Genomic DNA, 141,855 nt, shown 5'->3' with positions numbered 1-141,855 from the left:
AGCTCTTGTTGGCACCATAAATTGGTTTTGCTTCACATTGTCTTGATCAAAAGTGTGTGAAGCTTTTAAGAATTATGGTTGCCCTCCTTTGATGAAGCTCTTGTTGGCACCATAAATTGGTTTTGCTTCACAGTGTCTTGATCAAAAGTGTGTGAAGTTTTTGAGAATTGTGGTTGCCCTTCATTGATGAAGCTCTTGTTGGCACCATAAATTGGTTTTGCTTCACACTATCTTCATCAAGAGTGTGTGCTTTTGAGAATTGTGGTTGCCCTCCATTGATGAAGCTCTTGTTGGCACCATAAATTGGTTTTGCTTCACATTGTCTTGATCAAGAGAGTGTGAAGCTTTTGTGGTTGCCCTCCATTGATGAAGCCCTTGTTGGCACCATAGATTGGTTTTGCTTCACACTGTCTTGATCAAGAGTGTGTGAAGCTTTCTACGAGTTGTAGTGTTTGCATTGTTACAGAGGGGAAATGTCTGAAGCAGATGCAAGAGGGCTGAATAGCTTGATCTTTGTATGCCATGCACTGAAGTTGTTGTTGGCTTGCAATAAGACTTTGTTGGTGACTATAACTCTTGTTAAGCATAAGTGCTCCCCTAGTTGAGTTGTCAAGCTTGAGGGTTTTTTATTATTTGTGAATGCTAGGAATTCATATGTACAAGTTGTACCACTCCTCTTCTAGTAGGTGGAATGAATGGTGAGTTGCTTTCATCACTTGGTTGGTTGTACGAATATGAGTTTCTTCATCACCTTTCATCACATTTCATCACCTGGTTGGTGGCACGAGGATGAGTTCCTTCTTCACCTGGTTGGTGGCATGAATGGCAAGTTGCCAAATGATATTAGAGTACGGGTTATACATTTCATCACCTAGTTGGTGGCATGAATGAGAGTACGGGTTCTACATTTCATCACCTGGTTGGTGGCATGAAGATGAGTTCCTTCTTCACCTGGTTGGTGGCATGAGTGGCAAGTTGCCAAATGATATTAGAGTACGGGTTATACATTTCATCACCTGGTTGGTGGCATGAATGAGAGTACGGGTTGTACATTTCATCACCTGGTTGGTGGCATGAAGATGAGTTCCTTCTTTACATTTCATCACCTCGTTGGTGAGAATAAGGGCAAGGTGTCTAGGCACATTGTAGCAAGTGTCGAATGACACAAAGTATGTTGAACCCTTTCAAAGCACAGTTGGCTTATGTATGAATGTGTTGGAATGTATGATTGAACGAATATACTGTGAAGCATTTCGTTTATTTGTATAGTCTTGTTGACATATACTTAGACTTTGTTTCATGTTGGAAGCATTCATGTTGAAGCTTTGAACCCGAGTGTTTCATTGCTATGAATGTAAGAGGATTAAGACCGAGTTGTCTAAATCACCTCTTTATTGAATTCATGCCAAATAGTCTTCGTTACAAAGGATGCCGAATGGCTGAAGCTTAACACTTGTACAATGTGAGTTTACTTGTAATAGTACTTCAAGTGATCACGTTCCATGGATGGCCAATGGTCTTGCCATCATAGCTTCTAAGCTTGTAGGAGCCAGAGCGACTGATGCCAACAACTTCAAACGGTCCATCCCAGTTTGGACTAAGTGTTCCTTCACTAGGGACTTTGTCGCAAAGTAATCTTTTCTTCAATACCCAGTCCCCCACTTTGAAAGAACGAGGTTTGACCCTTGAGTCATAGTAGTTGGAGATGCGCTGCTTGTAGGCGACATTCCTCAAGTGAGCCTGGTTTCTATGTTCCTCAACTAGATCTAAGTTGAGGGTAAGTTGTTTGTCATTTTCGCTTTGCACGTAGTTCTGGACTCGGAACGTTGCTTACTCAAGCTTAACTCGGACAACTACCTTTGTACCAAAGGCAAGTGAGAAAGGGGTTTCTCCTGTTGATGTCTGATACGAAGTACGGTATGACCAAAGAACTTGGGGAACAAATTCTGGCCAACAACCTTTAGCCTTGTCCAATCTGGTTTTCAAAGTTCACTTGATTATTTTGTTGATGGCTTGAACTTGTCCATTAGATTGGGGATGAGTTGGGGAGGTAAAACATAAGTTGATGTTGAACTTAGAGTAGAACATTCTGAACTTATTGTTGTCAAACTGTCGCCCGTTGTGAGTGACTATCTCATTGGGAATGCCGAATCTGCAAAGGATGTTCTTCCATACGAAGTCTTCTATTTTTGCCTCAGTAATGGTTGCCAAGGGTTCTACTTCGACCACATTTTGTGAAGTAGTCAATTGCAACGATTGCATAGCGAACCTTGCCCTTCCCTACAAGGATTGGGCCGATCAAATCAAGTCCTCATTAGGCGAAGGGTGAAGGGCTGATCATAGGAGTGAGCGGCTCGGGAGGGGAGTGAGGAATAGTTGCGTAGCATTGACACTTATCACATGAACGGGATATTCTGATGGCATCTTGGTGGAGTGTTGGCCAGTAATATCCTTGGCAAAAAGCCTTGTGTGCTAGGGATTGAGATCCAACATAATCTCCAAATGACTCCTTCATGTATTTCCCGAATGACAGTTTCCGCCTCTGCTGGCGTAAGGCATCTTAGGTATGGTAGGTTAAAACCCCGCTTGTAGAGTTGGTCATTAATGATCAAGTAACGGGTAACCTTGTATCAAATATACTTTGCTTGGACTTTGTCATTTGGAAGGATGCCATGAGCAAGGAATCTATAAATCGGGGTAATCCAACTATCCCTCCGTTGTAAGTTGCACACTTCCGCAGCCATGGTGCTTGGTGCTGCCAACAATTCGACCTGAATTTTTCTCCCAATCTTGTCTTCCACCGCTGAGGTGAGTCGAGCCAAAGCATCTGCATAACTGTTTGCCGCTCGAGGAATTTGGGTGATCTGGTAATGGAAGTGCTTAAGTAACAATTATGTTTGTGCCATATATGCTGCCATGGAGTTATCCTTAGATTCAAAGTTGTTGGTGACCTAGTTAACCACCAATTAGGAGTTACTGAAGATATCAATTCGTTTAACCCCAATGTGTTTGGCCAAACGTAAGCCTGCTAGGAGAGCTTCATATTCGACCTCATTGTTCGACGCTTTGAATTTGAAACGTAGAGCATACTTCATCGCCACTTTGTCAGGGATCGTAAGGACCAGTCCTGCTCCATAACCTTGTTGGTTGGACGAGCCATCAACATATAGACTCTATGCTGGGGCTGTTGGTTCTATTTTCTAAGCTTCCGAGGGTAATAAAACCACTTCTTTAGGCGTAGAAACAATGTCAACAGGATATGTGAAGTCGGCGATAAAGTCTGCCACTGCTTGGCCCTTCTCGACTGACTTTGGTTGGTAGGAGATGTCAAACTCACCCAATGTTATCGCCTATTTGATCATTCACCCAAAAGTGTCAGGACTTTGGAGTATCTGTCGAAGAGGATGATTGGTAAGCACGATGATGGAGTGTGCTTGGAAGTAAGGCCGAAGTTTTCGAGCAGACATGACCAATGCTATAGCCAATTTTTCAATGTTGAAGTATCGTGTCTCCGCATCTTGTAAGGCCTTGCTAGCGTAGTAGACAGGCCGTTCGACATTACCATCCTTTCAAATGAAAACGGAACTTACTGCAGAAGCCGATACCGACAGATAGATAATGAGAGTGTCACCAACCTCAGGTTTGGAGAGAATAAGGGCTTTACTCATGTAGTCCTTGAGGTTCTTGAATGCCTCAGCACATTCATCAGTCCATGTAATGTACTTCTTACTTCCCTTAAGTGCTTTGAAGAAAGGAGCACATCTGTCTGTGGCCTTAAAGATGAACCTAGTTAAGGCTGCCACCTTGCCAGTAAGGCTTTAGATGTCTTTTGAAGTTACCGGTTCCTTCATGTCGAGGATTGCTTTCATCTTCTCGAGATTAGCCTCAATGCCTTGTTGGCTTATCATGAAACCTAAGAATTTGCCAGAGCCTACGCCGAAGGCACATTTGTTAAGGTTCAACCTCATTCGATACCTCTTCAGAATGGTGAAAGTTTTAGATAGGTTGGTAATGTGTTGGTCAACATGTTTTCTCTTGACTAGTATATCATCAACGTAAACTTCCAAGTTCTTCCTAATCTGTTCGGCGAACATTGAATTGACCAGTCTCTGATAAGTTGCTCCTACATTCTTTAGGCCAAAGGGTATGACTTTATAGCAATATAGTCCCCTGTCAGTAGTGAAGGCTGTGTGTTCTTGGTCTGGAGGGTTCATAAGGATTTGGTTGTATCCTGAGTAAGCATCCATGAAGCTCAAGAGTTCACATCGTGCCGTAGAGTCTATAAGTCTGTTTATAAGAGGACGAGGAAAGCTATCATTCGGGCATCCTTTGTTTAGGTCGATGGAGCAAGAAACTTTCCTTGGTCGGATTCTTCTTAACAAGGACAACATTTGCTACCCACGTTGGATAATTGACTTCGCAGACGAAGCCTATGCCTTTGAGTTTTTCAACTTCTGCCTTTATTGCCTCGTACTGTTCAGCGTCATAGGATCTTCGCTTCTATCTCACTGGCTTGGTCTTAGGGTCAATACTTAAGCGATGATAGATGATATCAGGAGAGATGCTTGGCATGTCCTCGTATGACCAGGCGAAGACCTTAGTGTTCTCTTGCAAAAAAGAGATCAATGCCAACCGAATAAGTGGTGACAAGGTGGTGCCAATCTTCACCATGCGATCCGGATAATCTTTTGAGATAGAGACCTTCTCCAACTCTTCAACGGGTTGTGCTTGCTAAGTGAAAGAGTCATCTCGATGATCATCGGGTTGACTGTTGCCACCGTGAAGATCTAAGTTAGCTTCGTCTGGGCTGGTCTTTATGACTTGGTCATGTATAGAAAGGGTTTCCTTAGGCACAGACAGGTGTTGTTGCTTGACCGAAGTGTTGTAACATGATCGTGCACTCCTCTAATGTAACCATTGCCATAGGGGGTTGGAAATTTCATCAACAACATATGTGTGGATACCATTGCCTTGAGATCATTGATGATTGTGCCTCCGAATATGACATTGTATGTCATTGGGCAATCAACCACCAGGAAGTTAATGGTAATGGTAGCTGTGTAAGGGCATGTACCAATGGTGAAAGGTAAGTGTATGCTCCCCAAAGGTTACACGATATCAACGGAGAAACTTATTAAAAGGGAAATCGAGCGATCGAGCAAGTGTTCAGCTACATTCAGTGCCCTGAAAGCTTCAGCAAACATGATATTAACCGAAGCCCCCGTGTCTACCAGGATTCGTCGTACTTCAAAGTTGACTATGTGAGTTTCCACGATCAGTGGGTCGTTGTGAGGGTAGATGATACCTCTTTCTTCCTCAGGTTAGAAACATATTGGATCCCAGTTAGGCTTTTGATACTTACCTCCCCTGATGTCTTCCACGTGAAACACGTGGTGGCCAGACCTTAAAGCTCATTCACTATTTTTCATGGCCCTGTTGGAAGATTTAGATATGGGTGTGCCACCACTTATGGAATATATCACATTTACCTGGCGTTGGTTACGGTTATCCCTTGGAGGGTAAGAAGGAATTGATCAAGTTTTCCGTCACGTGCCAAAACTTCAATATAATCACGAAGGGTGATACACTTCTCGCCGTCATGGCCGTTATGCTCGTGGTAGCAGCAAAATGTGCCCGTGTTCTTCGTGGGCTTGTAATCCGTGTGCATCGGTTTTGGCTTCGGTATCAGGTGTGCTATGATAGGGTAAATGGCCACGCATGTGGCGTTCAAAGGTGTGTATGCCTCATACCTTGGGGTAGGGGCTGTCCTGACACGTGCTTGACCCATTGTGTTGACTGCCTGGGGTTGGGGATTATCATGGCGATACCCTTGGTTATCGCAGTAGTGTCCCTTACTCCTTTTACTAAAATGAGACTGGTGATGATGGAAATCTTTCCTTTTGCCCTGAGATTGATATGTCTGTTGACTTGGCAAAGTCTTAAGTAAGGCAGAGGGAGGCACCACTGCCGTTTGGAAAGTCGAGGTCTTCTCATTTGGTTGGATATGGCTTCCATTCCCTACTTGCTGATAATGGGTAGTTGTGGGGGGTTTCCCTTGATATGTCCTTACCTCGGCAGAAGCATGGTTGTAAGCATGTGCCATCACCTCAGAGCAAGTCTTCCAAGTGTTGGCATTGATCATGTACTTGAAGAAACAATCACGTAGGCCTGCCGTGAAGGCCTTGAGGACAGTCTTGTCATCTGCCTCAGCGCAGCAAGAATACTCATGGCTGAAACGACCTGCATACTCTCATAGTGACTCGTCCGGCTTCTGGTCAATAGTGTACAAGTCATCTGCAGAATGCAAGCGATCGGTTTGGAAGATGTGTTGAGAGACAAACAGTTTCCTCAGTTCCTCAAATGAGTTTACTGTCTCAGGTGGAAAACGGCAATACCAGTTTAGAGCTCCGCCAGAGAGGGTGGAGGGGAAAAGAAGACATTGCTCTTCGTCGGTGTGCATCTGATATGCCATGGTGGACTCAAAGAGGTTAAGGTGTTCAATTGGGTCCTCCCTTCCAATATAGAGTTGTAAACCAAGCTTTTGTTTTGTCTTCACTTAAAGGGGGTGTCGAGGATCCTCCTTGTAATAGGGACAGGCCTAGGTTGGTTCTAATCAGGTATCTCAGCTTATCGTTCGGCCTTCAACTTGTTTACTTCATTAAGAAGTTGTAGGACAAGAGGGTCCTAAGTCGAGTCATGTACCACTGAAGCTTTCTTTCGTAAATCTCAATCTCCTCTTGGAAGTAGGAAGGTTTGATCAAGAGCATGTGATTTTTCCCTGGACTCGCCGTACTGACTTCCAAGGTATGTCTGTCGGAACATCTCTGAGTCCTCTATATCTTCGTGTTCCTCTAGGACTTGTTTCTCCTTCCCCAAATTACTAGCTGGCCTGAAACATGGGAGGGGACCAAGTCTTTCAGAGACCCTTGGGTCATTGATCTTCGAGCTTACATGGATGAGATTGTCTCGACGTTGCTTTAGAAAGTATCGACAGTCGCAAAATGCGACTTTCAATCCTTCCACTCCTTCTGTAAGGAGGTGCCTTCCTCCACTTCTCCTGCTTCGGGTCGAAGCAGCTGGGTTGAGAGAAGTCTCATGTTGATCGCCATTTCGATGAGTAACTCGCTTCTCAACAGGAATACCCATGTCGAGGGCAAATCATCCTCCGTGTTGGGGGGACCCAGTTGATGGTTGACTTCCACAGGGGTGATGAGCTCGTGTGTTTTAGTATATCTAGCCTCGTGGAGCATCTCGAAGACCTTCTCATATTGCTCTTAGAGGATCTAATTCTTCATCAGGGAGTCCTTTTTATGTTACACTAGTGGATGTTGACATGAGTGGCTCATAAATGTTGACATGAATGATGGTCATGAATGTTTATGTATGATTGTCATGAGTGATGCTCATGAATGTTTATGTATGATTAACATGAGTGATGCTCATGTATAATTTTTAAGTACTGTAGGTACTTTTGATCATCTGGTTGGTGATAATAGCGACAGGCTGCCGAATAATTTGAAGTATTGGGCGTACTTTTGATCACCTGGTTGGCGATAATAGCGATGGGGTGCCAAATAATTTTTTGTAGTACTGGACGTACTTTTGGTCACTTGGTTAGCGATAATAGCAGCGGGGTGCCGAATAATTTTTTGTAATACTGGGCGTACTTTTGGTCACCTAGTTGGTGCTATTTTGGGTTTATGGGCCTTTGCCCTCCACACAACATTCCAGCCCATTTATTTTGGGCTTTGCCTTTTTTTTTTGTTATTATTACCCTCTGATGGGGTTTATACAAATGTCTCCGAAAAATAAGAAAAATAAATTACATCATTCAAAACTACTGCTGCAGAAGGTGGGTAAGGCAGATGGTTGGATAATGGGATAATATCTGCACAATTGAAGGTTAGGTAATGGTATGGCAGATGGCTGCAGAAGCTTTTGCTTTTACTTTTTCTTTTCCTTTCTGATTTTCCTTTTCTCCCCGTTCATTCTCTGTCCACCCATATTGCTTTGTAAGGTATCTTTTGCTTGCAAACCACTTGCTTTTCTTGTACAGCCTGGTCGTGCCCATCACTCCTCATTTTTCTTTTTCTTTTTCTCTTTTCCTTTTGCTTTCCACTGCGTCTTTGTCTCTGTCTGTCTGTGCACTGCCCAGGATGCAAATCGCATACTTCTTCGTGTAAATCACGGAAAAACTGAACAATTCTTTCAAGTTTCAGACTTCTTTTGCCGTCTTTGCCAAAAAAGTATTCGAGCAGTCCTTTGTCTTCGATAGAAACCTTGAGCCTGTGACCTTCCATGTTCTGTTTGCCTTGAGATCGCATCAAGGCCATGACTTTATTAAACTTCTGCTTATCAATGTCTCTGTAAATCACAAATGTAACAAGTTAAGCTCTAAAACCCACAAACCCGTCGGGGTTTATATGGAGAATAGCACCATAATCGATGTCTCAGACTCGACCCGACCCGACCCGGCTTGACTTGTTTCTGGGGCGGCGCTGCGCCGAGGATGTTAGCCTGCTGGAGATAAGAGCCTCATTCAGCTGCTGATCGCAGTCCATGGCTATGATTAAAGGCACCACCAGTATGAGGAAAGAGGTGTCGGCGATCCAGACAACCTTTCTGGTGCTCTTCATGAGCTTCTTCGTGATAGATGCAGCGTCGTTTGCGGCCTGCTTGCCCCGAACGATAATTTGGGACTGTGCGAGCCTTGCAATCACTCCATCGTCTTCCTTCTTAGGGTTCCTTCGCTCGAGGAGGGAGATTCCGCCTTTTCGAGCTTGGGCCCCATTTTTCGAGCTGAAGCTAGGTTGTTTACATCCCATTCCCTGAATTTCGGCAACGGTCGACCTTTATCCTGTGAAGTCATGATGGAGGAAAGTAGGATCTGCCCGACCTGATGGTTTGGAGGAGGAAGTTTTACAGGAAAATATAATACAAAGGGAATGGTGCAGACAGACTGGAGAGATAAAGAGAGAGAGAGAATCCGGAGTTCGAGTGATAGTGCGAAGGTTTTCTGGAAAAGCCCAAAGAGGGAGGTTTTGAGCTCTTGGATTGTGTCTGTGTCTCTGTGGGTTTTGCAGATTCACGGCGGAGGTGAAAAAATGAAAGAGAACCAACACAATTTTTCGTATCAATTCCCACAGACGACGCTAAATGTTGATGCACAAAACCGGAGGTTTTGGAACAACGTGAATCTGACCGTGAATCTGCAAGAAAGTAAATAACACAATATGTATCATGGTTCATCCCAATGTTTAGGCTACGTCCACACTGATTATTATATTTCTCTGAAAGGATTGTGAAAGAGAGCTCTGAATATGAAAGTGAGAGTTTTGAGAGAGCTTAGAGCTTAGGGGATGTGAGGAGGCTCTCCGTAATTGTGAGGGTGAGGGGTCCTTTTATAGAATAAGGGCTCCTCACTTATTACATATTTGCCCCTTCCTTTATTACATAATTACATTTAAGTCCCCCGAGTATTTATACAAGGTCTATAATACGGAGGCCCTAATTATGGTATAAACAGTAGTCCCCCAAGTCTTCAGTCAAGAGAGTGTTTTGGCTGGAGACTTCAAATTCAATCCATGTGTAGACCGAAGTAACTAGATGTCGTCTAGAACTGATACTCGATATGAGGCGGTGCCCAATCTGAAATAATGCTCAACTAGAAGTAGCATATGTTGCGAGGCTGCTCTGCTTGTGGCTTATGTTGCCTTGGTTGGCTCGGCTTGTGGCGTTTGAAGGCGAGGGAGTCCCTTTTATATAGTAAGGGCTCGCTCCTCAATACATAAATATGGGCTAGAGTTGATGCTCGCGGCGAGACAGTTGCTCAGTAGGCGACGATGCTCTCTAATGATGGTGAGGGATTCCCTTTTATAGAATAATGGCTTACTCCTCAATACATGAATAACGGGCTATAATTGATGCTCTTTAATGATGGTGAGGGAGTCCCTTTTATAGAATAAGGGCTCGCTCCTTAATACATGAATAATGGGTTAAAGTCCCCCAAGTATTTTTCATGAGGCCAGGACCCTTCACCCTCACAATTAAGGAGAGCCTCCTCACATCCCCTAAGCTCTAAGCTCTCTCAAAGCTCTCACTCTCATATTCAGAGCTCTCTCTCCCTCAGAAATATAATATCAGTGTGGACGTAGCCCAAATCTTGGGGTGAACCACGATACATCTTGTGTTATTTACTTTCTTGCAGATTCACGGTCGGATACCATACTTAGGGCATCCGTATTTAGATCTCGTATAAATACTCGGGGGACTTAAATGTAATTATGTAATAAAGGAATTGGCAAATATGTAATAAGTGAGGAGCCATTATTATATAAACGAACCCCTCACCCTCACAATTAGGAAGAGCCTCCTCACATCTCCTAAGCTCTAAGCTCTCTCAAAGCTCTCACTTTCATATTCATAGCTCTCTCTCACAATCCTCTCAGAGAAATACAATAATCAGTGTGGACGTAGCCTAAACATTGGGGTGAACCACGATACATCTTGTGTTATTTACTTTCTTGCAGATTCACGGTCGGAATTACGTTGTTCCAAGACCTCCGGTTTTGTGCATCAACAAGGGTTAAGGAGTGTAGCTGTAAAAAATCATCAAAATCGAAGTTAAAATAACAATTAAATTGTGATTTTTCGTTGATAATCGTCGAAAAATTTTGTCCCGTTACTTGATCTTTGAATGTTTCTTTTTTGCAATTTTTGGCATATACGATCTTGAGGCATATACAAACAAGTTTGACAGTTGGATCTTTAAAATTAGTTTCATAGAATGTGTATCCCATCAAAACAATAGATTCACTAACACTTAAAAGTTTATTTATACTTTCATTAAGTATAACATAAGATTTTGTGGTATCCACTAGTGTAAATATTTTAAATTGAAGATCAAATTCATTCATTGTATTCATATAGGGTCAAGGAGTGTAGCTGTAAAAAATCATCAAAATCGGAGTTAAAATAATCGTTAAATCATGATTTTTCGTTTATAATTGTCAAAAAGTTTTATCTCATTACTTGATCTCTGAATGTTTGTTTTTTGCAATTTTTGGCGTATGCGATCTCGAAGTATATACAAACATGTTTGACAGTTGGATTGTTTAAACTAGTTTCATAAAATGCGTATCTCATCAAAACAATAGATTCACTAACACTTTAAGAGTTTATTCATACTTTCATTAAGTATAACATAAGATTTTGTGGTATCCACTAGTTTAAATATTTTAAATTGAAGATCGAGTTCATTTATTGTATTCATTGCATTCATTGTATTCATTGACAGTTGGATCATTGAAATTAGTTTCATAGAATACGTATCCCATCAAAACGGTAGATTCACTAACATTCAAGATTTATTCATACTTTTATTAAGTATAACATAAGATTTTGTGGTATCCACTAGTGTAAATATTTTAAATTGAAGATCGAGTTCCTTCATTGTATTTATATAGAGTCAAGGAGTGTAGCTGTAAAAAATCATCAAAATTGGAGTTAAAATAACAGTTAAATTGTGATTTTTCGTTGATAACCATCAAAAAGTTTTGTCCTGTTACTTGATTTCTAAATGTTTCTTTTTTGCAATTTCTGGTGTATACGATCTTGAGGCATATACAAACAAATTTAATGGTTGGATCTTTAAAATTAGTTTCGTAGAATGCGTATCCCATCAAAACGATAGATTCACTAACACTTAAAGTTTATTTATACTTTCATTAAGTATAACATAAGATTTTGTGGTATCCACTAGTGTAAGTATTTTAAATTGAAGATCGAATTCATTCATTGTATTCTTATAGGGTCAAGGAGTGCAGCTGTAAAAAATCATCAAAATCGGAGTTAAAATAACCGTTAAATTGTGATTTTTCATTTATAACCGTCGAAAAGTTTTGTCCTGTTACTTAATCTCTGAATGTTTGTTTTTTGCAATTTTTGGTGTATGCGATCTCAAAGTATGTACAAACATGTTTGACGGTTGGATCATTGAAACTAGTTTCGTACAATGCGTATCCCATCAAAACAATAGATTCACTAATACTTGAGAGTTTATTCATACTTTCATTAAGTATAACATAAGATTTTGTGGTATCCACTAGTGTAAATATTTTAAATTGAAGATCGAGTTCATTCATTGTATTCATATAGGGTCAAGGAGTATAGTTGTAAAAAATCATCACAATCGAAGTTAAAATAACAGTTAAATCGTGATTTTTCGTTGATAACAGTCAAAAAGTTTTGTCCCGTTACTTGATCTCTGAATGTTTGTTTTTTTGCGATTTTTTGCTTATGCGATCTCGAAGCATATACAAACAAGTTTGACGGTTGGATAATTGAAATTAATTTCGTAAAATTCGTATCTCATCAAGTTCAATGGTATATACATATAGTAGATTTAAATTTATTTATTTTGTACATATAACATTTAAGAAATTGAATGATATGTATATTTAAGCCGATCCAATGGTCATCAATTTTTAAATTTAATATAATATATATAATTATTATAGCATTTTTTTAGGGTTATAAAATTATAAAATTAATATTTTGCTTATCACCAACCTGTTATCTTAACAGGTGCTTATCGGGTTACCCAATAACGACCTGATTCGTTATCGTATCGATCCGAACACCTGTTAATTACTTGAGGCCAAAAAGTCCAAAAAAGAATTTGGATCTCATCTGGATCCAAATTGTGGAGATTCTAGAGATTTTCACATTATAGACATTCATCGCATATCGTAAGGTTAGAAATCGTTTGACTTTTTTTTTTTAAATTAAAAATAAATAGTATTTGACGAAAACTAACCACATAATGTACGATGAAATATTAAAATGTAAAGATTCATAGGATTCCTACAAAAAGAATCTGGTGAGAATGCTCATCCGTCCAAAAGAAACACAAATCCACCCACCAAATAATTAGACGACAGCACGTTTCGTTCAACTAATTCTGTGCCAAACTATTCACAAGAAATCTCATCATATCTGAAAGGCGCCAACTCATTGACATATTTTTAATTAGCTTATCATCTGATTATCCTTACTAAAAATATAAATAAATATCACTTAGCTTGTTCATCAATCGATCCTTACTTAAAATTTATGTAATATATAAATATATATTAGTCTCACTAAGGACTAGGTTCAGCACGATAATGACTCAAAACCTAATCGTAGAACAATCCGAATGCTTCCACTCGTAATTTCCAATCACATAAAATAAAATAATAATTAGGTCACACATTTAGATAAAGTTTATCAACTTTTTGAAAAAAAATACAAACCATCTGTTCCATTCGGAATGTCTGCCATCTACTTTTGATGCCCTTTCATATCATTTTGTTTGTGTGATCACGATTAAGTCACGTTAACATTTTATATTACTATTTATTTTTTTCTTATTATCTCTATAAAAAATAATATAAAATATTAACGTGATTTAACGGTGACCGCACAAAACATGACACAGAAGGGCACCGAAAATGAGAGGGTAAACAATTCTTGTCCTCTTTTCCTACTCTCATTCGCAGAAAAGTAGTAATGTCACTGGTATAAAATATCAATCTCCCTTGAAGAGCAAAGATTGTTTTGATTACTTGAAGAATAATGTTTGGAATATTAATTTTTTAAATTAAATTTACAAATTAAATGATGTGATTGTAGATAATTGGATTATTAATTAAGTGTCAAGTAACGTGCTTGTTTTGGTTTGTAATTTTGTTTAAAAAAATTGTTCTCCCTATCATTACTCTTAGGGCTGGTTTACTATTCCGTAATCAAAATGAAGGGAATTGAATTGAGGAAGAATTGGATTGAGAAGGAATTTGATTGAGAGGGAATTGAAATGGAGTGGAGTTAGAATCAGATTAATGTTGAAATTGTTTACTAAAATTTCTTGAAATCGGGATAAGAATCATATTTATTTATATAAGTTGTTTACTTAAATATATGAATCGAAATGCAAACTAATGTAATTATTAAATTGCCCATATTCCAAGTATATAATGTTTATATTTTTTATATTCTTTAAAAATAAAAATAAAAACTTTGTGAAAAAACTTTAAAAAGAATTTGTACTGTTTATCAAATTGTTTCATTTTGAAATGTCAAAAAGATATTTGTGTAGTTAATATTAAAAAAACCAACTGAGAGCCCAACTTGCTTTGCTTCCCCATCCCTCAATTATTTTTCCTTCTCAACTGAGAGCCCAACTTGCTCTGCTTCCCCATCCCTCAATTATCCCCATCCCTCAATTATTTATCCTTATCCTGAAGCCCAAACTGCACCCCATCGCCCAATCTTTTCAGCACCCCATTCCCCAATTCTTTTCAGCTTCTCCATCTCCTTTCTCCCTCTTCTTCTTCTTCCCTTCTGACTTTTCTTCTCCTTTGATATTGGTCACTGCCCGCCGAGACACAGAGAAGCAGAGAAAGAGGTGGAAGGGAGACGAGATAAGGGTATTTTGGGTAGAAAAAAGGAATTCCGGACAGATAGAGGCTTGTTGTTCTGGAAACTGATTCCGGGTATATTAGAAGTCTGATTCCGGGTATATTGGGAGTCTGATTCCCCATATTAGTAGGGTTCCACATACATTTCATTACCTCAACTGTCGGTAAACTCTTGAACAACCTGGGAGGGGTGCAATTCTCATTCCTCTTGTCTCCTATTTAAGCTCAAGCTGTGCACTAAAGGCTAAAGCCATTGCTACCCGCCTACCATGAGCTCAAAGCCACATGCTGCCATACTTTGCAGCCCAGGCCTGGGCCACCTCATCCCCGTCCTCGAGCTCGCAAAACGACTTGTCACCCACCGGAACTTCACCGTGACGATCTTTGCCATCCCATCTCCTACCTCCAAAGCTGAGTCTGAGCTCCTCAAGGCAGCCACCACCCCCAAATTCTGTGACATTGTTGAACTCCCACCGCCCGACATTTCCGGCTGTGTTGGCCCCGATGCTGCTGTCGTTACACTCCTTGCAGTCATGATGCGTGAAGTACGACCTGCGTTTCGGTCAGCCATACTTGGCATCAAGCCTCCTCTTCGTCCTACCGTGCTTATCGTGGACCTCTTCAGCACCGAATCTCTGTCCATCGGCGACGAGCTAGGGATTCCCAAGTACGTTTTCATTGCTTGCAATGCATGGTTCCTAGCGTTGACAGTTTACGTGCGAGTTCTTGATAAGGAAGTGGAAGGAGAGTATGTGGACCAGACTGAACCGCTGAGAATTCCAGGTTGCAAGCCGGTTCGGCCCGAAGACGTCGTAGACCCGATGCTGGACCGGACTGACCAACAATATTTGGAATACGTAAGGATAGGTTCTAATTTCCCCAAGAGTGATGGGATTTTGATAAATACATGGGAGGACTTGCAGCACGAAACATTAGATGCATTCCGGGATGAGAGACTCCTGGGTGGGGTGGCTAAGGTGCCGGTTTATCCTATTGGACCGTTGACGAGGCCGGTCCAATCAGGTGGTTCAGCTGGTCCAAAAGAGGAGGGCTTGTTTAATTGGCTAGACAAGCAACCTAGTGAGTCCGTGATATTTGTGTCATTAGGGAGTGGGGGGACGGTGTCTTTTGAGCAGATGACAGAAATGGCTTGGGGGTTGGAATTGAGTCAACAAAGATTCATTTGGGTTGTCCGCCCACCATCTAACTCTCCAGATGCTGCTTTTTTCACTTCAGGTAATTCTCAAACTTACCTCTTATATCATCAAATTTTATTTGTTATCTTTAAAGAAAAAGTTTATTTGTGTTATGTACTGATTTGGGGTTTAAGATTATGTTATTTACAGTATTTAATACATTATCGATGTGTTATATTTGATACTTTCACTTACATTTAGTACCTTTATTTAAGGAGATGGAGACAATGACGCATCAACCTATTTGCCCAAAGGATTCTTAACCCGGACCCGTGACGTTGGATTGGTTGTGCCTCTTTGGGTGCCTCAAGTGGACATGTTAAGTCATCCTTCAATTGGAGGGTTTTGGTCACACTGTGGGTGGAACTCAACCATCGAGAGCATCACCTATGGAGTGCCAATGATAGTTTGGCCACTATATGCGGAGCAGAGATTGAACGCTACACTGTTGACGGAGGAACTTGGTGTTGCTGTCAGATCAAAAGTGCTACCATTGAAGAAAGTGGTTGGGAGAGAAGAGATAGAGGGAATGGTGAGAAAGATCATGGTAGATAGAGATGGTCAAGCAATAAGAGATAGAGTTAAAGAGCTTAAATTGAGTGCTGCCAAAGCATTGAGCGTAGCTGGTTCTTCATATAATGCATTGTCACAAATACCGGGTGACAATCAAGGCAAATGCTAGAAGATTTGCTCAACAGGAAGGCTCTCAAATATGCTTGTTGTTTTCAACAGGCTTTTTAACTAAAATGGTCTATGAGATTGACCTAATTCGTTAATTTGATCTCTAACAATGAAAATTGATAAATCTTGTTAAAGACCAAATTAAAGAGTTAGGTCAATCTCATAGACTATTTTGACTAAAAAGCATTGTCAATATTGTATGGTGAAGTATAAACATCAATAATATTTATGGTAGAATGGTGTGTATTCTCTTATTTCAGCCCATGTTTGTCGTCAGGCCAACAGGATGGCACACTGTCTTGCTAAATTTGCTCTGCATTGTGGGGTTTGCATTCTTCGTTCGAGGAATCCTCAAACCTGTTGTCTGAGCTCTTTGTGCTAGAATGTAATGGTTGATTGTCTTTGTGAAGGGCGGGCCTATATAATGTCCATTCTCTATGTGTTGAGTTGTCATCAGCCTCCTTTGAATTAATGAAATTTCTATCATTGTGCTTAAAAAAAACATGTAGAATAAATTTTATTCTTTTGTTCTCAATCACATCAATTGATCTACTCACATATCTATGTCCCATTTTAAGATAAGTATGTATTTTGTTATCATACATGGATGAATATTCATATTACATAGTTTGGTTCATTTAATTTGACTACATAATTTGATACACAAAATTTTGATTCATTTAATTACGCAATATCCTATCAATAACACGCTAAAAAGACAGTATACTAAGCTAATAGTTACACCACTAACGGGTAGTATTAAGGGTAATGTAACCAAACAAAAATTCCAACAAAATCTTTGTACGTAAGCTATTAATTTGTTTTTGTTTTGTTGGTTTGAATTTGATACAACTACTTATGCAAAAAAAAATGTATATATATATTAAAAACCGGTTTTTGCGGATTGATAAACAGGTAGGTAAGCCTGACATTTCATTTTACAACTTAAAAACGAGCGTTGTGATGAGCTCATGCGCAAATCACGTGCAGGGTGCTATTGTTGAAACTGAATCTCATATTGATGAGAGGAATGACATTACATGTACTTATAAGTAGTTAGACTATTCTTCATATTGTCAATTGATTTTATAGTGGAACATCAACTTTTTTCGTAGTATTAGAACAGAATATCCCACATGTGAAACCCAACAATCACACGTGCTCCACGTCACCCGAGTTGTGTTGTCCACGTGTTAGACTTGAAAATTCGCCATACGTGATGAAGACGTATTGAGAATGAATCTCACATTGATTAGATCAGAGATCTTGCGTGTGCTTATAAGTAGTTGGAGAAACACATAACAATGCATGATTAATGGTATTTCAAGTTAATCATGGCTTTTCATGTCGTAAAATTAGAACACGTGATTGCTGTTAATTCTAAGAATGCGGAGTGATTTGGTCGAGTTGAGTTGTAATTGGAATGTTATTTGGATTGGCGAAGCAGTTCGTCCAATGCAGTGTCCGAATTGGCAAGACCATGCGAGATCAAAGCCCCATGCCGGAAAGTTGAGACTGCGTGATAATAGGACTCGAGGCATGCACAAATAACCAATCGTCAAGGCTAGCAGTCCACAGAATCCAATCATCGGTGTCATAGGTCCGATTTCTCGGTAACATTGGAAAGTAGGAATGCATCATCGATGTCTAAACAACGAAGACTTGTAAAAGAAGGAAGCAAAGTTTCCAAATAAATAATCATAAAAACGCATGGCACAAGAGATGCTACTCATCTTGATTATTGAGTCAATATGCACGTTCAGAAAGCTCACGTTTCTGATTCTCTTGGAGAGACGAGGGAGGGATGCGGCTCACACGCTTATGGGTTCAGTGGCTCTTTTCAGCCACGCCTTCTCAGATTCATCCAAGTATGGAGCCAGAATATCCTTGCATTTGGCATGGTAGGTGTTGAGCCATTCCAATTCTTCAGGTACTAAAAGACTCAAGTCGATCAACTTTCTCTGGTATGGTGCCTGGAAAGAGAATAGAACAATTCTAGATCAGCTCAACCTTTATTCCCCTCTATAAACTGAGTGAGAAAGTGTCGTAATAACGTAAATGCCAGGTCATTGGGTGACTACGTTAACTCGTGTACAAATTAAGTTCATGTCCAATGTTTATGAGCAAGTCGTCCATACGAAAAGAAAAAGGAAAGAGAAGGCATGCATAGCATGGAAATCGAACTATTTAACAGTAAGGAAAGTAATAAATTGCACAACCACATTGCATAACAGTTTATGAATTAATAGTGTTTATACCATATTTAGGGCCTCGTATTTAGATCTCGTACAAATACTTGGGGGACTTAAATGTAATTATGGGATAAAAGAAGGGGCAAATATGTAATTAGGTGAGGAGCCCTTATTCTATAAAAGGGCCTCCTCACCCTCACAATTGGGGGGGGCCTCATTCTCACCCTCAGAGGCCAATTCCTAGGCCTGAGATCCCCTCTCTCACCCTCAGAAACTCTCAGAAGCTCTCACCCTCTCCCTCTCTATTCCCTCAAATAAATACATAATCAGTGTGGACGTAGCCCAAACCTTGGGGTGAACCACGATAACTCTTGTGTCATTTACATTTTATGCAGATTCACGGTCGGATTTACGTTGTTCCAAGACCATCCGGTTTTGTGCATCAACATTTGGCGCCGTCTGTGGGAATCGACACGAAAAGCTATGTCGGTTTTCTCTCAAATTTTCACCTCCACTGTGAATCTACAAAATCTGCAAGAAACCCAAAAAACCTCACTGGGCTTTTCCAGAAAAGAAGATCCAAAACCCAAATCCGTAAAAAGCTTTGTGTGAATCCATGGGAATGAGAAGCTAGCTGAAATGGTTTCGTTGGAAAGGGGGTCCCATTGAAGAGGGACCCACTTCTACGGTCTTCATCGAACTGAGACCCAGATCGAAGAGGCTGGATTACCTCCAACGGATTTGCTCGATCTCTTTGTCCCCAAGAAGCATCCCGGCTTTCCATTTGGCGAGTTGGTTTTCCTCCATTACTCCGGCAGCAAATCCTCCAAACTCTCCACCAAGCTCCACATTTCGGTTCCCGGTTCGTTTCGCTCACTACCAGCCAGATTCAGCTCATCGCGATGTTGATCGAGGACAACGGGGAGGACAGCGAGACACGCGGATTGGCGCCGACCGTTGATCTCAGCGCGTCGAACGGAGAGCTGGCCCGCGACGGGAGCATGGCGGAGGTGTGAAGTTCTGGCAAGCACGCGGTGATCAGCCACAGCAATAAGACTTCAAGCAGATCCATGAAAGCTCCACTCCATGAAATTAATGGGGATGGTGGTTAATCATGTTCTTGGATTTACTAGAGACCTCTCTCTGAGGGGGAGCATCTGTCTTTGTCCGGAATGTGGTGAGATTTTCATGAAAGCTGAGAACTTGGAGCTTTACCAGGCTGTTAGACATGCAGTTTCTGAATTGGGTCCTGAAGATACTAGCAAGAACATTGTGGAGATCATATTCCAGTCCTTAAGATGATGCTCAACTGCGGTGATTAGGCGGCGGATCTGACCCGGCCGTGGACTGCGACAGTGCCACTGTCTTTCTCTCTTTCTCTATGGAAGAGCTATGAAGTTGTTGAAATGAGAGGTGGGATCTCTGATTCTCTACGCAGCTGCTTTCTACGCCTTCATCATCCATCGATCCCTCCAAATCTCTAGCGATCAGAACCTCATCGAAGACGCCACGTTCCTGTTTTCTGCTTTTGGGTTCTCTGAGGAATTTGATCAGCTCAAAATCATTGAGGACGCAGGCGATGGAAATGGCGGTATCAATTTCGACGCCTACGAAGACATCCCGGTGGAGGTGAGCGACGAGGACATTCCACCACCGGTGGACACATTTGTCGAGATCGATTTGGCCGGTGCAAGTACGTGAAGCCCACGCCGATTCAGCGCCACGCTATTCCGATAGCCATGGCTGGCCGCGACTTGATAGCATGTGCTCAGACTGGGTCCGGTTAAACGGTTGTGTTTTGCTTCCCTAGTATCAGTGGGGTCTTAAAGAACGGTGTGGAGTTGTCGCCCGCTCGCGTCGTGGATGAAAATGAAAAGAAAACAGTGAGGTCTTAAAAGAACAGTAGAATGGGTATGAAACTGAAAAGAAACCCATTTTTCCCAAAAATACTGTGGATTCAAAGGAGCCAATTCCTAGGCAAGTTCCAGGAGATGGAGATCAGGACCAGATACCTCCACCAAATGGAAAGTGCGATCTTTTCTCCGCGGCAGTTCCTGTTCCACGTCCATGGCTCCACCGCTGGTGACATCTGACTGGAAAAGCAGTGAAGATCCCAGCATGCCGAAAGCAAAAGAAAAGAGAAAGCAAAAAACAAAAGCAGTGGGAACAAAAGTAGAAAAGAAAAAGGAAAAGGAGGAAAGGGTCTGAAGAAGTTTGTGGAGATGGCATGCGCCAATTGCACACCAGTGTGAAGCAATCCAGCCATCATGTCACTAAGAAAGCAAAAGAAAAAGAAAAAGAAAAAGAAAATGGAGGCTCTCCTCGAGAGCACATGGAGACAGAGGTGCAAAAGAAAAAGAAAAAGAAAATGGAGGCCCTCCTCGAGAGCACATGGGAGACAATGCAAAAGAAAAAGAAAAAAGTGGTGCAGTCATGGAGGGGTCATGTGCTCACAAAGAAGAAAGCAAAAGACAGAGAGTGCGGTAGAAAGTTAAGGCAGAGCAGAAAAACACTGCAAAAGCAAGGAATAAACACCTCACCCGAATGATGTAATTTATTTTTATTATCTTTCGGAAACATCTGTATAAACCCCATCAGAGGGTAATATATATAAACCCCATCAGAGGGTCAAAAAAAAAAAAAAAAAAAAAAAAAAAAAAAAAAAAAGGAAAAGCCCAAAATAAATGGGCTGGCATGTTGTGGAGAGCGAAGGCCCATAAGCCCAAAATAGCACCAACTAGGTGATCAAAAGTACGCCTAGTACTCCAAATTATACATAAGCACTACTCATGTCATTCATACATAAACATTCATGAGCATCACTCATGATAATCATACATAAACATTCATGACCATCATTCATGTCAACATTCATAAGCATCACTCATGTTAAACATTCATAAGCATCACTCATGACAACATCCATGAGCATCACTCATGTCAATCAACATAAACATTCATGAGCATCACTCATGTCAATCAGCTTCAAAAGCTTCATTTACAAGAGCTCTAGCTTCAAAAACTTCATTTACAGAGCTCTAGCTTCAAAAGCTTCATTTACAGAGCTCTAGCTTCAAAAGCTTCATTTACAAACGCTCTAGCTTTAAAAGCTTCATTTACAGAGCTCTAGCTTCAAAGCTTCACTTGCAAAGCTTCACCTACAAAGCTTCACCTACAAAGCTTCAGTGCAAGGTATACAAATATCGCCTCCTAACAACCGCCACTTCGGCCCATACATGGATTCAATTTGAAGTCTTCAGCCAACAGACTCTATTGACCGAAGACTTGGGGGACTACATTATGTACCATATATTGGGCCTCAAGAGAGCCCTCATAAAAAATACTTGGGGGACTCTAGCCCATCACTTATGTATTGAGGAGTGAGCCCTTATTCTATAAAAAGGGACTCCCTCACCTTCATTAGAGAGAAACGCCGCCAGCTGAGCAACCGCCTCGCCGCGAGCATCAACTCTAGCCCATCACTTATGTATTGAGGAGCGAGCCCTTATTCTATAAAAGGGACTCCTTCACTTTTAGAGAGCACTCATGAAAAATACTTGGGGGACTCTAGCCCATCACTTATGTATTGAGGAGTGAGCCCTTATCCTATAAAAGGGACTCCCTCACCTTCAACACCACAAGCCGAGCCAACCAAGGCAACTCAAGCTACAAGCAAAGCGGCCTCGCAGCATGTGCTACTTATAGTTGAGCATCATTTCACTTTGAGCACCGCCTCATATCAAGTACCAGTTCAGGACGACATCTAGTTACTTCGGCCCACACATGGACTGAATTTCAAGTCTCCAGCCAAAAGACTCTCTTGACTGAAGACTTGGGGGACTACTGTTTATACCATATTTAGGGCCTCGTATTTAGATCTCGTACAAATACTTGGGGGACTTAAATGTAATTATGGGATAAAAGAAGGGGCAAATATGTAATTAGGTGAGGAGCCCTTATTCTATAAAAGGGCCTCCTCACCCTCACAATTGGGGGGGGCCTCATTCTCACCCTCAGAGGCCAATTCCTAGGCCTGAGATCCCCTCTCTCACCCTCAGAAACTCTCAGAAGCTCTCACCCTCTCCCTCTCTATTCCCTCAAATAAATACATAATCAGTGTGGACGTAGCCCAAACCTTGGGGTGAACCACGATAACTCTTGTGTCATTTACATTTTATGCAGATTCACGGTCGGATTTACGTTGTTCCAAGACCATCCGGTTTTGTGCATCAACAAATAGAGACAAAAGCAAGCTTACCCAAGTTATATGCTCAAATTGTAAGTAACCCTTGTCACCGAAGTTGAATTTTGTATCAGCTTCGTTGACTATAAGCACGTTCTCCAATCTTATACCGAAATTGCCGTCCTCGTAGTATCCAGGTTCTGAAAAGTGCAGTTTCGGTGGAGTCAATTACAATTCACACAGTCCCATTCAAGAAGCTCATAATTATTCACATTCATGGATACTCAAACCAATTTATAAACCAAGCATGGCCTCAAAGAGTAAGACTAATTAGCAGTCAACTCGAGGAGCCATGCATGAACGACAAAAAAATCAAGAAACATGAATACTAGAGAGCACGGATAATAAACAAAAGAATAAGAGGAAAACCTAAGCAATATCTATAAATCACGATGCATGGCAATCCTCTGGTATGTGGGATTTAATTCTTTCTTTGTTAAGTTTGAGAAAGTTCTTATACAAGCGTAAAATGAAACAAATAATATAATAATGACAACAACAATTGTTTATACTGAAACTAACCATCTGTTACAGTCATGGAAGCTTGCAGCGGGACATTTCGAGCATGTGGTCTGAAACTAATCGAATGTGGACCTGCTCAACCAGTGCAAATGGAAGTTAGAAATGAAAATTCATTTATCAGCTCAAAAACAATGCACTGGAGAGTAAAGGATGAGCAGTTGTAGTTAATATTTACCTTCATGAACATTTAGATAAGACCCAATCCCATGACCAGTACCATGTCGATAATCTAGACCACTCTTCCACAAAGGAACTCGAGCAAGAATGTCAAGGGCATGACCTGTAAAAAGATTGTGAATGTAAATGTATTCAACAATGATATACTTACAAAATTACACTTGAAAAATCTGATTAAAATTTGAAAGAACAAAAAGAAGATAAAAACAGGAAATACCATTGGTTCCATTAGGAAATCGAGCATTCCCGAGACCTATATGACCTTTGAGGACCTACAAAAGTAATGCAGCATATCAAGCTAGTTCATAGAACCCTAACATGAGTATTGACTTGAATAAATTTTGGGATAACAGTCTACACATGTAGACAGAATGGATTCAGCCGTTGTGAATCAAAGATTCAAAATTCATCTTAACACATAGAATCAAAAATAATATCTGAAAGTATTGAAATTCCATTGTGAATCTAAATTCATGACTTGTAGGTTATCAGCTGAATCTAAGGGTTCATTTAGATGGAAGGATATAAAATGGGGATTTGGATTTGAGTTTCAAGTGTAAAAAGCTAATATGGATTGTACTGGTTCATTGCATTTGCGTGGTTATTTTGTGACATGGTAAACTGAAATATTAACAAAGATAGTAATAAGCTTGGGGAAGGTGCTGAGGGTCAGGGTGGGATACGGTTGTTAAAAACTGTAGGTGGTGAGTCTGGTGACAATGAGTCATTAATAGCAGAATGAATGAACTATTACAAGACTCTTGCAATTCAAGCCACAGAAAAACAGAGTTGGGACAACAACGTTCAAATTACGATAAGCTCAACTACCAAATAACAATGTCACAAAAGAGAAGAACAAAAAGAACTTACTGCCGTATAGCATGCTTTCTCATGCGCTGAAGGTTTACCAAAATGAACCGTCCGTGTTATATCAGTTGTTCCATCAAGATACTGCAACCATGCCATCAACATTAAAAATTAAAGAAACAGAAGCATCGTGAGTAAATGATACGCTAGAACATTTAAAATGAAATTGGTCAGTAATTTTTATTAGCGGAATCTTCCATGACATTTGACAAACCTGTGCCCCAGAGTCAAAAAGATATATGCTGTCTGGATCAAACTCAGCACAAGTTTCTGCTTCCGGTGAATAATGCATGATTGCCGCATTTGGGCCAACAGACGAAATAGTAGGGAAACTTAAACCTCTAAAGTTCTGCAAATATGACAGAAAAAGAAATTCCTATCATGTCAAGCAAACTAAACATGCATGGAGGTACATAAGCATACAAGTAAACATCTAACAATAAATTGAACAGCATATTTCATTTTCTGCAACCACTTGTTGCAAATTTTCTTTAGCGTGGAAGAGAGTTTTTACAGTCAGAACCATGATTGCAAATATACCAAATAGAAAGAACATCACATGATCCAAGAAATATATGTGAGGGAAAAGCACACTTGCATCAAAGGAATTTCGCTACTATCATGTTGGATTTTCGTATTAAAAGTTCACACTACCTCTTTTGATGCTCGAAAGCCCTCCAGCTTATCACTTACAGTCACCTCGGTTAGCTTTGTAGTTTTCCTGTCATAGTTCATTCAATTCAATCAACATGCAAACATATTATAGAATTATAAAAATATGTGCAACTCAGAGTTTATTAAGCAACTAAAATATTAAATTAAGCATAGAACAGTATAAGGCATCAACTGTCTGAAAGTCCATAGAATGGATGATCATTAACTGCGATTGGACAAAAGCAGTTCTATGTGTGATTTTCACATCTTGCTGACATCATAAATCATACTATATCAAGATCATAATGCATCTCATCCACACAATGAGAGGTATGAAATTCAACAAGGAGACTCAAACTTACAAGTGGTTTTTCTTATCTGTTGCCTCCCCCTCCAAAAAGAAACCAGAAGCCCCATATATCTCCTGCGCCTGCATTTTTATTACAGAAGCTCAAGCATTAGTTCAGGCCTTTCATATTGCTGCAAATCTAGGAAACTAAACGCATCAAAATCTGGAAAACATATAGAATAGAAACTAAGAAAATATTGTTTAGAAATTTAAAGATATTAAGATAACATACGTATCACAATGTACCTGCTTATCAAACCACACAAGATATTGCACAACAGCTGCACCATCCCGGATATGAGCTTTCTTTAACCCTTCCAATTCGACCGGGTTCTAAAATTTTAGAGCAATCAGTTGATAAGGAAAAAAAATGAATAGAATAAAATCACTGGCACAACTATCAGAAACAAATTGCTATCTCCACAAGATAGGAAGTGCAGCATGCTACCTTTAGAGCTTTTGCTAGGGCCAAAGGCGACTGCTGTAAAATAACTTTTTCAGGGTTCAGTCTTGAATACAAAGCATAACAGCATGAACCAGGGTCAGCCCATATGAGGTCATTATCTGTTTCTTCTGCTTTTTTTCCACCATTAGCCTTTTCAGCTTCAGTTCCTTTAACTGTAGATGAAGGTTTGAGCTGATTAGACGCAAGCAAGGCAACATCCGAGCTCACTGCTTTATAGTCCCGGACATCAATCCCATTTTCTTCCAAATAAGAGTTTACCTGCATATCGAGTGAATTTGTCAGATACGTCTACTAAACCGATTAACTGCTCATGCTCACTCTAGCATTCTAACATGGAAAAAAGGATATACGAAAAAGAAATGGGGGACAGCATAATTTTGTCCAAAGGGTACAATTACTGTTATCAGTTAAAGACACAAAAATTGGTGATGGCAAATAGTAAATGCATCTATTATTACCGGTGGCTTGATAACTTCAAGCCAATATTCACTGCCTTATGAAGGTTGCTTAATAAGATGATATGTGTGTGTGTGTATTATTTATGATAGTATATCAACTGTGTATGGTTTAACTGACCTCAGCGGAAACCTTCATTTTGTCAACATAAAAGAAAGCTGAGTTGGATGTCACGATAGCAAATGCATGAACAACTGGACTGTAGGCAACATCAGTGCCACGAATATTATACAACCAAGCAACCTGTAGAGTAGCAATTAAATTGAGATACCGCATGACAAAATCAAAAGTAAAGTAGGATGCCACATGAAGCAACACACCAAACAGACTAACCTCATCAAGCGCTGAGATAATTATACCACGAGCGTTCCCTTGTACGATTTTTTGTCTTAAATCCTTCAACTTATCCACAACAGAACGACCAGCATATTCCAAAGGATGTACAATGACAGGATTAATTTCCACAGGGGGCCGATTTTTCCAAACTTCGTCTACCAAATTTGTGGAAGTCTGAACCAACTTCTGTTGTTTCTTGGCAAAGGCACGCTCCCATAGTTGCACGGTGTTTATTGACGCGCACCAAGGATCAATACCAATGGCTGAACCTTCAGGAAGATTCTACAAAAACAAATCCCAAAATTCATTACAGCGGCAAACAAGAATCCACAAAGTCACAGGTAATTTAACTGGAGTCATCATTTAGAACCAACTTGTAATTTAGTGCCAGCGTCGATACAAAAAGGTCCAAAATACTGAAAATACAACATTGAAAATAATAACAGGAGTTACTCAAAGAAGCAGTGACTCACATTTGCCATCCAGACATCGACAGTCGGGTCTTCTCCCATTCGCATAAGCTGCCACTGGTCACTGAGTTCCTGCGTTGCCTGCAAAAAGTACCGACCATCGGTCCATAGCCGCGCTTCATTCTTCGTTATAAGTGCCAAACCTGAACACAATTCAACACACAATTTAACACAACATTAAAAGCTTCAAAATTCAACTTAAAGCAATCAAATTTAGACAGCAGCATCCTTAAACAACATCACAATACTAACCAGCACTCCCGGTGAAGCCGGAAACGAACTCACGCCGTTTGTCTCGTGCCGAAACATACTCACTCTGCAATTACAACACAAACATCACTCCCAACATCCTTAAAAGTAAATGTTAAAAATAAAAAATAAAATAAAAACGCAAAATTTCGAAATTACAATTGAAAAGTTCCAATCTTGATAAAGGAACAGATAACATGAGTAAAATCGAAAATTTTTGGATACAAGATTTCATCGAAACAACGTTAAAAATCGAGTGACAAGGGCATATTTAAAATTGACAAATTGAGACAGACCTGGTGATAATCTTCAGAAGGGACGACCAAGGCGTCGAGAGGCGGAGAGTGGCACGCCATTAGAGACCTCAGAGCGGCGAGAGTGTCCGCCATATCTGTTTTTCGGCGACGAATTTGGAATCGTCGAAAAAACGAAGAGAGAGTGAATGCGAGAGTGAATCTGAACAATGTAGTTTGCTTTCGAGGTCCGACTTTAAAACGATGTTGCAAGTCGTTGAAGTCTGCGTTCCGAGTTTCCGGAAATGTCCCTGTCGCTACTCCTTCGGTCCTCGTAAATTATGGTATGTTTTGTCGCTTAAGGTAGGGTTAAAAATGTCATTACGGAGAAAAAGCGTGGGTAAAGTTGTCTCACAAAATAACGATTTCTGATCCTTTATTCAAGAAATATTTAATTTAATTAAAATTTACAGGAAAAGAGTTCCGAACTTACATGTATAAAGGATTATTCTGCTCAAGTTAACTTGATTACGACGAAGGCTATTCGTATTATATTTTATGTTGCAACGATAAGTATCAACGGATTTACCAATGAAGCCAAGATCAATGTGTTTTGATGAATTGTCCTAAACTACACTACTAAATTATGTTGGATTGTATCGTCGCTAACATTTTGGTATTGGATTGTATCGTTGCTAACATTTTGGTATTGTGCCAAAGGTTGAACAACTTGTGTTGCTTTTGGTGTTCAACTAGATAGGTTTTGAATTGTCGTATTTTTTATATTCTTTTAACAGAACGTTCGTTTTTTATTAAGAAAATGACACACTAATAACACAGCCGATGTCTATCATCTTGTCCGAAAATCGAATAACGAAGTACACTTACCCGAGGCAATCACGGTTAGATTTTCTCTACACCAAGAAACATTCCTACATTGATGATTGCTTGTAGTTACAGATTTGCACACAAGAAAAGCCAACTGCTCCTCGCAGCAAAGTCAGTACTTATTGTTCTCAACCAGTATTCATCAACACCAATCGTAACCAATGTGCGAATTTTATTGATATGTCAAGTGCTAACAGAATTACATGTTTTCGAACCGAAAGTATACAATATGACACACCCCACAAATTCACAAATTATTGGACAACAATCAAGGAAAGAACAAATTAAAAACCTTTACATCTTTCTGAACGTATATAACAACTCGAAGTGAAGCGATAAGAAAGAACTAACATCGACATAGGTAACAAGAGAATGCCAAGAACGATCGCAGAAGGAATACATTTAGATCGACAAACAGAACAGGAAAATAATGGCAAGGAAATATGCTAAAATTCGGAAATCACTATCAAGCGGCAAGTTTCTTGACTACTGATGCCATATACTTCCCCTGATGCTCTGCAAGAGCCAACTCAGTTTCACTTGCGCCTCTTGTGCCGTCACCAGCAAAGACACCAGCGCCATACGGAGAACCCCCTCTTACAGAGTCCATCTTAAACATGCCAGCTCCAAAAGTATACCCAACGGGAACAAACAGCATTCCGTGGTGTGCTAATTGGGTGATTGCCGTCCATCTGTGACAAAATAGCAGAACACAAGTCTTAATAAAATTTCTCATCAATTTACATCAACCTTTCAAGGCTGAGCACTAACTTCAACCAAATGATGCATCCGATACTATAAAACTGAGGTAATTAGTAACAAGGTGCTTCTGCTTCAGATTGTTTGCGACAAATAGCCCAAAACTAAAATAACCATACAAAGAAACAAGCTTTATGCATCCTATAGTGTAACATTTTACTCTAAAACAAATTTGAAAGTTTAATCCCGAAAAAAAATGGAAAAATCATTTCTTCAAATGCATATTAGAACAATGCTACCCAAAAACCCAACCTTTACTAATCTGATTTCGAATTAAACAACAATTTCACCAACTCAAACACTACCATCCATAAAAATTATTAATTTCATGTCAATTGCGCAGATAAAACCGATAAACCTTCATTTGGGCAACAATGATCTCCATTAATCTTCACAAATTATTAATTAACAAAGCATAAAAACCCAATTTTGCAAACCATATGAGAAAACCAACCAAACAATTCAACTCCCAATTCAACTTCTTAGCTTTTTTAATTTCATAAAAGAAGTTTAGAATTGAGAAATGAGGCAAAAGCTTACAGAGTGGTTTCTTGGCCGCCGCCCTGAGTCCCGGTGCTGACAAAGAACCCACCAGGCTTCCCAGCCAGGGTCTGCTCCTTCCACAGCTGCCCGGTCGAGTCGAAAAACGCCTTCATCTGCGCCGCCATGCTCCCGAACCTCGTCGGAAACCCAAACAAAACCCCGTCCGCCCCCGCCAGCTCTGCCGCCGAAATCTCCGGAATTTCATGGTCCTTGGGCGGCGCCTTCATCGTCTCCAAAACCTCAGCTGGAAGCGTCTCGGGCACCCGGTACAGCACTCCCTCCGCCCCCTCCACGCTGTCAACCCCCTTCTTCATCCGCCTGGCCAGCTCCTCCACGTGTCCGTACATTGAGTAGAACACTATGAATATCCTCAATTTCGTAACCGGGCCCGGATTCGGGTGCGATTCGGCGACGACAGAAACGTTGTTTGGCTTGGTAGCGGAACTGGGAGTGCCGCCGGTGGAAGCCGGCGCCGGGCTTCGCAAGGCATTATTGGCGGTGTCGGGAATTGGTGCGGCATCGGAGAGGACTTTCTTCTTGCTTGGGACACAGCCCCCGCCTTTCCCCATCGAGAATAACGATATTACTCACTGCGGATAAGAGGTAGTTGCACCGGAATCCAAACACCGGTTTTCAAATTTCGAGCTTTCGGGTGTTGTTCAGTTGCAGTTGAGCGCAGAGTCGAGAGCTGTGAAAGTAAAACCGGCCGGATGGGAGGACTCTTATATTTGGCTGCAATCCTATGACTGCTTATGTATGTACCTACGTGTGCATCTGAATATTTTCTGTTTATCAGACGACACGTGTCCATTTAAAACAAACATGGCGTCGACCGAGTCTCGCGGGGCCGCCACCCACCGCTTAATCAAACCATATGACTAATTATCTTTATCATCTTTGAAGAATTTTTTTGGTGTTATCATTACAACGATCGCATGATGTATCATTTACGCGCTGTAATATGGATGAATCGCTATTGTTGACCGTGTTTTGGATTTTTATAAATGAATTAGCGATCGTTTGATAACCATTCTTTTTTAATTTTTCGAAAACTTAAAAAATGAATACTCGTTTTAGTTACTTTAGTTTTTAAGAAAAATGGAAACTGAAAACCAAAATGTAAATGCAAAAATTGAAAACCAAATGACTGCTAGGCGACCCCTAAATCATGTACAGATGCTAAAGTTATGTCAAAATTTATGTCAAGTCTAAAAGTGTTATAACAAAATTAGATAGATAAAACAATATCATGTGATCGTATGACTGCTTTATTCTTGAATTTTATCGTTATTTATTTTATTGTAATGATGAAAACATTTGAAGGAACGAGGCAAGGGAGTTTGGAATTAGGCACAAAAGCATCTTTCGGAGCTTGGCCTTAGCCAGTCATCGTTCAAAAATCATGTACGACCTACCTACCACTATCTATATAATAAGTCGTTAAACATGATTAATTAAGATAATAGTGACGTATGGGCGTTTTGTCGCAGGGAGCAGCCCCATAAAATTCCAACGTATGTTAGCACCGATTTAATTGACGTTGACAATTTATTGAAGGAAGAATGTAAAAGACAAGGGGAGAAATTTGATTTTACACGTATAGAAAATTAGAAATAGAGAGAAACAAGAGGGAATAGTCAAAATAAAGAAAAATAAAATCATTAATTAAATAAATAAATAAATAGAGCTGTTTAGGGGAGGTTTATCATTTGGACAAGTTAACTGCCTATCAGCGCGGTCAAGACTCGAACACAAGGACCCATACCACAACGAAGAAATTTCCAGTCCGGAAACCCAATGCAGTCGGATGAGTTCACAACAACGGAAAAGATGTTTGATCGACGGAGCTGTAGCTGTTCGATCGACGGGATCACAATTATACTACGAGAAAATTAAATATCAATGCAAATTCATATAACGAAACACGCAAAACAGCCGCCGGACATTTTTACCCCTCCGGGGAAAGCCGCCAGGCTACAAAGGGATCTCGGCTTGCACATAGTAATTCAAGATGTTACTATTATGAAGTCCAAACACCTGTCAATTGAAATTAACAAAGATTCGAACAGAGTTAAGAATTTGATCACGAACTGTAAGACACCGGATGTTACTCTAAAGAGTGCATTTAGTACCTGTCAATTGAAATTCACACACAGATCGAAACGAAGTTATACAGCACTGGAAAGTTGCTCTAAGAAGAGCAATTCAAACTCCTGACGATAGTACTTCTACAATTTTCAGCAGACTACATCTACAAGTCATTAGAATTGTGTGCTAAGTTCACACCTCACTTCGGATTCCTAAGAACGATGATAACAGAGTCCCCACGGAGAAACATCTTGCTGATGAACCTGTCTTTGTTAACCGGCTGGGCCTTTTTCTTGCCTTTTCCAGTCCTCGGCACCTACATAGACAAATAAACAATTAAAAAAAATTAGCGATAAGTAACATAGCATTGATGATCGATGATCAACAACCACAAGCTGTATCCCAATGAAATCAAAACGCAAAAGAACCAACCGAAAATACCTCAGTCCACATCTCCCTGACATTTTCCAGAACCATGTTGCAATGCCTGTCAAATGCTCTCACACGGCCAAGAAGCTTTCGGTTGTTACGGCAATTGATGAGCACCTGTTTGCACGACAAGAACCAAATTGAATAAGAATACTTGCCCTTGATATGTAAAGCCTTTCTGGACAAAGAACCATAAGATTCTCAGAAAGCATTACCTGAGTATTATTTTTTACACTCATCATAAGGACAGAAAGTGGCCCTGTGTTGAATTCCTCTTCCTCGTTCTTGGCACCCTGCAGCATTCAGGTTCGATAAGCATGTTTACACAAAATGATGATACCACTAAGAATAAATATGTTGATTTAGGGCTTTCAGAAATGAGCAGGACAATGGACACGTGAGACCATGTCATTTAGCAAGAGAGGTCACTCTCAAACATTTAGTCACGATGATTTCATTGCAGGAACAAGAAGTCAATAGTTGCTAGAAAGTTTATGTGAAGACCCTAAAGAAATACACAGACCATTTGAACCATAACACAATTAAAAATTAAAATTTCATTTGATAATTACGGGTGTGTCGATGCATTGAACCAAAAAATGACTATTTGATGTGCAACAAGAGTATGGACTCACACTGTTTCCATGAAATACCATTAAGGTGGCGAAAATAGAAAAGCAACATAAAAAAGTTTAAATGTTGCAAATGGAGAATCATTAGACAATCACAGACGCACAACCATTAGATATTTCCAACTACGTACAAAGTCGCACATTCATGAAAACTAACAACATTTAATGGTACAAAGAGAGACATAACAAAGATGCACTAAATAAGCTCAAGAGCACTATAACCTACATCTTCCTCCATTGGTCGGCTGTGAAGCGAGGATGATAAACACAAAACAAAAGAAAAAGGAAAATTTGTTAGTACTTCAGAAAATAAAAGCTAAGAAGAATTGCGGTTTGACATATCAAACTAATCATTACCTCATCTCGAACAGAGGGTTTTGGGAAGTACTTAATCCAACAGCTGAACCTGGAAAGGAACAAGATATATTAAACCGAGTATTAAGTAAAAACTGAATGGCAGAAACTACTGATAGTTCTAAACAAAATGGCAACAGAAGGTAAGAAATCTAAGTAGGCACGGATCAAATATTATAAATCTACAATAGCATTACTAAAGATCTTGTAAGTTAAATAGATGTATCATGCCAAATTCAAAACTAATTCTTGCAACCATTTGATACAGCATTAAGAAAAGCAAAACTTAAGGTGCTCTGTGTTTGCTGATTCAGTTCCAACAAAGAATAGTATACTTATAATGGCCACACCATGGAGAACAAAAATTTCATCAAAAAAATAACTAAAATCAAGACAAGGTTTTCGTGAATCAAAACAGAACAAAAAATTTTAGTATTGACACAATACCATTATAATAAAATGATACAGAACAACAACAACAACAACAAAGCCTTTTCCCACTATGTGGGTCGGCTGTATGAATCCTGGAACGCCACTGCGCTCAGTTTTGTGTCGCGTTTTCTGTTAGCAATAAAATAATACAGAAGAAGATTAAAAATCTTGTGAGAATGCTCTAGTGAGGTATCCAGATTATCAACACTAAGAAGCTCGAAAAAACAAAAGTTATATCCGAAACGCCATCAGAAGCAAGATAAGTTCTTTTGCGCAACTTCAATATCCCGATAACAAACTGGAAAATCCACTAATTCAAGTTTTCAAAACATTAAATCTGTTATGTGGGCTGATTTCAATGTTGCTGAGTTAGTTTATTTACAGTCCTAGCTATCAAATTGTTCAAATTAAATTTAAAAAAAATTAAATTAAATAGAACTAACCACATCAAGGCTCTAATTATACGTAATATGTGAAAGTATATTATAATCCAACGAAGATCGAACATTACGAGAGAGACTAATTGAATCTTCAAGTAAGGAGAATACGAACAGATATTCATAAAATTAACGATAGATCATCAAAATCATCCACTAAAATTTGGATAAATTATACAGTTTTACAGGATAAAGATCCTTACCTAGTCGAACACGACGAGGGAGAAGATCTGTGCGATGGGGCTAGGACTGCGTGATAACTCCCGAGTAAGGCACAGTTAGGGTTTTTGGTTTAAGTTTACGAAAGCGCCCGATGAAAGGCGGCGTAGGGCGGTTTGGGTTTAAAAATGATTTAAGTTTGTAAAAAGCCCACACTACAGAACCCAATCAGTTTAGTGTAAGAAGGCCCAATTGGGCACCCAAACTTTGAAAATCCAACTAATAAACAAGTTACAACTGCTATGTTACAACTGCGTTGTTTTTTGTTCGATCAACATGTGTTGTATAAGTTGGTATTAACAAATTTTGGGACTGAATTTCAACGAATTGGTCTAGTGGAAAATGAGCAAAAGTTTAGAACTCAATCCGAGTTTGAACTCTCGCATATGTTTTCATTGGAGCTATCAGCTCTGTCTTAGTGTACCGTTTGCCTTGGGGCCAAAATTTAGTGGTCACCCAAAATGTCTCTGAGAAGTCTACTTCGAAGGATTCTTCTGGGGAATCCTGTGCTAATGAGAAGGCAATGCAATTGAATTGTCTTCTAACTCTGCTGGTCAAGGTCTTTCTCCTGCTACAAAGACTGCAGCTTTTTCTGCTAATGCCTAATGTATGGTGGGATTCCTCTTATTTAAAAAAAAAAACGAAAAAACATATTGGGTAGACATAATTTGCAAACTAAATGATATGTCACTAATAAGAATGAACACGTTTATCAACGCTTAAGTAAATAAATCAATCATCAACCTTCATGTCCTTGCAAATAGTATAAAAGTTAGAAGTTAAAATTCCTTTGGAAAGTAAACAGTTTTATATATATATATATATATATATATATCTTTTGATTCCAGAATATGATTCAAATTCAGAAATTAAGTTTTGGAAATTTGAGTCTTTGCTAGACCATGAGTTCTAGGCTGTATTTTTTATGGTGATGAGTCCAGCACTTTGGAGTATTAAGATGTACTGCACTTAACATTCTAAAACTCGGAAAGGATTAATCTAACAATTGTATATGAAGCTCTGAGGAAGCTACTCAAAATTTGTTTCCAAGGCATCCGTGAATGGGTGTGTAAGTTTGAAGGAGAAAGATGAATTCTTCATGCTTGTCGTCAGTTGGGTTGGGGGACAATAGAGAGAGAAAATGTAAACATTGCCGAAAAAACAGCATAAATAATTTTGAAAAAATAAAAAAGTATATATATTTAAGAGAAATAGCAATTTCAAACAGAGTCTTAGCCGTTAATAGTCGGTTAAGATATATACATGAGTTAAAATATGGCGGTTCAGACTATTGAAAAAAGTTATTGTAGAGTTTTCAAACTCTAGGTGATAAAAGTAGGTTGCAAGTTACGATGGCCACAATTCAGCAGACTCACCAATTCAAAGTATCGAACTCGGAACCTCCCACATTTTCTTTGTCTTTTTGAAGAGCCACAGTCCGCGCCCTTACCGCTGAGCCACTTGCTGTGGCTTTTTTTGTTCACATCTCTTATTACTGAGTCCTTTTTGAGAAGTTATTACTGGGTTCTTACTAACCTAAGGTCCTAAGCCCCAACACCTTCAGAGGTTTCTTTCTCAATCGAGCTTACTGGACTCTACTCTAGTCATTTTATGTGGATGGGAACTTAAATCTGTTGTGGGTTTTTTTTTTTTTTTTTTTTTGTTATAGTTGAGTGCTTCAAATCTTCGACCTAGTTTATTCTTACACGCTAGCATACTCAGTAGCCCAAATTGTTTAACTATTGAACACTAGGGGCACGTACGGTGGAACGGACATAGTTGAATTTGGTATTTTGAATTGGTTAGGCTAGGATTAGATAGGATAGGTTGGGTTTTATGTCTGCCATTTGGTATTTTGAACTGCTTCTGACGACCCGAAAACCGCGCTCGCGACCTATTCTCATAGTTGTACGACCGAGAGAGAGAAAGAGAGAGAGATATATATATATATATATATATATATGTTGGCGACAAAGAGATGTGAGGAAGATGCTAACCGGAAAGGAGGAGGCGCGATGCATTCTTAAGTAACCCATACCAACGGGTTATGAATCCGTCTAATTCTGGACTTGGATCCAAAGTAGGAATCTAATCCATGATGCTCTTTAAACGTATCAAACAACAGTCTTAGACTCAAGTCCCATTTTAAAGGCTAATAACCTTTCACATCCAGCCTACCAAACGGACCCTAATGATCTTTTTTATATACATGTGTCAAATCAAAATTTAAGTCATGTTTACTTATAAGGAAGAGTATGCTACATTTGTCACCTAATTATACCATCATTGTATCATCTCTTTAATGGAGATAGGGTCGTCTCTATTAGGGAGATGGTATAAATGATGGTACAACTAGATGGTAAGAGTAGCATTTTTGTATAAGAAATGGAATTTGAAGAAATATGTAACATTCATATTCACGTAACAACCAAATGAATAAAAAAGCCCTATATTTATTAGAGAGATGGTACAACTCGGTAGTAAATGTAGCATTTTTGTATAAAGAATGGAATTTGAAGAAATATGTATTATTCATTTTCATCTAACAACCAAATAAATAAAAAGTAAATGGGTCTCATAAATTTTGGGTATTGACATATCTGAAAAAATAAAAACATATAGATATCCCATTAATATTGGGGATTGTTTTCCTCACATTCAATTATTTTAATTTCTCATTTAATTTGGGTTAAGCATGCCCTTATGTGTAAAAAGAAATAAGTCATCACATAGGTTCCAAATATTTCATGCCTCTCTTATCTATACAGGGTTAGTCTTTTTATCATTTTCATCTATATATTATATTTTTCTCAAAACCTCTAAGTCTTTTCTCTCACCAAGATTAGCATCCTAGTCCTACAAGTTGTAAATGGGCATGGGCTAGTTTAAATTCTTTAAGGTCATTTCTAACCAAGGGCTGGCCAGATGACTCGTTTTAGCCTTCTGGCCCTCCAAGATATTAATATTTTAATGAACAGTACAGAGTCATATTTGCCTTCATCTCCAATTGAGGGCCGTATGGCTCGTTTTAGCCCTGTCACAAAAAACCGTCTCCAAGCGAGGGCCAAACATAATTTATTATTTAAATTTAAAAATAACAACAACTTAAATTTAAAAACTACAACTTATATTTAAAAACTAAAAATTAAATTTAAAAACAACATTAACTTAAATTTAAAAACTACAAAAACTTAAATTTAATATCCATAATCAACATCATCTTCATTATCTACCATTGTAATAGTCAAAGGTAAACAACTGCCACTGGATCATAATTTCTTTTTTTTTTTCCCTATCAAAATAGGTCTTACTCATTGGAGTGTAACTTATAGTGTTCCTTTCCATATTCTTATCATCCATCTCTTCATGTATTTGTTTGGCCCGTTCATCATGTCTACGGTTCCTTTCTTCCGCGACAATGGCATTTTGCTCCACCAGTAATCGCAATGAGGCCGCCACTTCCTATTGAGCGGCGTAATCATCATTTGCCTTGCCCTTTTCCTTCAACCTTTGGGCCTTGTTTCGTCCCATAGCCCTAGGTAAGGAACCTTTGTCCGGAGATGGATTTTCTACCCTTGTTTGTTGAATGGTAGGAGATTCATCTTCATCCATATCTATAGCTGGGGATGAAGTTCTGAACACCAGTGTATGACCTACTCTATGTTGAGGTGAATCTTCAAATAACACCCACCCTTTACAAATTTCCCAACAATAGTGAAACTGAAAGGGTTTTGAGCTGCCCTCCATATACAATTCCTCTGCTTGGCGTACCTAGAAAGTATAATTACAAAAATTAAAGGAAATTAATTTATGAAATTAAATGTAATATAATTAAACATTTAAAATAAACTGTGAAAATACTAACTTCATCGTAGTAATTGGCGCCGCTTTCATGTCTACTTGCGGATGCTAACAGTGCTTGATGTCATTTATTCAAACTTGGATGAAGATGTTTCTTCCATCTTGAAGAACAACTCTCGTGGTTTTGGGTATTTGGTGGAATGGTGCCTTCGTAAAACTCGAAGTATTTTTTGGACACACGAGTCCAAACACCTTCACTTGTTTGAGAAATCCCCCTCACATTATCTTCCGATACCCATCTATAAGTCCTTCAAAGAGCTTCATCTTCTTTTCGGGTCCAAGCCCTACCTTTCATTGCAGATGAAGCCATTTGAAAATTATTGAAAAAATTGAAGGAAATATTATTGGAAGAGGTAAGAAAATATAATGTGAAGAATTGAAATAGAATGAAGTGAGATAGTATGGAATGGTGAAAATTATGTGAGAAATGGTGTATGAATGACTTAGGTATTTATAGGGAAAAAAAGGTTTTAATTCATTAAAAAAAAAAATTGAATACAATGGCTAGTTGACTTCAGCTAGCCGTTGTATTCAAATTTTTGCCTACTATTCGTGTCGGTTATAACCTGCTTTTATTCTTGTCGGTTATATCTGACAGCATTAGTCAAAATTTTGGACCAGCCCGGGCCTGGCTGGTTGGCTGGAATGGGCCAGCCGGTTGGTCCTTTGGCCCTTTCAAATTTTGTGTGGCCCACGAGCCATCTGGTCTAGCCCTCAGTTGTAGACGATTTTCGGGCAATTTTCGACCATCTGGACCATTCGGTTGGAGATGGCCTAAGAAATAAGCGACTACCTACTTTCTTTGTGCATTCCTAATCTCCTAGTTTTGGTTATAACTTTTGATTTTATTTATTCAGTTCAATCCCACAAGTAAAACAGAATAGCGGAGAAAGAATGCAAAGGAGATTCTTTTTTTATTGTTTCTTGAATCACTGCTATACATGACTCATAGCAGCCCACGTCATAGAAAGTTTGCCAATCAAGCATGTGGATATGATCAGCATAGCCTTTGTAGGCACATTGACCTTACTAGATATGCCCTACTTTTATTTTGGAAGCAAAATGACGATGTTCTCGGGCAGCATGCAGCTGCTAGCATTTGACACAGTGTCTTATATTGTCTATAAATAACCTAGCTAGTACAACTGCCTATAGTTTTATATTTCCCTCTCTTCAAAATTTAATTGGTTACCAAAACTATTCTATATATTTAAAATAAAATAGATCGTTGAAAGAATGCAGCACTTTCAGCAAAGTAATTGGACCTGAATCCTTTACCTCTACTTAGGCTTTTAGCAAACCAAGATTTGGTTTCATGAATTTCAATAACAACACAAAATGTTCTCCCTCAATTTGAGGAAAGCTTCCCACCATTCACACACTTTTGTGTTTTATATAGAAAATTGTAGAAGCATTTACCTCTGGAGTCTAAGCTAGCTAGACACTGTTTCTTTTGACATGTACATGCATGCATAATGACACTAATAGACACAAAATCATTTGACGCTTAAATGTTAGATTATTAATACAAATCACTGAGCCATGTTGATTCTTACTTGAAGATGCGATGTATGTTAGAACTTTGTGAAAGCCAGTGGATGTGAGCGATTTCATGCCACTGATAAAAGTAAGTTCTACAATAATTTGATATATAGTTATAATATTGTTGATCTTAAAAACTACCAAGCCTACATGGCATGCAGACCGAGTAATTAATAAACTAACTACGTCATTCGGTTGTGTGCGGGGCATGCCAACTCGTCGCCCAAGTTCGGCCAAGGAGTAAAATATGTTGATGTGGCGTTGGGCGTGCTGCTGACTACTTGATCTTGCGACTACGGCCGAGGAAGGAACAGGCCTCGGCCTTCGGGTTGTAAAGCCTGAAGACAAGGCTGCTAGTTCTGCGAAGTTCAATTTCGAATTCGGCTTTCAATGTGCCGAATGTAGTAACCTGGTAACACCTCACTTTGCCAAGAAGACTGATGAGATGACCTCTATCAACAAGGACTCGGACATCCTTGTCGATCGAGACTTGGATAAATAACCAGTCGGTCTCGAAGCAATGTTGTCTATCCAAACTGAAGGTGCTCCTCGGTTGGCTGATTCTACGGCTCCAGTACTGTCTATCTAAACTAAAGATGTCGCCGGTTGGCCTCACAATGCTGTTTATCTAAACTGAAGATGTGTTGGCGGAAAGAAAGGGGGAGAGGAAAAAAATCTCAATGTTGTTAAGAAGTTTTGTGCAAGGCAATTTGTGTGTTGATTTGAAGAACTTTTTTGTTGCGGAATGCCTTGTATTTATAGAAAACTTGCTTGATATGTCGTACCATCGTAGGATCTGACTCGTGGAACACTATCATGATGCCAGACATATCAAAGCACTGACCTTCTTCCACACGTTGCTAATCTGCATGTATTTGAAATTATCCTTGAAATATCCTTGAGATAATTCTCACATGTATGTGCATTAATCTTCCATGTGGAAGCCCTATAATTAATGCTCCCTTTTATTGTTTGCCTCATCAGTGCAAACCAATTGCAACCATTTACCAAAAATGTAATCATTATTCTCCATCACTTTTATATCCGTGCATGCATTAATCTTTCTGCCAATTAATATCCATTTGCCAATCAACACCATGTATTAGGACTCTTGACATAATACTCTGATGTTCCAATCCATACGTCTAAATGCCGAGAATCCCAAATCAAATTGAATTGTATTGCTAGCTTTCAAGTTGGAGTTATGACTTGTATCCCATTTATCTTGTACAAGAAAATCAAGATAATTCATCCAAAAATGCTTACTATGATTAAAAATCATAACATTATCTCTTAACAACAAAATTATCTTAACTTTCTCATCCAACGGTCTAGAACTCTACTCATTCAACGGCCTCAATTGCACAGGTCGATGATGTTATTTTAGGTCCAAACAAATACACACACGCACGTGAACGATTGTCAATTGACAACATATAACTCTACATGTTAACCCGTTCTTAACGTAGATACATCATAGGTAAGACTGAAAAATTTTGAGCAGACAACATACGTGCCAGCTAAATGTTAGGTAACGGAACATCACCTTTCATGTACACAGCACCGTCTAGGACACCTGAGGAGGAATCTAGAAAAACTTTAGTTTGATGCTCCGAGTATCCGTACCTACATCGCAACATGTTTTGAACAAGATCGATGTTTTAATCCTTTCAGACTTCAGATTATCCAGGTCGTCATAAAAGCTACAGAAGAAACGTATATATACAAAGTGGAGCAGCATGTGCTAAAGCTAGAGGTAGTTCACCGCTTCTGCAGAGAGAGGAGAGCCAGCTTCGGAATCCCTAAAAATGTGTAAGGAAATGACAAAGGAATGCCACATAACCCTAGATCTTGTCAATCAAACCATCCACACACTTCGTACAGTTTCTCGATGTTTAAACCATAATATAATTAGGGTGTTGTTAATGACAGTGTTAATTAAGTTTAGAATCTTTTGGTGTTATTAAACTAAACCTCTCAAAGATACACACACAGCTGTTGAGAAGATTTTTTGCTTTTTAAGTATGGGGAATAATCCCACTTTATGTTGTTATACGTATTGCTGTTGGCATGGGGACCAAATTTAAATTAGGAGCTTAATTTATACAAATGAAAGTGACAACCCAAGACTTGCCTTCCAATAGCAAAGATTAAAAGATAACTCTCTCTTTAATCTTTATGGATTTCCTTTTAAGTATTTGAATAATTGAAACTTTTCACCAAACGGGTAAAGAGAATTTTTTTTGGGTAAATACACACAAGTTACGTAGTGTAAAATTGTGTATCATTTTACGTGTTATATAATATGAGTGAATGATAAGGTTAATATATCTCACTTATAAGGTGTTAATATAAAAACAAATCAACATATTATAATTTAAATTAAATAATAATGTCACGTGGTTATTTCAAGTACACTAAAAATTGCTTGGCATGCGGGTTGGGTAGATGACTTTGGCCAATTGTCTAACAATTTACGATTGATTGGCCGTTGTCGTTATACTTGGATATGGTGGGGGTGTGAGCAAGCAAGTGCTCTTAACGATGATAAAGTTTAAGTAGAGCCTATATAATATACACTTGGTCCTAATCCACCTAAAAATGGCCTAAATTAAGGCGTAATTCAAGGGTTGTTGAAATCAACGTTTGAATTAAGGTATATTTTAGAGGTTTCTACTAGCGTATTGCTGAGCCATGCGTCAGTTAGAAGTCGGCAGCAGGCAATCAAATTAGGGCACAAAGTTAGAGGGAGAGAGCGTGAGCTAGGCTTTTAGTATGGGAAGAGGGAAACATGCAAGGGTACTTTGTGTGGCATATACAAGACAAACAAACTTGACTGCATTGAGAAGAGACCTTCATCTTGATGACACGCTAATTAATCACACACATCATATCCAATTAAGCAGCTGCTTTATACTTTATAGTTTTCTTTTCTTTATTTATTTATTTATTTTATTTTATAAAATACTTTAAATATTATGAAAAATGGAATGGTAGACATCAATGGCCAAGGCTTTAGGTAAGTGGGGGCCTAGCTAGCTAGATAGGGTATATGACTTCTAGTTACATCTAATGTGGACTGCATTCTAAAGTGTAACTTTCATGTGAAAACGATTGGTGGGCAATGGTCACTGGACACTAAATTTGTGGAAATAATGTACTGTTAACCCTGGAGTGAACTTTAGTTAGTTGATTACACTTCATGCAATTAAGTTAATTCATTTATAAATATTTATAATTTTCTAATTTTATTTGTAAGTAACGAAGTTAAAATTTTATCATAAATAAGCACGATAAGTAAAGAAACTCCTAATTACACAATTATAGTTTCCTCATCATAAAATGCACCTAGAATACATTTCAGCAAAAACTGAGAATCACACATAATGCAGCTAATACTAAAGATTGTGGTCAAAGTTGAAATGAAGATGAGTGAAAGAAAAGGCATAGTTACTAGGATAATTTGTCCCTTGAGAAACTAATTAAATTGGAATGATACAAACAATAATAATATGGCCTCTGTGAAAAAAATGACACGTGTAAATCAAGGTTCATTTGAACCTATTCATCACTTTTACAATATTTGTCACAAAAAGAGAGTTCAACATATAGGCTGAATCCACTCCCTTCGTATAAAACAAATAGTACCTGAAAAATAATGCCATTAGATCAGAGACATCCATGTATTCGTACAATTATTACATGTGAAGGTTTTTTATGTAAGTGTGTCATATATAAGATCTGATTAGCCTGTTAATTCAAGCGGGACCAGTGCATATTCCTTTTGAAAGGGAATAAACTTGATAAAAGTGGTGATTAGACAGATGTAAAAGATGATTCCAGATGCAATATAACGTTATGGATTTTCCTAAATCAAAGGGAATATATTTGATTAGGCCTAACTAATAATTACTGAAAGAAATCTAATTAGTACACAACCATTAGCTGTTTAGCATCTAACTCCAGAGTTGGAAGATGGGAAACAATGGTGGGAATTGTCGGGATAAACATGACACTCATTAGTTTAGTCTTTGTAGATTTGTTTAGTCAAAATAATTATAAAAAAGTTGATTAGTTAATTAAACCCCAAAAAGAAAACAACTCAAAAGTATATAAAGGCAACCCTTCCATGCCATGCGCATGCCAGCTTAGCAGCATCTCTCTCTCTCTTACTTGTCACTAGGGTTTCATCCTTATCCTTAATTACCAAATCTTTACTTTAATCCAAACTAACCGTAGTAAACTTAGCAGCCTTATCTTTTCCAAATCCTTCTTTTAATTGTATCTCTTAATTTTATCTTGCTTCAAAGAGGAGCAACTGATGGAATAAATTAGCAATTCACACCTTTAGAGCATTTTCACATTTCATTAACCAAATGAAGAAAATTCGTACATGTCACAACTCTATTGGCCAACAAAAACTAAACCCTATTAACCATATAGCAACAAGAACATGCGTGCGCCAATAGTTATGTTCACAAATATCGAACTCAATCAATGACAAGTCTTGACTTTGGCAACCAAACCAACCAAATTTGTAATTACAAGCTTTCCCTATCAACCCTTTTGCATCAAAGGTTAAAAAAATGGGGTCCAAGTTTTGTATAGAAAACGTTACACGTGTCACACAACTGGGCAGTCTTTATCAGAGTGACACTAGTAGCTAGGTCACAGTTATTTCCTTCATTAATTCTTCCACCACTATAGGAATGACTCGAAATCTTTCAAGTTTCTTTGGAAAAAATTTGACAGAGAGAAAACTCACATTCACTGCATATACATATATCAGTTGAACTGTAAGTTCCATTCACTGAATGTAGTCCAAGTAGAAAACCCACAGACATGCAAATCAGTCGTGCATGCGTATGGAGATTAATTTCGTTTGTTGATACATTAGCGACACCACATGCATCAATGATTATAATCAGCAATGTGTGTAACCCTAACTAGGACTGCTCTAACTAACCATTACATTTACGTAAGTCAGTTAAACAATTGCATTCAAAGAAGATATGCATCATCATATAGAATGAGCATAAGAAGAAACGCATGCATTCCACGATTGTGTTTCTTTATTCAGTCATAGCTTAGTTTTTTTCCACAATTAGGGCTATAATATATCAAACATAAATCCCCAACTAGGACTAATTAAGAAAAAAAATTAAAGGGTTTGTTAATCAAGTGTAAGAAGTGCGTGGTACAAATATGGCGGCTAGCGTAGTATTGGTAATTTACTGCTGAATTATATGATATTAACGTGGACATCTGATTCCTGATTGGTAGGCAGGTTTGTGAATTAGGTCTCCCTGCGCATGAGAGAGTTACACGTGGGTGGATAGAATATGTGGTCCCTTGAAAACCCTAAAGCAAACCCTAGGGGTTTTGACACGTGTAAAAGCCTCTTGTTGCTCCCCATGTGCTCCTTTGGCCACTTAACCACACTTTGAAAGCAGCCTGCCATAGCCAAAAGTCCATCCGACCTTGCTAGCTATATGGCTCTGAGCCGACTAAAGCTTAAGGGTACTTTGTCCTACTGACCAAGGACAATTGGCCTGTCAATCACTTCTTGCTCCCTCCTTAGTTTTCCCTCTTTCATTATTAACATTACGTTTGTATGAATTTACCTGCTCCGAGTTTTATATATCGAGTGCTTACAACGTCGGAGTCAGAACTACGCAAGTAAAAGGGCTATGCTCTCTTTCGACATGGTTTTGCAAAAACGTATGTGATGTGTAATATGTTTATGTTAGTAAATTGTTATTTCAAACTTTTGATCAAGGTAAATTCATAATAAACTAGTTATACTCATAACCTAACATCATGAGTGCTTATTTGATGATATAAGTATGGTTAGTAAACATTACTCAATATCGAGCCAAGCAATTAAATGAGTATTTGACATTATTCTATCTGAAATAGATAATGATAATGTATACTATGGTTGCTTCAAACTTCAAAGTATCTTTGAGTCTACTCAATAGTTAGTACATTTTAACTAATCTTAGTAATTGAGTGATATAATTCATTCAAATCGTTCTCACGCGGTGCCTCTACTTACAACATATGGAATTATGGATATGATATATCCAATCCAGCTAAAATGCTAAAGCGTGGATTCTTTTACTTGTGCTATCAGATTTAAGGTCATGATTCCATCACTAATGAGGATATAATTAATATGGGGATCAGATATTATTGTCATTTATAATTATTAAAATAAAAAAAACTACAATAGCAACCAAATATCGATATGGATTTTCCTTTGCATTTTCTTGTTTCTTTTGTACATTTATTTTTATTGTAAACATTTTTTCTTCATAATTCCGATATGAACTTTATCTATGCTACCTAATTTTTAGAATGAAAACTCTTACATGAGCTAATAACGAGTTGAATCATTCATCATATCACAAATTAATACCGTACAAAAATAACAACTTTTTTCATGATATCGAAGCTTTCTACTTCCCTTACACTTCTTGAAAGAAAAACCGTAGGTGATTGATGCAAAAAAAATATCAATTAGACTTCCGTTTTGCTGTGGGACCTATTAGGTTATCTTTGACATTTTTCTTTCAGGTCCTTCGTGGATTCAACAAACGCATAACCTTTTCAAGGACAGACATGCATAATGGCTTTTGGAGTGCAGATTTCTCGTTCATACTTCATACATGAATGTTACCGGAAATTTTGATCAAGCTAGGCCATGCCACATATTTCCCCATGCCCTTGTGAGCTGTGACCACTCAGTCGTTTCATCATCATCCAGTCGGACATTTATGTAAAGATGGAAAACCGTGGGAGAAAAAAGGAAAGTAAATGGATGAGAAAGTGACTCTGCTGTGTTGTTTGATTGTGCGGGCGACAGGGAAAATGTTGTTGCTTTCTCCTTGTAATTCAGTATCTTCAAAACAAACACAAGATAAAACAGAGAACCTGAAAAGATAAATAAATTTAAATTTTTGTCTCTTCCTGTGTTTTCTCTCTTTCATTGTTATTTAGGTTATTAATTCTAAAGATTTAATAACATGATGGGAAAAAAGCTCATTTGATGAATTGTTTTAGAGACATATGCACTATTTTGGAGATATAACCCTAATTTTAGATATCCTAAATGTGATCAGTATTCTATGACTGAGGTAGTCACTAGGATTGACTCCTACATGAGTTTTACAAATGAGTAATGTTAGGGAAATCATGTATTTAAATTAAATTTTGTAAATCATATAATATAGTTGTTATAATTATATTATTATTTTATTGTTGATTAACATGCTTATTTTTTATCGATAACATATTAAATCTAAAAAGTTGATCACTCTAACATATTCCGGATGGGATGTGCTATCCACACACCTCATTTTACTTCTCACACACCCCTTGATAATTTATATCCGTTGATCTTCTTCAATTCATCCGATCCGACGGTAGAAAATTTAAAAGGTATATAAAAAGTAAAATAGAGTGTGGATATCACATCCCTTTCCGGATATATCATGAGCCATGTTGGGAAAAAGAATTAGTATAAGATTACTTGGGCTCTAATTGAAGCATTTACAATAAAAAAAAAATTCTATTTTAAATTTTGTACAGATTCCCATAAATATTAAAACAAATCGTGTGTCAAGTGTTAAGAAAGTGCGAGTGTTAAAGAAAAAACGTCAACACTGACGACATCTTTAGTGGCCATCAATTTCCTCCAACCTCCCCACAATTATTTTATTAACCTTCCTTACTTTATGATTCTTAATGTAATAAGGTAAAAAAAGAGGAGTGCTATCCATACATTCAATTTTACATCTCACACAACTTATAATAATTTCTGTTCATTGATATTCTTCAATTCATCCGATCGAACGGTTGAAAATTAAAAATATGTGTGAAAAATAAAATGAGATGTGTGAATATCACACACCTAAAAAAAGGGGGTTCCAAGATTTTTCTATGTTATTTACATGCTTGTTAAGCAAACACAAAATACTCTAAGATGCTTGCATTTTCACGGTTTCACCCATCTCGAGCCACGCATGACCTACTAGTTTACTAATGTATATATAAAGCCTAAGCTAATTACGCTAAGCTAATTGAGTGTGGCTTGGCTAAAACTGACATAGAAAGAGGAGATTTTACCACCCAACTGGACTACAAAAGTGAATTGCAAGTCCAAATCCATAGGCCAACTACACCACATTGTTTATTGACTTCGAGTGGTCAGGTTTGGGATCCCAACCTAACCGGATTTACAAAGTTTGTGCGTGGTTAGGGGTTTTAACTTTTTCTTTCATACCATAATTGCCCTTTCCGTTTTTGGTTAATCACCAAATTAGGAACCCTAAATCAACCATTGGTCACAGGCGGGTTACACTTCCACCAAAATAAGCATCCTAATTTGGCGTTTTAGTGTATATAATTTTCTGTTTTTATTCTAGTGATATTTATTTTAACTTGCAAGTAAGAGATTTTATGTTTGATTTTTGTCAAAGATGAATTTGATCTAAATTATTGCTGACCTATTGTAAAACTAAGTTCACTCCTTCCCCTTAAATGTAAATAATACCATTTGTTCAAAAAAAAAAAAAACTATTATTGTATCAAATTCAATCATGGCCATCAAGACCTAGATGCATCTTCACGTTTGTAGGGTGAATATGGAACCAAGGTTTAAAGATTATGTTTTTTCTTTCCTATTTTTTAATCCAATACGCGGTTAGCTTTGCATGTATGTTTTTCCCAATTTGCCCTTTAATGCATAAGTGACGAAGAAAGAACTCCAACAACGTGATGCATGACTAGCACATCCCCATGTTTTTCTACATAGTTAAGGACATTACTGTAAAAGACCTTTTACTGTAAAACAAATTAAAGCTTGAAAGGATGTATGACTCACTCACAGAGAAAACTTTTCCTTATAAATAAAGTCCATGCGTTGCATCCCAAGCCATTCAACTTCAACACATTTGTTTCTTGAGAGAGTGAGGGGTAGAGAAAAATTAAGAGAGTTGCAGAGAGAGTGACAGAACTAGCTAGCCATAGGAAATTAGGAAGCATGACAACCAACAGCCACCAAATTGTTGAAGACGATCATCAGATGCTACTGATCTCTCACTTGTACTCGGCCTCTGATGTCTACACTCAAATTGTACCCCCCCAAGGTTTGTACTTCAAAAGCATACAAACTTTTTCTAATTTTCCTTTCCTCTTGTTTATGAGAGTTCTTTGATAACGATTGCAGTTCTTAGTCTGAAAACCAAATTCTTAAAGCTACTTTGTTTTTTTAATTTCAAATTTGGCTTGAAATCAGTTTACATTTTTACAAAAGCTAAAAACTGAGAACACAATTACCAAACAAATTTTTTGTTTAAAAAAATAGTTAAAACAAAACATGTCATTGAAATGGTTATTAAACTGCTCCTTAATTAATATTTTAACTTTATTTTATTTTTATTATGCTTAGGAGCCTCAAAGCCGGCAAGACGACGTCGCAGGAAGAGCAAAGGTGGAGAAGCTGGTGGTGTTGGGCTTAAGAAGAGGAAGCTCACAGCTGAACAAGTAGACCTTCTTGAGCTCAATTTTGGCAACGAACACAAACTGGAGTCTGAGAAGAAAGACAGGCTTGCTTCTGACCTGGGTCTTGATCCTCGTCAAGTTGCTGTTTGGTTCCAAAACCGTAGGGCTCGTTGGAAGAACAAGAAGTTGGAGGAAGAGTACTCAACCTTAAAGAAAGAAAATGAAATAACTGTTGCTGAGAAATGTAGACTTGAATCCGAGGTAATTCATCTCTCTCTCTCTCTCTCTCTCTCTCTATGTGCATATGTTGTTTGCATCACTGACCTTGTTGGGTTTAGTTTACTTTCTAAAGAAATCGAGGAAAAGTGAACTATAAACTATATGGTAAGTATAATTTACAACTATATATTGTTCAGGATTCAAAGCAAGCATAGCATTTGAATTTTACCATTTTAGTTTTCATTTGGTTTCTTGGTAAGTCAATCAAGGTGGGTTAAAAGTAGATTATATTTTTGTTTGGGGGTTGATGAGCTTTCTTTCTTTTTATTTAACTATTCAGTATTTCATTTCTTAAATATATATAGTTTAATTTAGTAGTTTGAGATATCGCACTACTTTTGTTTTTATACTAGTGACAGGGAGGAGAGAAAAATTATACTCAAAAACTTCCAGTACAAGGGTAAATACTTTGTTAGAAAGGGTTTCCAAGAAAATATCACACCAAAGTTGTTGGCTCGTAGTTATGTCTTACTCTTTTCCCTTGGAAAGGACAATTAGAAAACATAAAAATTAAAAGGACAAGGTGCATGCACCAGGGCCACCACATAGGCACACAACACGAACATGCATGATCTGTAGGCTCAAAGAATTGTTGGGTTTGGAGAGTAGGGCATGTACGAATACGTTGTCACATTAATATTTCGTGTCATACAAGTTGTTCTGTTGTCACATTAATATTTCGTGTCATACAAGTTGTTCTGATTTTGGCATAGAAAACACATAAAGAGTTTTCTTTTTCTGGGGTTGGGGGATGAACAAACCACATCTTGCCGCCATCTCATTAGACAGCAAAAGACTCTTCTTCCAGCTCTCATGGGACGTCCGTACAATCTTGTTTAAGGTGGTTGGTGTTGGTCCATTAGGGCCTTTGCCGTGACTCATTTGGGGAACATCACGTGACCACATTTGGTCCACATTGACATTGAGTACATGTTTTATAAACACACAACTTGAAATATATATAGTCTCATGCATAACTTTTTAAACCATTGATATGCAGATGTCGAAGCTCAAGGATCAACTCTCGGAGGCTGAGAAGGAGATCCAACGGCTCTTGCAGCGGGTCGATCACGGCGGATCCAGCAACAGTCCGAGCTCCTCGCTCTCCATGGAAGCCATTGATCCTCCATTTTTAGGAGAATTTGGGGTGGAAGAGTACGATGATGTTTTTTACATGCCCCAGAACAATTACATTCATGGCATGGAATGGATGAACCTGTATATGTGAATCTGGATCCATTTAGAACTTTGTAGATAGTAACAAGCTAATGTAAATCGTTATCTTCCTCTATGTAGTGTTTAGTGTGCTTAACTAGGAATTTGGAAATTAATTAATGTACTAATTATTAATATAATAAATTGCCTATCGACTGGAAGTGAGCTGATTAATTTAGTTTATGACCTTCATTAATCTTTTAATATGATATAAGTACAACTTGTGCATGCCTTAAAAACCAATGCGATCATTTATTTTGTCCAAGAATCCATGGCGTGCGCAATAACCCTCTTCTCTATTTAAATCAGTGCCAATCGTTAACCTTAATTACATCGATCCCCGGCCCTCAACGTCTCTCGGTTAAGCATAATTTAAATCATTATACGATCATGTGGACTAAGTATTCAGTACACCACCAGAAATTAATATTTTCCCTACAAATTTTTGCCCGATGAACCAAAATTTGTCGGGTGAAGTCATTTTGCCCGACGAAATTTTCAGTTGGTCGGGCGAAACTAGTCAATATTTAGGGTTTTGTCAAAAGACTTTACGTGATGGAGAGAGTTGGTCGGGCAAGAAAGCTTTCATTGGGCAAACATTTGGCACCACGAAAAAAAAGGCCGCATAGTGTATGAAATCATTCCACAATTAGAACTGAAAAATCATGATTTAGAAATCATTTTAGCTCTAATTTTGATGATTTTTTACAAATATAATCATCAAACCTAGAAGAATACAATGAAGCACAATTGAAGATTGAGGATATGTTGGAGGAAAAGCCACAGCACCGAAAGAGGTATGGGACACCTTTGCCATACTCTTTTAAAAAAGAAACAATACAAGGCTACAATTTCTTGAGAACGAGCTGTTATTACTTATTAGTGGCACAACAGGACATGATTAGTCAGTATTCTCAGAAGGTAAAGTCCATATACTGTGAAGAAACTTTTTTGCTACGGTCAGGGGCAAGAGTGGAGTCGAACCAGATGCCCAAGTGTTTTTAGTTATATAGTGCATACTGATACAAATATTTTCAACTGTAGCAGAGTTGCTAGCTCGTCTCCAACAAACTATTAAAGGAGCACTTTATACGTGATACAATAAAATTCTCTCGAACGTCTCTAAAAAAAGTGAATAATATATGTGTGGCGGGTATTACCTGTTCTAGCCTAATATCTAATTCAGGTTGAATTGGCCTAGCTACACCGACTTGACTAATGACTTTGACTTTTGAATGTTCTTCCATGACTTGGCTCATTGCACTGCTGATGAAGGAATTATTGATGTATTAAAACCTCCGACAATCTGAAGGGTCTTGGAATTTAGAACACTACTTCGGATTGTATTGGAATTGAGTGGTGAATCGCTCTGCAGAAACAATTGAAAGCTGATCGAGATCACGGGGTACGTTTTTTAAAAACAATTTCCCGTTTGTTACTTTTCTAAATAATTTAGTTGATGCATTTGAGGGCTTGGAATTCTGCCTTCAGGTTGATTTATCAATGTCTTCTGATCGTGTTGCCGATGCTGCTGAACTACTCTTGCGCCTTTAAATTTTTGGATTCAGCCAACTATCTGCTATGTTTGAAATGGTACCAGGCATATTGTTTTTGGTTGATAAAGATTGAAACTTTGAATAAGGGTTTGAAGAAATTTGTGTTTTTTCAAGAGAGAAAAGGAAGAGCAAGAGTCTGTGTATTTTTCATATATCACAAAAGGCAAACATACAAAGACTATATTTATCACAGCTGGTCTAAAAACTGATCCTACATATAGGGACCTAGAACCCTTTTCCGGCCATTAATGGTTATCGGAGGATATCATTCATCCACTTGGAAGAAGATGGGAAAGCTCAGTACAATTAAAAAGATAGGAACACCAGCTGTAATCTTTCTAAAACTAGTAAAAGAAATTAGCCGTTGAAATTAATGGCTCCTTCTAATTTTGGTAAAGCCTTCATTTCTTCACACTTCTCAGCTTCCTTTTTGATTTCATCTGCAGGATTATCTTCTGCAGGTTAATTCTAAAGCTAGGATGCAGCTTAATTCTCAACAGCCTCTCCTAAGCTGCTTACTGGCTTTACTCCTAACTTCATCCTCAAGTAATTGAATCGATCTTTAGGCAAAGCTTTTGTAAATATATCTGCCAACTGTTCTTCACTCCTACAATATTCCACATTAATGGATCCTTGCTGCAATGCTTCCCGAATAAAATGATATTTCCTGTTTATATGTCTGGTTTTCTGATGAAAGACAGGATTTTTGACCATCGATATTGCTGACATGTTGTCACAAAACAATGGTGTTGCTTCAGTTTGCATTTCACCAAAATCATCCAACACAAATCTTAGCCAGATAGCTTGAGCTGTTGCCTCGGCTGCTGAGACATACTCAGCTTCTGCAGTTGACAATGCAACTGTGTTTTGCTTGACTGAGGCCCATGAAAATGTACCACTACCAAAACTAAATGCATACCCATATGTGCTCCTACTGTCATCTTCACTGCCAGCCCAATCTGAGTCACAAAATCCAATCAAAACATCATCATTGTCCCTTGTAAATTCAATGCCATAGCTGAGAGTACCTTGAATGTATCTAAGAACTCTTTTAGCTATTCCCATGTGCTTCTTCGTGGGACCATGCATGAATCTTGAAAGCAAACTGGCAGCATACATTATATCAGGTCTGGTTGCAGTTAAATATAACAAACTGCCAACAATTTTCCTGAACAAACCTTCATCAGTCAACTCACTTCCATCAACTTTCTTCAGTTTTTCACCAGTGGGTAGAGGAATTGTCACTGACTTACAATCCTCTAGGCCAAACTTTACAAGTAAGGACTTTACATACTTGCTTTGATGAATGAACACCCCTTTATCAGTTTGTAGAACTCCCATTCCCAAGAAATGATGTAGGAGTCCTAAATCAGTCATCTCATACTTTTGCATCATGTCTCTTTTGAACTCACTGAGTAATGCATTACTGCTTCCAGTATAAACTATATCATCAACATATATAGAGACAATGATCAGCTTTCCTTCTTCATCAGTTCTGGTATATAAAGTGGCCTCACTGGTGCTTCTTTTAAAATTGCAGCTAGTGAGATAAGTGTCAATCTCACTGTACCAGGCTCTAGGAGCTTTCTTCAAACCATAGAGAGCCTTCTTTAACTTATAGACCTTGTGACTTGCATTCTCAACTTCAAAGCCCTCTGGTTGTTCAGTGTAAACTTCCTCATCAAGTACTCCATTCAAGAAGGCTGACTTAACATCTAATTGGAACATCTTCCAACCCTTTTGTGCTGCAAGTCCAATCAGGGTTCTAATTGTATCTAACCTTGCCACTGGAGCAAATGTTTCATTATAATCAATACCAGGTTTCTGGGCATACCCTTTTGCCACAAGCCTAGCCTTGTGCTTTTGAACTGATCCATCCAGATTCAACTTAGTTTTGAACACCCATTTGACTCCTATGACTGGTTTGTCTGCAGGCCTTTCCACCAGCTCCCAAGTTCCATTTTTTTCAATAGTTTCAATCTCAGCTTCCATTGCTTCCTTCCATGCTTTATCTTCAATAGCATCATGATAGGTTTCAGGTTCAATGATGGTCATATGACATCTTGCATAGATGTCTTCCAAGCTTCTCAGTTTTACTGGTGTATTGCTTGGTGTTGAACCTTGACTAGTACTGGCAATGTTGTTTCCAGGGACACATTCATCATCAGAGACTAATTGAGTGAGATTTAGAGAGTCAGTGCTGTGAGTTTCATGAGAGGATTCTTCATTTTCAACTATCTCAGAATTTTCATTTCCAATGTTGAGAGGCATGTAAACAGTTTCATCTTGCTTGCTTTCCCAATTCCAGGACTTGTTCTCATCGAATACAACACTTCTTGAGAGTATGATCTTCTTAGTTTGAAGATTATAGATCCTGTAGCCTTTCTCACAGCTGCCATACCCCATAAAAATTCCCTTGCTTGCTTTGTCATCAAATTTCTGTCTGAGATTTGATGGAATGTGACTGTAACATATACTTCCAAACACTCTCAGATGTTTTACACCTGGTTTTCTCCCTGTGAAAGCTTCAAATGGTGTTTTGTCTGAGACTGCAGTGGTATAACACCTATTTTGCAGATACACTGCAGTGCCAACTGCTTTAGCCCAAAACTTGACAGGAATTTTCTTCTCAGACATCATTGATCTTGCCATTTCTCCAATGGTTCTATTTCTTCTCTCAGCAACCCCATTTTGCTGAGGTGAGTAGGCAATAGTCAACTGCCTCTCCATGCCAAGATCACTGCAATACTCAAGGAATTCATGTGAGGTGTATTCTCCACCTCTGTCACTTCTTAGTTTCTTCAATTTGAATCCACTTTGAAGTTCAACAAATGCTTTGAATTTTTTGAACACATTTATCACATCTGACTTGTTTCTGAGGAAATATACCCAACACATCCTTGAGTAATCATCAATGAATGTGATGAAGTATTTGTTCCCTCCAATGGACTCATTTTGCATTGGACCACATACATCTGTGTGCACCAATTCAAGTGGATTGTTTGCTCTCCAAGGTTTCTCATTCTCAAATGGTTCTCTGTAACTTTTACCATACACACAGCTTTCACATACTCCTTCTTTTTCTGAGAAATCAGGTAAACCCAACACCATTTGTGTTTGCTGCATTTTCTTCATGCTAGTAAAATTCAAATGACCCAATCTTCTATGCCAAACCCATGGATCTTCTTGTATTGCTGCTTTCCTTGCCACTAAGTTGACAGATTCCATGGACAATGGAAAACATCTATTTCCAGTCATTGCAACTTTAGCAACAACATTATCAAGACTTCTATCATCACATATTAATGCACAATTTCCTCCAAACAGAATGTAGTACCCATGCTCCATCATTTGCCCTATGCTCAGTAAGTTTTCATCTAATCCAGGAACTAGCGGCACTTCATTTATGTATCTTCTCCCTTTTCGTGTCTCAACTACAAGTGTCCCTTTTCCTGTAGCTTGAACAAGGTCTCCAGTGCCCATTTTTACTTTACAGGTCACTGACTTATCAAGATTGATCAATAAAGACTCTTGAAAGGTCATGTGATTGCTACATGCGCTGTCCACAAACCACACAGATTTGCTTGATGCAATTGAACTTGCATGACAAGCATAGAACATTGTTCCTGTGACTGCATCTTCTTCCTTTGCACAATTTGCAACCTGTTTACCATTGTCACAGTCCTTAGATAAGTGACCAAATCGATTGCATCTTCCACACTTGGGTTTTCCTTTATATCTGCATATACCAAAATGGTATTTGTCACATACTTGACATAGCAGTTTCACATTTCCTTGGCTGCCACTTGATTGCTTGTTGTGTGCAGTAAATTTGTTGTTCCAGCCACTACCACTGCCATTATTCCAGCTGTTTTGAGACCAATTCTTACCCTTCTTATACTGACCCCATTTTGGGTTTGTCTTATACTGAGACCCTTTGACACTTCCAGTGCCATTTCCATTCCCTCCAACTTTAAGGCTGCTGAAAGCTCTCTCAGTACCTGTATATTTCTCTCTTTCATCATGCAAGTCTTCTCTTTTATCATAGACTTTCACTGAAGCTAAGACTTCCTCAATTCTAATAGTGTCTAGATCTCTGGTTTCTTCAATGATTGACACTATGGACTTATATCTCCTACTTAGACTCATCAATAGCTTTTGAACAATTCTTTTCTCTGTTACATCTTCTCCTAGAGATTTCAAGTTATTTACTATCTCAAAGAACCGAGCCAAGTAGTCATCCAAAGATTCAACATCATTCATCCTTAGATATTCAAAATCAGCTCTAATGGCTTGTAATTTCACAGCTCTTACCTTTTTATCTCCTCTGAACTCTCTTCTCAGGATTTCCTAGGCACCTTTTGCAGTCTTCTCATTTCGGATTCTGGGAAAAAGTTCATCAGTGATTGCTCCTTGAATGAGGCTTAGAGCCTTGGCATTCTTGATCTTTTCCTCCTTTGAAACAACTGGTCTTTCAACTGGAATGCGCTCTGACTCGCTTTCTTCTTCTTCCTCAGAGGTTTCCTCTCTAGAAGTTTGTTGTCCAGCAAGACCAACTTCAACCACATCCCATAGATCGTAGGCTATGAGAATGGTTTCCATTTTTACGGCCCAAAAATCGTAGTTTGATCCATTAAATTGTGGTGTTCGTAAGTCACCACTGGAGGAGCTTGATCCAGCCATTTTCTCAGACAGCATCACTCAAATGGTTATAAAGGTACCACCTTTAAGGTTTTTTTTTCCGAGATGAATCTCTCTCACAATATCACGCCTTTTCTTCGGAATCAGACCCGGAGCTCTGATACCATGTTTGAAATGGTACCAGGCATATTGTTTTTGGTTGATAAAGATTGAAACTTTGAATAAGGGTTTGAAGAAATTTGTGTTTTTTCAAGAGAGAAAAGGAAGAGCAAGAGTCTGTGTATTTTTCATATATCACAAAAGGCAAACATACAAAGACTATATTTATCACAGCTGGTCTAAAAACTAATCCTACATATAGGGACCTAGAACCCTTTTCCGGCCATTAATGTTTATCGGAGGATATCATCCATCCACTTGGAAGAAGATGGGAAAGCTCAGTACAATTAAAAAGATAGGAACACCAGCTGTAATCTTTCTAAAACTAGTAAAAGAAACTAGCCGTTGAAATTAATGGCTCCTTCTAATTTTGGTAAAGCCTTCATTTCTTCACACTTCTCAGCTTCCTTTTTTATTTCATCTGCAGGATTATCTTCTGCAGGTTAATTCTAAAGCTAGGATGCAGCTTAATTCTCAACATGCTAGTGATCAGCTACAGAAGATGGAAGAAGTGCGTAATAAACTAGTTTATCAGGGTGTTCCAGTGCTTGAGCTACTCCCCGAAGAAAGCAAGGAGGACTTGAGAGTTAGAACATTTACAGAGCTATTCAAGAAACTTCCCTTCCATGAGCATGAACTTTTCCTTTCCAAAGTTATAAAGAAATTCAAGCGCGAAAGGCAATTTGGTGAGCTGATTTCTTGGTTCAGTACTCAACTAGATTCCAATGAACAACACGAAGTGATTGCTAAATTGTTAACGTCACAGCTGATTATGACGAAACCAATGATGAAGATGCCATAGTCGGAAGATTTTCACAGCTGTCGAGAGATTATACCGACTATGTTCATAAGGTTCTTGCCCCCTGCATGGAAGAACATAGAAAGAAACGAAAAGATAAACAGAAGACAGCCGAAGAGAAAACTAGTTCGGATTGGCTATCCCGTTTTGCTGAGTTTTACTTGGGTTTCTCAATTGTTTGGTTCAAGGGACAAAGCGTGGATAATCAGAGATGGTTGATAGAACATCCAAACTCTGGTACTGTTAGTAGAATAATTGATCAGATACTCCTCGGTGAGAGAGGAGGATTTCAGACTCAGAAAATTCTCAGAGCTTCTGTGTACGAAAGCACTTCCCCTTGGTATTCAAGCGCGTTTGGTTGACACTGTCGAAAAGGAACTGCATGAACGAACATCTCTTCCTCGTGGGACAAACCTTAGAACAGAAGTTTCTGGCCATGCTGCTAGTGAACTAATATCTCATCTCTTAACTTTTGGATTTAACCTACTATCCGCCACTGATCAACAACGGAAAATTGAAAAAATCTCCCGTAAAGCTGGTGGAAAGGTTGAGATTATTGAAAGACTTGCGGAAGAAAGAAAGATTTCAGAATTAGAACGTTCACAAGCCAAGTTCACAAAGTTACGTTCTTTACTCGAGCTGATTTGCTCTCCGAAGTTTCAAACAAATATTTCTGTGAAAGAAAGTTGCATGACTTGACTCTTTTGTTCGAGCAACTAGGCTCCAACGATCGGAAAAATCTGATAGAACAACTGTTTGATTGGTTAATGGAAACTTACTATTCAAGCAAATATATAAAAGGTGTCATAATGGAGAAACACTCCAACGAGAGTGGGGAGGATTTCAGGCTCAGAAAGATTTATAAAGCTCTAGACTACGCATCCTTCCCTTTGGGATCGCAACGAAGTTGCGAAGTGGGATCACAAGTATGCTGCAAACATCCTGTAATAGAGAGAGGAAGCAAATAAAACATGACGGTATGTCAGTATCACACAATAATTTCTCCTCACGATATGCTGAATTTTACCTTGGTTTGTCGATTATTTGGTTCAAGACACGGTGCACCAACGAACAAAGAAACCCCATTCAAGTACTTCTCGGTGAAGCTGAAGAAGGTGACACAATACAGAAACTTCGCGGTGAGGATTAGGAGGATTTCAGACTCCAAAGATTCATCGAGTCGTTTAAACAACTTCAAGTCAGCTCCCAAGAGTATATCGTTAAATATATTCTGAAAACGTTACTGGATAATATCCTTGAATATTGCAAGTTCGTTCCAAGTGCTGAGGCGGCATATGCTTCTACCTACTGGTTTGAAGAAGATCTTCCCTTTGTTCATGAATTCATGAAGGTCAAAACTCCAAATCTAAGGGGAGGAGGAGCAACCGCTCAAGGAGGCGGAGCAACCACAATTACACAAGGAAGTCAGGGGACAAATCAACAGTCGGGTCGATGATTTGCAACAATGCACGAGTAAAGAAATCTTCAAACCATAGAACTACAGACAAATTAAGGCAAACTTTACTACCGCCCCAAATTCCAACACATGCTGTTGCTTCAAGCTGATTTTACAATTTACATGTACCTTGGTTTTATTTGGTAAAATATATTTTCATTTCACACTTTAATAAAGTTACAGTTTAGGTGTATATATACAACAAACTAACATAGTATCTTAACCACTAAGCTAACAGCTAAGAAGATACATTTACAATATTACCCTTTATATCCCCCCGCAAACTGAACTTAGGTTGTCGAAGTTGAAGTTTGTCACGAAGGAAGAGGAAACGAAGCTTGGACAGAGACTTGGTGCAGATATCGGCTACTTGGTCTTGAGTGCAGACAAAATGGACAGAGATCTGCTTAGCAAGGACCTTTTCCTGAATGTAATGATAGTCGATTTCAACATGCTTTGTCCGAGCATGAAAGACAGGATTTTTAGCTAGAGATATAGCGGAAATATTGTCACACCAAAGATGAGGAGTGGTAGGTAAGCAGTAGCCAATATCCGATAGTAATTGACAGAGCCAGGTGATTTCAGATGCAGTATTAGCAAGAGAGCGGTACTCTGCTTCGGTGGAAGAGCGAGCAACAGTCGGTTGCTTCTTAGCACTCCAGCTAATCAAAGAGTTACCAAAATAGACACAGTAACCTCCAGTGGACCGGCGGTCAAGAGCACAGCCAGCCCAATCAGCGTCCGAGAAGGCAGTGAGAGTAGGAGGAGTGGAACACTTGGAGAACCAGAGACCAATATCAAGAGATCCCTTTAGGTATCTTAGAATACGCTTTACAGCCTGAAGATGTGAAAGTTTGGGAGTGTGCATATATTGGCATACAAGATTAACTGCAAAACTGAGATCAGGACGAGTCCAGGTGAGATATTGCAGAGCACCAACCAGGGAACGATACTCAGAAGCATTGTCACATAAGGGAGAATCATGATCAAGTTTGGAGGTGCTGAGAGGAGTATTGCAAGGTTTGGCGCCAGTCATGTTGGCCTTGGATAACAAATCCAATATGTATTTAGTCTGAGATAGAAAGATACCAGCAGAAGATCTTTTGACTTCAAGACCAAGAAAGTAGTGCAGCGGACCCAAATCCTTGATAGGAAACAGGGAACTCAGTTGCTGAATAACATGGTTACAGGCAGCAGAGTTTGGACCAGTAACTAAAATGTCGTCGACATAAACCAGAATGAAAATCATAGCTGAACCCTTTTTGATAAACAAGGAATGGTCGCTGGGAGAGCCAACAAAACCGAGAGAAGTGAGAGCACCATGAAGCTTGTCATACCAAGCCCGCGGAGCTTGTTTTAAACCATACAACGAACGATGCAAGTGACAGACATGAGATGGGTGAGCGGAATCTTCAAATCCAGGAGGTTGCTGCATAAAAACGGATTCATTGAGTGTCCCATGTAAGAAAGCATTGCTGACATCTAGTTGATTCAAGAACCAATCGAACTGAACAGCAAGAGTGAGGATGAGGCGAATGGTGACTGGCTTGGCTACCGGACTGAAGGTTTCGGTATAATCTAAACCTTCTTGCTGATTGAAGCCCTTGGCAACGAGCCGAGCTTTGTACCTGTCTATAGTGCCATCGGGCTTACGTTTGATGCGGAAGACCCATTTACAGCCAACAATATTCTGTGAGGGAGACGGGGGAATGAGAGACCAAGTTCCAGTTTTGATGAGAGCAGTAACCTCTTCTTGCATAGCTTGGGACCAATGAGGATATTTGGAAGCTTGGAGATAGGTGTTAGGGATGTAATCCACTGAGAGATGAGAAGGAAGATGGTGCTTAGTAGCAGTGAGAGCTTTGGGTTTGAAAATACCAGATTTGGACCGAGTTTGCATTGGATGGGTGTTAGAAGGTTGAAGAGAAGTGGAAGGAACGGAATCTGGAACAGTCATTACAGGACTGGAGGGAATAGGTGGGGAAGAGTGATGGGAGAAGGAGGATGGGAAAATGGAAGGGGAACGAGGGAAAGAGGGGGGAATACTAGAGGAAGAAGAAAGAGGAAAAGTAAAAGTAAGGGTTGATGGAAGAGAAGAGGGAGACCTAGGAGGCAGGGATGAGGGTGAAGGTGGTATGTTGGAGATATGATGGAAAGGAAAACTTGATTCATTGAAGATGACATGTCGGGAAATATATACTCGGTGAGTTGCAGGGTCAAGACATCTATAGCCCTTATGATTTAAACTGTATCCAAGAAAGACACAGGCTCTGCTTTTAGGATCCAGCTTCGAGGAAGTATAAGGCTTAAGCCAGGGGAAGCAAGCACAACCAAAAACCTTGAGAAGGTCATAATTCGGAGCTCGATGATATAGAGATTCCCAAGGAGACTGTCTGGATGCAGTAGGCAATCGGTTGATAAGATAGATGGCAGTGTTGAAAGCCTCTACCCAATAGATGTGGGGTACTTTGGAAGCTGTCAAAAGAGTGCGAGCAGTTTCAACCAAGTGACGATGCTTGCGCTCGGCACACCCATTTTGTTCGGGTGTGTGGGGGCAGGTAAGTTGATGATGAATGCCATGAGTAGCCAAGAATTGAGAGAAACTAGTGCTCAAGTACTCTCCTCCGGAATCAGATCTCAAAGTAACAATTTTGGTACACAGAGAATTTTCAACCAGAGATTTGTATTCCATAAAAGTGGACAGTACATCAGATTTGCATTTCAAAGGATAAAACCAGGAGTACCTAGTAAAGTCATCCACAAAAATGATGTAATACCGAAAACCTTGAGAAGAAGTTTGAGGAGAGGGTCCCCAAACATCCGTGTGGACAAGTTCTAGAGGTTTGCTAGTTGTACAAGAAGAGAATACAAAAGGAAGCTTGGAGCTTTTAGCCAATGCACAATCTGAGCAGAATGACTTAGTTACATGAGCTAAAACAGGAATACAAGATTGAGAAGCAAGTTTATGAAGAATCTTGACAGATGGGTGACCCAATCTTTGATGCCAAACATCCGTAGAAGCTTTGGCAGTGGCGGTGAGAGCCTTATGATTGCCAGTTGCAGATGAGGAAAAATGGAAAGGATAGAACCCTTGCTGAACAGGTCCTTTAAAACGCATCCTCCCCGAAGAAAGATCCTTCACAGTGAAGTGAGAGGGATAAAGATGCAAGGAACAATGATTATCAAGTAAAAATTGATTTGTAGAGTGGAATAGGAGTTGGTCATGTGGGATGTTGCTCCAGAATCGACAATCCAAGTAGGATTGGATGAAGAAGCAGTAGCAACCATCGCTGCAGGAGAGGATTTTCCACCATAAGCCATATTGAGGCGATGCGGACAATCACACGCTTCATGATCAAGTTGATGACAAATCTGACAGGGATGTTTCTTGGTGTAGGAAGAAAAATTGTTTCGACCGCCACGATTAGAACGTGAATTATTGCCACGATTGGGAAAAGATCTCGGATTGTTAGAGGATCGATAATTGCCACGATTGAAAGAACCGCGATTATGAGAGCGATCCACTCCACGACTTGGATGACTGAAGGTAGAAGGAGAATGAGCCACAAAAGCCTGAGAGTTAAGACTGGATACAGGAAGAGGAAGAATGCCAGCAGAAGTGTGAAGAGCCTGAAAAGAGGACATCTCAGAGATACTTTTCTTGCGAGTGGCTAATTGAATCTCCTTGCTAAGAAGCAAGCCATGTAATTCATCAATTGTTGTAGATCCGAGACGAAATTGAATAGCATCAACAAACGAATCATACTCAGGGGGAAGACCGTGGAGAGTGACAGAGATGAGATCGGAATCTTCAACCGGAGAGCCGGCACTGGCAAGAGCATCAGCAATTGCCTCAATTTGCTGGAGATACTGAGCAGCAGATGAAGTTCCTTTGGAAAGATTACGAAGTCGAGAGCGTAGCTCATGAATATGAGACTGAGAGGCCGTGGCAAGGCGAGATTCCAATTTCGCCCAAAGATCGCGAGCCGAATTCACACCAACAGTGTAGGGAATGAGGGAATCCGAGAGCGTGGAGTTGAGCCAGATGAGAATATTCTGGTCATTTTCATACCAAGAAACATAAGCAGGATTAAGAATGCGATTTCCTGAGGAATCAAGAAGAAATTGAACCGGCGCCGCCATAGATCCATCAATGTGATCAGTCAGATTGTATCGGCGAAAAATTGGAGCAAAGAGAGCACTCCAAGTCAAGTAATTGGTGGTGGTGAGCTTGATTGGCACCATGGATCCAATATTTTGGATTGTGATGGAGGTAGAAGTTGAAGAATTAGGGTTCGAAGATCCAGTCGGAAGGGGGTGAACTGGAGAGGCCGATTCTGATGAAGGAGATGCCATTGGCAAATAGATGAGGAAGAAAGAGAGCACGAACAACGATCTTCAACCACGAGCGAAGAATCGAGCAAGAACGCAGAAAGAAGAAGCAGGAGAAAGGAGGATCGAAGAACGAGAGTCGTTAGACAGAGAAGGCGATTGATACCATATTTGGTAAAATATATTTTCATTTCACACTTTAATAAAGTTACAGTTTAGGTGTATATATACAACAAACTAACATAGTATCTTAACCACTAAGCTAACAGCTAAGAAGATACATTTACAATATTACCCTTTATAGGTTTTGTATCTGTGTTACTGCTCTAATGAAATTCGTTTCACTATAAAAATGGTTCCTCCTTGGCAATGTCCTAATTGCTTAATTAATGTTTTTATTAATATGATTAAAAAAATCTTAGTCAAGCTTGCAGTATAACCCCAGCATCTTCCCTCTTTTCTTCACTCACATCGAACCCTTCCTTCTTGTCCTAAACATGGATTTATGAGGTACTACTAGGCCCAAACGCCATTACCACTAATTAATTATACAACACCTGCAAATTAAAGCAAAAATATGATAGATAAGACCTGATACAAGTAATAATGTCATAGAGTTGCAACTCCAAAGACCCAAATTAGATAGCGTAAGTTATTGAAGAGAGAGTCATGTTAGCATCATTTTCGTGTAGTCATGTGTGAGCGCGTGACGAAATGTCAACTACAAATGTGTTTACATGATTCAACAGTTGGCAGTTAGGACCAAACCACTAAAGTAAGCATGTTTTAATTGCGTCATGCAAAAATTACACGTCCACACAAGACTAACACTAGCAGTATGTGTCACCAGTCACACCATGTTTTATTTACAAGAAAAGCAAAGAAGAACAATTTACCTACAGACTTAATTTGATCTTATCCGTACATCCAAATGTAGGTGGAATCATACCATGCAGTGGTTAAACTAATCAATATGTATTACTGTGTAAACATATCACCATCTGCACAAAATTTAAAAGAAAGGTAAAGTGGCAGTTATATCATCCCATATTATTATTGTGAGTAATGGGTAACATCCAATTTCCTCTCATATATACCAGCCACGACATGGCCCAACATGTTCCCAGTACATTATTGTTCATCTCAAATTATTTAATTGGAACAAAAATTTAATGTCTTTTTTCACGACATTCAGTCATTCACACACAAAGTTCTCTAGCAAAAATGCGACCTATATTAGCAACAACGTAAGCTACATATGTTTTATTTTTTATTTTGGTTTCCTGCTAAACATTATAATGTTGACCTACACTGCCTTGGTTTGGTGAATTTGTTATTTGAAAATACAACTTATTTCTGTTCCCGAAATAAGTTCTCTAGCAAAAATACAAGATGTGTTCCCGAAACATCCAACCATTCACAAACAACGTACTTGTGGCAAAAAATTAGTATGACACCAGGGCGCATACAAATATTCATTCACATACGACGTACATTTGATTCAAAATTGGTATAATAACCAGCACATACATAATTTTCATTAACGTATGACATATTTGTGACCCAAAATTGAAATACTAATTAGCACATGCAAGGCTTTCATTCAAGTACGACGTATATATGAACCAGTATTAGTATACTAATCAGTGCATACAAACTTTCATTCACGTTCGACGTACGTATGAACCAAAATTGGTATAATAATCGGCGAATACAATGCTTTCATTAACATAAACCACGTGTACAAACTATAACTAGTAACAAATCGGCACATACAAACTTTTATTAACGTTGGTGGTACATACAATCATAAATTAGAATAATCAGAGCACATACAAAGCTTCCGTTCACGTACAACGTACCCAAAAACCAAAATGGTATGCCAGTATGTAATTATTTCTGAAATTTAAAATATGGTTGGCGCACACCCCTGAACTTCCATTTTTCCTCGAAATTTCCATGAGTAAAATACCGGCCCCAAGTCTTATCCAACGAAACCGAAAACAGAAAGAAACGGGGCTGGACCCTGTCGACGCGGCAACCTGAAACCCAACCCCACGCGACGGCCCCGTACAGAATCGAAGCTCCCGAAATTTAATTATTTAATTTTTTGCCCAAAAATGCAGGAAAAGTTTGCTAAGCTTTCCCTCGCATTTCTCGCACAGCATTTAAATGGACACATAATTTTTCCATTTATATGATTTTCGGGTGTTAATTTTTCGACTATATAATTTGGTTTTTAATTCTCCCAAAAACCCACTTTCTTGGACTCTGTCTTTATCGCTTCCTTTCTCTCTCCAACTCTCTTTGAGCAAAATGCAAATAGCAGCAGAAGTAGTACTGGGGGTGTCACCAATGGAGGGAGAGGATAGCGTGTTCATCGACCTGTACACGAAGGACCCTGCTGAAAGCACAGGAAGCGGCGGCGAGGGGAAGGGAGCTGCGGCGGGGAAGGCCAGCTCCGCCTTCAAATTCGACCCCAGCTTTCTGATTGACCCGAGCTGCATCAAGATTGGTTCTGTGCTCGGAGAAGGGCGTGGAGCTATTGTTTATGAAGGATTGTGGGTCCCATTAACACTTTTCTTCTCTGTATCTGTTTGCTTTGTGTTATTTTTATCCTTGGGTTTTTGCTTCTTGATTTAGGTTGCTCACATTGTTTGTATGTTCTTGAATTGTGGTGCTTTTTTCGGTGCTGGTTTGTTTGAGTTGGTGTTTGTGCTTTGCTTTGGTGTTTGAGTTGTGTTAGTCTTCAAAATCGGGGGGTTTTTTTTCTTTTGTTAAACCCTTTTGAGGGTTTATGATGATTTCTGGGTTTATGGTGGCAAGTGTTGATTTTTATTTCACTGAACACTATCTATATCAGGATTTCTTTTTCCATCCCTGGCAAAGGATCAAACTTGAAAAATTTCCGGCTTAGCGAATGTGGGAAGAGCCCTTTCAAAAAAAAACCTTCATTTTTGCAGGTGAGCCAAATGCCGAGTCTACCTCTGCCAAGTTCCTCTTTCTGGGCGATCTTGGAGTTGTGGTTCTCATAATTGATAAACCCTTTTCAAGTTGAAAGTGCATCTTAGGTTTTTGAGTTGAAGTCTCTGCCATGGTACATTTGTCTTATAATGTTAATGTGGAATCATTTTGGATCTTCATTAAATTTTGAACTGGAGGGTTCCTTCAGGGAGTAATCTTATATCAATGTTTATTAGATTTTATTACGGTCTTTGAGAACACATATAAAGTATAGCATTGATGATAATCGTTACTGAGAGAGATCATCGGGCTTTAACTGCTTTCGATAAATGCTCCAAAGTCGATCTGATCACTCAGGATTTTGGAGTACATTTATTATTAAGCTTAGAAGGGATAAAGTTTTCGTAAATGTAGATTTGACTGATCGCGATTGTGAATGCTTCAAAATGGGATGTTGACATTCTGCATTTGGAGTCTATTCATTTTTAGGATGGATAGAAAATTTCATTATGATAGGTTCGGTTTAGTTGTAATTGTCCAATAGCGGGCGAGTCCTCCCATATTTGTCTGCAAGACATCAGGCTGTCACGACTAGTGAGTCTCATGTAAGATGAGTTCTTTAATGAATTACTCTAGCGATAGTACATTAGATAGGGAGATACGGAATTATGTGTGGTAGGTTGCAAATGGGAAATTATTGGTTATATATGGCAGGTAATCTCCCTGTTTTAATTTGGAGGCACTGCCCTCTTTATGTTTCAGTAGCCTGGGGATTGGGAGATAGGGTGGTGAGAGGGGGGGGGGGGGGTCCTAGAAGCCATTGGTTCGATTGTCCCCTTAATCATTTAGATCATCCACATTGTTCCTTTGCTCCTCTGGATCGTTAAACTTTTTTTCGTTTAATTCTTTGGATCACCTGATTACTAGGGTACACCTGAGCATATACAGTGGAACTGTTTAAACATAGATCCTTTTTTGTATTTTTCTTTCTCACATTTGAACTCCTCGGATAAAAACGTTTTCTTACCTCTTCATGAGCTTATCATCGTTTGGCTCGGTGGTCTTCAAGGATGTAATAATCAGTTAAGGAGACCAGATTACCGTTGGTTTTTTAAGTTTAGATATAAAAATTAGTAAAGAAACCAACAGTTTTAGGAACGTCAAGGACAGAGAGAATTATAGTCTGATATTTGGACTTGGTTGATGTGATATCAGTTGAGACCAGATTATTCTTTACAGTATCAGATTTAGATATAAAGACATGTTGGAGAATCAACAGGTTTAGGGCAAGTCTTCTGAACAGGTGGAAAATGAGAGAGGGTCGAAGAGAATTGGGAAGTGTAGTGTTTGCAAGGTTATTGTAATTTATGCATGAAAAGACAATTATATAGCTGTCAGGGTAATTATTTTGAATCATATAAGTGAAGTTGCCCTACGTTGATCGGAATGTAAAAGAAGGATATCTTTAGATGTTTTTTCCTTGTCCAGGCCTTTTCAAAGATTCATTGACATGGTTTATTTCCTAGTTATCCTATTTATTATACCTGAAGGTTAATTCCTGGGCAAGCAAGCAGTCCGGCGTAGATGTCATTTACAGAAACTTTATCCCTTTGTTGCTATGCATGAAAAGCATTAATGATCAATGGCAACATTAGATGTTTGTGGCAGGATTAATTTTGTGAAATCTATTAATGTGAGATGACATCTTACTTGTATACTAAATGTAATAAATCGATCATATGTTCTTTTTGTGTATATAAGTCATAATCTATGTGTTGTTCTATGCTGAGGAATTTTATGTCCTGGATTTTAGACTGCTGAAGCTTTCGAAATTATGTTTCTAGGTACCAATCCAAGCCTGTTGCTGTAAAAATTATACGGCCACCCAAAACAAAATATGTTAGTCTTGATCGTCAAGAAAAGTTTCATCGGGAAGTGTCAATGCTTTCGAAGGTGAAGCATGACAATATTGTCAAGGTATGATGCCCATTCCTCTTATTTCTTCTTATGCCTGCATTGTATATTAATATATTATCTACCCTCGTCATTTCTGGGAAATCACTCTCCCTTTTGCAAGGGACTTTTCTTTTGTTTGGTATGAGTTCTATACTATTCTTAGTTTTGGTTTAGAATAATATCCTTACGCAAATTGACCTTTGGTTTCAAGAAATATATTTCTTCAATTTATATCCAGGTCAGATGAAATTGTGGCCTGAGGAAATGAAATCACTGCGCTTCTGTTCCTAAATTAGTATTCAATTTACGATCCTGTTAAGTTCAGCAAGCTGGTTGCACAAATAATTTAAACTATGATGGATGTAGCTCCATTTAAGGAATAAGATTATAAGTTTTTGGTTTTTATCTTTCAGTTTTACTATCCTTCACCCTCTAAATGTATCTAGATTCGTATCAGCGTAATGTATTCAATCAGTTTATAATACTCATTTTTCTGATGTGTATATTTTCATGGTCAATGCCCCTGGTGCATATACTCATAAAAGTAAATGCTCTGAAACAGTTCGTAGGCGCATGCTTTGAACCTTCGATGATAATTCTTACTGAGCTTCTGAGAGGAGGTAACCTCCAGAAGTACCTATGGGAAAGGCGCCCCGGAACACCTGATCTCAAGTGTTCAATAAGTTTTGCAATGGATGTCTGTCGAGCTATGGAATACTTGCATGCAAATGGCATTATCCACCGTGACCTGAAACCAGGTTATTTTTCATTTTCCTTGTACTTCCCCTTTGTTCAAGTTGTTTTAGTTTACTTTGAAAAGAGGACCAACTGATCAGGCGTTTGGCTTGGCTACATGTCCCACTTATAAGTTATAACTGTAAATGAGTTCATTTGTTGATCCACAAAAACATTTACTCATTTTTAGTTTTGAACATTTGCTAGAAATGCATTGGTAAATTCATCGTGTTTTCTTTTGGTTTTGCATACTCATCTCAGTTCTAATTCTTGAACGTTAGGGTTGAAACATCATTTACCAGAGGAATTTAGTTCTAACTGATACTCTTCTTTTTTTCCCCAGCCAACCTGCTTCTTACAGAAGACCTGAACATGATAAAGGTGGCCGACTTCGGCCACGCTAGAGAAGAAATATCCGGGGCCATGACCTCGGAGGCGGGCACTTACAGATGGATGGCTCCTGAGGTGCACTTTTTTTTGTTGTTCTTCCTTCATTATTCATGCATATACTGCAAAATACACACACACACACACACGTAATCGCACACACATATGTATATTCATAATATGGCTAATTTTTTTTCTTATTATCTGAATAGCTATTCAGCACAGAGCCAGTTCCAAAAGGATCAAAGAAGGAATACGATCACAAGGCTGACGTGTACAGCTTCTCGATAGTTCTATGGGAACTGATAATAAACCAAACTCCTTTCTCCGGACGGACTAATATAATAGTTGCATATGCAGCAGCGAACGTAAGTCCTACGAATGACATTCAAACAGAAACAGATAGAACAGAAACCCGAAAATCTATCCAATAGCTATTTTATGGTGCTTGATTATTTTGAGCTGCCCTGAGATTACTAACAACATTGTATGCTAGCTGACGTTTTGGATTGAAATTTTATTGAGATTGAGTTTGATTTTTCTGGGGATGGACTGAGTGTAACATGAAAAAACTATTTTCTGAAGTTAAATGACTGTTGGTGGATGACTTCCCTTCGTGCTTTCAGAAAATACGGCCAGAGCTGGACTACATTCCTCAAGATCTCATTCCGCTCCTGGAGTCCTGTTGGGCTGACGACCCAAAGATCCGACCTGAGTTCATGGAGATCACAAGCCATCTTTCCAACTACCACAAACAACTGTGTGCGGCTGAGTTGGAACCTCCAGCAGTCAATGTGCCGGAATCTGAACCTCAAGAGAGCAACGTGAAGGAAGAAGAGCCTCCCAGAGTCCACGCGATTGACAAGTCCGAAAAGAAAAAGAAAGTTAAAAGGCGAAAGAAGTGCAGATCAAGTTTCTTCTTCTTTTGCTGTCGACCTGTAGCGGTGCAGGAGTGATCAGTTATTTGCTAAAGTTTTGTAGGATACACAGTAGAACCACAGGTACAGAGATTAGGGTAGACACAGCCAGGGATTCTGAGCTGAACTGTTGCTTGTAACTTGTGTTACAAGCAACTGTACAGATACATCGTGGTAGGAACCCCGTAGAATATTGTTAGATGGAGAGTAGGATACAAAGCTTTGAAAGAAACAAAAAGAAGTTTGTAGTTGTTTTAGCAGTTGGATATTTCTCCGAAGCTGGCTTGCTTCTCAAGCAATATCAGATTTTGGTAATGAATTGTTAATGTGATCAGTCACAGTGACTCTTCTTTTCTGATGGTTGAATTGCTGGTTATGATGAAATTATTTCACTTTCTTGTCGGTGTCCAAATTTTGGGTGTAAAGTAGGGTTTCAGATAAGGATTTTGTTTCCCTTTTTTTGTGGGCGGCTTAGTGGTCTTATCTTATATGTTGACTAACTCATGACATGATTCACATCATTGTGAATTTTGTAAAGACCTATTTTGGGCGTCCAAATGACTTAAGAGTTCAAAATGTTTTCAGAAGTAGACTATAAGGTAAAGAAGATACACAAGCGTTTGCACGTATTTAGTGTTTGTGCATGATACGAACATGGTAGATAAAATATCATGTATGGTATAAAAACAGAAAGATAGTGTATCGTGCATGGTATGTATTGTATGGAAGTAGAAAGATAAGTATTGTGAATGGTACGGAAAAAAAAAAAAGGAGTGTCAAATTCGTAATTAGAATGTTATCCTAATAGGCTACACACCGTGTGGCGTGCTAAAATGTTGAGGATGGATTAAATTGCAAGTTACTGCTCTGGAATGGGCTAGAATATAATGACCTATTTCTAGGCTTAACCCTAGTTCCAGATATAGAAGTGGCTTTGAATTCAAGAATCCAACTCAAAATCCAAATTGGGGGGCCATTTTGAAACCGACCCAACAATTGACTTCAGAAAACGTGTGCGTTGGGACTAGAAAGTCCCTAACACTTGGTGACAACCCTAGCCTTGAAAACCTCTATTCCTTCGGTTTTCTAATTTTGTTTAAATTTTTCCTCTCTCTGCCTTGGTGACAACCCTAGCCTTGAAAACCTCCAGCTGCCGATCTCTTGCTTAGGCTTGGGCCAGCGGCAGCCCCTCCCACCTCTCTCTAGCTCCCCCTCCTAGTCTCTCCACCTCTTGGTTCCACTCCCCTCCTTTGCTGCAACCCACTCATTTCCCTTCCATCCACACCCCGACCCCTTCCCCTTGTTGCTCTCTTTTCCTTCCATTTTCCTTGGTCTGAACAGAACTTTTCCCCCGCACTCTTCTATGCGCAACCTGTTTCTCTTGGTGTCGTAGCGAGCCTTCGACCCACTTCCCCAATTTATTGCAGCACATGCTCCTGTTTGGGCCTTAGATATAGGATTTTGGGTGGGTTTTGGTTTGTTTCGTGGTTTTGCCTTGCTTTTCGATTGTTTTGCTCTTCTGGCCTGGATGGTGGTGTTCGTGTAGCTCCTATTAGAGTATATAGCCAAATAGATAAGGTAGTTAAGATTGTTGCTGTTATAATATTCATTTAGGATTGTTGCTAAGTGTTAGATTCAGATAAGGTAGTTAGTTGAGTATTCACCTATATAACAATTGTATCATTGTAACCAGATAATCATTTTCAAGAAAATACAAGTGAAAATTCATTCTCTTTCTCTCTCTCTCTCTCTGTGTCTAAACCTTCTCTGTTTTCTCCTTCTTCTTCTGCAATCTCCTTGTTCTCTTTTCTACATATTGCTTGACATGGTATCAAGAGCCATTAAAGCTTGATCAGCTTCTTCGATCTTTCCTTTTTCCTTTCGCTACATGAAATTCTTTCTTTTTCTATCTTGTGGGTGTATCAAGATTACCCAGTTCTTTATTCTTCGTTTTGAAAGATTGTGCACGCCAGGTGTTTAAGTCTTTTCCTCAGACAGATTTCTCTACAATTTTTCGAAAGGGTAACTACGAATCAACTTCAAATCTTGCAATCACTGATCACTGGATTGATTTCATCCGTTTCGACGTCTGTTACTATGAAACTGAATGAGACCAACTATCTACAACGACGTTTTCAGATGCAGTTGATGCTTGAAGTCCATGGAATTATGGGGTTCGTTGACGGATCAAATCTCTGTCTTGCTCAGTTTTCTTTTACTTCTTCAGGAGATTTAGAGGTAACATTTGGTACTTCATCTTCAAGAATTGAAATCGATGAGTACAAAGTATGGAAAATGCATGATCATTCCTTGATGTTGTTAATTACTGCCACACTTTCTTCATCTGCTATTTCCTGTATGATGGGTAGCAAGAGTTCTCAAGAGATGTGGGTTCGTCTTCAAAACCAGTTTTTCTTAAGTACAAAAACCAGTATAATCAAATTACAGATTGATCTTTACAACATTAAGAAGGGATCAAATTCAATTTCCCAGTATCTTCAAAGAATTAAAGAAGCAAGGGATGAACTTTCTATTCTTGGTGTCACACTTGCTGATGAAGACTTTGTGATCATTGCATTGAATGGACTCCCTCCAAAATACAACACATTTAAATGTGTACTCAAAGGGCGTGAGAGTATCATTTCACTCAAGGACTTTCGTGCACAATTGCTCGCTGAGGAAGCCATTGTGAATTGTGCTATTGTTGAATGTGAGACAAAAAGTTCTTTCTTTCCTCTCTTTAGCTCTCAATTTCATGTTGGCTTCAGTGGTGATTATCATGCTCAATCCAATTTTAGGTCAAGCTATGGTAATAATGTCGATAGTTATAATGGAATTCTTAGCTCACCTCCATCTCTATATCCTAGTTCTCTGGCACCTGAAATTACTACACATCAAATTTGTTCATAGAAAGATCATTTTGATGTTGATTGTCTCTCAGCTTCTAGTAATGTAGTTTTGGGATTTGTTGGATATCCAAATGTGGGAAACAGCTTATCTGAGTAGTATAAATCAAACTCATCTGAGAATGAACACCCTGTAGATGATGAAGGTGAAGATGAGCCAGAACTTGATCATGTCCTGGTAGACCTCAATTCATTTGACTTATCTAATAAGTTGGCTACCATGAAGAAAGTCACCGTCAGAAAGCCCACTGCGCCCCATAAACAACACAAAAATCATGAAACTCCTTTACAGAGCAATTCTAATGTTGAAATTCATACAGCTTATGATCGCCAGTCTGGTTTTCTCTCTCACTTCATTGTTTCAGAAGATGAAATGTGTTTAGATGATGCAGAAAAACAAGTTTTGGAATGTATTGACAAGGAAAGTGTAGACTCTCAGTTGATTTCAGTGGGTTTACAATTGTGTATTCAAGTGATATTTCCAGTTGTTAACTCTGACAACAAGGCAAAAATTGGTGTTCATACTCAAACTGTTATACATGAGTTCCGAGGATTTTATGTACTTCGATTATGCAAAGGTGGAAGTATATTTGATATTCAGTTAGGCTACCATATGAGAATTTCTGATAAGGGTGGGGGCACCAAGTCTACGCTAATTTGGATACTATGGTATACACGATATAATGGTAAAATACAAGCTCCAGATGTTTAGAGATCTCTTATTGTAGAGTATATGTGCAACAGTGACCAAATACTCCACTATCCAACTGCAAGGAATACTATCCAAAAAGAGTTTAGATTGCCAGATACTCTTCAACTGCAACAATCTCATGATTGGACCACCATGAGCTTCCGGGGGGATGTTAGAGTTGGCCAAATAGATAAGGCAGTTAGGATTGTTGATGTTATAATATTCAGTTAGGATTGTTGCTAAGTGTTAGATTCAGATAAGGCAATTAGCTAAGTATTCACCTATATAGCAACTGTATCCTTGTAACCAGATAATCATTTTCAAGAAAATACAAGTGAAAATTCATTCTCTTTATCTTTCTCTTTCTGAACCTTCTCTGTTTTCTCCTTCTTCTTCTGCAATCTCTCTGTTCTCTTTTATGCATATTGCTTGACAATTCCTGGGTGGGGTTTGCACTTGGAGTTTCCCGGTTATGGCTTCCTAGGCACCGCCGTGGTAGGTTGCATATTTTCCAGCTGTTTTCTATCGGTTGTTTAGACATCTAAGGGCTTTGCCCTTGGAAATATCGTTGTGTCATCTTTGGGTTCGTGGTGGTGGTGGGGATGGCAGTTTAGTAGAGTGGGTGGTCTTGGATTTCCCTTTTCCATCCATGTCGCTGCTGCTTTTTCTTGCCATTACTATGACCAACTCCGGTCGGAGGTATCGTTGGCGGCTCTTGGTACTTTCATGTTGGGTTTTGGTTTATGGTGGAATTTCCAACGACTGTGGTGGCTCTGGCTGGATTCCTTTCCGCCCTACCTCTCTATGTTCGTCTTGGCTTTTGCTGGCCTCGTACACCTCCCGACATTTCTGAATGTGCCTCTGCCTATGCTCCCCACGCCTACTGCCAACAACTGCACCTTTATTGTGGACACGTCACCTTGTTTTTTACTAGTATGTGTTGCTTCGGCAATCGATTTTGTGTTGCTTCTGTGATTTTGTAACCTCGCTGTTTCGTGTGGGTTTTGGTGAGGGTCTCAGAACTTGTTATGTCACTCATGGGACATTTCTTTCTCGGGACTACTTGTTCGTTGTAGTGGTGTATTCTTTGTAGGATCGCCGTATATGGGTTATAAAACATTATTTGTAATTTGTGCTTATTACCTTCAGATCAAGAAATTGATCACTGGAGTACATGTACCCATATGGCATCATTGTAAGTGTTTGGTTATGGTAATGAAATTATATCGTCTCTATTCAAAAAAAAAAAAGAAAAAAAAAGAAAAAGAAAGTCCCTAACACTTGTTATAATTTGATTGAATTCAATACAATACAATACATCGTTATATTATATGCTATGTGTAGGAATATATATCGATCATGTTTATGTTTACGCACTTATAATTGTGTTATGTTCATATATGAACACGAGTTGATCAACACATATATCAATCCAACAATACAATAATCATATTTTACACAAAAAAAAATTGAGAAGTTATTAGTCAAACAATTGTAATCAAGCTATGACAGTTCTTAGATCTTATATTCGTGCAAGTTTTGAGTCATATAAGATGTCAATTAGTGTCTGAAATACGAAAATGTGCCAACAATTTTTCAAACAAAAAAAAGAAAGGAATTTCCTGACATCATCTACTCTTTGAAATTTTTTGCCTCACATGTAAGTTTTATTTATGAGAACAACTTGGCTTCTTAAGATCGAGCATGAGTTTCTTCTCAAGATACTTCATGAGCAATTCATCAAATTTAGTGCTTATGATCATAATTGTTCATATTATAAAATCACTATGTAAAGATAATTTCTGCAAAAAGTTAATAAAATATGAGATCTTTGAGTCATCCAATTGTATAAAAATAGAGAGAAGAATTCGATAAAAGAATTATGAATTGTGTATCTATTTTATGTAGTTGATTGACTAAACCGTCTTATTTTCAATTAATTTTTTGCAGAAATGATATTTACAGAATGATTTATCATAGGAACAGTTTTGATCATAAGTTATGTGAATATGTAATATCTTGAAAATTTAAATATATGAATATGTGGAGAAAATCGAAAATAAATCGATTTATGGTTATGAAAATTTAATTGAAGAATTTTAGAATTTTATTACCGGAAATTATTATAATTTACGTATTTGTATTATTGAGATTTTATATTATTTTCAAGAATTTATATTAATTTATTTGAATTTAGTTTTAAATTAAACTAGTTATGAAGTTTGAAGTTTGGAAATTTATTTCCTAAGATCCGTAGACCTTTCGAGGTCACAATTTATATGTTTGAATAGAGCTCGATATCACGAACGCATAGGCACAAATCATTCGTGAAAAGAAGTTAGAACGAAGAAGTTATTAACATTTAAATTCAGGGATATTTTTGTAATTTTAACCTTCTTTAGAAGGCTCCAGATTTTCTGGAATCATGTGATATGCCACATGTGTGGTTGGGATGAAAGGAAAAGAAAAGGAAAGAGAGAGATGGACGGCTAGGATGAGAATGAGAGAAGAGAAATGAGAGAAATGAGAGAAAGGAGGAATGGGACTGGCCAATCAGGAAGAAAGGAAAGGAGGGGAAATGAGGGAGAAGAAAAAAAAGGAACCGGACCTTTTTTCTGACTCGCAACTCGACCTAGCGGGTTCCATGGCCTCCGACGCCATTTCCGGTGATTTTCTGGCGAATTGAAGCCATTCACCACCTAGAAAAATATCCCACAATCCTCCCCTTTCCATTTCCAACCAAAAATCGAAAGTATTGGCCTCAGTTTCGTGGAAAAAAGCACCGGTGGGTGCGGTGGTAACCCGACGGTGATTCGCTGTTCTGCAACCCTCCTCATCGATCATCACCATCAAAATACCTCACCTTGAGCTCAGGAACAATGCCCAATCATTGGTTGGAGCGTCATAGTCGATTTGAGGACGAATCAAGGAACACCCTTTTCTAGAGTTCCGGCAGGTTCGTGGCGAATTGAGGCTTTTCCAGGTCAAATTGGCCTTGATCACAGGTATAAAAGTTTGAATTTTCCGACAAGTCGGGGCAGCCGACCACCACGTGCAGCGGCGCGTGGCCAATGGGCCGACGCTGCCTTTTTATGCAAATTTATGTATTTTAAATCCGTAATTGGTAACCATTTGATGTGATTCGATTGTGAAAGCTAATGTTAAATATTTCCGATTCTAGAATATTTTCGGAAATGGCTATAAGAATGGATTTAAACGGAATTATGAACTATGAAAAGCTTAATCCCGTTAAAGGGTACGTAGGCAGTCTAACAAGAGTTAGATGCAGCCTTAATAATCGAGATTTAATCTTTAGTTGGGAATTTGATTCAAGAGAAGAAATTGGTGATAAATTATAAAAATTTAATGGTAAGTTTTGGTAAGTTAATTTTGGTTCTAGTTTTTGTGAGGGATTATGAAAATTAAATAAAGAATCATGATTATTGGTAGTAATGTAAACAAGAGTTTAATTGAGGCCTATCATCGGAATTATTTCTCGGAAATATATATCTCGGGGGTGGGGCGTTATAGAATCAGTCACAAAAAATCTTGAGAAAAAAACGAAGTTTTATTTATCCAATAAACCATGCAATAATAAAAAATTTGGCAAGTAAAGAGAGGAAAATAAAATTGAGAAAGTGCATCATAAGTATTTGGTCTTACTACATTTCACACTTTTCAAGTTTGATGTGATTTTCAAAATAGGTCATGAGATTCTAAATTTTGTCAATTTAATAAATTAACAAAAAAATCAAGGGAACTTTAACGAAAAGCACCCGGTACTGTTCACTTTAACGAAAAACCACATTTTTACACTAAAAAGTCAATTCTGGTACTATTCACTTTACCCTTTATTTTGTCCTTATCATTAAAACTCAAAGTTTTCAAGCCCTTTTCATTAGTTTTCCTAAAAATCAATTCATACGAAAACATGGATTGAAATAATTTTAACATGTGGCAGTCATATTTAGAATATGAATGTGATTGTGTAAATCTTAATGTATATAGATATATCTTAGAATATTCCCTTTAGTAGTTATTATCCTATTAGAGTTGTAATCCTATTAAGGTAAGGAGAGTAAGAGGAGGTTTTCTTCTACAAAATTCAAAGGTTTTTATTTGTTTTCTGCTAATCAGGTACACTTAAAATAAAATAAGATATTTAAAATGTCCACGAAGCATAAAAACATACCCATGATGCATGAACCTCCTATATTTATATTTTCTTTCCGATATATAAATAAATTAGAAGCAATTTAAGGTTCTTAAAACCCTAGAAAAGTCAGAAAAAAATGGGAATTATATGGCATGGCTGCGACTTGCTGCTGCGCCGCCATAGGCATCATTGTTGACCATCGCAGCTGGCCTGTAGCCTAGCCGCATAGAGAAAAAATGGGAACATCGTTGTTTGACGTCTTGGACCACACGGTAACAGCCCTTTAGGCTTTGTTGCTCACGTAAGACAACCCAGGTCGAGGCTACTCACGGGCTTGCAGCCCCAGCCCATCCCGAGAATGCCTAAAGCTTTCTTGGACCTATCCTATGCATCCCTGGCATAACACCAGCAACCCAGAGTTGTTGGACCTTCTGTCCTATGCACAGGCCTGCCTGCAGCAAGCTTGTTGCTTTCTGGGCTTCGCCTATGCCTTGGTGCCAACAACATTTGCACTGCTGGGCTTGACCTACCCCAGCCTAAAAACCAGAAATCCAGCCTTGGTTGGACTTCCCCGCACCAACTTGTAAGCTAGCACACGCTGGGTTTGCACCCGTGCCTTATTTTTGGCCTAAACCAGGCTCACCCAGACCATACGGCCCAGAAGCCTGCAGCCCTCTCGAGGCCCAATGACATGCAGCCGAACTGTAGGGCTTGTTCTCGTGTCATTACTAGCCTAGTTTTTGGCTGGGCCGCGTCCTTTCTTTTGATTCAATGCCAATTTTTGGCATACCCACATTATAACTCATACCCAAATATATTTTTTGGGGTACTTTGTGTTGCGCAAATTAATTCTAATTTAATTATCACTTGGTTTATCACCAACCAAAGCTAATATGACTCATATGTCATTATTTTGCTTCCACGATCGACCCCATTTGGTCTCGATCTATTGAATTAATTAAAAGTGACCTGCAGTCTATTAATCTAATAATTAATCCAAAATTATTGACCTAAAGATCACTTTTGGACATTAACGATTCAATAATTTATTTTTCTACTTTGAACCATTGACATTCTTTCATAGTCCCGAAGCTTTCACACTTGAGTTCCCGAAGCAACTCAAATCCACTACACTTAAATCAGCATATTACATTTTATGTTCTTGCTGGAACCTCTCCTTTATGAACTAATTGTTCATAAAACTAAATTGAGCCTGTAGTTTCATATTTAGTGCCTTTGAAACCCGAGGTTTTCATTCAAAACTTACCACATGAAAGCTAATTATTAAACCAATACATTTATATAGAACCCCAATGTTCTACGATGTATTTCTATAGATTACCATATGACTAACCACATTTTATTGTACCTTCCATTTTAGGGACATGTCGAACTTAAACAAGCTCAATTTTTTTGCTCTGGAAGTATCTGGAAGAAACAGCCAAAAGTGGGTTTAAGACGTGAAACTCCATCTTACTGTAAAAGGTATTAGAGCCACCATCAAGGAACCTACCGATGCCAACCTCGTTGATAAAGCTCAGAAAGTTACTGCAATAATCTTCATTCAAAGACATATCCATGATGCACTGCAAATCAAGTACCTCGCTGAGGAGGACCCACCCACACTCTGACTTGTTGTGGATGATCGTTTTAATCGCCAGAAGATATTTACTTGCCTGAAGCAAGACACGATTGGCAGCATTTACGCTTCCGAAACTTTAAGTCCGTGAATGAGTACAACTCTGAAGTTTGTAGAATCTGATCATTGCTTAAGTTCTATAAAGTGGACTTAACAGATGCAGATCTCCTGGATAAGACCTATTCGACCTTCCATGCCACCAATATTGTTTTGTAGTAACAATATAGAGCACAAAAGTTCACCAAATTTTTAGATTAAATCTTTGTTTTACTTCTCACTGAAAAGCAGAACCAGCTTTTGATGAGAAATCATCAAGCTCGACCCACTAGCTCGAACGCTCCACCTGAAGCGCATACAACCATTTATAGCAGCCACAAACTACGGAAAAATAGTCATGGCTGTGGTAATGGGCGGCAAGCCCACCTATAAGCCCAAGGTCAATAGAGCCAAAGGCTACCAAAATGAGGAAATTTGACCCAGAAGTGCCAACCTTTTGCACATGAGGCCCCAAACTTCAAGAACAAGGGAAAAACTACCGTTTAATCGGTTTCCACTGAAATGGACATGTGCTACCGATGTGGATCAAAGGATCATTGGTCACGCGTATAGTCGCTCGGACTCTAGATGCTAAACTAGATCCTTTATGTCCCAAGGAGGATAAGGAAGGGATTTTAGAGCCTAAAGTTCCATACCTACGTGCAGTTGGTGCTTTATTGTACTTGGCTTAATGCACTAGACTTGACATCTTTTTTGCTATTAATCTTTTGGCTAGATACAGCAATGCACCTACACACAAACACTAGAATAGTGTTAAAGATATTTTTCGCTACCTTAAGGGTACGACGGATTTGAGTTTGTTCTACACCCAAAAATCCTTGAGAGGAGTCGCCGCCCCCTTGGTCCTCGGGTTGATTCTTGCCTTGTTGATTACACAGATGCTGATTATCTGTCTGACCCACATATGGCACGTTCTCAAACTTGCTATGTCTCTACCGTTAGAGACACCATTATATCTTAGAGGTCTACCAAGCAAATGCTAGTTGTGACTTCTTCGAACCATGCTGAGATCTTCACCCTGCATGAAGCATCACGTAAGTACTTTTAGTTGAGAGCAGTCATGGAACATATTCGAAGCACTAGTGGTCTTTCTACCGTTGTTGACCTTCCTACGATGATCTTTGAAGACAATGCAGCATGTATCGAGCAGTTAAAGAATGGATACATCAAGGGAGACAACACTAAGCACATAACGCCGAAGTTCTTTTATTCTCACCAGCAACAACAACATCAGAACATTGAAGTCAAGCAAATCCGTTCTCAGGACAACCTGACCGATCTCTTTACCAAGTCATTGCCCAAGTCTACTTTTTAGAAGCTCGTCCAAGGAATCGGTATGCATAAATTATCTGAGTTAAATTGCTTGTAATTCTCTTATTTGGAAGTTATGTATAACTCAGGGGAGTATCCTGAAGCATACTCACTTGATTTTTATGTACTGTTTTTTCCTACGATTAGGAGCATTTTTCCTACTGGGTTTTTGCTACTTAACGAGGTTTTAATGAGGCACTCATCCTGGGATGATTATACTTCGTTGAGTTCACTACTTTCGTCCTGTTTGACGTTTGTTTTAGACATTATGCATACTTCTCACTTTTCTCTTTAGTCTATGAGTTTTCATTTGCCTTAGGTTTTACCATAACAAGGTTTTGTGAGTTTTACTACCGATGCATACTTTCTTTATATTAGAGACTCGCATTTGCCCGTTGTGCCGACAACTTCATCAATTGTTCTACCTTAACTGTTGAAAATCTGATACGATGTTTTGTTTGAGTTTTTCCACACTCAATAAGGAGTGTTGCAGTCATATTTATAATAAGAATATGAGAATATGATTGTGTAAATCCTAGTGTATCTAGGGATATCTTGGAATATTCCAGTTAGTAGTTATTATCCTATTAGAGTTGTATCCTATTAAGGTAACGATTTAACATATCGTACTATTATAAATAAAAGCACAATGGTGTGATACAACACATACCTCACAACATCAAAAACGGCTACAATGCATAGTTGCTATTAGCTAATTTATTTATTAAATCTCCCTTTTCTCTCTCTTGTCACCAGCCTCTCTTCCTCATATAGTTCAGTCAAATAAACCTGCAACACAACATTTATAGTACAAAATAAAAAAAATGAAAATTCATTATCTATTTTTAAAATTACACTCTGAAATGCAGTTAATTCGGTAGTATTGTTCACCTATAAATAAATAAATAAATAATTTTCAATTTTAAGCTGACGTGGCCGCCAATCAAGGAGAGTTACTAGAAGAAACCGGATGGAAGGAGAGGAGATTAGAGATAAGACGAAGATAAATTAATAAAATATAAGTAACAAAATAAAATAATAATTAAGATAAAAATAATAAAAAAGGTAGTTGTCAGGATGAGTCATCGTGGCTTCTGCATCGTCACGATCTAATCCAGTGAAACGTGGACAGCTGGACGCCTCTTCCTCGCACGTGTCTCCCCCGCCAAACCCTAACCTCCTCTTCCGGTACACCTCCACAACACTGGATCTCGCACCCACACAACATATCCAGTCACTCACTCCCCCATACCAAAACTCACCGTCCCAACTAAACAACGACAAACTGAAAGCCCAGGAGGCGGCAGCCAACGGACACACACAGAGCCTCCCTCTCTCTCCTCTCTCCTCTCTCCTCTCTCCTCTCTCTCTCTCTCTCTCTCTCTCTGGACGCACTTGCACTTGTCTTTTCAGAGTTTTGGGGTGTAAATTCCAAATTCAAAACCCTAGATTCCTAATTTCATAGCCGTTGATCTTAAATAAAGTGCAGTTCCACCTGGACTTCCACCTCACTCTCTCTAAACGCCATGAAAGCAGGTCTCTCTCTCTCTAGCTCCTCTCTCTCTCTTCTTATATAATTCTCTCGCATCACGCGTCTCCTGGCCTGATTTATCGTTAATTGCCTTTGGATTTCGTGTTTGTATTCCACAATTTGTGCCAAAAACCTCAGCTTTATTTGAATTCTGTGTTGTTTGCATGAGTCAATTTATTACTGTCAGCTTTTGATTGCAATTGAAATTTTGAATTTTGAGCTTGGATATAGGAAAATTAGTTAAATTTGGATAAGGGGTAGGTTTAATTTAATCCACTATCGGGTAAATTTTTTAGCTTTGGGTTTCAAATCTGTGTGTTTGAATAGTAAATACTTGAGAATTTGAATGTGATTCTTCAACAATTGAGCGAGTAATCTTGTTTTTGATTAATTGAATTAGTAATTTTGTTGCTGCTAAATTTTAAGCATGTGATTAGTGAATCTGAGGACTGTTAATTTTGGTGTCTTTCAGGTTCTTCATAGATTATTTTGAAGAATTAAACGTGATCTGGTAAAATTAGAACTAAAAGGGGTATTTGCTGAGCCAATAGAACATGGGGACAGGGGAAGAGGGTACTCCTTCTAAGCCTTCCAAACAAGCTTCTACACCTCAGGTACTTCCCCTCCCTTCCATCCTCCGTCCTCGTCCTCACTCCTTTTCCAGCTCGAGTTTTTATTATGTTTCTGATGATTGTGCAGGAATTACCAACAACACCTTCATATCCCGATTGGTCCAGCTCTATGCAGGTTCATGACGAAAACACATTCTGGATCAATATGTAATTTTTTTTTTTGAAGCAAGCATATAGATATCATTCATATCCTGATAAACAATAGCTTACAGCAAACTTTCTTGTTTAGGCTTATTATGGTCCTGGAGGTACTCCGCCTCCCTTTTTCGCCTCTACTGTTGCTTCCTCAACTCCACACCCCTATATGTGGGGAGCCCAGGTACATGTCTTTTGCTTTTGAATGATATACAAGCATACATGTTCCTTAGGAGCGGTTGCTTTTTGTTTGTGTCTTCTTTTTTTGGAAATAGGTGGTTTTTATATTTTGTTGTTTACAATTTTTCAGCATCCTATGATGCCGCCATATGGAACTCCAGTTCCATATCCGGCCATGTATCCTCCAGGTGGAGTTTATGCTCATCCCAGTATGGTGATGGTATGATGCTATTCCTCTTGCATACATATGCGTGTCATCTTCATAGACAAAAATGGACTCTGTTATTTAGGAAGATCTCAACCTGATCAGCTGATTTCTTTTATTTAATTGTTCTGTAGACCCCAGGCGCACCACAACCAACCCCAGAGTTCGAAGGGAAGGGTCCTGACGGGAAAGAGCGGGCTTCAACCAAAAAACCCAAGGGAACTGCAGGAAATGCAGGTTTGGCTGGTGGCAAGGTTGTGGAGAGTGGAAAAGCAACTTCAGGTTCAGGAAATGATGGTGCTTCACAAAGGTGTGCTGATCTTTGCTTTGGATTCTTGCTTTTGACAATTTTTAGATTTTTCTCTTCTTTTTACATTTGTTCCATAGAAGATTTTCTACTGACACTGCCTTGTTATTTGACTGTAAATTTTCCGCTTTATAGTGGTGAAAGTGGTAGCGAGGGTTCATCGGATGGAAGCGATGATAATGCTAACAATCAGGTGTGTATGTGCATTACAGCTAAATAATTATAGGTGATCTTTGTAACTAATTCAAATGGCTAACAGAGTTTTGGAATCTTTCAAAACCCATCTAGAAAACTAGTGTTGGCCAGTTTATGCTTGCCAACATCTGCACATAGATAACATCTTTAGACTTTTAAACCTAACAAAATTCTTAAGATGCATTCTCTTTCTTCTGATGAAAACATACCTAATTGCTCTTTAGGAGTATGGTGCAAACAAGAAGGGAAGCTTTGACAAGATGCTTGCGGATGGTATATTAATTGTGTTCACTCTACTGTCTGCTTATGTTCTATTTTCTAAAATGGTTTTCTTACAGTTAGTCTTTTTCAGGGGCAAATGCACAAAATAGCACCGGGACACTTGTTCAGGCTTCAGTGCCTGGGAAGCCAGTCTCTATGCCTGGAACTAATCTGAATATCGGAATGGATTTATGGAATGCATCCCCTGCTGGTGCTGGAGCTGGAGCTGCAAAAGTAAGAGGAAATCCATCAGGTCCTCCTTCAGCTGGTGGTGCCGAGCATTGGATTCAAGTAGGGATCTTTCTGTTATCTTCTAAATTGTTATTTTGTACTCATTATCCATGCAAAACTGTATTGGTCTAGACTTTTGGCATGTTATGTTGGCTGTTTTTAGTTTGGTCCAGGACTGCCAATCTGGAAGCACCAATGAAACAATCGAGTAAACTAACATGCTAGATTGTCTCTGCCAAGAGAAAACCTGACTATTACGCTTGTGTGTATAAGAATGAAATTTTTTTTGCTACTTTTATGGTTTTGTTGGTAAAACTATTACGCTAAAATTTTATTGTTCATTCAATTTTTAAATTGGATTCCATTGACATTTTGCAGGGGTGCAAGTCTCATGAATACATTTCTAAAAAACCCTTTTGTAATAGTTTTAGATCCTCATAATGGTTTTTTTGATTTTCATGATTTTGACAGGATGAACGTGAACTGAAAAGGCAGAAAAGAAAGCAATCAAATAGGGAGTCAGCTAGGAGGTCAAGATTACGGAAGCAGGTACAGATGTACTTCTGCACACTTGTTGGCAGGCATTTTGTGTTCTATCTGCCGTTCTTGATATGCCTCCTGTGCTACAGGAGGATGATACGTTTTAAAGAATGATGTGCTAAGACCTGAACAAAAACAATTCATATGCCTAAATTGCTCCTCTGTTTCTTATGTTTTTCAGGCAGAGTGTGAAGAGCTACAAGCAAGGGTAGAGACTTTGAGCAATGAGAATCATAGCCTCAGAGAAGAGCTGCATAGGCTTTCTGAGGAATGCGAGAAACTGACATCTGAGAATGCTAATATAAAGGTTTGTTTTCATACGCTTGCATTTTGTTCATTCTGTACTTGTATGCCATCCATTACACCCGGTTCCAGGAGAAAATCCTTGCTGATTAGAGTCCTAGCTTGATGCGTTAAAAGCAATCCAAGTTGCGCGAAAAGTTTCACTAGTCTGTTGCACGAGTGCAGTCCATCTTTTGATGAAGTATGTCTTTTTCGCTGCCATGCAGGAAGAACTGACACGGGTGTGCGGACCCGATTTAGTAGCAAACCTTGAGCAGCAGCCTGGTGGTGGTGAGGGCAACAGCTGAGACGGAGTATTAGTCTCGCTTTGTAGTAACAGAGATTTGATTGAGCTCGGGAAGCCGCGACCCTTCGTTGGATTGAGCTCGGGAAGCCATGACCCTTCGTCGGATTGAGCGTAGAGAAATTGTTTTCCTTACTAATTTATACACTTTTAACCCTTTTCTCTGTAACGGTAACGTTTGTTTGTGAACTTTGTAGCTGATGAGTTGGATCCCCGGGAGCCATGCAGATTGTTGTATCATTGGAAAAAGAGTGTATAGTAGATTTACTTCCATTTGCTATTTCGAGTTTTTGAATCGATGTGTGGCTTCGGATTCTTATGCCCCATTTTCTCTCTTTCTATACAAGTACAAGCCTTGGGCTCGAGCTCGTATGCCTTGTTCTCTCCCCTATGCCCAAATTTTTCTTCAAGATATTTTGCAACTCTTTTTTTACTTGTAAGAGTGCTTCTATTTGGACCTTACAAACCATCCCGACTGCAAACTCTAGTACAAGTAGTTCTTCGGTTCTCACCCTTAGACGCATAAAACTGATGGTTGCATTCACTTGTTAATAAAAGTAGGACGTACTGTTGTATAAGAAATTCACTCGTGTTGCGGTTTTATGGTTTGTTAGTATGCATGACCCATTTTGGTGCGTCTAAATAACATCACTCTTATTCTTTACATTAAGGTCACAGAGCTACAGTTTGGATATGTTTATCTTTTTTTTTCTTAGTAATCTGTTATGCTACTTCAGAGATTTCACTAATTAAAAGACAAACAAAAGATTTAGACTACCTAATTCAAGCGGTGTATTTCTCTCTCTTTCCTCCGCCGGAAAAAGAAGAGTTTCAAAACTCTACATGCGAAAAGCAATAACAATTCTCCTTTTAGTAATAATACTAATCCTCATGATCAGACTCCGAAACTGGTACTGGTCTAATCTGGTCTGGTCTTCAACCGCATTCTGCCCTGGTAGATCTGGATTAGGTGGTCTAATCTGGCCTTCAATTGCATTATGCCGTGGCAGATCTGAATTAGACGGCTGGTCTGTTAAAAACAAGAAAGGGCAACCAACTGTAAAAAAGGTCGTACCCAGTGCACAAGGCTCCCGCTTTACGCAGGGTCTGGGAGAGGTGAATGTCGGCTAGCCTTACCCACATTTATGGAGAGGCTGCTCCCAAGTCTCGAACCCGAGACCTACCGCTCACTGGCGAGTTTAAGTAACCTAATGATATATCGTTCCATTGTATATAATCCCTCAGTAAGAGAATTTGACTTCAAGCTTGTGTGGTCGATAGTAATCATTCTCACCTGAACCCAACATCTTCATGACCATAGCCCTAGCATACTCAATCTCGGCTTTGTGTGCACTAAGGAGTTTGTGCTGCGATATAGAAACCAAAATACCTCAATGAGTGCACATTTCAGTATTTTAGCCACAGAGTGTAAACAACAAAGAGCACTTCCATAGCAATTTGTTTTGATCTAAACCAACAATTTCAGGGGTCCTGCTAACCAAGGGAACATTCAATAAACTCATATTGCTCCATGCTATATAAAGACAGAGGGAATACCACTTTGCTATATGTGAGCACCAAAACTCGATCAATTATAGCTTGATGCTTCAAAAAGAACGGGCGTAGATGGTTTGTGTACAACTGCTTCGCTCCCTGATGCAAAAAAGGCAAAATTACTTACTATTCTTTTTATAAAAGAAAGCAGGTAGTTAATTACAACAAAATTTTCCCCTCGTGCCCATATCTCATAAGTATGCACATAAACACAGTTGGCTGTGAAATGCTACGAAGCATTCTGAACACAGCTCAAAATTCAACTATAAACATAAGATAAGGCACCCATACATACCCAAATGAATATGCAATTCTTTTCTTCCAAGTGTCCATCAACATCTTTAACAGATGATATTTCAACAAAATTGGATTAAAATCATGAAAAGACCTAGTAATACATGCATGAGGGAGAGATAAAATAACAATTACAACCAACTGAACTTTGTGACAGACAAGTGTCTTTATAATCCTTCTTCCATATGTATTGATACAAACACTCCAAAGAGAAGATTAAAAATGAACTTACATCAACAGTAGGAAGTTGGAGCCAAACAAGAAATGCAAACTTCATATGGTAGTACATTGGGCACCCAAGGACAACGGAAATAATGATGAGGTTATCTATCAAACTCAGATACACGCATGAAAAAATTAGTAGTGATATCTTTTCTTATAACATTGTTGGAAATAATTTACTGATTCCTTAGATCCTCATTTATAACTATAGTTGAAAACATATTCTACTAAGAATGTTACTGAAAGACTCTTGCTGGAAAATGGTATCGTGTCATGGTCATAAAGAAAGGAAAGTGGAGGTCTACTGAAATGTGTAGGGTACCGTTTTCCTATTATTCTTCTTTGTTCAAAATGCTTATTTCTTTTAGTTATATAATAACATTGTATTTTTGCTTTTCAATTCACCAACTGTGGTTGAAACATACAAACTTATTCATCAGAAATTTAATGAAACTGTCAATGTACCAAATTTAAAGAGATCTAGAATAATCCTGAAACAACACCAAAGCAATATGGGATTCTCAGCAAATATGCAAAGATGAAGATGCATATGTAAAAAGGTAGCAAATGTGATACATAAGAGAACCTAACTATTTAACAAATGTGATAATTCTGAGGAAAAGGATCCAGATCTTACCATGAAATAAGCTTGTCTGAAAATATTTCAACAAGGCTGAAAGATCCATAAGCTGCAATCATTTGAAGTGAAAGATGGCAAGAATTAGATTACTTGCACGATAGGGTTCAAAAGAAGCATAAGTCTTGATAGCATACGGTTAAGAATCTTAAGACAATTCATCCAAATACGAAGTACAAAAGGAACACTAAGAACTGATAAATTCCAACCTGCCCAATATAAAAGCCACTTTTCTTGTGCAGTACGAACTTTCCTTTCAATTGCCTGGCATGTACAGTATACCGGTAAACCAATCCCCACAGAACAAGGAATAGCATGCGCAGAGCAATTTTTTTTACTAAAAATAGCATGCATATCGTTACAAAAACGAAAAACCAACGAGAACCAAACATACACCAAAACAGCAAAACTACTCCCAAACCCAACAAAACAAATTGGTCGGCCGGGATCATTACCTTAACACTTAACACATAATTACACCCCAAACCCCAATAGGTAGGAGAATAGGCTACTTAATAGATATTAGCTAGTTTTCTAGCTAGCTGCTGATGTTAATTAGCTCCGCTAATTACACCTCCATGCGGACGTGGCAACCAAGGCCCTATCGTGCCAGCAAAGCACCAACTCGGCCTGCCGTTTCGCCACGTGGAATCCCCTGACCTGGACCTTCCCCAACAAGCACTGGGCCTGAAAGTCCGCAAACTGGCTCAGCTCCACCGCCCTCATCCCCGCCCCCTGAAATACTTCCCTCCACGGCGGAATCCGCCTCCCTGCCTCCTCCACTGCCGCCTGAATCTTCGGCCGCAGCAAATACGTCTCAATCTTCTTCACCACGTCGCTGGAAGCCGCCACGGCCGCGTCCAGCGACTCCAGCATGATTGAGAAGAACTCGAGGCCAGAGACGAAGTTCCTCCGGAACGAAGTTGTTCCGGCATCCCCCATCCCTTCCCCGTCGATGAACACCACGACGCTTGGCGATACGCGGCGCATGTTACCGAGAAAACCGGAGATGTTGTTCTGGGAGCTGAGACGGCGGAGGATGTATGGAGACAGAAGAACCGCCGTCTTCTCTCCGTCCATGAACTTGACGGCCTTGAACGACATCATCTCGAACGCACGAAGGGGGACGAACTCGACCTGGAACCTAATCTTGAGTTCCTGAGCGAACTGGGACAGGTTCTCCCGAACCAGTCGGGTCTCGACGGCGTACTCGTCGGGCACGACGGCAGTTATGCGAAGCACCGGTGGGACCGGGTTGCCGTTATTTCGGCTTGCCACGTCAGCTTTCTCAGCGAGCTCTTTCATTAGGGAAGCGTACTGGCCGCCCAGGCCGATGTCGAAGTCGATGACGTGGATGAAGGTGGAGCCGTTGAGAGCCTCCAGTAGGGCCTGGTTTGTCGTGAAGTGAGAGAACATCGGGACGGGCGAAATTCCCGAAAAGCCCTTGTAGGCGCGGATCGTCTGGACGATGTCGGACCAGGAAGTGAACTCGCGCGCCGCGGTGTCTGAGCCGTTGAGGAGGGACTGAAGAGCTTCCTTGAAATAAACTGCGACGCGCTGGAGCGGCTTCCCAACGGGTTTCGACGGGGAGGAGGATCGCAGCCTGTTGTTCAAACGGTCTAGGATCACCTGGGCAAGTTGCAACTCGTCCGTGTCGAAACAGTCCGCGGCGCGGATTAACTCCTCGATGAAATCAAGCCCTACGTTCCAGTTGCCCGATTGATGGAAGTCGTTCGTCACATGGTCGTAACAATTCTGGGAGGAGTACACTTCGGAGAGATTGATGTCCCAATCGGAGTGGACGAGCTGGGTGGCATCGAACGGCTGAGGATGGGGGTACTCCGAAATCTGAGGATCGTTTGCATTCAATTGTGGGATTGAAGTCTTGAGATTTGGGACGTTTTCGTCGTGCAACCCTAAGTCCCTCATAATTGAGTCCCAGTCCAAGTTGTGCAGGACTTGCTCCTCCTCCCACTCGAGAGGATCATGGTTCGAGTGGGACAGCACGTCGGGGATGGCCGAAATTTTCGAGGGTTTTTCGGCGGAGACGGGGCTGGGGCTGTGACGGAGGTCGAGAACCGAGGTGGGCTCGTAGCCCCCCAAGCTCGAAATACCGAGGTGAAAGTTGACACTTGGGTTATTAGTCTGGGGGTTGTGCTTGGGAGATTGGTTCTTGTTGTTGCTGTGTGGAGAAGAAACGGGCACTCTCATGGCTTATTTAGAAAGCGTTTTTTTTTTTTTTGTGACTGGCTTATTTAGAAAGCTGTGATTTTGGTTGAGAGGAAGAGGAAATGGGAAGGGATCGAAGGGTAAGGGGGGCTCTTGGTGGTGATAATTGAAGGCTTTTTATCTTTGCGTGTGTGCATGGTGGTGGTGGTGGGATGGCAATGGCGCGCAATGGCATAATATAAGGTAAAGTTGTGTGGAAATGTCATACATGACAGACAGAGATGACGAGTGGTCAGAGGGAGGCTTTTAATCTCTTTGAAGCTTCTTGCTCAAGTCTTTGCACACGATTGCTTGTTTTAGTTTTCTGTACGTGTCTTTGTTTGATTCACAGCCTAATTATGCTTTTTGTAATTAGCTCACTTCTGGACTCTCCACAATTAGTGAAATAAAGCTTTGTTGTTGTTGTTATTGTTGTATTGTGGATCTTGCTTATGATAAACAATGTAGTTAATATGTATTTATAGTTTCATGGAGTTTATACTTTAAGTGACATAGAATGTTTGATTTCATATTCTGTTTAACTGATGAAATTAATAACGATATAACTCTTGAGCAACTAAGGTATCGTTTTTTAAATGAATAATGCACTACACAAAAAGAATGGACGTGTGATATTAATGATTTGTCTATATAATGAATTTCACTTATATTAGTTTTGTTCTCGTCTTTTATTTCATGTCATGTGTCTATTTTTAGCTTGCAATGCATTCACATTATCTATGTTAAAAGTCAACTTACTTTAAGTTAAGATTCCATTTTAAAAACAATTTGCAATATGTAGGAGAAGTAAGTAGCTCAACTCCTATAAACTCTAGTAAGTTTTCTCAAATTTTCGATGTGGTAATCTTTATATCCTCAAACGTCTTTCAAGTATGATGAATTTTAAACCTAACACATAATCCAAAAACTAAGCGATAGCTCCTCAGACTACTATGATACTTGCGAAGCTTGTGGCACAATATAGTTTATTTCATCATGTTTCTGGCAAAGATTCATTCATGCGTGTTCCAAATACAGTTTTAATACCAATTCTAGTCTAAATTCAAAGAGTGTCAAGTCTAGTCCGTTTTACCTTTCAATAAAGTAATTAATAAACATCTTTTTCAAAAGCATCTTGGGTTAAAAGTTAAAAGTTAACCTATTGTAGATACAATCCCCTCAAGTCGCCTATAATGCCTCCATTGATTATTTGATTATTTGATTATTTCTACTCAGTTACTAATTAGACTTTTACTATCTTGTATTAGTCATATCATATAGGAATTAGAGGGACTTAAAGTCAAACTGTTGGCCTGAAAGCTCCAAAGTATTGTCCCCCCAAAACACTTTCGAGGACCCATAAAAGCTCGTAAAAACACCACCACCCACCTTTATTTATCTCACTTTGAAAAAGCTTAGAGAAAGAAGCCATGATTAAACCTTTAAGGGCTGACAGCCTCAATAATGGAAGCTACTAAACGTATCTTCCTAGACCATGCAAAGCACTTAGCAAAAGCTAATTACTATTAAAAAATGTTACTAACAGCCTCAATAATGGAAGCTATTAAACGTATCTTCCTTGACCATGCAAAGCACTTAGCAAAAGCTAATTACTATTAAAAAAATGTTACTTTTACCATATATTTGTATTATGTTGATGGTCCTTACCTTTATTAGAGAGATGATACAAATATTTGGTAAACATAGCATGTACTCGTTGTTTTAATAAGTTGAAGGAGTATATCGAAAACCTACCACGTGATGTATCATTATATTTGTTATAAATATGAGTGAACTGTGGACGATGTAATTGGTATGTCTCATTTCTAAAGTGATAATACATGTCTTATAATTTAAGTAGAATAATAATATCACATAATAAAGGCGGGTCCATGTAGGGATTAAGGTGGTTTCGAGACCACCTGGATGTTGTAAAACAACCTATCACTACAACATAATAGTTCATCTACCACGACAATTTTACCATGGACTTTATGAGCTCGTTATAAAAAGTACAAATTTACCACGGGCATAATAAGCACGTAGTAATAACAATTTTTTATCATGGACAAATCTTAGCTCGTTGTAAAATAACAGTAAATGACCACGCGCAAAATTGAACGTTATAAATATACTAAAACCATCACGGACAATGCTTGTGGTTAATATTATTAACATCCACATCGTCTTTTTGTTATCTATCACGGACATAATATGTGATGGAATCACACACACTTAACTAAAAAATCTAGAGGACGTGGGACAAGAATTTTGCAAAATTTCAAACATCTTTGAAATTTGAAAATTTAACAACACTCCCGCACGCTTTTCAAAATATAAAGGAGGTTCAAATTTCATTTATTGATTTATCTCATCCCATCAGCTAGTAACTGCAAAACTCCCCCTCCTCAAATCGTGAGAAATTAAACCGACCTTTGTCAATCTCCTCTCTCTCTCTCTCTCTTAACATTCACCAACGAAAACCATTTTTCAGTTTTCTTCCTCGTCCACTTTGAGTCCTCAGAAGATCTCTCTCTCTCTCTTAACATTTCACCAACGACAACCATTTTTCAGTCTTCTTCCTCGTCTACTTTGAGTCCTCAGGTATCTCCGCCACTCTCTCTCTCTCTCTCTCTCTCCCCTCTGTTTGGCTGCCGACAAAATCCCAATTCACCACTATTCCATTTCCCAGGTAACCAAACAGAGAACCCATTTTGTGAAGCTCCCAACTTTCTCCTTCAATTGGATTAAGATTTGTTAATTTTTTGTCAAATTTGTTGACTTGCAACTTTGTGGTTCAGTATGTGAAGGGAATTTATGGAAATTGACATTGATGAGCTTCTGGGTTGCAACCGGCCGGTGAGCATTCCGATGAAGAGGGCGATTTACGTGTGGGGATATTGCAAGTTCGAGCAGACCGGTCGGAATGGGAAGGAGCCATGGTTGAGGATCCCGAAGCAGTTCTCTGGAGCTTTTTGGGTGCACAACAAGGGCTAATTGGCGGTGGCTGGACATTGCTTGCGACCGCGAGCACACCTCCTCTGCTGCATCAAATGGATTGCTTTTCACTTGGGGTAATTAAGCTTCATCGTTTTTATTTTATTGTTTTAATGTTTATAAATTTCAATTCTTCCATTTTTTTTAATTTAATCAAGTAATTATATATTGTGTTTAGTCTATGTGCATTAGATAACTTGAATGTGTAAGCAATTGATCATGAGCTAGTGACTTCGGTCAATTGGGAGATGGAACGGAGCAATGAAGAAATGCTAGTTTTAGAGGTGGAGCGGATAGGAAGAATATCTTAAAAATTTGATGATTGTAATTTAAGTTCTTGGCTACATTTGATCCATTCTCTGTAATGCAATGCTAGTTTTGCACCACATAATCTTGTTGAGGTTAGTTCTGTATAAATGTTCAAGTTTTTATTGATTAATTTTTTGGCATCATGTGTGGACCATTAGAGATTTGTCTATTTAAATTTTTACTTGTTAATTTAGCTTCAAGTTTTGTTTATCTATTCACTATTTTCATCCATATGCTTATGTCTATATGGATGGATAGAGAGAGGCACCAATTTCTGAAGCTCAAGCATTAAAGGTAGTATTTCACTCTCAAGTCTTTTGTTCGGAGGTGTTCCAAGAAATGTGTAGTCTTCAATTAACAATGTCTTTGTTATTTTTTGAGAACTAGAGGCCTATTTGGCACTTAGTATAACTCATTGGTTTTGTTGTTAGTTTTAGTGTACAACTTATAATATTTGTATTTTGAATATGTGGTTTTTTATGTAATCATTATATTGTAGTAAATATGCAATTTGTATATAAATATTATATATATAATTTTTATTGAATAATTTTTTTTTAATTTTTGGGAATTGTTTTATAACGGGCATTGTTTGTGGTCAATTTGGAATCCACAACGGCTATAGTGCATGTGGTGTTAGATTCTAATCTATCATGGGCACAATCCGTGGTTGCATCATATTAGACAACGGCCATAGCTCGTGGTTGAAACTGTGACTTTTTATCACATCCAGATTACTAACGGGCACATTGTCCGTGGTGGATTGCAATCTACCACGGGCATCAACCATGGTAGATGAGCTTTTTTCTTCTAGTGTATGAAAACCTCCAAAGACTTTCCAAATGTTTGACACAAGACTTTTGCATGCCCACCAAGCATTTGGTGTAACGCACGCTAGGAATATTTCAACAACACTCAATATGTTGCATCGATATAACTCGACAGATACTCTCAAGAGCACTCAACAAATTGCTTCAATAAATGTCAATATATGATGAAATGTGCGCATAATGGCTTGTATGACTACAACAAGCTCACCACATGTTCGATGCACTAAACAAATTGAAATCACACTTTGTTCTTTTTTCGTCTAAAAATTTTGAATATTCAACATTGAGACCCTCAAAATTGAAACTCTATGCTCCAGTACACATAACGGTATTTCGGTTAAACGAGACACTTCTCCATGTTTAATTTCCTAAAGTAACATTTGTACTCCGTAACTAGCTTGATTAAAGGCAACTGTAGACGTAATCTAGAATCATGAAGCATTGTTCACATCAGATATTGGAGCAAAAAGCTAATGGAAATCTTGTTGACGTTGGACGAGGGACCCAATGGCCAAGCGGGTCGGTCCTACAAGAAAGCACTTTAGGGTGAGTTGATTGGCCACAGGTAGGGACCCACTACTAGGGTTAGCTTTTTGTCGGGCATGCATGGCAATAATGGCCATGCAACACAGTGCGTAGAAACAAGGCCCACGTAGGATTGCTGTGCCAAATTGCCATTGGCGGCGACCAGAAAGAGAGAATATGTTCCTTCCAAAATTTTGCAATAGGTGGTGAATTGCACTCACCGATTGATGAAAATCCTTCCGTCCATTTACGTACCAAATAGGCAAAGAGAAAATCAAACACAAGATCTAGCGATCTACATTCTTCACTTTTTATTTTTCTAATGGGGTGATGAAATTGATAGGTGGGCTGGGACGACTTTATTTACAGAAAAGTTTTGGCCACCACAAAAAGATGGTTTTAGGTCTTTTTGCTACCTATAATATAAACAAGGTATATTTCAAAGTTGATTTAAAATTAACTGAATGAAGCACTTAAGTCCTAATCAACCTAATTAACACGTGTTTCATTCCAGCCAAAAAAGAAAGGGCCTGTGTTTAGTTACAAATTGTATGAGACAATTTTTGTATTATTTTTGGCAATTATAATTATGGAATGATTTGGTGTAAACACTTACGAGGGATCCAATGCAGCAAACATTATAAATTCTTTGAATGTATGTCTGAAATTTTTTTTTAATCATACTTTATTTATAAGACTTTAGAAATAGTTCTAAATTCCCCCTCTAATCACTTGTACATTTAGGTTTAATTATTAGTTTATAACAAAAGATACCGAATGTCATAGCCCGTCTCGAAATATTATATTTCTAGGCGTGAAATTACCTATTTACCCCTGGACGTTTTGTGTGGTTATGTGGGTTAAGTTTTATTTGGACAAATTCTAAATTTTTCCTAAATTTTGGAACACTTAGGACCCAAAGTGTTTTCTTTGGTTTTGGTTGGTAATCCACGTGGACCACACACACACACACAAAAACTCTCCCTCTCTCCCGTGCCTTCTCTCTCTCCTTCCTCTCGAATTTTTCAGAAAATCTGTACAAAACATACGGACAAACTTCGAAACTAACCATCTACGCACGGATCGACGTCAAGAAGGTATTGTTCATGCACACATAAATGCAGAGTTTTTAGGAGATTTTAAGCTTCTAGAGAGCTTTAGATCATCTCCACGAAGCTCAGAGAAGAAAAACGAGGTGATTTGGACGTCGGGAAGTGGAGATCGACGAGTTTGAAAATGTGGCCGGATTATCGAAGCTTTTCCGGTGAGATCCCGTGAACTTTAGGTTCTAAAATTGGTAAGATTTTGTTCTACTTATTATAAGGATCATTTTGGTTCAATTTTCATGGAAATTGGTTAAGAAATGGAAGAGAAATGAAGGTTTTTCTAATTTCCAGAGATGGACAACACAGAGGTCATCGGCGAACCAAGGAAGAAGGAGAAGAATATTCTGTCAACTTTGACAGAATATTCTGACGTCGTCAGGTAAAACTAACAGATTCTGTTACTTTTTAACAGAATATTCCACGTAATATTCCTAACAGCGTCACTGTTACCGTTAGTGTGCCAGGCACGTGCTTGCGCGTGGACCACGCGTCTGGCCGTGCCTTGGCAGGCACGTGACGGCGCGTGGGAAGTCGGAATTTTTTTCTAAAAATATGGGGATGTTCGTGAGGTTGTGTAGATCACGTTGATATATTCAAACATCCCATTTGAGCAATGTATGAGAAGTTATTAGCTAGTATTGGTTATGTACTTTAAATTGACGTTTTTATAGTTGTTTCGCATATAGGGGAGGCTTATCCCGAGGACGAGCGCAGTCAAGGGCGACTCGAGGGCTACGACCCTTCGACATACCAGTGAGTGGGCTTTTGATTTTCAGTATATACTTATATACTTGATATTTTCCCAGAAAATGCGTTTAAATGAAAGTATGCCTTGAAATGCCATGCATATAAATTATGTTCAATATATGAATTAGTATATGATGCATAATATATAATTGTGGTGCTGTGGACGCTCAGGTAAGCCCAGGTGAGTTTATGAATTGTAAATGTGAATAACGGTTGTGATTTATTGAGAAGCATAGAGCTCATAAACCTGCACCCCGGTGTTAGTGATTAGCCAGAGATATGACACATGCTTGTATATAATGTCACATCCCGCACCATATGCTCACATTTGATCCAATTTAGGTGCACAGTCTTGTCGTACAGACCATCATAGGTGGTTCCGACTCGTAGGTGACTAGCGATTTATCGCCCAACTATCATAAGAGCGCAATATTGAGCATAATTATGTTACACCCAGTCTTGTCGTACAGACCTTTTTAGTGGTTCCGACTTGTATGTAGTGTAGTGCTGTATAGGTCATTGTAGTGACTCCGGCTAGATTGACTAATGATCTATGAATTCAGCCGTACAGACTTCTACAGGGGTTTTGGCTAATATGTTATTTTCCATGAATTTATTCTTACCTGAGTTACTTACTATGTTTGTACCATACTTAGGGCATTCGTATTTAGATCTCGTATAAATACTCGGGGGATTTAGATGTAATTATGTAATAAAATGAGGGGCAAATATGTAAAAAGGGGAGGAGCCCTTATTCTATAAAAGGGCCTCCTCACCCTCACAAAGAGAAGGCCTCACTCTCACTCTCACCCTCAGAGGGCAATTCTTAGGCCTTAAGCTCCCTCATCCTCTCGAAGCTCTCACTCTCATATTCAGAGCTCTCTCTCCCTCAAAAATACAATATCAGTGTGAATGTAGCCCAAACTTTAGGGTGAACCACGATACATCTTGTGTTATTTACTTTCTTGCAGATTCCCGGTTGGATTTACATTGTTCCAAGACCCCTCCGGTTTTGTGCATCAACATACTCTATTTTATGTTTTGGCATGGCATATTTATAATTATGAAGATGTGAAGCATGATTTTAATTGATATATATATATATATATATTTATTTATTTATGCATATGTTTATATTCTATTTCTGGGAAAATTATACATGTTTTACAGCGAGATGTTAGAGTGTTTGATAATGAAATGATTTTGAAACCTTTATTTTTGCCCACTCACATTTTCTGTTTTGCGCCCCTCCAGGTTTTAGGTAGACTTGCTATTGGTGGCATTGAGGATCTTTGCGGTTCTGACTGAATAAAATATTTGTAGGACATCTTCTGGTACTGTATAACTAGTACTTGTCCTACTGGACTGCACCTAGACTTTCTATGCTCTGATTAGGAGTATTTACACTTGTATCTCACTCCTAGCACTTTATGTTTATAAGTGCACATTAGTAGCTTTCAGTTTTATTTATTCGTACATTTCTTATCTTTTTTGCTTCTGCACTGTGCACATGGCTACGTCACCTTCACGTGACGGCCAACACGCCTCGATCTCGGTCGGGGTGTGTCACCGAAAGTCTCTTTAACCAATTCAAATTATGAAGAAGAAAAAAGACTGAATTATAGAGTCAAATCTAAATTCTTCATTCTAAAACGAGGTCAAATGAACTTGTTTATATGGCTTTGTAGCTAAGTTACAACATTGCAAAACCCAGAAAAATAAATGGCAAAGGAAAGAATACGTACATAGCTTGAGAATAACAAAAACAAAAAGGAAGAGAAAACGGGTTTTTTAATTAAGTAAGACAAACCAAGACGTGATTGTAGTATGTATTAACCTCTTCTTGCTGAATATTTAATTGCTTTTTATAAATTTTAAACAAGCAGAGATGTTGCAGATTGATTTGAGCTTGGATGATTTTGTTTGAGCTATAAATAAAAATATAGCTTGTTACGGGATCAATCTATTTTTATTTACACAAAGTCGCACGATTTAGTTCCACTAATTTCGGAGCCAATTTAGGGTCATATATCCTTGGGCTCAGACGACCTCTTCAAATCACTCCAACCAGTCTGAGGGGTTGGAAAGGTTCCTTCCCAAAACGCGTTGCCATGCAGGCGATCTGATTCAGGAATATCTTGCCTTCTTTAATGTCGTTGAACACGTTATCCAACTCACTGATGTCATCACAGTGATCATGCGAAACGCTACAAGACACAGTCAAAGACCACCAACTAGGAATTACAATCACTGTTAGCGCCAAATAACCCATCTACCCATGCTCCAACTCAACGACAAGATCGAGGTTGCTCATTCTCCACTGCCTATAAATAAAGTCAGAGGCCTTCAAGCTCAGAACCTTCGTCAAATTCAATATCTACGATTATACAAAACCTTGAGTGATTCTTCAATCAACCCAACTGTTTTCAGCACAAACCCAATTGCTCTTCAACAAAACTTCTAGTTTTTCATCTACAATCTCAAAGCCTTCCTTGAAGCAAAAACTGCCTATGATTCCTGAGATCTAAAATTTTTACTACTCTGCCACCCCATGGTATGATTTGGTTGACATGCAATTCCAATCACCATGATTTCCTCTCAATGACTAAGAAAAAATATGTACGTAGCATTAGAATAACAAAAAAAGGGAAAAAAAGGAAAATGGGTGGGCTTAGCCTCACAATGGGGTAGTAATAATATGATTCAAATTTGCCTCTAACGAAAATCGAACCTAAGACCCATCGCTTACAAGTGAAGAGAAATACCAGTAGACTATAGTATTAAGTGGCTAGCATCTTTAAGTTTAGAAAAATAAAATAAAAAGCTCACATTTTCTCTTACTCTCTCTCTCTCTAACATTTCTTTCCAATTTCTCTCTTTGTCATATCTTTTTTTTTATAGAATTTTTATATTTACACACACAAAGTGTGTGGGGCTTCATCTAGTTAATAATTAAGTAAGACAAACCCAATTGTAATTGTAGTTTATAATTAACTTGTTGTTGAATATTTAATTGATTTTTTGTAAATTAACAAGCAACGATGTTGCAGATTGATTTGAGCTTGGATGATTTTGTTTGGGTTATAAATAGAAATATAGTTTGTTATGGGACTAATCTATTTTCATTTACATAAAGTCACACAACTTTGGTCCACCAATTTTAGAGGCGAATGTAGGATATCCTTGGGCTCGAACGACCTATCCAAATCACTCCAAACCAGTCTGTGGACTTGGACAGGTTCCTTCCCAAAACGCGTCTGCCACGCGGGTGATCAGATTCGGGAATATCTCACCTTTTTAAATGTTGATGAATGCGTCATTTGGCATGCTAATGTCACCACAATGACTGTGCAAAGAGTTATAAGACACAGTCAAAGGTGACCAACCAGGAATTACAGTCACTATCAGCACCAAATAATCGATTTACCCATTCTTCAGGTCATGATAAGATCAAGGTTGCTCATTCTCCATTGCCTATAAATAGAGTTAAAGGCCTTCAAGCTTAGAACCTTCGTCAAATTCAATTACTATTATACAAAACCTTGAGTGATTCTTCAATCAACCCAACTACTGTTTAGCACAAACCCAATTGCTATTCAATAAAACCTCTTGCTCTTCAGCTACAATCTCAAAGCCTTCATTCGAAGTAAAACACTCACTACGATTACTGAGATCTAAAACTTTTACAACTCTGCTACCCCGTGGTATGATTTGGTTGACATGCAATTCCAACTAGGGGTGGGTTCAAAAAGCGAAAACAAAAAAAAAATCGAGCCGAACACCGAACTGAAGCCGGAAAAATCGAACCGAACCGATTTATATAATTATTTAATAGATATTAATTATATAAATTATATATAAATACTCAAAACCTAGAGGCAAGGTGTTTCGAACTCCTTACCTCTTAGTTAAAAGTGTTTGTTTCAGCCAACTTGACAACAAGCTTTCTGTTGCTACAATCGTACTAGTAAAATATTTATACTGATTCTGGATCTTTAAATCATTATAAGATTTCCAAACACAAAACCCTAGCTGCCCCATTTACTCTCCCATTTCATCTACTCCTAGTTCTGTCTTTTCAGTCTCTCTCTCTCTCCCATCGTCGAATTCTCAGCCTTTCTCTCCCCCATCGTCGAATTCTCAGCCTTTCTCTCTCCTATCGTGGAGCCATTAACCTTCTCGCGGGTGATTCGCTCGATGTGGATGACCCATTTACAGCGGTGGACCTAGACGACCTTGCCCTCGCGACTCTTGAAGGGCCTGCAAACCACCTGGACCTTGTCTTCCTTATGCACCAAGAACGGAGGTTGGAAGAGAGAGGCGTGCTCATTAGCACACAACGCACGCTGGATGGCACGGTGAAATAAGCCTTACCGGCAGTGTAGGCTTGGTTCTGTTTTTGCTTTGTGTTTTCTTAAATTTGCTTATGCATTCACTTTTACTTTGCTTATTCTTATGGAAGATTGGTATTAGTTCATTTCATAATTTTGTATCCGAATAAACCAACAAGTCCCAATTGTTTATTTTCGAGGTTAAGTGATGATTTTTTGAACGAAAATTGGCTGATGTTGTTCTTGGATTTGTCTATGTGGTAAAGATCTTTGGTTTTTGGGTCTTTACTCTTTATTAAAACCCTTGGTTCTCGTCTGTTTGGCTGTGTTCGGACAGGTGCTCATGGCTGGATGTTGCAATCGACGAGGCGTCGGTTGGTTGGTGGCGAGGGTTTGTGCTAGTAGGGATGCTCGGTGGCGGGTGCTTCAGTGGAAGCTCAGTTTTTTTTTTTTTTTTGGTATTTTATGGCCTGGGCCTTTACTGTTTGTTGGGTTTTTTGGACTAATTTGGCAGGTCCCCTTTTGGGCTAATTTACCATATCCATATTTTAAAAAAAATGGAAAAAACCGAACCGAACTGAAACCGAACTGGAAAAAACCGAAACCGAAAAAAACATAACAAAAAAAAACCGAAGGAAAACCGAATCGAATCGAACAGTAACTTCAGTTTGGTTTTTGGTTTCAGCCAAAAATCGAACCGAAAGGAACCGAACCCACCCCTAATTCCAACCATGGTATAAAATATCAATGATATCGGAAATATCGGTAGTCCAAAAACATGGAAATTTTGATGGAAATATCGGGATATTATTGATATTGATAAAAATTGAATAAAAACCACGGAAATTGTAAGAAAAACTTGGAAATTTTTATTGAAACTTTGGAGAATGTTTATTTAGTCAATTATCTATTAGTTTATAAAAAAAAAATTAGAAGGAAATGCATTACATGATGGATTTAACTGATTTAAGTTGATTATACAGCGAGCTAGCAAACACTGTGAGTGTAGAAAATATGTAGTAATTAATGAAAAAAAAGATTAAACACACCATAATCATTTATATATAATGATTTACTACAATATTTTTTACACTTTATACATTGCATGGTAAGATACATGAGTGATTTAGTACCACATAAAGTTCATATGAGGTTCAAAATTTTCACTATCTTCATTATCTCTATGTGTAGAGTAAGTTTATTGCGAAGAGTATTCATCAAATGATAAATCCCCAAAATAGTTTTGCATGTAATAGTTAACATGCCACTCATATAAATATAAATATTTTAGCATATTATCACTAAAATATAAGTGATATATGGTGGTTACGGTGTTGGAGGAGTAAAATGGGAGGGGTTCAAATCCCCTTTGTGTTTTTTTTCCCTCCATTTCCTCCATTTTTTCCCTTTTTTTTCTTCTTTTTCTTTTTTTTCCTTCCTTTACATCGATATTTTCGATATTTTAGCGATATTACACCGATATTTTGACAAAATATTGTTGAAGTGTGAGCGAAATTATCGACATCGATATTTTCCGATATTATCGATATTTGTACGATATGTACATGGATATGTTCCGAAATATCCGTGATTCGAAAAAACCGAAATATCCTCGATATTTCATCAATATTATCGATATTTCAGACTATGATTCCAACCACCCTGATTTCCTCTAAGAGGCATATGTTTTGTACTAAGTTCAATCCAATATTAGTGATCTCGGTGGACTCCTCTAGCATTTTCTCGTCCTTCATGGACTAAATCTTGCTAGAGTTTCATTGCTTTCTTTACATCTCCAGTCAATTTACATTTCAAGCCATCAACCTATGTTTTACTTTTACAAACATTTGTAATCTTGACTTTATAATGGAATGATTACATTATGTTTCTCGCTTTAGTTTTCATTTCTCTTTTATTTACGTTTTAGGCAAAAACACACAAAGTTATATTGAATTTTAAGTTCTCATCCACTCGAGGCAAAAGAAAGAACTTAACCGTACCGGTGTCCTACTCGTTGCACAATTATTTGGTTAAAAAATAAGATTTATGTGCAACATTTCACATATACTCAAACAAGAACATTGTCTGTTGACAGCATTCAATAGTGGCACACCTATTCTCTATTTCTCTCAAATCATCCGGTAACACTGAGACCGAAAATAACACTCGGAACAAATAAGTGTTGAACTTGATCCAGACTCTGTCTCAATTTTGACACAAGTTTAATACCGCTAACTATTAAGGCGTCCTCGTCCTTTCTATTATAGTACTATAAAAATAAAAATAAAATAATCCAACAGATGGTATCAAATGAAAACTAACAAGACGACATAATTATCTGCAAAATTTGGAGATAAGCATATTTCCTAATAATACATAGGAAACATCAGCAGAAGATTCCAGTGTGGGTTAGAATTTAAAATAGCCAATGTGTGCTCGACATGATCTTTTATTATCTCAGAGTCAAAATTCGTTTATTATGATATCAGTAAAACACTTTAATAAAATCTTCTCACTATTCCAAATAATAAAATTAGTTTGGTCCTAACCTTAAATCATCCAAGAGGTAGGCAATGATAAAAGAGATACCTAGTCTAAAGTAGCCAGTGCATGTAGATATACTGGTTAGCAATATATAAAAGAGTCATCTTGAATCATCTATCGACAATTATTATTGGAGACAAATTTCTTAAAATGTGACTTAAGAAATTTATAATTTATTACAATGTGATAATCGGTTAGAACTATAAGTTTTTTGAGACTACAAGATGGTTATTCCTAAATTCAGTATCATTATATTGCCTTATATCAACTAAAGAGAGATTAATGTTGAGTTGGAAAATGCGTATAGATATAATTAGTGAGATAAAATGTGTCATATTTATATATTCTTTAGATTGAATGATTCAAAGAAAATTCATGAACAAAAATAAATACAAGTGTGTGAAAGAAGAAAAAAAATGTGTCCATATCATATCCATCCACGTGGACAAGGACTTGTTACTTAAGAATTAAGGTTCCATATATCATATTAAGTACACGGGACACACGCGGTGGGAGAGGGAAGCTTGAAGCATACAAAAGAGATACAAAAGAGAAGGGTGATGGGAAGAGAGGGGGGATTTGAGATTCTGATTTAAATCATTCATATAAAGAAGGTCTCACCAGTCCATTCACCCCACTCTCGAAAAGAAATAAAAAGGCAAAGGTTGATAGAGAGCACTGGCGCATGCAGCAGCAGTGGAGAGTGGTAGTGACCATTTTTTAGGCCTCGTAGTGGCCCAAGGATCTTCTATCTTTCATATAACAAGCATTACCCTTACATTTACAGCTGCCAACTCGATCGATCTCCTTTTTATGATATATATGGGATTGCGATCCCTATAGGATATGTTGATTTTGCTTTGAGAAATACCCCTTGATTCATTTTAGTTTTATGTATGACCACATTTCTTCTTCTTTTTTTTTCTTTTTTTTTTTCCTTTGATTCCTCCACTCTCTCTCTCTCTCTCTCTCTCTCTCTCTCTCTCTCTCTGTGAGGGGGTACGTGTTTGCGCGTTGTGTGTTGCATGTGGCATTTTGTAAACTACTCCGATTAGACTAGTTGAAATCAAATAGTATGTGGTCTCTGGTGAAACATGCACTCTCTCTCTCTCTCTCTCTCTCTCTCTCTCTCTCTCTCTCTCTCTGTGAGGGGGTACGTGTTTGCGCGTTGTGTGTTGCATGTGGCATTTTGTAAACTACTCCGATTAGACTAGTTGAAATCAAATAGTATGTGGTCTCTGGTGAAAGGCGCTTAGTATTTTTGCAACTTGGTTTGGTGACATGATCAATTCAGATAAACCATTTGATAGACGAATTTTGTGCGTTACAGTCAGAAATCAGATGTGGTTGGATTTAATAGTACTGATGCTACAATTTGTTTTGATTTTTGACAAAACAAAAGTATTAGTAAGTTAAATTGCTAATTATTAGAAGGGAGAAGAATCGTTGAAGATCCAACTTGCACTAGAATGCATAAACATCATTATTTTCCACCACTGCAATAAAATGTTATCTGCGATGTTACAATTCATCGAAAACATAAAACATGATTTAAATTCTGAAAAAGTAAATGCTTTCATACCCAATCAAAATTTGATTGATGAGTAATTTTTTTTTTTATCAAAGTAAACAAACTTCATTAACTAAATTCCAACACTACAACCAAAGATGCTAGAACACCAATCAAAAGGGCGACAAAAAAAGGAGCTCAAACTCAAAGATGCAAATTAAAGCAGATAATAGTTGATTATACAACTGCAAGCTTATATCGTTATAACAACCAAGATTAAAAAAACAATAAATAAATAAATAACTCACCTACTAAAACATGAACTGTTCAATTTTGTGTCTTTTTTACACAACAATATTCTATTTAAGGGTATGTTCACTACCTGAATTTAACATTTGTCTGACGACCCTTCTTTTGTCAAGCCAAGTAACTTTATACGATGAAATAAAAAAATTTGTATGCCAAAACTTGGTCAACATTTAATTTTTTCCAGAAACTTTAAACAAAAAACTTGTTCGACTAGCATAGTTACCTTCGTCAGGCAACATTTTGCACCCTAGGAACCAAAATTGGCGTGTATTCTGACACATTTTATCCGACGGAGATAGTTTGTAGGCTAAGTAAACTTGGCCGGACTAAAAAGTTCGGCAGCCAAATCCCAATTCATTAAATAATTCGTTGGTCACTTCTCCTTTTCCTTGGTGACTTAGGGTTTAGGGTTTATATTTCATCGGGCATAATGTATTATTTCATCGGGCAAAGGTGACAGATATTTTCACAAATTAAATTTCTTCGACAATTTTTGAAATATGTGAAATTAAATTAAAAAATCCAACCGTCAATGTCGTTGGTATACACTTGAAGATGGCATATGCCAAAAATCATTCGAATGAAAGTATGCAGGATTAGGCAACGAGACGAATTCTTCGACGGTTGAAAACATATTATCATGATTTAACGGTTAATTTAGCTCCGATTTTGATGATTTTTAGTAACTACCCTCCTCAACCCTAGAAGAATACAATGAATGGACCCAATCATAAACACTTAGGGTGCGTTTATTGCACCAGATTATCTCGGACTGGATTAGCTTAAAAGACTAAGCTGAACTGTCTTGGCATGGACTAAGTAGGACAAGAATAGTGAAGCGTTTGGTGCAGTATCAGACTAAATCACGGACTAAATTATTTTTAGAATCTAAATATTTTTTTTACTACTTTTTAATTATTTTATTACTTTTTTATTTAGATATTTTCATTGACTCACCCTAACTCACTTCCCTTTTCTCTTTTTCGGTCCCTCACCCCGTGACCCCTCTTTCCTTCTCTCTTTCTTTCTATGCACTTCTATCTCTCTCTCTCTCTCTCTCTCTCTCTCTCTCTCCTCAACAATAATCTGCAACCTTTCTCTCTCTAAGCTCCGAGAAGGAACCCCCACCATTTCTCTTGATGCTGACCAAATCAACCCTCAAAAATCTGAACCTCGAACCCTTGGGACATGGGAAATCCACCTACGGCATTGTACGTATCATCGATGCACCATCGGGTGCTCTACCATTAATGCAGAGAGCTTGAGCTCTCTCAAACTCTATCTCAGGTATGAATTATTTCCCCTCTTGGTTGTGTGAGTTTTAATCTATCTAGAGAGTTCCATAAGCTGCATGATCTCCAGATTTCTCCAAAAAAAAATCCCTGATCACCGATTTCCCAAAAAAAAAATCTTGTCCATCAATGGCCTACAACAAATTCAAGCCTTTTCATTTCATTTCTTCTTCCCCTGCAATTCTACCAAAAATTGCCAAATGATGCTTGCTTTCCTTGGATCTCGAGAGAGTGGTGTTGGGCTAGCAGTGTATCTCGCTGAAGTTGGGAGTGGTGGTGTGATGGTGGCTGTCGGTGCTCAAGAAAACAGAGAGCAGAGAGTGGATGAGAGGAGACGAGGATAGACCAGACGAAGGGCTTAGTAGTCCCATGGTCACGGGGCGCTTTCGCTAAGACCTCTTAGCGAGGGAGATAGTCGGAGCGAATCCCCTGTAGTCTCATTAAAGTGAGTCCCAGCGGGTACCAAACACGGGACTGTACTAACCTTAGTCCAATCCAGTCCAATGAGAGTTAAGGAGGGCAAACAAACGCCCCCTTAAGAGTTTATCTTATACCTCCATTAAGTAGAATGTATTAAATTTATGATCGGATTCGTTCATTGTATTTTTCCTAGGGTTGAGGACTGTAGTTGTAAAAAAAAATCATCAAAATCGGAGCTGAAATCACTGTTAAATCGTGATTTTTTGTTTCTAATCGTTGAAGGATTTTGTCCAGTTACCTAATCCTTGAAAGTTTGTTTTGATGATTTTTGGAGTATGAGATCTCGGAGTAATACTAACACGCCCCAATCCCAGTGTCCGAAGGACAATGGGATGGCCACGTGCTGGCAGGCACCCGAGGGTGATGCAAGCAATTTATGAATGCATATGCTAAGAACTTGTAAAAATACATAAAAATTTTGAGCATAACTACACAATGTAATATTCAAATACAACATTTACAAAATAATATAATAATATTCAACTGCCAACAAAATAATGGTGATGATGCATGACATGTTCAGGCATACTACTAATTAAGATTACAAAGAAAGGGGTCATACACTGAAAGGACTCAAAGATACCGATGCGGGAGTGCCTTGACGCCGAAATTGTACACCTTGATTCTAAGTCCTGAGGGGAAATAAAACAAAACATGAGTGGACCAAGTTTATATATATGTAATACTAAAATAATTATTCATCAACGTACTAACTCCCAAAGTTTATGAAAACTCAATAGTATAATATGTAATAGGTTTTCCAAAAACCCTAGCATGCCATAAAACTTCATAAAATATATATCATATATAGTGTGCTTAGTAGTGGTATCAGTATCGCCCAAAGGCATATAGAACACTTCATTCGCCCGTAGGCCCTTATAGAACCCGACCGAAGCCATATATAGATATCATTCGCCTATAGGCATACAGTGACCACTATATAAGCACAAAAATCATTGAACATTATATTTCCAAAATATATCTCATCGGAGCTCAATAGCTCAAACATCATATCATAAATCATGTTCATAAATATCTCAGTGAAAGTAAATCCAGTAAAGCATGCAATATCAATTTGTGTAAATCCAATTTACTCATAAACTCATAAAACGTAACCATTACATCATGCTTTTCATGTATGCATTTCTAATAGTAAAATCATGCATTTTGGAAGGGGTCCACTCACAGATACTCCGTCGACGAAAAGCCGTTCGAACTAGGGAGGACAAAAATGCCACTAACAAACGCACCTAAGCACATAAAGGGACCAATTAATAAAACTTTACTCAAACGATTGAATTGGGAAAAACGGAATTAGTCTATGAGGGGTCCCAGCCGAAATCCAAAAAAGTCAACCCAAAAGTCAACGTTGGCCTGTCAACGATCAACGAAAGTCAACGGTCAACGTTGACCAAAAGTCAACATCTGACTCAGCCGAGCCTAGCCATGCCGTCGGAGCTCATTGGAATCTAGGATTTTTGGTCGGAAGTTTGAACAATTTTCAAAGTTTCGTAACTTCTTCGTTTTTTAACCAAATTTAACCCATAATATATCAAAATGAAGCTAGGAAAGTGTAGACCAAGATTATATCTATTTAAAAGCCCAATGGTCTGCTAGAAAACTGGGGAACTCACTGGAAAGCTGGGTAAACTTTAAACATTCATAACTTCTTCAATACTCAACCAAATCGAGTGATTCAAAAGCCAAAATAGTTAGGAATGTGGAAAAGAGATTCATATCAAGTGAGGACTGAGTGGTGGCTAGAGTTGGCCGAAAAATGACTTGAAAGTTGGCCAAACGACCAAAACCTGGAAATTTCCAGATTTGCACAATGACTTTCCTTGAGCCTTTTCCGAGTTTCTACATCACCAAAACCACCCAAAAACGTAGTAATCATGAACCTAGATACGACCTACAACAATAGGGACCAGTGTCGAGGTTTACCTTCATCGAAAATGGCGAGAAATCGTCAGAGAAGTTCCTTGAACAATGCAGCTCGGGGATGAGTTTTCAAATGGTTTTTCCTTCTATTTTCTTGGTTCAAGAACTCGTAGGGACTATGAGAGAAGGTTGTGGTGTAGTCTAGGTTGTTGTTATGTGTTGTTGTTTGAGTGAAAACCCTCTAGGAGGGTTGGTTTTTGAGAGAGGAATGAGAGGGTCGAGAGTGAGGGAGAGAGTTTGTGAGATAGAGAGGTTTTCAGAATTTGTGAGAGAAAGAGAGGTTTTCAGAAAATAATATAGGGAAGAGAGAAGAGGGGGGTCACGGGGGGAAAAAAGGGAGATAACATGTGGGCCCTAGTGGCTCACAAAACAAGGTCACTAAAGACGAAACATGAAAATATCCGAAAAACGTTCGATGTTTTGAAACATAAAATCTTCGTTATAACTCCAAATTTGAATCCGTTCGCGCCTACGCATTCGTGATGATGAGTACGATAAGAATAAATAAAAAAGATTAGTCACAAGCGTTACATCGAGACGGTCAACAAAAGTCAACGTTCATGCTACAAGGGCAATTTGGTAATTTCATACGCTCGATAATATAAGAATATGACAAATTTAGGATGGGGTATCACAAATACAAACAAGTTTGATGGTTGGATTATTGAAACTAATTTTGCAGACTGCAAAACTAATTGAAGGAATTGGATAGGATGAAATATCCCTTACCTTTGCATGACAAAATAGCATATATTGCCCTATGAAATGTAAACATTAAACCCTAAAGCATAAATTAAACTTTTGCACGACAAATCCGGAATTGTTTGTCACGCAAAATATGCCATATCATGCGCCAAATTTTTCCCTTTGCACGTAAACTTCACACAACAAAGGACTCTTGGCCCATCGAACAACATTCGTCGAGCAAAAGCCTCTGAAGAAACCAAAATGTTGACCTTTTTTGCCCGACGAACATTTATATTATGTTCGATAAAGTCTTGTTGCCCATCGAATTCCCGTTCGTCGGATAAATGTTAATTTCTGGTAGTGACCGATATTCCTTAATTATTAAGCAGTCAATTATGTGGAGAGCCTACTTCCTGTCTAAACTTACAGAAGATGTAGTAGTTGTGTTGTAATTCTAGTTAGCATTTAGTTTTTATGTATGTGCAATGCTTTTAAGAATAAAAATAAAAATATATGATAAACTTGTGAAACTCTTTGCAAGGGTTTTGGTTAATTACGAATATTCATCTTTGCAATCAAGTTTCAAGTTCAACTTTCCTCATTCATTCCGATAGAAAAACAAAAATATCGTGAAACTCTTCTTCAAGAGATTAATAATATGAAATCAATGCAGATGTGAAAAAAAATGTAATTATACGTATCCTTGAATAAATACCAAACCTGTTAGAACCTCTCTAACTTTCACTCAATGTACAATGTATTTCCAGTAACTTACTAAATATGGTGCCAGTTTGCATCCTATCAAAACCAAATTATAACACATTTCAACCTTCCCCAATACATTTTATCATACCTAAACCACCCTTAACAAGTTATATTTGCTTTATTTCTCAAATAGGAAAACCAAAGAAATAAAACAACCTGGGACCAAATAAAATCTCGCCGGAAATACCAATTTCACAAGTTGATTTCATTTTCTTTAACTATATTGAAGTTTCTTCTCTGTCAGTATTACCGTTTAATGATACTTTTCTCCTATACAAGTGGAAGGTTTAAGTTTATCTCTTAAATAATGAGTTCAACACCAAATTATTAAAGATGATATAGTGTAAATCACTATGTTATATGTAATAATTAAAAAAAAATCTCTTCAATCTTCAAGGATGATGGGCCATTAAGGCCTCCGACTCCAACCCAATTCCCATTTTCTATCAAAAATCTGTTTGAGTCCCCCCGAAATTTCGGTTTCGAAAGTCAGTGTTCAAAACTGCATGGTCTCCACGGGCAGACAAAAGACCTGATCACATGCCACCGGCCTCGATCAACAGCCACGTGCCCATGCAAACAGACAACGTTAGCACTTGTTCTTTTCTCTCTTTCCGGATTGGAACGCCGACTCTCTCGTTTATCTGAACCCAATTTTCTTCTATTTAGACACCCCCCCCCCTTCACTGCAATGCAAATCCATCACTACATCCATAAAAAAGAATGTTGAAAAAAGCTCACATCTTCTTCTTCTTCCTGCTTTCTGTTGCTGTGTCTTTCCATGCAGCAAATGCACTGAAAAATGAATGTGAATGTGGTTCAGACGGTGGCGGTGGTGCTCCGGCTGGGTCTCTGGTGAATATAAATCAACGGCGTTCACTGGTTTCAACTGAGTATGGAGAGGTCTGGTCCGTTGATGTGAATGATGGACACGGGAGGCCTTACCATATCCAGTTCATCACTTTGGAACCCGACTCGCTCTTCCTTCCGGTGCTTCTCCATGCAGACATGGTTTTCTATGTCAACACAGGTAACATGTATTCCATCACATGGTTATTCGGAGACAGACTGTGGTGATGTTAGAGAATTGTTTATGTTGTCTGATTGTGAATCTCAAACTTATATTTACTATTTTTTCATTGGTGCATTGAAAAATGCTTATGCTACTCTATTGTGAATCTGAAATATATATATATATATATATATATATATTATATATGAGTGATGCTAGATTGACCACCTAATTAAACTATCTTTTGTACACATAACGTGGTGATTGATGGTTGAATTCCTTCTTTTAATCATCAAAGAAAGAATAGAAAGCTATATCATATGGTTACACAATATATCTGGTTTAAAACCTGGTATCTCATTTTTGTTCCCGTATTTCACCATCTTGAAAAATGTTTGTCTGTTGGATGTAAATCTGAAACATTGATGAATGGTCCAAATCACGGTCTAACAAATGCATACTATGGATATCTGAAACCTCGACAAATGGTCGAAATTCACAATCAAAAATGCTTGTTGTCCAACTATGAATCTAATGACAGCATCTGAATTCCTTTATTTTGAGCCTATATATTTGTTTCAAGGCTAATGCTATTTGTACGCCCAAAGTTCACATAAAAGTGACACACTATAATATAGATCAGACCCACATAATAGTATAACCGATTTCTATTAGAGAGTGTATCAACAAGTATGTCAGTTTTGTGTGTACAAATAGTTTTTATCGTTATTTCAATTACATTTTATTTTTATCTTAGTTGGGGTTTTTGTTGTTTTGTTGGATTTTAGGGAGTGGGAGGTTGAGTTGGACTGACGATGAAATTAGAAGGGTGGATATAAAGAGAGGTGATCTCTATAGACTCGACCCAGGCACTGTTTTCTATGTACAAAGTAACTTAGAGACTGAGCGCCCGAAGCTGAGAATTAATGCAATCTTTGCAAGCAACTCTGATGATGACTTATATGTAAGAAGACCTATTTCTGATCCTTTTTCTTTACTTTCCTAGTTTACCATAAATCTTTTGGACATTTTCATCCATTTTTTGTCAAAAATTTCTTGTTTCTGTTGACAAAACGTGTGCAGGATCCAGCAGTAGGGGCATACTCCAGCATTAGGGACATAGTCCGAGGGTTTGATCCGAAATTGCTTCGGTCAGCCTTCAAGGTATGAGCCAGTCCAACCCAGAATCAAACAATGGGAAGTTCTCACTGTGTCATCAGAAATAATTGTAAATTTTAATCTAATTTTTTTAATTTAATGCAAAATGGTGGTTGATTATTAGGTCTCTGAGGAAGTGATAGAATCAATAGTAAATGGAACAGACCAATCTGCCATTGTGCATGCGATTCCAACAAAGAAAGAAACTTTCTGGGATTTGGAGGCTCGATTCCTGAAAACGTTTCTACTAGGCAATGATGGCATTGCATTCAACAGTAAGAAGAAGACAACAACGTATAATATTTTCGACGAGGAACCAGATTTCGAGAATTGCAACGGTTGGAGCCTAACTGTGAACAAAAAAACCTCCAACTTGTTAAAGGGATCAAACATTGGTCTTTTCATGGTGAATTTGACAAAGGTCTGTCTTTGATCTATTGTTAAATTGAAGTGTGTAGTTAATTGAATGTTTTAATTTTAATAATGTGGGTTTTTTTTTTTTCATCGAAGGGGTCAATGATGGGACCTCATTGGAATCCAAGGGCAACTGAGATAGCAATAGTACTACAAGGGCAAGGGATGGTTAGGGTGGTTTGTTCAAGCACCGCAGTGAAGAAATCGGAATGCAGAAACATGCGGTTTAGGGTTCATGAAGGAGATGTATTTGCTGTGCCTAGGTTCCATCCAATGGCTCAGATGTCATTTAACAATAACTCTCTTGTGTTCATGGGGTTCAGCACGACAGAAAAGAAAAACAATCCTCAGTTTTTGGCTGGAAAATACTCGGTTCTGCAGACTTTGGACAAACAGGTCTTGGCAGCATCGTTTAATGTTACCAACACAACGATTGATCAACTTCTGTCTGTGCAGCCCGAGTCGTTTATAATAGATTGTACTTCTTGTGCTGAAGAAGAGGAGAAAGTGATGTTGGAAGAGATTAAAAAGGAGAGGGAGGAAGAGGAAGCTAAGAAGAGGGAGGAAGAGGAGGCTCAAAAGAGAGAGCAGGAGGAACAAGAGAGAAAGAGGGAGGACGAGGAAGCTAAGAAGAGGGAGGAAGAGGAGAGAGAGACACAAGAGGAAGAGAGAAAGAGGGAGGAGGAAGCAAGGAAACGAGAAGAAGAGGAGGCCACAAGAGAGCGAGAAGAGCAAGCAGCGAGGGAGAGAGGGGAGCAAACCGCGAGGGAGCGAGAGGAGCAAGCCGCAAGGGAGCGAGAAGAGCAAGTGGCAAAACAGCAAGAGGAGCAAGCCCCAAAGGAGCAAGAAGAGCAAGAGGCGGCAAGGGAGAGAGAAGAACGAGAAGCGGCAAGGGAGCGAGAAGAGGAGGGTAGACAACAAGAAAAAGAGGGCAGGCAAGGAGATGATGAAAGAAGACAACAGGAAAAAAGAGAGAGGGAGAGGAGGCAACAAGAGGAGTGGAAAAGACGAGAGGAAGACGCGCGGAGGGAGCGGGAAGAGGCTCAGAGACAACAAGAAGAAGGGCAAGGAAGAGGAGAACAAACAGAGCAAGAGGGAGGAGGCGGAGGCTTCGACGCGGAGGAGGGAAGGAGATACCTGAGTGTCTTGAAGATTTAACTGAGATCTAGTTTCTCCAGTTAGCTCGGCTGTTCTGTCTCTTGAGTTTTGGTCTGCTGCATGTTTTGTTCATAGAATAATGTCTTGTGCTGGCTTTTATATTTGAAGTTTTGCTATATATAAGTAAAGCTTGCAATTCAACATACTAAGTGCAAAAGTCAGCAATTACTATGTATATGGAAGACTGCAGCCCACTACTTCTGGAAGATTATCAATACTTGCAATAATTCCATAAATACAATTATGAACCGCATTCAATTATAGAGGGCTGCACTTGCAACAGAATTGCAAAATGCTGGAGACAAACCGACCAAACCCTGTAGAACTGCTACACCAGCCACAGGCAAACAATTATGAAGAAAGTACTCGAGAATCCTAAGATATGTGTTGTTTTCAGGTATAGTCTATGACTGTAACAAGACTCTTGAATCGTTCTATAGCGTCTTACAATTAAAGAAAGTATTTATGTTCTTCCTTGACGTATTTCCAACCCTGATTTGCACATAGTAACGGATATATACTAAACGCCAATATCATTTATGTCCATATATGTCAGTAGTATGATGCACATGATTGTCTCCACAAACCAGATCACATCTTTCATAACATGGTCAAAATTGGAAAAGCATCCCGACAAATTATAGAGGTCTGCAGGAAAGGTTAGTCAAAATGAAAAACCAAACCTTTTCCGTAAGGCCAATAATGCAAGCTGTTGAGGAACCCTTTGCTTTGGTACATGAGCAAGCCTTCTCTAACACCCTGGCGGGGTTAAAGCAACCCTCAGGTTCCTCTTGAATTGCCCTTACAGAATGAGACATAAGTTCACGTGAAAAGAATCCAGCATTGACACCAACATCTGCCCATCCACCCACACCATCTGCTACACCAATTGCTTGTGCATCTTCACAAATGAAATGGGCATCCTCTCCTCCTGTCGCCTCCTTATCAGGATGTGGCAGGTAACATGATCCTGAAAGTAGCTTCAGAGCTTTTGGTCTGTCTGAAATGAAACCAAGGAATATACTGTTCTGTAAATCTTATAGATGTGACTTGTGAAAGTGTCTTCCAATCTAATACATAGTGCTGAGGACATAAATTGCCTACATTGGCTTGAGACAGTGCTATAACCCCAACTCAAATTAAGTAAACACTAATCAATTGTGTTTGCTATTCATATTGTTTTACATACATCAATTAACAAGTAAGCGTGCACAGAAGATAACCCTTAATTCCATTCTAAACAAAAAAAGAAATCTACGAGTGCTGAGTAAATGGCTAAACAATGAAATAGGCAAAGTAAACAACAGATAGAGCACATAGTGGTCAGACAAAATGGTAGAGTTTGCTGGTTGTTCATCATTAGAGTTGCCATCAAATGTCAAATTATGAACAGCACCAGTAGCGTTGCATAAGGAAGATGACGTCTGGATATCCCTCAAAGCTAGGTTTCAGTAAACTGCTCTGCCGTCTATCACTAAAATAAACACCTGTAGGTTTTGATAAGTCAAATGAATTCCTGCCACTTGAAATTAATTCATCAACATAAACGTCACCAAAGACAGGTGTCGAACTTGAAGCAGCCATAGATTTTCCCTTACGCAGGAGGACTGGAACTATATCTAGTTGCGTCTGATATCAAAAGGGTTGCATACGGTACACTACAAGACAACCCTGAACTCCGTGACAACAATTTTCCACGACAAGGTAGTAAAGTTTTCAAATCTCCTAGCCCGCTCCTGCTTATCACTCTCCAAATACTAGAACATACAGTAGTGTTCACCTTGGGAAGTATCCCGGGCCACATTTTAGCTCCTTATGTAAAACACCCTTGATTCAATTACCCTCCCAAAGTAAACCGGACCCAAATTTTGGTATCGGAGATAATGTCTCATCACTGACAGTCACAGAACATCTAATTTACCACATTAACCTAAAACCTACTGCTTCTAAGATTGCTCAACTTCCGGACCGAGGCGTATGGCTCTTAAACCTGTAAAAACGGTAACAAAAATTTGAATTTCATCACAAAAGATGTGAGCTTTTAGCTACATGCACAATAACAATGCTTAAATATTCCCTTAAATTTTATTATTTTACCAGAATTATGCAATTTTTCCAAATCACCTCTACAAATTTATGTTAGCACCAAACAATATTATCTCAAAAATTGATTTCTGAGCAATAAGACAAGGTACCTATATCAAAACCAATCGAAAATTCGAACTTTGAAGCATGAGAACATTGCTGCTATGGAATGTAAAACCAGTTGAGAGGATAACCAGAAAAACGCACCCTTTTCGAGCTGGGCAAAACCGATGCTGGAACTGAATCCGACCAGGAAGAGAATTTGATAGACGAAGCTCCAAGGTGTTATTTTGGTCAATTTGGATTGTATCCTCGGAGCTTCGTTATCCACAAATCTGTGCCTTTGGGTTGTATGTTGGCGTTATGCTTTAGGAGAATTCAGGGGGAGGGAGAGAGGGAGGGGGGGGGGGGGGGGGGGGGGGGGGGGGGGGGTTGGGGCAGAGGGAGAGGGGGAGAGAGAGAGAGAGAGTTGCGGGTTAGGAGCCCAGCTGGTAGGCGCGTAATGTCAAATTTTACATGTTATTCTCACTTTATTAACCTTATGTTATCTTTAATTTTCTTTTGTCTCATTTTTCTCCCAAAATCATACTTCTTTTATGCCAACTCCAATCCACGACCTAAAACCTATAATTCTCCTTCTATTCCCCTTCTATTCCCATTGATTCATTCCAACCCAAGTTCTAATTTGAACATAAAACCTAAAAAAAAGTCAGATTTAGGCCAGGATTAGTGGTGAAGCCCCCACCCACATGGGTGTGTCTCCCACTTGTCTGCCAATAAATTTGAGCCCAACAGCTCTTTTGGTTGATCAACGGCTCATATTCAAATGGGTTGTTTGTCACGCCCCGATCTCGACATACATTCAGGATCAACACGTGACGTCACCAAATACCCATATCTCTAACACACCCCGCCTCCAGGATATGGGCAAAGCACAACTCAAGAATCAAATTGCATAGTAATTTTTTGTATACTTTATGGCTGCATCTAACATTCTCGTTAGACTGCCTATGTACCCTAAATAGGGATCAAACCATTCGTAGTTCCCTAACATACCTCACGTTTTACAAAGTCTGATACGAAATCCATCTCATATCAAAGCAGGCCATAATCCCACCAATAGACATCCAACAAAAGCAATAATTCAATTATCATCCAAGTCATCCAATTATGCACACGATCAAGTAGCACCCAACAAGAGTAATCAACCAATGAGATAAATAATAATATAAGATTCCATGAAGTTTAGTATAATCAAACTCTGTAATTGTCTATCGCATTTCCCCTAACTAGATTCCTAAGCATTGTTCTTAGTCACTGGTACACGGATGCTTCAACATGACCAATTCCATTTTCACAAATATAAGACATTACTAAATGCATGACATAAACTTTAATTCTAGTCAAAGTACTTGGAATTACTAATTTAACAGCACCCAATTCAAATGCCATTTTGGTTGATCTATAATAACTTCATCACTGCCAATACGTTTGAATGGAAATAATTCTGAACCATAGGTGATTTTTGTGTTTCAATAGGTATAAATGCACCGATACATTAAATCATTGAGCTTATAATTGTATAAGAAAATGGTTCTTTGAAACCCAACACATAACCATACAACGTGGTTTAGCCACAAACTCAATATGCATTAGTAAATTAGAATTAAAACTGAGAGAAGAACAAATATTGCAAAGGCAAAAACCTCCCTCTCCACAAAAGTTGCAGAAAAGCAGTTTCAATCAACCAAGATTAAACCTGATTTTGAACACCCAAAACTATATCGGTTGATGCAAACTTACATGGGTTTCAAAGCTTGTTTTGTGTACTTTAGAAGCATAAAAGATTTGTAGATAACGGAGTTCTAAGTTGAAAGTTATGCAAATTACAAAATAGAGTCTCAAAACTGGAACCTAGTATTTGCTGCTGTCTGGCAATTTCGGGACTCAAGTTTGAGTATGATTTTGACATATCAATACTCAATGGAATTACATGAAATTAGATGGGTTTAGATCACGAACATGTCTAGTTTTAAACCATGTAATATACGCTCAAAAGGAGTTCAAAAGGAGAGCACTAACACTAGGGTGCAGGGTTATGAGCTCTAAATGCATCTAATATGGCATGTACGACTTATAGACAACTTGTACGACAATGTCGGAGTTGCTTAAAACATAATATAGTTATGCCATCACTCAATCGTTCCAAATAAAATGTAATCATAACCATGCATCCCACATTTCACAACATATACTCACTTGAACTTATCTGAGCATCCTATGTTCACCTTCATACTTTAAAGCATTCACAATAATAAAGCATTCACAATAATTTTGCGCAATAATATACTTATGGACATGCCTTGATGCAAATCCAAAACTTAACCATATCGTAGTACTTCCATATATATATATATATATATATATATATAATGTGGTGTAAAATGCACAATCTATAACCCCTACTCCCGAACTATTAATTTTCGAGAGTAATTATCGGTGGCAAGCTTAACTAAACACTAGTTTAACTAACTATCAATACTTATGATTCTTTACTTCAATTTCTCGATCCTTCACATGATGATTTATGACCACATCCAATCACTAAATCATAAGGTTAAATCTCACATTTTCCTCCAATATCACTCACATGACACAATTTCCCAAACAATGCTATTGTCTCAATTATTTAGTCTCATTTATGGTATGGTTGCATCTAACGTCTCGTTAGACTGCCTACGTACCCTAAACAGGGATCAAGCCATTCGTAGTTCATATTAGTACTTCAAAACATTCACAATAATTATATGCAATAATCAATTTATAATCGATTGTGGAATTATCAATCATATATATATATACACACACACACGATAGAAAGGAAAAGACCCACTTACCTTAGGTCCGCACTACAACTCCCTAGCACGAATATCGAGACATCACGAACCATTGTCGTCTAGAACAATTATCAAATCACATCTCAGAGTTCTTACCAATAGAATACATAATTTACATAAAACACATCCCTACGTAGTTCGATCCGGAAGATCCGCATCACGGATTTCCAATCTGTTACTTCCAAAGATACACATTATACTTCTAAAACAACATCCTAAAGTTCCATTACGATCCAACGGTCGAATCTTCGCCAATTGCCAAAACCAAATGACGGTTAACATTTTATTTTACTAACTTACAAATCCAATTCAGGAAGATCCGTGCGTCGTATTCCCGATCCAAAAGTTCCTAGGCTCCTCAAATATTAAGTACTATAACATATTAAAGTTTGGTGACGATCCAACGGTCGGATAGTCTATTCATATAATGACCTATTAATGTAACGTAGAGAATTTAGGTTCCAACAATCATCCTACGCCATACAATTACCATAACTAAACTCAAGGCATCTAATTTAGCCTAACAGTAGCATCGACGGTCCCCTGGCTACGCACCGCCGCGGGTGGCGGTTAGCCGCCCCAACTTGCCGAAAAATTCAACTATTTCTAAAAATTCTCAAATTTCACAGAAATGAAGATCTCAATGAGTGGAGCAACTTTCATACCTATAACTAAGGCCAATTTCGCCAGAAAAAGTCACAATTTCCCCAAAACCCGTCGGCAACCCTAAGTGGGGTGCACTTTAATTCAACCTCAATTGAACTCCAACGCCCCAAAACTTGATTGGGCTTTGTTCCTGGGTTCAAGTGAGTTGATAATGGGTGGTGATCGAATGAGTTTGCTTCATGAATGGTAGATCACCGCCATAAGGCCCTCAACGCCACCGTCTAGGTTCTGAAAAATGATAGAAAACCGCCGGATATAGCTTCGGGTCAAAACCAGGTCACGCGGGTTGGCTGATACCCGATTCTCCCCCCTTTTTCTTCTTCTCTCCTTTTCCTTATTTCCCTCCTTTCTCTCTCTTATGATTGGTCGTCCTTCTTCCTCTCTCCTCTCCCGATTCGCCACCATTTCCCCTCTTTTTTCCTCCTGAAACTCTCCATTCTTTCTCTTGCTGCCATCAGGCAGCCTTCCCCCCTCATTTTTTTTCCAACATTAAAATAACTAAAAGATAATAGTATAAAGATAAAAGAATATATATATATATATATACAGAGAGCTTAAGGGAATGGATCCCCATTTTTTGAAAAAAAAAATAGGGATTAGGTGTGGGGCCCACTTCACATCTAATTTCAACGATCCGAACCATCTATTTTGTTAGTCTCGATTCATAGATCATCCTTGCAAAATATTAGCTAAATTGGAAATGTTTAAGACATCTAATTGGGTTCAAGGAAATAAACGAATACTTTGTTATATAAGAAAATATGAAATTTGATATTGATAATTAAACAGGCAAATGGTTTCGGATTGAATTGAATTTTTGCAAGGATGATCTATGAATCGAGACTAACAAAATAGACGGTTCGGATCGTTGAAATTTGATGTGAAGTGGGCCCCACACCTAATCCCCATTTTTTTCAAAAAATGGGGATCCCTCCCCTTCAGCTCTCTGTATATATATATATATATATATATATATATATATATATATATATATAGTAACTAAAACAAAAGTACTTCTCGGGTTTACAATTTCGTAAAACTTTAATCGTAACTCCAAATCCTCTTCTGCTTGCGCCTATGAGCCCGTATTGTCGAGTACTTCAGGAATACGCTAAAGGAATATTTCATACACCTCACTATACGTTGATTAACGAAAGTCAATACCCTTGCCTCTAAGGGCATTTTCGTAAAATCATGCTTTTAAAATTTGTAAAAACATAAAATTAGGGACGAGTCGTCACAGTAACAAAAAAAATCTAATGGCCCAAATTTGAAGTCAATGGTTAAAATAATTATAAAAAATTATTTAACTCAAAAGTCACCCAAAAACTCTATAAATACCTATATATTTGTTGAAACATCCACACAAAACTCACTTTTCTCCTACAATTCTTCTAATTTTTATTTCTACCATCTTCCAAAACCACGTGTTTGCTCATGTGTCTTGTGTTTATACATCTCTATCATTTGTTTCATATTCTTCTATAGTTTTTCATGAGTTTCATGTGTCGGTTTAGTGAGTTTTCAATGTTTATCGAAATTTAAATATTTTTAGGTTAAAATGTTCATAAAATTAATTTAGGATAGTTTACATAATTTTTTTAAAAGTTAATTTTAAAATAATAGCCTAAATTCATTCTTTAATAATCTGGTGCTAAAATTTTAGGCCATAAGGGTTGGAGTAGAAAAGCAGTTTCTGGGTTAAAACCCAAATTTTCTGGGCTAAAAATTTTAGGTTTTAGGCCAAGGGTTGGAGATGGTTTTGGTCTAGCATTAAAAACGATGATGTAGCAGGCATTTGGCCCACCAAAAATTTTAAAATCATAAAAAAAAAAATTATAAAAAAACACTACAAATTGAAAAATCTTTGTTTGCATTTTTTGACTATCACTACTGACACACTCTGACCTAGATGTCTACTTGGACTCCGAATTGAGTTGTGCTAACCGACACCATGATGGTGACGAAGCCATAAAGTGTAGTGTAGTGGAAAAATGATGTGAATAAATTTAAACCTAAAAGTGTCTAATCAAAAGAGTGCCTACGTGTTCATACTGTCAAGAACTACGAAGATACGCTAAAAGAATGAGTTGTACGTCTCTCTAACCGAAGGTCAACAAAAGTCAAAACTTTGCCTCTAGGGCATTCTCGTCAAATCACGTTTTTTAAATTAATAAAATTGTAAATATAGTGATGGGTTGTCACAACTACAATCCCACCCTACTCCTCAATCTTTTCTGGGGGGTTGGGCACAACATCTGTTCTTGGCACTCAAATCACTAATATCTCCACCATTCAGAGCTCAACACCTCACTCTATCGCCCACACCATGCACCCACCGAACCAAAGTTGATTCCAAATCGGCTACGACCAAGTCGTGTCAATTCGATTCTCGAATTACTTATCATCTTCCTTATCACCAGGCGGAGAATTATCACAAGCAAGCGAAACCACCACTTCACTTCGAATTTCATTGCAAGTTGACCATTTCTTGCTCCTTACAGAAGTCATTGTCGATTCACCGGTATTAGTCTAACTTCGTTTTCTCTCTTTTCTTTGTGTGCGCATGTTTTCGTCAATTCAATCCACGGCGGAAATTTGCTCTCATAGATTTAATGCGACCACATCCACCCTAAAAACAAGGAAAGGAGAAGGTTTGTCCAAAAGAAAAGAAAACATAAGAGTGAGCATGTGTAAATAAGATTTTGTTGGACCTTTCAACCCAATCTTATAAATAAAGAGTAAAATTAGAATTACTTCAAACATTTCTTCAAATCAAAGCATGTCTTGTTCACACTGGAAACTATATTGAGCTAATATATATTCCAAAAAACGGTTATTAGCGCTGAAAAAAGTTCATTCTTTTTTCTTCATGCACTAAATAAGTAAGAAATGATTTTTTTTTTTTTTTTTTTAGAGTGCTCATAACAACATTCTAAAGATAACTTTTTAATTAAAAAAATCTAAAAGAAGAAAAGGTCAGAATCTTGTGTATATTAGTAAAGCAGGCAAAGGTTGACAACCTAGATTATACAAAGTTTAATCCATATTTTAGTGATCTATTCCTTACATTGCAGGCAAAAGATGTGGTTGACAAATTATAGGTATGGTATCAACATAAAGTATTGGTAGTTCAAGGTAGAATTTATATGTCAATAAATCTTCTTGTTCTTCTTTTTAATTTTATTTTAATAAGAAAATATTTATTAATACCCCATTCTCTCTAAAACAATTCAAAATTATAAAATCTTGTATTTGCTAATTAAGGAGAAATGTGGTAGAAGGATGACATTGGAGTTTGGACAGTCGCGATCAACTTCTATTCAAACATCAAGATATTGACTCTCTCCCCAACAAAAAAATATATATATATATATACATATATATATATATATTTATTTATTTATATGTGTTCAAATTTGATTTTTTTCTTCTTCTCCTCTATGTCAATGGTGTTGTTGATTGAAAAACTTTATAAACATCGAAGAAAAAAGTGACTGATTTTATGTTCTAAAGTCAAGTGAAATGTTTGAGGAATGTAAATCGAAATAGCAAAACTCTTGTTTCATGTGATTTACAAGTGAAATCAAGATTTTGTCACAATTAAAGGATAAATTCTAGAATTCAAAGGTTCAACAGAAGTATAGAATAATCTCTCGAGATAGAATTAAAAATATTTATTCGATTACACATAAGAATTGAACTTGAATTTAATATGAAATAGATAAAGATCCTACTATATACACTGTACACCACAGGACCATTTCAAGATATTAAAGACGCCATTTAATTTTTGTCTTTGGGGACCATGTTAGACGCGTTCAAACAATTATGGAAAACCGCACACTGGCACAAATTTCTTGTAATTTCTCGTAGTCATTAAAATCCCAAATCTCATCCCGTTGTGCGCTAACGAGAGCTTACAAAGCATGATGACACTGTTGAACGAGAACAACTTACAAAGCATGTTGCCATTGTTAGCGTAACATCTCATACCATGAACTATTGGAACTCCTCGTGATAAACTTTATAGCCCAGCATGACACACCACCATCACCATCGACATTGTTTCAACTTAATCACTTATTACTAAGTGTTGACTTTTATTACAAAAAATCTCGGTGATATTAAAAAACAAACTCACATATATTAATTGTATATCATTATCATACGCCCAAAGTGAAATTCTACTGTCCAACATCTTTCACCAACAGAAACCAACATGCCAACCAAAAGAAAATTCATTAAATATACAAGAAAATATAATAATTTAATTTAGTTGTACATACGAACTACAAAGTGGAGGAAATTGGAAGTTTGACCAAGTCTAGAAAACCTAAAAAACAGGGTAATCAAACAGTAATTTACAATGTCCCCCATCCCATCCACCTCTACCTGGCCTAGTGCTGCAAACCCAAATTGGTAAAATCCATCCACTTAGCCTTTCATCACCAGGCTTAGCTATACAAACTTGACAAAATTACAGAACGTATGCAGTAGTAGGTACGCATATTCATTCACCAAATCCACCTGAAGCTTACAGAAAGTGACATACATACATAGAAGCCTATGCTAAAACCCCCAATTTAAACAGAAGCCGGACGAAACCTGAACAATCTTCGGACTTAGGTTGCGACAAAGTCTACACCGGCAAGACAAGGTCGTTTTCGCCCTAGTCACCGAGGCAGGAGAACATTAAAAAGGAATGCTGACCTCCATGCCTATGAAGGCTAATCTTTTATTTAGTTATGTATTTCTTGCTTCATTCTTCAACATCATCGATTTTTCCATTTACGAGATCAACCTGCATCTTGTATACCCCTTCCTCAAGTCAAATGAAAGAAAACGACTTCTTTAGTTGTCCAGTTTCATGAGCTTCTTGCCAAGTCCTTACCGCTATATTCTCCACCTCCATAGGATGCAGCTGCAGCAGCTACATCTAGACCGCCACCAATTGATGTGATTAGGGCTGATAGGCCACTACTGGGGTTGTTACCAGCGGCCATTCCCAATCCCAAAAGATCGAGTGTGGTTTGCTTTGGACCGAACATTGGAGGACTTCCCATCATTAGTTCCTTCCATCCTGAACCTCCGTCACAAGGAAGACCAAGTCCAAGCCCTGCAGCAACTGAGACATTATCTGGTTCTGCCGGCCTTTGATTCCACTGCATACTCTCTTGTTGCGTGGAAGACGTTGAGGATGACATAATGCCAAACCCACGAAGCAATGATGCATTGGTTGCTGCTGCGCCCATTTGAGCAGCTTTCTGAAGCAGTGCTGTCGCAGACATAGCTGGTTGTGGTGGAGGAGCATATTGCCTACGCTCCTGCCCTGCAGACTCGAAAATTGAGGATCCATGGCTGGTTGAGAGGCCAAGAGAAATGGGCTCCATTGAAGAAGATGGAGCTAGGTTGGTTGATTGATCTGGATGCCCCATGGCTCGAATTAAGTCGGTAAATGCAGGCTGTTGAGGAGGTTGCAAGCTCGCCGATGTTGTTGAGGAAGCAAATAAACTTGCAAACACACCACTGCTTGTACTGCCATTGCTGCTTGAGCTGTTGCTGCTTCTGCTGCTACAATTCCCCTTTCTACCCGCCACAGCCGGCACTGCTTCTACAACTTGCGTGGGATTTTCTGGCAACTCTCTCACTACATCAACAGAAGGAGAAAAGGATGTAAATTAAAGGGGTCATTTAAAAGTTAAAAATGCAGGCATAGAAAGTTAAGACCTTTCTATATGAAAGAACTTTTGAAGAAAAAGGACGATCAATAATGGCGTCCTTTCTTTAAACCCACTTACTCTTCCCTTTTTGGCTTTTGAATCACTAAAGTTTAATACAAAATCTCCAGGAAGCTTAATTTTTAATTAATTTGTTAAATCCCCTCAAATCTTTGATCAATTTACCAATACAGTGATCGATTACAATCCCAGCTGAAAACAAATTTCATAACAGACAAAAAATACTAAACTCCAAGATCCATAGCAAGAGACACACAACATAATAAAACAACGACAATTAAAAACGACATAGATTTTGTTGTTTGTTTTCAGGCTAAAAACACATCCGACAAAACCCAACTGAAAAGATTGAAAATTTTCCAATTTGGGACGTGTTACCTGGACTTTGTGTAGGCGGGGATGAAGATAGCACACCAGCTGACTGGGATGGAACTGATGAAGTTGTAGGCTGGGGTGGAGCTGCGGCCGGCGGAGGCGGTGACGGCAGTGGTTGTGGAGGTGAATTAACAGATTGAGCTCTTGGGTCTGACTCTGAATTCAAATTCACTGCTGTGGCAGCGGCTGTGGTGGCGGCAGCCGTGGCGCTGGTGGTGGTGGGGACTCTGGCGCTCTCCTCAGCCAAAGCATCGCAAAAAGCCCTGTGAGTTATGAAGCTGTCCCTCCTTCAAACACAAAAAAGACTTCACCAACAAATCCAAAAACCCAACAATTTAGTCTAAAAAAACATAAAATCCTAAGACAAAATCGAAACTCTATTAATTAGCAAACCTTGAGAACAAAGTCCCACAATCACATTTGTACTCTCGGGTGCCACAAATCTTGGAATGAGCCTTCCAATCCGACTGAACCGCATACTTCTTTGAGCACTTATCGCATTTCCACTTCTTCTCCCCGTGCTTTCTACAAAAGTGCTTTTTGATCCCAGTAAGATCACCCAAAGCTCTAGACGGATCGTGGTGAACACAGGAGGCCTCCGGGCAGACGTAGACTCGCTTCTTCACCTCTTTGCTCGACCTCTGCCGCAGCTTCCACGGCAGATTATGGCCGCGCCGATGAAGCTGCAGATTCTGATCCCTCTGAAACCCTTTGCTGCAAATTTCACAGACGAATCGGTTCGTCGCCAAAAGGGTCTTCGGCGACAGAGCAATCACTTCTGCATCTGGATCTGCAACAAAACCCAAAAGTCAAATTAACCCAGAAATCCAATCAGTAATCCGAACAAAGTTTAAGAAAAATCTGAAGAAAAAAATGGTAATTTGTTTTTGGAGCTACCTGGCATTCCTGGCAAGTTTCTTTTTTTCTTGGTGGCGGGTTTGGGCGGAGCGGTTTGGTTGCCGGAGGAGGAAACGCTAGCTTCGCCTGAAGCTGTAGGGGAATTATCTACGTCGGTCGGCATCAGAGCTGAGATTTTGATTTCTCTCTCTCTCTCTCTCTCTCTCTCTCTTTTTTTTTTTTTAAACTTCAATCTACAGGACAAAAAGCAAAAATCTACCACTTGGGTAGGAACTCTAAGGAACTGTTTTTAGATACAAATTATTCATTTTCTAGGGCTTTGATTTCATCTCCCTCTCATCTACCAGTCAGGGTCCCCTCTTGTTTTTCTATGCCCACCTACCAGCTCTGTCGTGATGGATCTCTGACCAAAGCTTACATTACCCCAGAAAACACAATCATTTAGAAACCCCAGACTGTAAAATAAAAGTTTCTCACTCAGCTCAGAGATTTCTGTGGAAGAAGAAGAAAAAAAACCCCAAACTTTACTAGAGTCAAAATTCGATCCAGGTCTCAAAAATTGACCAAACCCAAAATTTTCAGCTGGTTTCTCAGCTGACTGACTACCGTTTGAAAAAACCCTATTGAGATTTCAGCTTAATAGAAACCAGAACCAGAACCAGAACAAAGTTGCAGGGTTTTTATAAGACCGCTAAAGAACACAACGAGATTGAGAGGGGAGAGAGAGAAGGCAAAGTTTTTGCTCTGCTGCTTTTCTCACCGACTTTTCAGGAGAGAGAGAGAGAGAAACTGAAAAAGTGATAAATAAATAAAAATTGTTATTGCCACTTTCAAAACTTTTTTATACTTCGAACTTTATATAAAAAATGACGTTATTACGGTATAATTTTACTTCTCTCTATTTGTAAGTGAGGGATACCAAATACGAATATGAATCATATAATGGCTCGTTTATTGTGAAGCTCACCCACTCTCTCCCCTCTTCCTGTAAATAATATCTTGAGTTCCAATAACAGGTTTTATATAAAATAGATGTTTAATCGAGTTTAATTAGTGGAAAGTATGGGATTAATCTGAGTAGGCCATGACTTGTTGTTCAAGATTCTAATTACAGACACGGAGGCTAATCCATTCCACGTGTCGGAATTTGGGCGTTCTTAGGCACACTGTCGGACGAGGGGCCGATGGGGTTTGTCGTTTAGTCCAGTGCTTGAATGCGTTTTGATCGACGACCGCTGCTTTGATTTGATAAAAGTCAAACAACTTTTGTCTTGATTGGTGTTCTCACCCCCTTCTGATCTGGACACGTTGTTGGGTTTTGTAGGCCGCACCATGTGCAATTACTGCTCTTTTTTCTACTGTTTTATATTTTTTGGGTTTACTGGTTTACACGTTGGATTTAAAGGATCACACGTGGCTTGTTATTTTTCCCAGAAATTGCAGGGCGATATAATCCAACCTCATGCAAACTTTGAATATCATTGCTTCCACCTCCCACACCTCTTTCTACTCTCTGGAGATAAGATTTGATCGCATTGAACGAAGGGAAAAGAAGAAGAGATAAAAACGAAAAACACAACCATTGGATTTAAGGAAAACTAAAGAAAAAAATTTAAAAATTTTGAGTTTTAACGATAAGAATAAAAAAAAAATGTAAAGTGAATATTACCAAGATTGATTTTTTAGTATAAAAATATGGTTTTTCATTAAAATGAACAGTAACGACAGCTTTTCGTTAAAATTCTCTTAGATTTAATATAAAGTTTGTTCACGCGACACAAATTTAACATCACATCAGTAAAAATGTTAGACTCGTAATTGACACATTTTCATCTAACGGTTAATTAACTGGTTGTTTAACGAATATATGACATTGTAATGAATTTGTAAGTGCGTGCATGACATTACATGTTAAAAAAAAAAAGGAAAATTAGAATGCCCTACATCTTTTCTATAGTTGTTAGATTAAACATTCATTCCTTTTAAAGATTTGATTAAGGTGCTTTGATCAATTGTCACTTAAATAATTTTCTATTTATTTAATTTCCATATCATTAATTTAAATGCATTTATATAGAAACTTAAGGTAGCTTAGCAACTAATTGTCTATAATATAGGAATTTAATTTCGTCAATCCCCTTCTACGCATTAAATGACATTTTTTAATAAAATAAAATAAAAAATTAATTAACCAATTCCTCATTTCCTTATTATCAGTATTTAAAAAAATATATCTTTCTATTAAAAATGTCTCAATAAAAGTCTTCAATACATATTTTTTTTCACGTAAAGATATATAAAAATATACTTAAAACTTATGGTACATTTGAAAACAAAAGTATCAACTGTTGGTACGTTTAGATTTCAAATGTACCGAGAAACCAAATGTACTCATTATTATGTAACCATTTTGGTACGTTTAGATTTCAAATATAAAGAGAAACCAAATGTACCAAAATTTCAAATGTACCATAAATCCAAATGTGCCCATTGTCAGGTAACCATTTTGATACGTTTAGATTCTAAATGTACCAAAAGACCAAATGAACAAAAAATCCCAAATGTACCACAAAATCAAATGTCTCTATCAGATAACCATTTTGGTACATTTACATTCCAAATGTACCAAGAAATACAAAAAATCAAATCTACTATAAAACTAAATGTGTCCGTATTATAGGTAACTAGACGTAGCTATATAATCAAAAAAATTATTTATTATGTGTTGGATCTTCTAAATAATAAAATCTGACAATTTTTTTATAAATTATACATATACTAAAACCCAACACAAAAAACAGTGTTCTTCCTTTTTTGCCCTTACTTGGTTCTTTTATTTCATTTCTGCCTGATTTGCACATGTCGTTCATCGCTTTTAGGAAGGAGACAGAAAAAGTCGGGTCTTTCCATTTGCTTCCCATACGTTCCATTTGCTTCCGGTACGTTCTTCTTCCTCCTCTCTTCACTTTCACTCTTCGTTCTTCTTCCAAAAACTAAATTGGAAGATCTGTTTTTGATTAATTTGGTTTTGCTTTCTATCTCCACAGCACTGCCCATTTTCCACCCTAATCACATCTCAAATTCTTCCACTTTTGAACACATGTCCGGCGAAGGTCGGTAGCTTCATTCATACCCAATTTACCTAAAGATAATTTTTATCAGTGATGGGTCTTTAAATGGAGCTTCATTGTGTTAGGATTTTGTTGAATTCAATTTGATTTAAGGGTCCTTTTCACTGGTTTTGAAGAAACCAAATTAAATGTGCCTTTGGATCTTTCTATGTCATTCTTATGTGTTTTTTTGGCCAACCTGTGATGTGCAGTAGTACTTTTTTGTTTTGCTTCATTGCGGTTAATGTTTCAAAGTTGTCTTACGTACAAATCAATGCATGATCTACTGGAATTAGCTTTCTTTTTTCATCTCTGTATTTCCTGTAAGGTTGTCTGTGATGTACTAGCTGGAATGGAAAAATATTCATGCATGTACAGTTTTGGATGCGGGTACTGATTGAATATTCATGCATGTGTAGTTGTCTGTGAAGTACTAGCTTCATTTCTTGTATGGTTGTCGTTTAAAAGATTTTTGTTTGTGATTGATAAGAATTGAAGGGCAATTCAGTCTGCACACTATAGATCAACAGTGTCACCACGTGTTCTCTGGATATTACCTTTTGATTTTGTCCCACGATTTTAACATCGTACGTGCATCATTGGTTCGCTGTTTTTATTTTCTTCTACAGCATGGAGAGGTGTGCAAGGCACTCTTTGTAATTTATTGCAAAATAATGTTAAATTTTCCTTATTTGGAAACAGCTTGAGCTAGGAGCAAGTCTAGTATCCAAGCTATACATTCATTGCATGTAGTACAGAGATAGAAGCATGTAAGTCATTCCTTTTAGTTTACGATTTTCCAACGACGTGTTTTTGATAGGTTCGATCATGTATATAAGCATTTGATAGTGAATACATGTATGCTTCACAATTGAAAAGAAGTGGAATGGTAGTTTTAGGTAATTGTCGAGATTTTTGGTGATCCTCTTTTGTCATGCTACCGATTTACGATTCCTATCATGGTTCACAAAAATGTTAATGTATGCAAGAAGGCTGTTGATGCTACTGTTTTTATTTTTTATTTTTTTATTTTTTACTTTTTTTTGTAACCGATTTAAGAGTTGCTAATGTATTATTATTAGCATAAACGTCTGACTGCCACATATCATTTTGTTTTCTACAGCTGCCAATGCCAAAACCTCTAACAAAATGGGAAACTTTTGCCAAAACAAAAGTTAAATCATTACTATAGGAGTCGAATAGTACATTTCTTTTGTTTCTTTTTTCTTTCTTCTTCCCCCTTAAGGCTCTTTTTTGGTTTCTCATATGTGCCCATTTGGTGTGGAGAAATGTAGTTAGATTCAAGATTTTGAGAAATTGGAATATCCTTTAGGAAAATGACACAGTTTGGGTTTGGACCTGTCAAGTTGTTATAAGATAAGTCATAGGTATCCACTCTAACCATTTTCTGAATTGTTGTAGGGGATTTTCCTTGAGAGATGGTTGTGTGAGATGTTGAGAACCTATAAATTTGTGAGCTGTTCCAAGTCTGAATGTATCACTTTGGAGAAACTTAGGAGTAAGTTACCAATCTATACCAATTTTGATTTTCAAAAATCCCTATTTTTCTTACTAAACTGAACAGTTCAAATTGGTTTTGTCAGATGGTGCATGAATTTCCATATTCACTGTGTTACTATGTTGTTACAGTAGTTTAACTGATGTTTGTCCACAGATTTTTGCTAATTTTAATTCCTGCATTCTCAATTTATCTCAATGTTTTAAAAGGCTCGCCTCAGGGCGTGCCTAGGTGCCTTGTGAGGCTGGGCTTGAGGGTTGCCGCCTCTGTTTTGAGGGAGTGGGCGAAAGGCGTCGGAAGGCATCGCCGGAGCCGCCTAGGCGCGCCTCAGGGGTTTTCTTTTTTTTTTTTGAACTCCCAAACCCAAATTTTGGGTAAGGTTTTAATTACCTCATACCTCTTCCTTGCACTATCATCTCTTTGCCTTTATTTTTATTTTTATTTTTTTATATAATGGATGTGTGTGTTGTCTGCGTGCATTGTTATATGTGTGTTCATTGTGCTTTTTATCATTTATATTTTATATATATATATATATAATATAATATATGTGTATATATATATATGTGTGTGTGTATATGTATTTATAATATATGTGTACGCTTAGTGTATATATTAAAAAATTTAGGTCCCGTGAGGTTTCGTCTCATGCCTAGGCTGGGCTATCCCTCGGACGCCTCGCCCACGCCTCACGCTTTTAATACATTGATTTGTCTATAAGTTATTGTATAATTTTAACATAAAATTCTCATTGATTTGTCTATAAATTATTGTATAATTTTAACATAAAATTCTTTGTTCTTTATTTATTTTCTTTTCTTTCGTTGATACTGGTGTTTGCATTTACAAAAATTGCATCAGATTGAGCCTTGATGATGCTGATGAAAGTGAGAGGCTGAACTCTTTGCATAAAATTGTTGCATAAAATTGCATCAGTTTATATAAAGATGAGATACATATAAACTCATTGCCTGTCTACCCCTACATATGTGTGTGTGTGTGTTTTTTTTTGGTTGTTCAACCTGACCTTTTAAATCCTCCAACTACATTAAAGACAGAAATCTGTCTATGTTTCACAAACCAATTTACGTAACAGATTTTTTTTTTCCTTCTTTTTCATCTTCCTCAATAAATATTGTTTAATAATACTAAAATCTTTTAGTTGTAACAACCAAAGAAGCCAGTTAAGATTTTCCTTCATTTTGAAACATAGGAATTCAAACCTTTTTCGGTTTTTAGTATCTTCACATATTTCAGTTTTTTTAGTTTTCTGTGTATGTATATTATGTTTTGCATTCTTTTATTGGTTTTGAAACTACAAGTGAATATATCAGAAGACTACCAACCTTCTATAAAGTGGTTCCAATAATATAATTTTGTTTATAATACTCTTACACTATCTTTTACCAACTTTTCTTACTCAATCATTGCAGGTCATGCTATTCAGAAAGTGGTTTGAAGAGTTCCAAGAGCTTGATTCACCCAATTTCTCCTCTTCATATAAAAATTATTTCAAAAAGCTTAAACATCTTTCAATCCAAATAACGTTAACTTTCTGTAACAATCTTTTATCCCTTTGAATCATAATTTTTCATACAGTTTCTAATCCCGCAGCAATGCGCGGGTACTATTTCTAGTAATCTACTATATTCGCACAAAAAAATAAAAATTATAACAAACAATAAAAAAATGCATAGAGATGAATAATAAATGCATAAATATAGGCATAATAGGAAAAGAAAAAAAAAGAAATGCCCAGGAGAAGTCGTGAAAAACTAAAATTCTAAACAAAATTGTACTTATGTGAAAGCTGAAATTAATAACCAAAATTCTAGGAAAATGTTTAATCAAATCTTCAAAAGGAGTGTATGTTTAGTCTAAAAAAAATTAAAAAACGAGTCACCTATATCAAACCGTCCTAAAAAAAAAAGGGGACACTTTGGATGCGGTCCCTAACTATCAATATTCTTTGATTGAAACCTTGTTAGTTTTTAGTTTTTGATTGAGGTCCCTGACATTAATGTAATAATGTAAGTTACTATATTTTTTAAATTAAAAATAAAAAATTGAAATTTGTAATTGTTTATATTAATGAGATTTTAAATAAAACCCATAATTTATGGGATTAAAAATAATAAAATATAAATTATACTCTCTATTATATTTTGTGTGTGTGTGTGTGTGTACATATATGTAGTATCCCACATCGACGACGTGAGGGCTGTCCTTGGGCCTTATATGTATTCGCTCGCATGTACTCTTCGGAGACGCGTTTTGGAGCTGCGGCTCGCAAAAACAAACCCGTGAGTGGGGTCGGACCGGTGCGCCGGGTTCCACCACAAAGCGGACAATATCTCTGCGGAGGAAGGCGTGGTATACACTGTTTGGTATCAGAGCCAGACTCACGGCCGTTCGGTGTGCCGACGAGGACGTCGGTCTCCCTAAGGGGGGTGGATTGTAGTATCCCACATCGACGACGTGAGGGCTGTCCTTGGGCCTTATATGTATTCGCTCGCATGTACTCTTCGGAGACGCGTTTTGGAGCTGCGGCTTGCAAAAACAAACCCGTGAGTGGGGTCGGACCGGTGCGCCGGGTTCCACCACAAAGCGGACAATATCTCTGCGGAGGAAGGCGTGGTATACACACAGTATACCACGCCTTCCTCCGCAGAGATATTGTCCGCTTTGTGGTGGAACCCGGCGCACCGGTCCGACCCCACTCACGGGTTTGTTTTTGCAAGCCGCAGCTCCAAAACGCGTCTCCGAAGAGTACATGCGAGCGAATACATATAAGGCCCAAGGACAGCCCTCACGTCGTCGATGTGGGATACTACAATCCACCCCCCTTAGGGAGACCGACGTCCTCGTCGGCACACCGAACGGCCGTGAGTCTGGCTCTGATACCAAACAGTGTATACCACGCCTTCCTCCGCAGAGATATTGTCCGCTTTGTGGTGGAACCCGGCGCACCGGTCCGACCCCACTCACGGGTTTGTTTTTGCGAGCCGCAGCTCCAAAACGCGTCTCCGAAGAGTACATGCGAGCGAATACATATAAGGCCCAAGGACAGCCATCACGTCGTCGATGTGGGATACTACAATCCACCCCCCTTAGGGAGACCGACGTCCTCGTCGGCACACCGAACGGCCGTGAGTCTGGCTCTGATACCAACTGACACACCCCGTCCCGAAGGAGGGCATGCTGGCCGTCACGTGAGAGTGACGTAACCATTTGCACAGTACGGAAGCTTTAAGATACAATTTATAAGTTGATACACCCGAAGATGAGTCCTAATTTTGTCCAATCTGTCAGAACACCGTCGAATTCCTCGTAGTCACCACACCTTTGTGATTCCTGAACCTGGAGGGGCGCAAAACCAAAATTGAGTGGGTCAGTAAAACAATTCTTTTCAAATCCAATTTTTTCTCAAAGCATTGTAACCCCTCTCCGTAAAACCTGTATACTTTCCCAGAAATGTAAAATATAAATATACATATATATTCTCAAAACTTCATTTTTACTATCTCAACATTTTTCTTTATCAATCATGCCATGCCATGTCTAATTCAACAGTTAAGTATGGATGCATCAACAATAATCATATCAGGTGCAAGAAAGTAATCAACCGGAGGCCCTCTAATAGCCCTGTACGGTTGAACCTAGAGCTCAAAATCTATCAATCTCACACTCTGCCGGAGTCACTCCACGTGACCTGTACGGCCTTCTGCACATAAGTTACGCTCTAGTGCTTCTCATAAATCATCTGTGCACATAATCTAAGGTCACCCACCAGTCGGAATCTCACTAACACTCTCGCGACTGGCCTGTCATACCCACTCCACGTGGACTGTACGACTAGCATCTACTTGGATCCAAGACGAGCGTGCGATGCGGTGAATACTATAAGCACTAAACTATGGTGCAGGATTTGAGCTCAATATACATCAACATCATCATAACAGAAATAAATACTCACATGTGCGTCCACCGCACCATTTCATACATATGCATCATAAATCAATTCTTACCTGTGCGTCCACCGCACCAATTCATACATATGCATCATAAATCAATTCTTACCTGTGCGTCCACCGCACCAATTCATACATATGCATCATATATTAATTCATGCATGGCATTTCAACTCACATTTCTATATACTTTTCATATCAATTCTATGCATGGTATTTCACTTCCCGTTTTTCCACATAACTCATATGCATTTCATTTTAAACATATTTTCATTTCAATTCAATTTCTGGGAAACGTCAAGTATATATATATACGGAAAACAAAACTGCCCACTCACCTGGAGTTCGTCCAACAACTCCCTAGCACCACACATCAAGGCGTCACGACGATCGCCGCCTAGAATAGTAATCAAATCCAACCTCAGAATTCATATCGATAGAATATATAACTTATATAAAATACGTCACTACGTAGTTCGATCCGGAAGATCTGCCACTCAGATTTTAAATCCATAACTTCCAGAGGTCCACAATATATCTCTAGGACAACATCATTTAGCACCACATGAGCTAAGTATTTTTGACAGCCTTTCGAAAACAATCTCTTTGCTCTTACAGTATAAATAACGGCCTGACTCAATCCACTTTGCATACTTACAAAAGTAATCTTTGGTCATCCAGATCGATGGAAAATACTGGTTTCCCGTAACATTCCGTCTTGTCACAATTATAACCAACCAATCTAATGGAACAAAATTAACTGATACAATATATATTCTATTATTATTAAGCATTCTAAATAAGTACAATACTAACATAAAATAATCTACCGGGTTGCTTGCTTAACGAATCCACAAATGAGTTATTAATATTACGGTCTGCAGCCCGCAATACTGATAAATCATCGTTGTCTCGATAAGTAGGCAACCACTCTCAAAGATATAACATTACTATTTTGTCACTCAATGCAAAATACATACACTCGTCTCAACTACATTTATTTACTACTCTCTAGGTAATAACATACATAATAAGAAATATATCAGCCGAAGTCAACTAGAATGATCAATACGGCTGATTCAACTCTTATCTCAATAATACGTCGGCCGGATCCACTCCGCGTGGTCAGTACGGCCGAACCTATAACTCACCAATTTCTCATGTGTCAGTCGAATCCATTTCTCATGGTCTGTACGGCTGAACATATAACTCATCAAATCTCTCTGTACTCACGGTCAATCCGACCAAACTACTAAGTCCATAACTCTGCTGAATCGACACTATGATATCATGGAAAATTGTTGAGTACAACTGATTCTAGGGGCAATTCACAATTCTGCGTCCCCTCTGTTCACATAAACACATTCCTTGATTTCACATTTCTCAAAGTGTTAATTTTGTACCTGCTGCACAAGGTACATTTCCTTTACTCGAGACACCTTGTCTCAAATATCTGGATGGAACGAGGCAAGTCTGAAAACTTTCTATAATATTCATTTATCATCAACTTCCTTGATTCACATTTGTAAACTCTTGCTTACTACCATCGATAAATGCCGGAGGGATAAACTTTTCCTTAAACAAGTCCTTAAATAATTCTCAATCAGCTGTTTCCTCCGGTGACAACAATTAACAATCCTGTTTCCACCAGGATACAAATTCATACCCAAAACCAGGTAGTCGTCTCGACCCCTTGTCAGAAGGAAATTTCCTTTAACTTGCATAATCCGAAACATCTTTTCCAAATGGTTAAACCGTTGTCATCTCAACATTTCTCATATTAATTATGCCATGCCACATCATCTCAACAGTAATAAGGTATGAATGCATCAACATAATCATATCAGGTGCAAGAAAGTAATCAACCGTAGGCCCTCTAATAGCCCTATACGGTTGAACCTAGAGCTCAAAATCTATCATTATCACTCTACCGGAGTCACCTCTGTGACCCGTCCGGCCTTCTGCACACAAGTTACGCTCTAGTGCTTCTCATAAATCATCTGTGCACATAATCTAAGGTCACCCACCAGTCGGAATCTCACTAACACTCTCGCGACTGGTCTGTCGTACCCACTCCGCGTGGACTGTACGACTAGCATCTACTTGGATCCAAGGCGAGCGTGCGATGCGGTGAATACTATAAGCACTAAACCATGGTGCAGGATTTGAGCTTAATATATATCATCATCATCATAACAGTAATTAAATACTCATCTGTGCATCCACCGCACCATTTCATACATATGCATCATAAATCAATTCTTACCTGTGCGTCCACCGCACCAATTCATACATATGCATCATAAATCAATTCTTACCTGTGCGTCCACCGCACCAATTCATACATATGCATCATATATTAATTCATGCATGGCATGATTGATAAAGAGATAATGTTGAGATAGTAAAAAATGAAGTTTTGAGAATATATATGTATATTTATATTTTACATTTCTGGGAAAGTATACAGGTTTTACGGAGAGGGGTTACAACGTTTTGAGAAATGTTTGGATTTGGAAAAGAATTGTTTTACTGACCCACTCAATTTTGGTTTTGCGCCCCTCCAGGTTCAGGAATCACAAAGGTGTGGTGACTACGAGGAATTCGACGGTGTTCTGACAGATTGGACAAAATTAGGACTCACCTTCGGGTGTATCAATTTAAATTGTATCTTAAAGCTTCCGTACTGTGCAAATGGTTACGTCACTCTCACGTGACGGCCAGCATGCCCTCCTTCGGGACGGGGTGTGTCAGTTGGTATAAACAGTGTATACCACGCCTTCCTCCGCAGAGATATTGTCCGCTTTGTGGTGGAACCCGGCGCACCGGTCCGACCCCACTCACGGATTTGTTTTTGCAAGCCGCAGCTCCAAAACGCGTCTCTGAAGAGTACATGCGAGCGAATACATATAAGGCCCAAGGACAGCCCTCACGTCGTCGATGTGGGATACTACAATCCACCCCCCTTAGGGAGACCGACGTCCTCGTCGGCACACCGAACGGCCGTGAGTCTGGCTCTGATACCAAACAGTGTATACCACGCCTTCCTCCGCAGAGATATTGTCCGCTTTGTGGTGGAACCCGGCGCACCGGTCCGACCCCACTCACGGGTTTGTTTTTGCAAGCCGCAGCTCCAAAACGCGTCTCCGAAGAGTACATGCGAGCGAATACATATAAGGCCCAAGGACAGCCCTCACGTCGTCGATGTGGGATACTACAATCCACCCCCCTTAGGGAGACCGACGTCCTCGTCGGCACACCGAACGGCCGTGAGTCTGGCTCTGATACCAAACAGTATACCACGCCTTCCTCCGCAGAGATATTGTCCGCTTTGTGGTGGAACCCGGCGCACCGGTCCGACCCCACTCACGGGTTTGTTTTTGCAAGCCGCAGCTCCAAAACGCGTCTCCGAAGAGTACATGCGAGCGAATACATATAAGGCCCAAGGAAAGCCCTCACGTCGTCGATGTGGGATACTACAATCCACCCCCCTTAGGGAGACCGACGTCCTCGTCGGCACACCGAACGGCCGTGAGTCTGGCTCTGATACCAAACAGTGTATACCACGCCTTCCTCCGCAGAGATATTGTCCGCTTTGTGGTATACACTGTTTGGTACAGTATACCACGCCTTCCTCCGCAGAGATATTGTCCGCTTTGTGGTGGAACCCGGCGCACCGGTCCGACCCCACTCACGGGTTTGTTTTTGCAAGCCGCAGCTCCAAAACGCGTCTCTGAAGAGTACATGCGAGCGAATACATATAAGGCACAAGGACAGCCCTCACGTCGTCGATGTGGGATACTACAATCCACCCCCCTTAGGGAGACCGACATCCTCGTCGGCACACCGAACGGCCGTGAGTCTGGCTCTGATACCAACTGACACACCCCGTCCCGAAGGAGGGCATGCTGGCCGTCACGTGAGAGTGACGTAACCATTTGCACAGTACGGAAGCTTTAAGATACAATTTAAATTGATACACCCGAAGGTGAGTCCTAATTTTGTCCAATCTGTCAGAACACCGTCGAATTCCTCGTAGTCACCACACCTTTGTGATTCCTGAACCTGGAGGGGCGCAAAACCAAAATTGAGTGGGTCAGTAAAACAATTCTTTTCAAATCCAATTTTTTCTCAAAGCATTGTAACCCCTCTCCGTAAAACCTGTATACTTTCCCAGAAATGTAAAATATAAATATACATATATATTCTCAAAACTTCATTTTTACTATCTCAACATTTTTCTTTATCAATCATGCCATGCCATGTCTAATTTAACAGTTAAGTATGGATGCATCAACAATAATCATATCAGGTGCAAGAAAGTAATCAACCGGAGGCCCTCTAATAGCCCTGTACGGTTGAACCTAGAGCTCAAAATCTATCAATCTCACACTCTGCCGGAGTCACTCCACGTGACCTGTACGGCCTTCTGCACATAAGTTACGCTCTAGTGCTTCTCATAAATCATCTGTGCACATAATCTAAGGTCACCCACCAGTCGGAATCTCACTAACACTCTCGCGACTGGCCTGTCGTACCCACTCCACGTGGACTGTACGACTAGCATCTACTTGGATCCAAGACGAGCGTGCGATGCGGTGAATACTATAAGCACTAAACTATGGTGCAGGATTTGAGCTCAATATACATCAACATCATCATAACAGAAATAAATACTCACATGTGCGTCCACCGCACCATTTCATACATATGCATCATAAATCAATTCTTACCTGTGCGTCCACCGCACCAATTCATACATATGCATCATAAATCAATTCTTACCTGTGTGTCCACCGCACCAATTCATACATATGCATCATATATTAATTCATGCATGGCATTTCAACTCACATTTCTATATACTTTTCATATCAATTCTATGCATGGTATTTCACTTCCCGTTTTCCCACATAACTCATATGCATTTCATTTTAAACATATTTTCATTTCAATTCAATTTCTGGGAAATGTCAAGTATATATATATATACGGAAAACAAAACTGCCCACTCACCTGGAGTTCGTCCAACAACTCCCTAGCACCACACATCAAGGCGTCACGACGATCGCCGCCTAGAATAGTAATCAAATCCAACCTCAGAATTCATATCGATAGAATATATAACTTATATAAAATACGTCACTACGTAGTTCGATCCGGAAGATCTGCCACTCAGATTTTAAATCCATAACTTCCAGAGGTCCACAATATATCTCTAGGACAACATCCTAAAATTTCATCACCATCCAACGGTCGGATCTCCGTCAATTTCCAAAACTAAGTGACGGTTAACATTTTATATTATGGACTTACAATTCCAATTCCGGAAGATCCGTAACTCGGATTCCCAATCCGTAAGTTCCAATAATCCTCAAATATTACGTATTACAACGTATCAAA

The 141,855-nt window shown here is 38.6% G+C and overlaps 12 protein-coding genes and 4 long non-coding RNA genes across 24 annotated transcripts; 7 read left to right on the top strand and 9 right to left on the bottom strand.

The window, feature by feature from the left end:
• The first annotated feature begins 14,276 nt into the window (after positions 1–14,276).
• On the top strand, positions 14,277–16,774 carry LOC103455522 (anthocyanidin 3-O-glucosyltransferase 5-like). 2 transcript variants are annotated; one of them, XM_008395111.4, is made up of 2 exons: positions 14,277–15,695; positions 15,871–16,774. In XM_008395111.4, the coding sequence occupies exons 1-2, from the start codon at positions 14,729–14,731 to the stop codon at positions 16,335–16,337; spliced, it is 1,434 nt and encodes a 477-aa protein (XP_008393333.1). In that variant the 5' UTR covers positions 14,277–14,728; the 3' UTR covers positions 16,338–16,774. The 2 variants fall into 2 exon arrangements, with proteins under 2 accessions (XP_008393333.1, XP_008393335.1); XM_008395113.4 differs by having other exon boundaries at positions 14,321–15,695; positions 15,874–16,774.
• Positions 16,775–17,901: 1,127 nt separating this feature from the next.
• LOC103401223 (aminopeptidase P1) lies at positions 17,902–27,807 on the bottom strand. The gene is made up of 16 exons (XM_008339938.4): positions 27,614–27,807; positions 27,321–27,384; positions 27,072–27,211; positions 26,596–26,880; positions 26,383–26,505; positions 25,789–26,064; positions 25,587–25,673; positions 25,354–25,421; positions 24,992–25,058; positions 24,552–24,686; positions 24,341–24,421; positions 23,688–23,742; positions 23,469–23,573; positions 23,294–23,365; positions 22,787–22,911; positions 17,902–18,309 (listed from the first exon to the last, which is right to left on the bottom strand). Exons 1-16 carry the CDS (start codon positions 27,704–27,706, stop codon positions 18,148–18,150), a joined length of 1,938 nt encoding a protein of 645 aa, XP_008338160.3. The 5' UTR covers positions 27,707–27,807; the 3' UTR covers positions 17,902–18,147.
• Positions 21,017–21,234, top strand: LOC139192480 (uncharacterized). The gene is made up of 2 exons (XR_011576659.1): positions 21,017–21,155; positions 21,203–21,234. It is a non-coding gene; the product is annotated as an uncharacterized lncRNA (long non-coding RNA).
• A 786-nt stretch (positions 27,808–28,593) lies between the features above and the next one.
• LOC103401224 (probable NAD(P)H dehydrogenase (quinone) FQR1-like 2) lies at positions 28,594–30,526 on the bottom strand. Its single transcript, XM_008339939.4, has 2 exons — positions 29,738–30,526; positions 28,594–29,130 (listed from the first exon to the last, which is right to left on the bottom strand). Exons 1-2 carry the CDS (start codon positions 30,307–30,309, stop codon positions 28,905–28,907), a joined length of 798 nt encoding a protein of 265 aa, XP_008338161.3. The 5' UTR covers positions 30,310–30,526; the 3' UTR covers positions 28,594–28,904.
• Positions 30,527–31,383: 857 nt separating this feature from the next.
• LOC103401225 (uncharacterized) lies at positions 31,384–34,675 on the bottom strand. 3 transcript variants are annotated; one of them, XR_523857.4, is made up of 7 exons: positions 34,316–34,442; positions 33,247–33,295; positions 33,116–33,134; positions 32,473–32,550; positions 32,270–32,374; positions 31,873–32,144; positions 31,384–31,777 (listed from the first exon to the last, which is right to left on the bottom strand). XR_523857.4 is itself a non-coding variant. In XM_008339940.4 (6 exons), exons 2-6 carry the CDS (start codon positions 33,249–33,251, stop codon positions 32,028–32,030), a joined length of 324 nt encoding a protein of 107 aa, XP_008338162.2. In that variant the 5' UTR covers positions 33,252–33,295; positions 34,316–34,675; the 3' UTR covers positions 31,848–32,027. The 3 variants fall into 3 exon arrangements, 2 of the variants coding, with proteins under 2 accessions (XP_008338162.2, XP_070670744.1); XM_008339940.4 differs by lacking the exon at positions 31,384–31,777 and having other exon boundaries at positions 31,848–32,144; positions 34,316–34,675; XM_070814643.1 differs by lacking the exons at positions 31,384–31,777; positions 34,316–34,442 and adding an exon at positions 33,691–33,806 and having other exon boundaries at positions 31,848–32,144.
• A 13,948-nt stretch (positions 34,676–48,623) lies between these two features.
• On the top strand, positions 48,624–50,896 carry LOC103401226 (homeobox-leucine zipper protein ATHB-40-like). Its single transcript, XM_008339941.4, has 3 exons — positions 48,624–48,886; positions 49,189–49,502; positions 50,521–50,896. Exons 1-3 carry the CDS (start codon positions 48,781–48,783, stop codon positions 50,746–50,748), a joined length of 648 nt encoding a protein of 215 aa, XP_008338163.1. The 5' UTR covers positions 48,624–48,780; the 3' UTR covers positions 50,749–50,896.
• Positions 50,897–56,641: 5,745 nt separating this feature from the next.
• Positions 56,642–56,974, bottom strand: LOC114821339 (uncharacterized). The gene has a single exon (XM_029093404.1). The coding sequence runs from the start codon at positions 56,972–56,974 to the stop codon at positions 56,642–56,644; it is 333 nt and encodes a 110-aa protein (XP_028949237.1).
• Positions 56,975–65,693: 8,719 nt separating this feature from the next.
• Positions 65,694–70,982, top strand: LOC103426824 (serine/threonine-protein kinase STY13-like). Its single transcript, XM_029095233.2, has 6 exons — positions 65,694–66,239; positions 68,487–68,619; positions 69,161–69,356; positions 69,677–69,798; positions 69,933–70,088; positions 70,347–70,982. Exons 1-6 carry the CDS (start codon positions 65,995–65,997, stop codon positions 70,674–70,676), a joined length of 1,182 nt encoding a protein of 393 aa, XP_028951066.2. The 5' UTR covers positions 65,694–65,994; the 3' UTR covers positions 70,677–70,982.
• Positions 70,983–82,594: 11,612 nt separating this feature from the next.
• LOC103455650 (G-box-binding factor 1-like) lies at positions 82,595–86,572 on the top strand. 2 transcript variants are annotated; one of them, XM_008395231.4, is made up of 12 exons: positions 82,595–82,933; positions 83,401–83,542; positions 83,628–83,675; positions 83,790–83,879; positions 84,006–84,095; positions 84,215–84,390; positions 84,523–84,580; positions 84,807–84,855; positions 84,935–85,134; positions 85,546–85,623; positions 85,796–85,921; positions 86,124–86,572. In XM_008395231.4, exons 2-12 carry the CDS (start codon positions 83,483–83,485, stop codon positions 86,202–86,204), a joined length of 1,056 nt encoding a protein of 351 aa, XP_008393453.1. In that variant the 5' UTR covers positions 82,595–82,933; positions 83,401–83,482; the 3' UTR covers positions 86,205–86,572. The 2 variants fall into 2 exon arrangements, with proteins under 2 accessions (XP_008393453.1, XP_070669420.1); XM_070813319.1 differs by having other exon boundaries at positions 82,658–82,933; positions 83,628–83,707.
• A 255-nt stretch (positions 86,573–86,827) lies between these two features.
• Positions 86,828–89,359, bottom strand: LOC103455651 (uncharacterized). Of its 5 annotated transcripts, none has more exons than XR_011575877.1 (6): positions 89,117–89,359; positions 88,908–88,959; positions 88,281–88,375; positions 87,758–87,853; positions 87,338–87,567; positions 86,828–87,230 (listed from the first exon to the last, which is right to left on the bottom strand). XR_011575877.1 is itself a non-coding variant. In XM_070813320.1 (6 exons), the coding sequence occupies exons 1-6, from the start codon at positions 89,357–89,359 to the stop codon at positions 87,040–87,042; spliced, it is 750 nt and encodes a 249-aa protein (XP_070669421.1). In that variant the 3' UTR covers positions 86,828–87,039. The 5 variants fall into 5 exon arrangements, 2 of the variants coding, with proteins under 2 accessions (XP_070669421.1, XP_070669422.1); XR_011575878.1 differs by having other exon boundaries at positions 87,342–87,567; XM_070813320.1 differs by having other exon boundaries at positions 87,495–87,567.
• On the bottom strand, positions 89,219–91,341 carry LOC139187470 (scarecrow-like protein 15). The gene has a single exon (XM_070813318.1). It carries the CDS (start codon positions 91,116–91,118, stop codon positions 89,472–89,474), a length of 1,647 nt encoding a protein of 548 aa, XP_070669419.1. The 5' UTR covers positions 91,119–91,341; the 3' UTR covers positions 89,219–89,471.
• Positions 91,342–93,490: 2,149 nt separating this feature from the next.
• On the top strand, positions 93,491–94,561 carry LOC139192495 (uncharacterized). Its single transcript, XR_011576691.1, has 2 exons — positions 93,491–93,807; positions 93,917–94,561. It is a non-coding gene; the product is annotated as an uncharacterized lncRNA (long non-coding RNA).
• A 17,192-nt stretch (positions 94,562–111,753) lies between these two features.
• LOC114821605 (vicilin-like seed storage protein At2g18540) lies at positions 111,754–115,491 on the top strand. The gene is made up of 5 exons (XM_029094504.2): positions 111,754–112,518; positions 113,289–113,464; positions 113,584–113,664; positions 113,783–114,079; positions 114,169–115,491. The coding sequence occupies exons 1-5, from the start codon at positions 112,212–112,214 to the stop codon at positions 115,228–115,230; spliced, it is 1,923 nt and encodes a 640-aa protein (XP_028950337.2). The 5' UTR covers positions 111,754–112,211; the 3' UTR covers positions 115,231–115,491.
• Positions 115,492–115,746: 255 nt separating this feature from the next.
• On the bottom strand, positions 115,747–117,805 carry LOC114821606 (uncharacterized). The gene is made up of 2 exons (XR_011575996.1): positions 117,523–117,805; positions 115,747–117,220 (listed from the first exon to the last, which is right to left on the bottom strand). It is a non-coding gene; the product is annotated as an uncharacterized lncRNA (long non-coding RNA).
• Positions 117,806–125,129: 7,324 nt separating this feature from the next.
• LOC103455648 (zinc finger protein GAI-ASSOCIATED FACTOR 1) lies at positions 125,130–128,756 on the bottom strand. Its single transcript, XM_029093893.2, has 4 exons — positions 127,892–128,756; positions 127,388–127,784; positions 126,998–127,281; positions 125,130–126,528 (listed from the first exon to the last, which is right to left on the bottom strand). The coding sequence occupies exons 1-4, from the start codon at positions 128,013–128,015 to the stop codon at positions 125,747–125,749; spliced, it is 1,587 nt and encodes a 528-aa protein (XP_028949726.2). The 5' UTR covers positions 128,016–128,756; the 3' UTR covers positions 125,130–125,746.
• A 1,315-nt stretch (positions 128,757–130,071) lies between these two features.
• Positions 130,072–137,307, bottom strand: LOC139192141 (uncharacterized). The gene is made up of 3 exons (XR_011575995.1): positions 136,791–137,307; positions 135,650–135,841; positions 130,072–130,242 (listed from the first exon to the last, which is right to left on the bottom strand). It is a non-coding gene; the product is annotated as an uncharacterized lncRNA (long non-coding RNA).
• Positions 137,308–141,855: the final 4,548 nt, after the last annotated feature.

Source organism: Malus domestica, chromosome 15, assembly GCF_042453785.1.
Source record: "Malus domestica chromosome 15, GDT2T_hap1".
NCBI classification, from domain to species: Eukaryota; Viridiplantae; Streptophyta; class Magnoliopsida; order Rosales; family Rosaceae; genus Malus; species Malus domestica.
Note: the sequence above shows the minus strand (reverse complement) of the source record. Positions and strands in the feature narration are given on the sequence as shown.

What these genes read in the sequence shown, in the direction of transcription:
- LOC103401223 (XM_008339938.4), bottom strand. Translation starts at nt 27,706, where the DNA reads ATGGCGGACACTCTCGCCGCTCTGAGGTCTCTAATGGCGTGCCACTCT. An exon ending in ACAGATAAGAAAAACCACTT is followed by an intron (nt 25,059 to 25,353) that starts GTAAGTTTGAGT and finishes GAACTATGACAG; the next exon opens with GAAAACTACAAAGCTAACCG. An exon ending in AATTTGAGCATATAACTTGG is followed by an intron (nt 18,310 to 22,786) that starts GTAAGCTTGCTT and finishes TTCTCTTTCCAG; the next exon opens with GCACCATACCAGAGAAAGTT.
- LOC103401224 (XM_008339939.4), bottom strand. Translation starts at nt 30,309, where the DNA reads ATGGGGAAAGGCGGGGGCTGTGTCCCAAGCAAGAAGAAAGTCCTCTCC. An exon ending in GGCGGCCAAGAAACCACTCT is followed by an intron (nt 29,131 to 29,737) that starts GTAAGCTTTTGC and finishes ATTTTGTCACAG; the next exon opens with ATGGACGGCAATCACCCAAT.
- LOC103455651 (XM_070813320.1), bottom strand. Translation starts at nt 89,359, where the DNA reads ATGATCCCGGCCGACCAATTTGTTTTGTTGGGTTTGGGAGTAGTTTTG. An exon ending in TCAGACAAGCTTATTTCATG is followed by an intron (nt 88,376 to 88,907) that starts GTAAGATCTGGA and finishes TGAGTTTGATAG; the next exon opens with ATAACCTCATCATTATTTCC. An exon ending in CATGAAGATGTTGGGTTCAG is followed by an intron (nt 87,231 to 87,494) that starts GTGAGAATGATT and finishes TGTTTTTAACAG; the next exon opens with ACCAGCCGTCTAATTCAGAT.
- LOC103426824 (XM_029095233.2), top strand. Translation starts at nt 65,995, where the DNA reads ATGCAAATAGCAGCAGAAGTAGTACTGGGGGTGTCACCAATGGAGGGA. An exon ending in AGCATGACAATATTGTCAAG is followed by an intron (nt 68,620 to 69,160) that starts GTATGATGCCCA and finishes GCTCTGAAACAG; the next exon opens with TTCGTAGGCGCATGCTTTGA. An exon ending in CCACCGTGACCTGAAACCAG is followed by an intron (nt 69,357 to 69,676) that starts GTTATTTTTCAT and finishes TTTTTTCCCCAG; the next exon opens with CCAACCTGCTTCTTACAGAA.
- LOC139187470 (XM_070813318.1), bottom strand. Translation starts at nt 91,118, where the DNA reads ATGAGAGTGCCCGTTTCTTCTCCACACAGCAACAACAAGAACCAATCT.
- LOC103455522 (XM_008395111.4), top strand. Translation starts at nt 14,729, where the DNA reads ATGAGCTCAAAGCCACATGCTGCCATACTTTGCAGCCCAGGCCTGGGC. An exon ending in TGCTGCTTTTTTCACTTCAG is followed by an intron (nt 15,696 to 15,870) that starts GTAATTCTCAAA and finishes CCTTTATTTAAG; the next exon opens with GAGATGGAGACAATGACGCA.
- LOC103455648 (XM_029093893.2), bottom strand. Translation starts at nt 128,015, where the DNA reads ATGCCGACCGACGTAGATAATTCCCCTACAGCTTCAGGCGAAGCTAGC. An exon ending in AAACTTGCCAGGAATGCCAG is followed by an intron (nt 127,785 to 127,891) that starts GTAGCTCCAAAA and finishes GTTTTGTTGCAG; the next exon opens with ATCCAGATGCAGAAGTGATT. An exon ending in TGTGGGACTTTGTTCTCAAG is followed by an intron (nt 127,282 to 127,387) that starts GTTTGCTAATTA and finishes TTGTGTTTGAAG; the next exon opens with GAGGGACAGCTTCATAACTC.
- LOC114821339 (XM_029093404.1), bottom strand. Translation starts at nt 56,974, where the DNA reads ATGGCTGGATCAAGCTCCTCCAGTGGTGACTTACGAACACCACAATTT.
- LOC103455650 (XM_008395231.4), top strand. Translation starts at nt 83,483, where the DNA reads ATGGGGACAGGGGAAGAGGGTACTCCTTCTAAGCCTTCCAAACAAGCT. An exon ending in ATTGGTCCAGCTCTATGCAG is followed by an intron (nt 83,676 to 83,789) that starts GTTCATGACGAA and finishes TTTCTTGTTTAG; the next exon opens with GCTTATTATGGTCCTGGAGG. An exon ending in CTCATCCCAGTATGGTGATG is followed by an intron (nt 84,096 to 84,214) that starts GTATGATGCTAT and finishes ATTGTTCTGTAG; the next exon opens with ACCCCAGGCGCACCACAACC.
- LOC103401226 (XM_008339941.4), top strand. Translation starts at nt 48,781, where the DNA reads ATGACAACCAACAGCCACCAAATTGTTGAAGACGATCATCAGATGCTA. An exon ending in TCAAATTGTACCCCCCCAAG is followed by an intron (nt 48,887 to 49,188) that starts GTTTGTACTTCA and finishes TATTATGCTTAG; the next exon opens with GAGCCTCAAAGCCGGCAAGA. An exon ending in AATGTAGACTTGAATCCGAG is followed by an intron (nt 49,503 to 50,520) that starts GTAATTCATCTC and finishes ATTGATATGCAG; the next exon opens with ATGTCGAAGCTCAAGGATCA.
- LOC114821605 (XM_029094504.2), top strand. Translation starts at nt 112,212, where the DNA reads ATGTTGAAAAAAGCTCACATCTTCTTCTTCTTCCTGCTTTCTGTTGCT. An exon ending in TGCTTCGGTCAGCCTTCAAG is followed by an intron (nt 113,665 to 113,782) that starts GTATGAGCCAGT and finishes GTTGATTATTAG; the next exon opens with GTCTCTGAGGAAGTGATAGA. An exon ending in TCATGGTGAATTTGACAAAG is followed by an intron (nt 114,080 to 114,168) that starts GTCTGTCTTTGA and finishes TTTTCATCGAAG; the next exon opens with GGGTCAATGATGGGACCTCA.
- LOC103401225 (XM_008339940.4), bottom strand. An exon ending in GTGTAAAAAATAATACTCAG is followed by an intron (nt 32,375 to 32,472) that starts GTAATGCTTTCT and finishes TCGTGCAAACAG; the next exon opens with GTGCTCATCAATTGCCGTAA. An exon ending in TCAGGGAGATGTGGACTGAG is followed by an intron (nt 32,145 to 32,269) that starts GTATTTTCGGTT and finishes TTGTCTATGTAG; the next exon opens with GTGCCGAGGACTGGAAAAGG.